The sequence below is a fragment of the Serinus canaria genome, chromosome 11, assembly GCF_022539315.1.
Source record: "Serinus canaria isolate serCan28SL12 chromosome 11, serCan2020, whole genome shotgun sequence".
NCBI lineage: Eukaryota > Metazoa > Chordata > Aves > Passeriformes > Fringillidae > Serinus > Serinus canaria.
Genome location: NC_066325.1, coordinates 14,543,540 through 14,673,582, shown reverse-complemented (window position 1 = coordinate 14,673,582; position 130,043 = coordinate 14,543,540). Strand labels below are relative to the sequence as shown.

Genomic DNA, 130,043 nt, shown 5'->3' with positions numbered 1-130,043 from the left:
TGTGCAATTCCTCGCTGTACGGGTGGCGAGGTCCTGGCCCAGGCTGCCCAGAGCAGCTGTGGGTGCTCCATCCCTGCCGGTGTCCAAGGCCGGGTCGGACGGGTTTGGAGCAGCCGGGGATGGATCCAGCCTGTGGCAGGATCAGGATGGGCTCTGCAGGCCCTTCGTGCACGGAGCGCTCCAGGGATCTCTGCTCGGGCAGGGCGGGCTGGGCACGGCTGTCCTGCCCTGCCCTGCCCCTGAGGGTGCTGCCCCAGCCCGGCCCTCAGAACGCTGCTCCAAAGGCAGCGATGGCTCCCTGCGGCTCTGTGAAAAATGCGCATTTTATGATTGGCTTTTCGCAAATATTAAAATGAATAATATATGTGTTATGCTAAAAAGTTATGCTGTATTAATTTTCTTAAGTAGTGTGTTAAATATAGTTTTAGGTTGTAACATAAGGTTAAAATAGAAGCTATGTAGGATAGTTTTTTTCTAAACAAAGAACTCGCACCGAGGTAGCAGCGACAGGACACCTAAATCTTCCAGAGAAAGAGAATTTATTGCTCCATTATCAGGAGAAGTTAACTTCTTCCCACCTCGCTCAGCCATGAAGACGCCGGTTAGGATTAAGAGGAAGAAGTTGACACTGACCAGACAGAATCCTGTGTTTGAATGGAATTTATGCATCATGTATGAGATGTATGAATATGCAACAGATTATTGTTTTTAAGGGTTAATCCTCTGTTAACGTGTATCCTTTTCCGGGCTTATGTTGCCCAGAAAAAGATACCCAGACGTCCGTAACTTTTTTTTTCTATTGTCTCATATTGTCCTAATCCAAATTGTCCAAATTATTATTACTCTAATTATATTGCTATTTTTATAACCATTTTATTATCATTAAACTTTTAAAATCTTAAAAAAACAAGTGATTGGCGTTTTTCACAGGCTCCAACACCTCCATCCACACCCTGCTGGCGGTTTGTGGGAAGCCCAGGGAATGCTGCCCCTGTGCTTGGCTCTGCCCACGTTTCTCCTTGGCAATTGAGGACGCGGCTCGCCCTGCAGAGCACATGATCAGGCCGATGGATGTGCCTGTGCTGAGTAGGCAGAAAGCAGTGCAAATGAACTGTGTACACCTTGGGTTTCAAGGGGAGGCTACAGCCCAAAGTAATTTATTTTAGTGCTGTAATACAAAGAATCAAGTCATGTTTTGGTGGCAGAATCAAATACCCTGTGCTAAATTCTGGGTTTGGTTGTATAAGGATAAAAGAAGTGGTTATCCCCCATTTTGATCAGTGTTTTACTTCATTTTAGAACCTGACCTTGTGGGGGTTTTGCTCATTGTTTTGTTGTTTCACAAGTAATCCATTTTTCATCAGATTAAAATTTTCTTGCTATTTCCTGAGCTGTATATGCTGAAAACATTACTTTTTCTATAGGCAGTGGTCTATAAAATATAATTTAAATAATCTAGTAAATATTTCAGTCTTTGTTCTGTTGAGGAAGGAAAATAAACAATTGAGCAGTGTTGCAACACCTGACAATTTCCCTGAGCAATAATCATGGAGTTATTTATAGAGGGTTTGATGATTTTTTTAATGACATTTTCAGTCCATGACTAAGGTGCAGCCCAATGCATCTTTAATCATCTGTTAATTCTTACAACCTCAGCATTCTTCCTGCTGCTGTTTGCTCAGGCTGGATCCACTAAGATTTGTAACTATTTTATCATCATTAATTAGCATGTTGGTACTCCAACATCTTCATCAAAGCCAGACCCATGCAAAATAATAAAATCTGAACCAGTTGATTAAATCTCGTGCTGTTTTATTTCATACTGAAAAAAGTAAAGCACAGACAGTGTGGGCTGAGACCTCAGGATGTGTGCTTCCATCACTTCCATGTCCCCTGGGTCCCACTGCAGCCTGTGCTATAAAAATCCAGCCAGCACAGGCGGGCTGAGATGCAGTGAGCTGTGTGAGCAGAAGAAATGAGCCCATGTGTGTTTGTCAGTGTGACACCCACACACTGTTGATTCCACTGCCAGGTACATTAAATACTGACAGCAGCTGGGGGGGCAATGCGTGCCCCCAAAGAGAGGTTTCAGGTAAAGGTAATTTCTTGCAACATGCTGGATTTCTTTCTGTAGCATAGAAAACAGATTTGTATTAATTTTAGCAACACTGGCTATTGTCCTGTATTGGTTTTGTTTGGGGTTTTTTGTTGGCTTTTTTTTTTTGTTTTGTTTTAATGAGAGATTAAAACTCTCTGTTTGGAAAATAAATCCTCCTATCTGTGCACGTTTTCCAGATGAGTTGCAGAGCAATTTCTGAAAGCTCTTTCTAAAGGACAGTTCTGATAAAAGTATAATTTGCTGAATTGGATTAGTAAAAGTATTCCCTGCTTAATGAGGTTTAGGAAACAAATCTCTGCTAAATATGAAAGTGTGCACTTTGTGAGTGAGAAGAGAGAACAATGCAAATGGAATATGCAGGCTAAGACATCTGGAAAAAGAAGAAAGAAAAGCACAATTTCCCTGTGTCCTGAGATGCCTCAGCCTTCAGTGTATGATACAGAAATAAGCACCAAGGTGCAGAAAGCCCAAAGTACTGGGTAAAACTGAGAGAACACAGATGGAAAGGTGTTTACCCTCTTTGTGAAATCAGTTGAAGAATGGTTCTTTTGTGAGAATATGAAAGAATAATGAGTTTGGTAGACAAAATTATGTCACCCCTTCCTATCGAGAGAAAGGCACCGGGCAGGTTCTTATTCTTGAACACTTGTGTGTGAATCTTAGTGTAAAAATATGCATAACGAGCCCAGCATCCTAAACCATATTATATTTTCATAAATATGATTTCAAGGCCTTCCTGAAGGAAAAGGAATGTCCTGTGTCATACCTGATATATGCCAGAAATTGAGTAATGACAGAGAAAAGTGTTGCAGAATTAAGGCTGAGCTGTGATGAATAAAACCCAAATCACTTGAAGTAGATAAATTAGAGCACTGCAAAGTAGAGGAAAGAGTAAAATCCTAGAAATCGAGGAACAGCCTGTTACATCTGATCTGTGTTCTTCTAAAATCTTGAATACCACAGAATTCAGCCAATTTAATACCAGATAAATTTGGGGAAGCAGGGCTCTTACCTGCTTCCTCCCAGGCCTTTGATCAGAGCAGCCCGTGTCTGTGTGTGCTGCAGGGCTGCTGAGCTCTGTCACGTCAGCATCTGCATGTGGGGTGCTGAGAGAAGCAGCTGATGGAGCCACCCTGGGTAATCTAAATAGCATTAAATCCACGAAGTAAGTCAGCTGAAAGAGCTTCAGGATGCTGGTGAGAGAAGGAAGCACCTCTCTCCCTGTGGCCTCTCCTTACCCCACTTTTTAAGGTGAAAGTGGGAGAGGAATCATCAGTCTCCACGTATTGGACTAAACCACAGCACAAATTGAGGTTAATCTTGAATCTTTTTCCCCTCTGAGGTAGAGAGGATTACAGAATGATTTGCTTTTCTTATTTGCATGTGTTATCCAGCAGTCAGAAATGCTGCCTTAGCATCCCTAGACGAGACATCTGACTGACTGATGGTTTCACTGTCTAACCTGGCCGAAGGATCCTGAGCAGCACCCGGGTGTGTGCTGAGAGCAGAGCTGGAGAAGGGCAGCACTCACCCTAACACACATCCCTCACCCACAGCCCCGGGTGGGATGTCTGAGCTGCTTTAGATAATTATTTACTAAGTAAGCAGCTAATGCTACTTAGCTACTCCTTTCCCTCCTGGAAGTTACACTCCACAAATTTGCATTTCCTAATCAGTTGACTTGCCTGTGGCACTGGGAGACCTCATTTGTAAATGTACTTTGTCTTTGCTCCCCCTTTGTTGTGCAAATACGGGTGTATAACTCAAGTAAAGCAATTGGCTTCGGTAGGATTATCCTGAGGGAGTTAGGTGCTGCATCATGTGAATAAACTCTGCTCTCCAAGGACAGGTTCTGCAGTCCAGCACAGCTTCATCTTTGGAAGGAAAAAGGGGTAGCAGCACAAATCAGTAGTTAATTGAGGAGAGAATCACTTTCCTGTTCAATTTATCTGCGAATGTGAGATGTTCAGCAGCAGCAGTAAGGACACACCATATTCATATTTACATATCAGAGTATCATTCCTTTTCATGTGGGGGAAATGTGGAAGATTGTGTCCTCACATATTGTGGATGGGAGAACAGCCTCAGATGAAATGATGGGATTTAGGGTAACCAAACATCCTATGGGAAGGATCTTTTGGCTTCCGTCTTCCAGCAAGGGTCTCTCAGCCAGAAGGCAGCTGGGAGTCTGGCCAGCTTATACAGTGAATTTCAAAATCTTTTAAACACCTTCTTAAAGAGGAGTATTGAAGTCATAAAATCAACCAGATGCTGTAGCTTGCATTGCAAAAAAAAAATTCTGAAAGAACAAAAACATTTCTAGAATTCCAATATTTCCCCCCAGCTGTCATTGACTCTGTTATAATGCAGAAGTGGATTCAGCACTTCCCAAGGCTTTTTCAACCATTGTGTAGTTTTTCTGGTAGGTGGAGAGTCACAGTTAAATCAGCAGCAGGCATTTGCAGGAAGTTTCTTGTTTTAAGCAGTAGTGCCATGTTGCTAAAACTTTTGATGGCTTGGTTGGGAATGCTGCCAAAATTGTTGATGTTTTTTCCATTTGGAGTTCCCTAGATGACAATTCACTGTTGTTTTTGTTCAGAAGTGTGGGAAAATTATAATTGTGACAACTGCCTTTAACAAGAAATTAATTGCTGATGACTGTGCAGAATTGCTGATGACTGTGCAGCAAATTCTAAAAGGGTGACATTTCTCAAACTCTTGGTGTCTCAAGGTGACTGTGATGGTGTGAGTAGAAAACTCACAGTATTTTAGTTTCTTTAACATCCACTCTCATGATGGGGATGAAAGAAAAGTGCTGTGTTCATTCTTGACAGTGAGACCCCTTCCTACTCCTAAAGCACTCAAGCTGCTGAGCAAAACAATGAATCCTTTCCACAGCATAAAACATTAAACATCAGCAATTTCTTTTTCTTGAGTCTCACCATTCATAGTAAATATCCTAGGGAGCTGTTGGAAATGATGCTCTTCCAATTAAGTTGCATGAACTCCAACTCTATTCAGCTAAAGTCTGTTCAATGCCCAGAGACAAAAAACATCTAATGAATCAATCTTTGTGCACAGAAAAAAACCCTTTCTTTTTATTTTCTTTTCTTTTTTGTTTTTGGTTTTTGTGGGTTTTTTTTTTGTTTGTTTGTTTTGTTTTTTTAAGGAAATTACATAAAAACTAGAAGCTGATGGCCTCTTTGAAAGGAAGAGACAGGGGTGGGTTGCTCTATGAGCTTCACTTTCCAAATGATGTCGGGGCTTTTTTTTTTCTGAGCTGTCCAGGACATTTCCAGTAAAAACAAGCTAAAATATGCAGCTTTTACTACTGTGGAGAAAAGATTATTTTTTGTCTTTCAGACTCAGATAAGCAATTGTAAATCTGGCTACAGATATTTTTCATGCTTTTCTCTTTATATCCTAATACTCCTGTTCTTCATTCTAGGTTCTCACTCTTGTTTTTATTACACTGGAGAGTTTTAAAGTGAGTTACTGGGAAAAAAAAAAAAAAAAAGCAGGCCTATGTTTTTCTCAAGATCCAGAATGAGAGCTTGAATTCTGAATTGCAGAGAGCAGATTCCTACCAACTCACATATAAGTAATCAGTCAGTTACTACAACATAAATGCCAACAGTTTCTTCACTGCCTTCATTCAGATTTCTTCTATCTGGCTTCTTCTCAAGCTGGAGAGGATGCACTCATCTGCATTTCTGTGCTCAGCTGCCCGTGCTCTTTGAGCCATGGTTTCAGCATTACTCCAGCCCTTCATCTGTCAGCACTGGATGAGCAGAATGCTGATATTCCAGGACTTTTTCAGAGCATAAATGCTCCTTTTGGCCCATGGCTCGCTGTCTTTTTGGCAGCAGATTCTCTGAATTCCTTAAATCTGATTGCCTCTTGGCTGCTGCTTTTCAGTTCTGGGCTGTGGGTATGTGGTCAGGCTGTCCTGTGTTTTTGAGGCATACTAGAACAGGAACAGATCCAAGTTGTTTCTTCTCTGATCAGATATGGGAAGGGAAATCCAACAGCACCTCGCTGGAGCCCACTGCATTGTGTCAAAAAGTAGAGAATCTTGTTCTTAACTTGTGAGGAAGCTTTTCATCCTTCAAGGAAAGAAATGCTGTAGAAATGTCAGGTTACACTGAATATATACTGAGAATTTGGCTGATATAATGGGATTACAGTCCAAATGAGCACACCAAAAATTCTGTGCCCCAGTGAGAAAGACTATTAATATAATATCAAGTAGGAGTTCTGTGAGGAGCAGAGCAAACCCAGTTTGTTGCTGGCATTCCTGGTGTCATGGGGAGATGGAGAGGTGGCTGCTGCAAATCAGTTTCTAGAGACTGGCAGAGAGCAGCAATTTCTGGGCTGTTCAAAGGCGTCACAGGCAGAATGGGAGATTTGGACAAGGTTTGTCAGGGAGACCCTCCCTCTGAGTCATGAGAAGCAGAAAGGACCCCCTTGCTTTCTAAACCCCTTCTCAGAGACAAGATGCATCTGGTTCCAACTCTACCCTCAGACTTGGTCTATGGTTTGTGTCTAAAGGATTATCCAGGTGTAATTGAGCCTTTGTATTACTTTGTCCTTCAGGAGTAAGGATGGTAAACCAAATATATTTATATAAATAAAACAACTTATTTATTTGAATTGATGATGATTAGATTAAGAGATCTTAATCAGAATTATTTACTACACAGAATAGGTAGTGCACTACCTGTGCACTATTTACTGCAGCATTATTGAAGCAATTGTATCCAAGCCAGCAAAATGATCACTAGGTAGAGGTTGATGTTACTCACCCACAGCAAGGATGGGCAAATCTCTTTTGCTCCTCTGAAGTTTAACTTTGGGGTTGATGGGTCTGGCTGGTCTCAGCATTCTTCAACACCAAAAGCAGCTGACCCTGCTCCTCCATCCAGCACTGCTCACTTTTGCACGAGGGTGAGTTTGGATCTGTTTCACCCCCAGGCAGGCAGAGCACCCTGACACTAAGGGATGCCTGTGGGGCCCTGCAGGTTCCCCCTCACATCATTTGCCAGAGCAGTCAGGCAATCCCAGGTGCAGGGAGCTTGGGAAGCATGGGGGGAGAGTTTGAGAAGTTAACCATTGGAGCCCAGGGTCTGAGGGAGAACTGCAGTTGGTTTTGAGCATCCTCTCTGGAAGAATTCCAGTGATTCACAGTGTGGGGGAATGCAAAGAAGAGACAAGACAGGCAGCTTGCATGTCTGACAGCTGAATGGCTCTGTAGTTCTGAGAACATCCTGTCTCGGTGTATCCTCAGATCTGACAGCTTTGCTCTGGCAGGCAGGGACTGCTCTGTGATCCTGTAAAGTTTATCTTGGTTTCCATGAAACACCCCTGTACGTGCCCAGCAATATATCTCATTGCCAGTAAGCCAGCAGTGTGCAAGTGCCAGCAGCTAAATATCCAGGAATGTTACATTCAAAAGTGACAAAACCCCATGAGATGTGTTAAAAGCAAACACATTTTCTCTGGACTTTGTGGCTTGTACTCAGTGGCAGCCTTTATCACACAAACACAGATGAGGATTTTTGACAGGGTTTTAACCTCTTCTAGGAGAAGCTGCATATCTTTTGATTTCCTCATTTTTCTTATAATCCTCTATTTACAAGCAGAGCTAGGAAAATAACAGAAAAAACACATTAAGTGGGGAAGGTTTGGCAAACACAGCATAATCTTATTGAGATGACTGATGGGTTTAGATCTTGTTTTCAAAAAAAGGAGTTCAAAAAATCTATCTCCTCACAGAATTATGGGCAAAATATCTCCATGGTATAAACAGATGTAAATCCACTACAGAAAGTGCAGCTTTCATCAGAATCACTGAGGGTGATTTTGTTGTTTAGTTGATAACAATTCAATATTACAATTAGCAGTCTTTAAAGACAGTGACACCTTCTTTGATGGGTGCTTCAATGCAAATGCTTTGGTTTTGTTCTCTTTTGACTAATAGCCTCCATCTTAGAGCCTCAGTGCATTAAGTGTTGTGTCATAGACATTTTTGCCTTTTCCTTATATCCCTTCTGAGACTTGCATGCAGGGCAGAACTGGGCTCTGTGCTCCAGTTCTAAATGCTCACAATTGTATGTATGGCTTTTCTAGTAGAGATGTCAGACTGGATGGTGGTTGTTTTTCACTTCAGGTGAAACATGATGGAGTTTGTGGTTCCTAATGAGCTCGTTCCACAAACCAAGTCCCAGCTTTTTGACAGTGAAATGTGTGAGTCAGACCTTGAAGATAAAGGTCTTATGCAATTGCTTAAAATTGCAGCAGGTTGTTTATAACATCCTTAGCATTCAAGCCTGCTTTGGCTTTAAGCATCAGGAGGAATTTTGTGACTGAGCAGTGCACTGGATCTGTCAGGGTTGGAGTTAACTTTTGTCACAGCTGCCTGTGTGGTGCATTTGTGCCCAAAGCAGTGCTGCTGCTGCTGCTGAGCAGGGCTGGCACAGTGCAAGGCTCTTCCTGCTCCCTCCTGCAGTCAGTGGGCTAGGGGTGAAGTGAGAGGTGGGGAGGTGTTGGATTAAGCTTTTGTTTTTATTTAGACATGGGATAACTGAGAGGTGTTTTAAAAAATTTTATTCTATTTTCAGGGAAGCTTTACCCAACAGGGAAGGGACATGACCAAAGGGATATTCCATTTATTATGACATAATAAGTCAGCAGTAAAAGCCCGGGGAGAGGAGGTGGAGCAGGGGGATGTTTGTGCTCATGGTGTTTGTGTTCTCAAGCAATGCTGCACTTGCTGAGACCCTTCTTCCCAGGCAGGGACTGGACATCTGCCTGCTGATGGGAAGTAGTGAATGAATCCTTTTTGCTTTTGCCTTGTTGAACTTGTTCCATGAGTCTTTTCACCTTCTTCTTTCTCCCCTCAGAATGGAGTGAGCAAAAGGCTGGATGGGTGTTTGGCTGCTGGTTGAGGTCAACCCATCAGAAGCACCAGAAAATTCAGCTCCTGCTCCTAAGAAACATTGCTCATCTTGTTTCTCTGCATGGGATTACATTGTTATTGCAGGATGTTCCTCTGCTTTACATTGTCACCTACTTTTACATTTTCCCTCACATTCAATTTCCTTCCAAATAACTAGCTGTGGAAGTAATGACATCATCCCAGTTTGCTCTGACTGCTCACACCAAAACAGCTGGCTATTTCTGCAAAGCTGATTAGGATTGGCACCCTTCAAAACATTGAATTTAACTAAATTAGCATTTAGTTTTCAGACAGAATGTCTCATGGAAACCCAGCCTCCTGAGATGTCAGACTGATACTGATTTCCTTCCCTAATTCAGCAGGTTTGTACAAAAGGTGCTGGACTACACAGTTTTGAAAGGAGCTGTTTAAAACTTGATTCACACAGAGCCTCTGCCCAGCTTTTCCACTGCTGCCATTGCAAGGTGCCTCATCCACAGAGGGTGCTCACAAGGGCAGTCTGACCCCCCAGGAGGATGGCTGAGCAGCTGGCCAGGAATCTGCTTTGTCTTATTTTCAGTCTCATCTTTTCACTGTGTCTGTTCTACACAACCTCTGCTGAGCCCATGGGCTCAGGAGCTTCTGCTCCATAAATTCGACTCCTGACTTGCAGCAGCCTGATGGATGATCCACAAAGAAGTTGTAGTTTGCCATTGCTGCCAGCAAATTCAGCTCAGCCCAGCCTCTGGGCACACACATCAGCCATGTCTACACACCAGTGGAGAGTACAGTTATTTCATAATTTTTGTTATTTCCTTCTTTTCAGCTTTTCTCTTGCTTGTGCTTCCTGCAGTTTTTATAGAAAGATATTTTTTAAAGGTGGGTGAACTGGTTCATTACTAATTGTGTTTGTTGTGTATAATGATGGGTATTTCTAGCAGAATCCATCCTTTTAATCCAATTCTTTGCCACATATACACAAATGGAAACAAAATGCCTTTAGGACTCATATTTGTAAAGAACATTAGTAGTGCAGTGAGGTAGATCAGCTTCATGCATTCATTTGAAGACTAGAGTCTAAATTTAGATTTATTCCCAAATGAGAAGGGATTTGTGGCCTCAATTTCAATAGCTGTTTCAATCCAAAGCCACCACAGGAGTTAGTGCAATGAGAAGTCCTTGATTTGGACTCTGGGAAGGAATGGTAGATTAGAAGCTGGACCTCCAGCCTTCAGTGGAAATTCCTGGCAGAAATTCCTTGGATGTCTGACTTTGCTCTCTGTCCAACCTTTCTGTGAGTCCTCAATGTCACCAAATTCCCCTTGATTTACTCCACGTTACCACAAGACCCAGGTGTCCCTGGATGATTCAAAGCATTCCTGTCTCTCTCTGGCTGGTGGTGCTGAAAGCGTGGGTTTGGTGTGGCAGCCTCTGAGCTTGTTTTCAGTGAGCCATTCCTGCTGTGGGGTGAAAGCCACAGCTCCAGGTGAGAGATTTGCTTTGGGGTAGAAGTGTTATCCTGCTTCACCAGCAGTACAAGGGCAGCACATCCCATCTCAGGACTTCTGCTGCTCTGAGTGATCCCAGATGTGTTAGAAAGTCTCTTTTCCCAGCCCGGCAGTCGAAGAAGGAGTCAGAACTCTTCAGTTCTCCTTCTCAAGGTTGTTTATTGTTTCTTATCAATAAAATTCTCTCTCTGGCCTGCCAAGGTCTGTTCAGCAGGTCAGACAGAGGCACACTGGCTGCCCTCAGGGCAGTGTTATCTTTTTATACTAAAAACTACGTGTACGTTATTTACCATAACTTTCCAATACCTATCACCTGTGTTAGACAGTGAGCTTCTACCTTAAACCAATCCAAAAGTGCCACAATCACAGCAGAAGATGGAGGCCAATAAGGAGAAAGGCTGGACATGCCCAGATTCCTCCATCTTGCCTCCTGAACCCCCATTCCAAAAACCCCAAAAATCTATTTTTCACCCTGTGACAAACTAACTATTGTTCTACTTAGAGTTTCGTGGCTTGCAGATCCTCATCTAAGGTTGGTTATTTTTTCCATGGGTCATAATCAAAGTCACAGGTGTCTTGGTCTCTGTGGCAAGGTCTCTGAGCCCCCTGGCAGGGGTCCTGGCAATCCAGGACAGCCAGAGGGATGTCCTGAATTCTGAGTCCCAGAGCTGGTGTGGCTGACACTGCAGAAGAGCTTCTGTGTTGGCTGCAACCCTAAAAATGACAAAGCATTTTAAGGTATGTGGGGAAGACTCACAAAGTTATTGTGTAGCTCATGAGCAGGTCCTGTGCAGGATGCAAAGCTGGGGTCAGTTGTGCCCTTTTGTCTTTCTATATTAAGTGTCATAATCTTTGCCCCTTGTATATGTGTAGCCTCCATCAGGGATAATGGTAATGAGTTTTCATACCAAGGGGATATTAAATCCCCATTCCCCTTCAGTAATGTATAATGTCAACTGCAGCCTTTGATGAATTCAGCTTCTTCTTAATTAGATGTCTGAGCAAGAGATTATTAATCCATTTATCTCCAATTCTAATTGTACCATGAATTGCTTGCTGTTTCATGCCCAAGTTTATGATCATAGTTATCTTCTTATAACCTTTAAGGAGTCATACTCTTAAGTGAATTTATTTCTGGAAACTTGAATTCTTGTGTTCTTATTTGTATTACTTTCCTCAATATGTGTGTGTGTAGATATTTCAGAAGCCCCACTCCACCAGCCAGGGCTATTCTGCAATGCAGCAGTTCAGCAATTGCAGCTGGATGCCATTTTCATGGTAGCAACATCAGGCCTTTAAAAAAATTAATTTTAGCACCAATTAGGGGAACTAGGTTCTTCTCATGGCAAAGGCTGGGATTTTTATACCAAAATTACTGAGTGGGCTTGATTTGGAGACCTATCAACTTTGAAATGCAAGTTAAAACCATAAACTTCTGTTGTGATACTAATGTATAATTTCTAATGATCCTATAGATCTAAAAATCAGTCCTAGGACATTCAGGGCAAGCCAGTTCATTTGTTAAAAGAGCATGTAGTTGCCTAAGTGACACACACTTGTCTGGATACAGCCAGGGATTCTTTTGAAAATGTCCTCAGAGCAAGCAGAAGGTTTTTTCCTTTTTAACAGGCTGAACTGGCCTAGTTTGCAATCCATGGTGAATACTGCAATGGCTCCATCTGCTGAAACAACTAAATCACTGGGAGCTTCAAAAAGTTGCAGCAAATGATTTGGTTTTTTTTTTCTAGTGGTGTCTGTGCTGTTCATCCCCTCTGTGTTTCTGTGTCTGGGGTGGGCTGTTTCAAAATGGACTCAGAACATTCTGTGGCTTCTCTGTGTGTCCCCACAGAGCAAGGGGTCTGACAGGCACGTGGCTGATATTCAGTCAAGTGGAATAATAAATGATAGTGGGTGAAGCCACTTTCTCAGTGCTCCTGTTTTTATATGGGCTGCTGAGTAAGATTGCTGTGTGCAAATAGGGATTTCATGGCACCATCTAAAAGGTACAGTGATATCTGGAAAGACAGAAGGGTAGTAGAGTGAGGGCAGCAAGTTTTTCTGTTTTGTTCCCTGGTTTTAGCCACCTATGCTGGCTGCTATTGAAAAATACAAACAAACCCTCCCCCAATCACTTCCTATCCTGAGTACTGTGGCACATGACAGCTCTTCTGGCCCTGCAGGTGCTGCCAAATGATTGCTTTCCACTGGTGTTCCTGATGTCCTCACTGACAGCTTGTCCTGGCTGTCCTTTCCAGGGCAGAGCTTGTTTCTCATGGGCTCCCTGTATCTCACTGGGGTCTCTGTATCTCACTGCTGAACAAATTCCAGCCAGGACAAGTCTGGCTGCTCCCACCCCTGCAGCTCTGGGAGGCCCCTCTGGCAGAAGCTGTGAGCATGTTCACAAGCAGCTGGGCTGAGTTTAGCTCCAAATACACCTAAAATAAAATCATACCTGCACAGCTGAGTGCCACTGTGTCTTGTTTTGGACGAGAGAATGGTTTAGGTGTCTGTTTTGAATGCATCTGGCAGACTGCATGGACAGGGATATCTGCTGACAGAGGAGCAAGCACAGGGGAGTTTCTTGCCCTGTCTGCCCAGGGGAAGCTGTGGTCTCTTGGTGTCACTGAAATTTTTCTACTCTCCTTTCTCATAGTTGGAGAGCAGCTGACCTTGTTTGTGTATCTCATCATTGCCCTGAAACTGTTCCCCCCCACCAGGTGAATCCAATGTAAGAGGACCTGCCAGGACACAAAGCCAGCCCTTTGTCAGCCTGGCTGGCAGCAGCCATTGAAAACTGTGATCTGTTTGTGCATGGGCTGAACTCAGAACTGGGATTTCTGCACCCCACAGTTTTTTGAACTCCCCCCAGCTCTGCCAAGGATGCACTTAGTGACTTGGGGAAAGTCAGATCTCTCTCTTTCAGTTTCCACTCAGAAAGTGTCTCTGAGCCATGGAGGTAGCTCTTGCCTCACCAAGACTGGGAGCATTAGTTGAGCTGTACATTTGAAGTCATAAATTGCCATGCAGGACCAGACCCTGCACCAGTGCATAAAGGGAGGTTTTATCATTGCTTTTGAAGGGAGGAGAGCTGTGATCCAAGTGCCTACAAGTGGGCAACCCCGTCTTCCTCAAACCTCCCTGTTGGCTTTTCTTATTCACCTAAAAATATTCCTGCTCAGTCTTCAGGCTCAGCTTTCTCCTGAGCTTTGTTTGCTCCTGCTGTTCTTTCTAGCAGGGCTCTTCTGCTTGAAAAAGGTACTTTGATTCACTCTGTGCTCTTGACTTGAAGCTAATGGGGTTCATCTGATCTGGTGAGTCAGAGAAAGGTCCTTTGAAGCTCTGTCTTGTGGACTGAGTGAAGCAGAGCCTCTGTGGAAGACAGACATGGGTTCATATAAGAGTGCACACACTGTGCCTGACTCAATCTTGTAACCAATTCTGTGTAAAACATGCCTTTTTGCCATGAGTGTATGGGCAATAATGGCTAAAATTATGTCAGTTCCTCTCAGCCACTGACAAATTTGAAAGCAGTGTTATGCTGATGCTGAGGGGTTTGTTTTGAATACCACACTGCATGCTTCTCTTTAGCCAAAGTCATTTATTTCTGCTTTTTCTCTGCTCTCCACTTCTTAGAACATATGAATCTCTTTAATGTAGTACACAATGTTCTCTGGTTATGCTACTAGTATTTTGTGGGGCTCATAACCTCAAAGTGGAGATTTTTCATTACAGGATCTCCTTTTAAAGTAACCCAGGAATGGCAGTGCTGGATTCAGGCTTCCCATGCTGTCTGTGTGAGGCAGTGAAGTCACTGGTACCAGAGGCCCAGCTCACAGCTGGAACCTTAGAGGAGGCTGTGGAGGAGCTCACAGTTAAGTGCCACAGCACAAAGAGACACAATTAATAATTCTTGCAGTGGTCTACTGCTCACTGTGCCCCATTTGTAGGCTGGGGCAGCAGTGTGGGGGTGAGCAGGCACACCAGGTACAGGCTGTGGGTGCTCTGGCTCTGGGGTGGTGCAAGGTCCCAATGGACCCCAGAAGACAGAGGAGAGGGATCCCTGTTTGCTGGAGACTGCCCAGAGTGAAAGCAAAAGCAGAAGGGGGTGCAGTATTCCTGCTGGTACCTGATGTCATGAGAAGCTGAGTAGTGCAGGATCAGCCATTCCTGGTTATGTAACTCATTTGTGGCCTCGGATTCATTTGATCCCTTTTATGCATTTTGTTGGCAGCAGAACATTCTAGCCATTGCCCCAGGAAGGATGAAAGAGGGCAGTCAGAGCAGATCACATAGCCAGTGAACCTGAAAGGGAAAGGTAACTAACCATACCCTCTTCTCTGTCAGCAGAGCAGGATTTTTATCACAAATCCTACCCCAAGCTGCTGAGAAAGGCCAGCAAGTGGGGAGCTTCTTCTTCCACCAAAGGAATAACTATCCCTTTCATAATCTGTTTGGTGTGACATTATTCCTTCAAAATCCAACCTTTGCTGGAAATTACTGATTTTAGAAGTGACCTAAGATTGCCAGCTTCAAGCTTGGTGTTGTATATTTGTCAGCACTTTGGGTATAAGAAGTTCTGCCACCTCCTCCTGCCCGGTCTGTTCTTTGTGTACGTGTATTTCACCAGGCAATGGAGACAGAGAAAAACGTTCAAATGGAAAGCATTTTTAGAAAATCACAAGTGTTGGTGGCTAGTGAGTATTTCAGGGCACATGCAGGTCCTGAGAACATTTTCAAACACATTTTTGAATTATCCCTTTTTGGCGACTGATAAAATTAATTTGCATCTTTGAAAAGTCCCTTCACTTGGACTCCTTGGGAGCTGTGAAGCTTTCTGTCTTCTGAAGGTCAGGGTGTGAGCTCAGGTTCCCAAATGGCAATCTAACATTAGAGAGCTGTTTTTTGAACATCCCCAAACTCACCATCACGAGTTCCACACGTGATGCATGTCTCACAGGCCTGCAAGCCATCAAGGCAAGCAGGCTGCTGTGCAGAGCACTGGTGCTGGTGGCTGCACGCTGTGCAGCAGTGCAGGAGTGCTCTTTGATCTGCTGGCCACAGATAAGGCCCTGCTCAGAGGATGTGTTTACCTTAGGAGCTCTCTTTGATGGGTCCTCTCGTTGATGAGAGCAGAGCTCCGTGTCTGCTCAGTTTCTCTGAGCAAAGAGCAGATCAGCTTTCAGCACAAGGCTCTGGGTGCTGCCCCCCTGCACTGGGCAGGAGTTCTGTGCTGGCCCTGGCAGGGGATGGATGCAGAGGATTTTATCTGCTGTGAAGTGCAGCTGGGGCTTAGGAGGCTCTTTCACCTTCGTCCTTATAAGTCTGATGAGCACTTTGTCATTTAGGATATGCAAAAATGGAGAACAAATCTTTCATTTCCTCAGCCTTTAATATCAAGAATATTCTTAGTGGCCTCAACAAACCAGCAATCACCCAGTGCCATCACAGTGTAGATCATTTCTCTGTGTCATTCAGTGTTATCTCATCAATGTTGCAGTCCTGAGCTTGACACCATTCTGTTTACTGCCACATTATTAGTCCTGAAGGGAAACTTAAAGTCCCTCTTCTTCTTTTTCCTTGGAGTTAGTTTATGGCAGGGATTCAGGGATGTGCTGGTCTGTGCAGACACAAGAGGATGTATACATGCCCCATTCTCAGGCCTGGGAATGGTCTTCACAAAGCCTGAGGTTCTTTAGGATTTGTGTATTTACATGGGTTTCAACAGCATGGTGGCTCCCATCTACTTCCCAGCTACAGCAATGAAACCATGACCAGCTATGCACTGATAGAGCACCCAGAGCTCCACAGAACAAGTTGAATGTCAGAGCAGAACAGTTTTACACTAGATCTTTAATTTTAAAAAAATCAATGTGTTATTTCTCTTCTTTCTTCCCAGACTCATACTGCCTTCTGCTAGACCCCACTCTTTGCTACTACTTGAATTTTCCAAGAAATTCAAGCACAAACACAGCTGTATCATTAAGAGGCTCCTGAAACAGTGAGAAAATGAGACTGCACTTATCCCTGTTCACTTCAGAGACTCTCCTTGGATGGTAACAGTTCTCGTGTTGAGCCAAGAGATTCATACCAAGGTTGACAAATGCTCCCTGGGATCCTGACATTACATCTGTGTGTCAAACACTGCCCTATCACAAAGGCATACATCTTCTGCTGTTTGGCAAAAAGTGGGGAGCTATTTCTGAGATTGAAGAATTATTTTCTTATCTCTGCTGGGCCCTGAAGGACTAAACACACCTCCTACAGACTGCATGCACTGCTAGAAATGCAGCCATCAGCAGAGCTGTCTGACATTCCTCTCCTTGTGTCCAATAAAGATGCAATTTTGCTGTGAAATAATGACAATTTCAGACATTACATGGTGGTATTTTACTGCCCATGGCAATTTTACTGGTCCTTTTCTAATCCCTCTCCCCTTTTCAGGTTGCTTGAATGAAAATTACTATTTGGTTGTCAAAGATTAACCTTTTAAAGGGCTCTTGTATGGTCCCATGATTTCACAGACATGATGTGAAGCATGTGGGGCTTTCACCTCCTGCCAGTGAACCAGCCCAGATTAATCCCTCTGGTCTAGCAGCTCATGACAGGCAAGACTGAGCATGGTCCACTGCCAGTGCAGGCAACGTGCATGGTGAGAGCTCTGAAACACTGACAGTCAGAGGAGTCCTTGCTCTGAGATGTTGACATCTTGTGTTAGAGTGAGTAATGTGCTGGGATGTGTGCCAGCCTCTGAGACCTTCATGGGAAGGCAGCACCATAAGCAATTTCAGTGTCACTTAATTACACTTGAAGACACTCTGGTGGTTGTGGTATCTAAACACAAAGTAGAGATGCAGAGAGGTGCCTCAGGACATGGTGACTTTAGTGTGACAGAATCAATGAAGGGCTTTGAAGTCTTGTCTTGTTTTCTTTGCAGATATTTCTCTTTGATCTCATGCTGGGATTTGGTTTTGGTTTTGGTTTTTTTTGACAGGTGCTGTTTTTTTATTTAATGTTAAAATCCCTTGTCACATATAACAAGAGCTGCTGGATGCAGTTCCTAGCCTCTGACATTAGAGGAAAGTTATGCTGACCTGCATCACTGAGTTCTCCAAACCTCATCTGCAACACCTTGATGCTGTGTCCTGCAGGACTTGCCCATTTTATCATGCCTGCACCTGCTCTCATCTCCCTGAAACACAGTGGCTGCCCCACAGATGATGGTGCCAGTGCCTACTCAGTGTAGAGAAAGGAAAGGGAGGACACTGGGGTCAAGGGTGCTGCCTGTCTCATTTTATGGCCTATTAGATGATCTCTGGATGTTTTCTCTTCTCTGTGAAAGACTGACACTTTTTAGGATACTTTGGGATCCACAGGAAAAAAAGCTTTGTAGGTGCATTCATACAAAAAATTCTTTTCCATGCTTCCTGTGGCACTCTCCCAGAAGCTGTCACTGGCTTTGTGCAGGACCTCTGGCAGAATTTCTCCAGAACCCTTTTTCTGCCAACAGCGTGGGCAGCTGAAAATACTAAAATTATATTTTTTTCAAAAATTACTGGGGGCCATAAAGGATATTTTTTATGCCAGTATGATATGGTTGTATTAAAGCCATTGCTGTATTAAAGCACTTAAAATAGCTTCCCCTGCAAGCTGCTCACACTGGGGGATCTGCTGTGGATGCTCTTGGCTGTTAAGCCATCCCAACAGGACTTTTTTGTGCTTTTCTGTCGTGGATAGAAAAGACTGGAGGACTTTGTCCTGCTGCCCTTTGTCCTGCCTGCACAGGAAGGCTTCAGTAGTGAAGGCTTTAGAGCCATCCTCATCCTCTCTTTGCCAGTGCCAGCATCTCATCAGTCTGTGGACTTGCATGCACCAGGGGCTGCAGCTGTGTTTTCTCAGCAGAGCAGGCACAAAATAATGAGTCAGTTTGCAGGGCCTTCCAATCAAAACTGTGTGTACCTTAATTCCTCTCTATTTTTCCTTTCAGTGCATTTTACCAAATATACACGAATCAGCAAAGCTAATGGATGTAAGCAAATAGTGCCAGTTTGTTTTCTTAAGCATATTCTACTTCATGTCATTGCTAGAGGTGATATTCTAGTCTGTTTCATTTGTTTTTCTTGGAATTAGAGTGTTTCTTTCTTACAGAATACATCTGAAATTAGAAGTAAGGTCAATCTAGAAGGTTTTTGTTGAACAGCTGCTCTGATGTGTTTGTTACAGAGTTCACCTTGCACTGTAGAACAAAGGAGGTCAGGGAATGCAAGCACGTGAATTCTGTTCCCTTCTAAATGCTGTCAGATTCCATTCATTGCCCTTCATGGGGGTGTTACTGAAACACCTTCACACAAAGTACCAATATCAAAACCAATGGATTTCCTGGAGTATCTGTGTCTCTTGTGGGAATCATTATTTTGTGTAGGCTCTTAAATCAGTTTTTATGAGGCTTGAAGAAGTGTCTGTACTTTGCAATAGAAAGGCTTTTTTGAATAAGAGTATTTTGCAGTATTTTTTTAAAACCTGCCTGGAACTTAATCTGCTACCTGGAGAGTATTTCATTTCCAGCTCTTTCCTGGCTTATTTTTGGGCTGTTGTGTCCTGGCAGTGTAATTCTTTGGTGGTTTGGGGATTGAAGTGTGGTATCTGATTTAGCAGCACTTCATGCATCCCATTGATCCTAAGGAAGGGTCTGTGAATGGCTGTGTGTGATCTGGGCACTGACAGCCTGTGCTGGCTGGAGCACAGCTCTGCATTCACAGCCAGCTCCATGCAGTGACTTGTGGTGACACAGCCAGGAAGAGAGGAGCACACAGAGTCTGGGCTGAGAACAAGAAACAGACTTTTTTTAGAGTTGGAGTGAAAATTCCAGCACTGTTTAGCAGCCATGTCCCTTTTCCAAATACTTGTGCAGGAAGAAGCATCCCATATCTGAGGGAACCATGTGGGTTTTTTCTCCCCTGGTTTCCTTTTGCCCACTTCATTCACATCATATTCCTGTGCAAAGCCTCTCCCCAGCTCCCATCCACTGGCCCTGACCCCCTCAGGGGGTCTGCAACCTCTACATGGGAATTTATGAGCAAAGCTGCTGCTCAGGAGGAGCAGGGGGTCTTTTGCTGCTGCACCTCAGAGCCCTGGTGACCTTTAGAGCAAGTTATTGACCTCCCAATAATTCATATTATTTTAGATGGACTTGGGCCCAGACTCAACAACCAATTTAATCCCCAAACCTCCTGCTGAAATTAATGGGCTGCAACATTCATGTTGACTTTAGTGGGATTTCTGTCCTGTGATTCATTTGCTGCTCTTTTCTGTATCTGAACCTTTTCCATTCTATTTAAAGTGTGCAGGGACTGAGCACAGCTCTGCTGTCTCTGCTTGTTGCACAGAGATCTTTGCACACCCTTCAGGTTGGTAAATTCCATGATATTTGAGGAAGAGTATTAATAGCTAGGATTCAGCTCAAGCACTAGCTTTGGAGGCTTCTAGGATGGCATTCAGACTGCATGGTCTGTGGGGCTGCCAGACACTGACTTCAGTGAATTGTAGAATCTTGGAATGGTTTTTTTGGAAGGGACCTAAAAGACATTCTAGTTCCATTGCCCTGCTATGGACAGGGACACCTTCTTGTAGACCAGGTTGCTCAGAGCCCCATCCAACCTGGCCTTGAACACTTCCAGGGATAGAATGTCCATTTTTAATGTGGCAGCTTCCCTGGAAAAGCCTCCATCACCTGCTATCCCCACTGCAACACCAAACACTCATCTCAGGGAGGCTTTAATTTATGGGTGGCCTGGATAAAGCCCTTGCACATTTGTCCTGACTCTTCCAGCATTTATACCCAGATGTGGAGTCACAAATAACTAGCACTGAAAGTTTGCTGTGGACAGCTGTAGTTTTTCAATTAACAGCTCTTGTTAATCCTGGGGATGCAGCTGCCAGGGTGGATTGTGTCTTTTTCCCCTCTACCTTGTACTACTGCTGTCAAGACATGAGGATTGATTTGTGTTCCATGCACTAATGTGCAGACAGGATGCAAAGCTGAGATTCTCATTATACCTGTGTTTTCCCAGCTTGGATTCATCTCCCTTTGCCCTGCCTGCCTTTCAGGCTGTGCACACCCAGGGAATGTTAATGCCAACAAACTCCAGAGCTTCCCTGTAGGACAGCTGAGCCAGGTGCTGCTGGCTGCTGTGTCCAGCAGTGTGTGGTCCCTCAGGGTGTCACACAAGACATGAGAGGACCTTGTTTGACATCAGTGTTTCTCTACAGCATCCACATGAGCACACATTTACTTCAGCAGTGCAAAGTGCATCCTGGCCTTGCACCCTGGTGTCTTATTTTCCTTGCCCCAACACAAAGCCTCAGCACACTCTGGAGTAAATTGTGATAGGAAAGATGTCTAAAACTCTCTTTTCTAAGGGCTGTGAGGAGCAGATTTTTCCATTTGTTGCTTTCTTGAACTATCAACTTTACAATGAGGGTATGGTGGATATTTTCTGTCTGCAATTTACCTGACCTTTTCCTTAGCTGTAGCTCAGTGTCTTCCTTTACTCTGCAGGAGATTTTCAGCACTGGACCCACAAAGGGCAACACCCTTCCAAGTGTTGCAGTCTGATTTCAGTGTCATTTTCCCCTTGTCTGAAAGATTTCCAGTGCCCATGTTTCTGCTGGAAAAACTAGCTGGTGTTTATCACTCTTCTAATCATGCCAAGTTTTCAGTATCTCTCCTTGTTTGCTTCCTTGCAGTTCCTTGGTGTTTAACCTTTTAATTTCATCTTTTACTTTGTTTGTTTGTTTGTTCCAGGATTGCTGGCTGCTAAAGTCATTTTCCACATTAGTAGTTTAACATGGCATTAGACTCTTGCACCTTAGAACAGGCACATTGTGTTAGAATTGTCTTTGCTGTCCCTCAGCTTTTTTTTTCAGTGCCAAAGCCAAGATCCTTCCCTACTTAGCCCAGGAGCAGAAAACTGTGAAAGCTTTCAGTAGGAGATAACAGGGATATCAACACAGTGAGGTGCAGACAGTGCCACGCCTGCCCCAGCCATGCCCCAGGCCTCCAGACACAGCAGCTCCAGCTAATCCTGCATTGCACAGAGCTGAGCTCAGGCTAAAGTCACCCCTTGGCTCACACTGGTGCTGCCTTCAAAGTCTGCCCTGCTTTGGGTAGGACGCCCAGCCCAGTGGCCTCCAAATTACTCTGGGATTCATTGCCACTCTTGCCTGGCTCTGTGACTCCAGGCAGAAGGTGGCCTGTGGACAAGCTCAGGTCACTGCCTGAGCATGGGCAGGCTCTCAAAAGTTGATTCCCAAAATGTCCCAGGCAATTCCTGTCCAATGCAGAGGTGTGTCAGGGGAATGACACCTCTGGATTGGAATTCCTTGAAAGCCTGTATTTAAAGCCTAAGGGCCCCACACCTCTATTTTCTGTTTCTGTGAAACTATTCACTTGAGAAATATACTATTTCTCATGTTCCCCTGCTTTTATCACAATACTGAGCTATAAGTAGTATCTCTACTGTTGTGTAAAAGCCCTCATGTTTGGAGAGTAACATTGGTGTAGTTCATGATAATTAACAGGTTACAGATGCTGTGTGCAGGCAAGGTTCAGGTTGGTAGCACTGCTGGAAGGGAGCATTGTGTTTAATAAAGAAGAATTTGTGAACTAAAAGTCCTGAGTAGATGTGTTTGCTGACACCCTTGTCTCTTAATGAAGGCTTTTCTTAAAATAACAAATTGCACTTGTTTGCCATCACCACAGGGCATCCCCTTCATCCATGCCTGGAGAAGGAGGCTGAGGAATATGAGCACAGACCAAAGCTGTCTCAGCCTTGTTTCCTTAAGGGTTGTTTTTCATGCTCTCTATTCCAAAATTATCTCATTACACAGCATAAACCCATATAGCTTTGCAATAGCACCCTGCCCTTCTTTGGTCTGTGAACTTATTTATATCTGAAACATTTTTATTTGTTGTCTTTTTAATGTCATATTTTAAAGCTTCTCGTGGTGCTTGACCTGCAAATGGATATTTGAAACCAAGATGAGCTAAATCTCTCTATAAGAACAGTTGCTGTGGAAAGGGTACATTTATATTAGATTATATTCAAACTGTGCTGAAGGAATGGAATTGAACCAAGAGGGAAATATGATTTTTATTGCCTGCTTCTCCTGAAAATGACACATCATTTCATCTGGCTCATTTTTTTATTGGCATTTTTCCTCCTGCTTCAATTGCAGAATTACTGTGATTTGGAGACTGGCAATTTTACTGAGACCAGTGCCTTTCAGGTAAGGTGCCTTCCACCTCTTCCAAAAAGTGTGTGGCTGCTTCTTTTGAATTTAGACTGTCAGACAACATGATCTGGGTTTGTTAAGAACTGCAAATCAGTTTTCAAACTAGAACACTGGCACAGGTCTAATTTGACAGATCTCTGGCATGACAGAATTTAACAAGTCGGGTTCTGTGCATAAAACATGTTTGACGAGAGCAAGATAAGAGTTTCACAAAAAAAAATTCAAAGTCCTGGTGTCTCTCACATTTAGGATTGTTATTGATGTTGTGGAGAACATCTTGATATCATTAACAGATGACAAGGAGTCAGCAGACACAAAAATGTGTGTGTCCAACTAGAGGTTCCTTGACTAGAGCTGAAGTCTTTCAGAAGCTTTCAGAAGCTGCTGTACTTCCCATTTCTGTCTCTTCCCAGAGACAGAACACTTCTGATCAATTGAATTTTTTTTTAAAGTGAGATGACACTTTATCAGAAATTCATTTTGTCTGTTTGATTTTTAAATATTTCCTATTCAAATGAACAATTTTTATCTTCTTTAGGGCTAGATGAATTCATTATACTTACATACTATAGCCAGTAAAATCCTCTTAATACCTGTTTATACTAAGTACCTATATATGTATAGACATGCATCATATATTTATTTTTTCATTAGATATCTATTTACAATATATATCACTAATTATTCTCTTGAAAAAAAAACTTAAGAAGTTAAATGTTGAATGCCCAGAAGTTCAAATGTGGGCTTCCAAAGAGAACACAACTTGTATTGACCAAGAAGGGAAACAGGATCTGTAATGCCTTAAAGGAATGGGGTTAGATCTGATAGAGAGAGAGAATTTATTTAAGATCTGATGTTAAAAAAGTTGATGCCATACTAGTTGTGCCATACTAGTCAAGAACACAGCCCTTTGTTTTCAAACATCATTAGATTTTTTTTTAAATGTGGGAAATGCATTTAAATTTGTTAATGCTTCATGTAGATATTATAGTATTATTTTATACTAAAACCAGCAATGATTTTCACTTGCAGCAGGGCAGGGTGCAGGTCAGACCTGCCCTGCTCCCCAGTTGTGGTGGCTGTGGCACAGGGCAGGCAGGGATGGCAGGATCCCTGTTCCAAGGCAGCCCTGGCAGTGGGATGCACAGCATGTTCTGGGCTGTGTCATTGCTCTTCTCTCCTTTTCCAAGGTGCTGTGAGGAGCTTTGTGTCCTTGCCATATCCTCTAAGCCAAGAAGATCTCAAGTGTCACAGTGTCTGCTCTCTGGGGATGCTGACTAATAAAGTGCTCTCCAGCTGGCTGCCAGTGCCTGCTTCTTAGAAATAACCCAAACTAGGGAGGTTACAGACTCCATTAACCCCAGGATGTGTTATTACCCCTAAGCAACAGAGATTTTTATGAGCTAAATCATAGCTTTGACAGCAATATATTTTAGAAAATAATGCCATGGTTCCTAAAAATCATGAAGATGTCATAGAAGTCATAGGTTTTGGGTTTTTTCAGCAGGTCTGAGATTTATTTTTTAACATTAGTATCATTATGATGTCTAATTCTTAACAATTTTCAAGTTCCAAAAAAGTACTACTTTTTTTTCCTCCTGATGAAATGTGGCTCCAGATCTTGGGCTCTAAGGAAATCAGTAAATATTTCAATACAAAAACATTCCACAGTCTTTTAAATCCTGACTGTTAATTTTTAAGACAGTATGAATTAATTGTAAGTTTCTGACACAGACACAGCATCTAAGAGAACTGCAAGATTACAGTCCCCAGAGTATAATCAGAAGATGTTTTCTTTGGATGCTTCATCCTCTTCCACCGCTGAAAGCATTGAAACGAAGATGAAACTTTATTATTCTGGCAGAGTCAGAGACAAGGCAGCGAGTGCTGGTAGCTCTCATCTAGCAGATGTTTGTCACTCTGCCTGACCAACCATTCCTGTTCTCCCTGGCTGCCACAGCTGTGAAAGGGAAACTGGCCCTGGGGCTGTTTGAATGACAGGCTCAGACTCCTCCAGCCCCACAGCAGCAGCACTGGGTGTGTGTCATGGCTCAGGTGTGCATCAGCCAGGTGTGGAGGCTGCAGAGAAGTCTCCTTTTTTCCTCCTGGGAAATAACCACAGCTGGCAGATCAGAATTTCCAGAATATTTCCAGAATATTTCCCAGCACCTGATTTTGCCAAAATCTAAAGCTGATGTTTTTGGAGGCTTTCTCTTGGTGCCCATGATTTCAGACATGTTTTGGAACTAAACCTGATACACCTTCTTGTCTGTCAAGGGCCAAAAAAATACTTATTATACTTAAGTTAGTTGATTTACCACACCAATGCTGCAGCTGTTGTGTTTGAGGTCATGGTCTCTAAACTCTGTATCTGGAAAATAAAATAGGATGCTGCTACAGAAATGGCTCACAGCAAACAGCAATTGTTGCCTGCATTTCTGGATTCAAGGGTGGCCAGGAGTCCAGCTGCTCACAGGAGGGTTTCAGCTGTGCTGTAAAAACCAGCCCACGTGCAATTTGTTTCTTAATGCACCTTCACCTCACCCATGGGGAAGGATGCCCATCCAGTAGGATGGATGTGTGTTTTCTCTGGAGCTGTCTAATGAAGCCTGCTTTAACTCTTCCTCTTGCAGGAATGCAGACTGCTCTTGCAGCTCTGGTCCAGATGGAATACCCCAGCCCAGAGATGGTCAGACAGGCACTGAATGCTCCAGTTAACATGCTCCGTGTTTGGAAGAGGAAATACTGGTGCTGGGAAATCAGTAACATTAACCATCTTCATCTTTTTTGAAGGACGAACTTGCTGTGGGAATGCCTGTCTGTCTCCTGCATGGCTCTGAAAGTTTGGCTGCCTTGAAATTTAACTCAGAAGCATTGTAATTAAACCTTGGCATTTGAAGTCATTAAGAAGCAGTCTACATTTTAACATAATCTCAAAGCATCAGCAGGGTGCTGACAAAAATGAAATATGTTAATTTAAAAGTGTCGAAGTTCCTGTAAGCACGTGGTTCATACTGTTGGCAACAAGCTCTTCAGAAATGGCACTGTAGCCCCAGTAATCCAGAACTCAGCCCTTGTCTAAGGAGGGGTCAAAGAGGAGAGTCCAGCTGCAGGAAACTGAGGGCCAGAGTTGGCATTCCCCATCAGAGAATACATCTTACATCACCATCTCTGCTCCTTCACCTCAAAATTTTGGGGACGTTCAGGAAGCCCAGACTGTGAGCATCTCCAGGAGATGCCAAGGAAGGAAGCAGAATCCCATCCACTGCTGGAAACTGGATCTTTTTTACATTGAAAAATAGCCAGAATATGTTTCTTTCCATCAGTGCCTCTGGGAGCCTGTTCATCACCATATGCAGATTCAGAAAAGTAAAAAATGGTGATGTGTTTTAGCCCAAAATCCTCCAGGAGAAAGACTCAGTCACCTGTCACCCAGTGCCAGCCAGGGAGTGGGTTCACAGGTCAGGATTGCTACCCTTTTACTGCTTGAAGAGTGTTGAAAAGGCAGCAGTGTAAATACCAAGACTTTTCAGTGAAGAGGTCAGGACTGGCAGCATCTGTGACGGTGACTCAGCCCCTACAAAGTCACAACCATTTTGTGGAGCACCCTTGAGTCAATCTCTCGGTGATAAGAGCTTTTGCTTAGTTTAAAAAAGTACTTAATGAAGTCAAGCTCCCAAGGCCAGTAAATCAGAAGACAAATAAAGGTCCTCAGATATATTCATGGCATCCAATAAGTACTGAGCACTCACGAAAAGCAGACACAAGGTGCGTGTTTTCAGTGCCCTCAGTGTTAAGGAAACTTCCCAGTCTGACCATTCACGAGACTCTCTGGAAGTCACACTCCCAGTGCCTGAATTCCACTGCTGGGACATGTGGCATTCACATTCTCTGAAACATTCCTTCACCCAGGATTTTTCTCCTGGGAAGAAGCTGAGAAGCCTCAGAGAAAAGGAAAACAATTTTTATCTCATTTGCTTCTCCTCTATTTTACTCATGCATGGAATGTGTTTGGGGATTGTTTACCCACAGGTGATTGTTTCATTGCATTCTGCAGTGAGTTGTTTTCACTCTTTGGACAATCAGGGCCAAGCTGTGTCGAGACTCTGGAAAGAGTCACGAGTTTTCATTATTAGCTTTGTAGCATTGAGTAAGTATCCTTTCTGTATTCTTTAGTATAGTTTAGCTTAGTATTCTCTAATATAATATAGTATTATAAAGTAATAAATTAGCCTTCTGAGAGCATGGAGTCAGATTCATCATTCCTGCTTTCATCAGGGCATTCCCTGCAAATACAATAATGACAGAAGCCTCTTCACAGTGGGCGGATCCAGTGAGCTCCAGGGTGTCCTGCTGGACCCCCTAAACACACAGCCAGACCCATCTCAGAGTCTCATATGTCTGCTTCCATTAAGCCATTTATTCCTCCAAGGAGGAGCTGCAACAAAGGAAGCCCTGAGCTTTTATTACCTCACAGTCTCCTGACATGCAAGCCTTGCTCGTCTTCCTGAGTCCCTGTCTCTGTGTGCATCCACCTTGCTGACATCACACATCTCCATCTCTTAAGAAGTTCATTTTTTAAGTTCTCCTCCTCCTATGTCACTAGATTTCTGATGTGTGCTCAGTAAAAGATGCCAAGGAGGGGTTTAAACACATCCTGTATCAAAGCACACTGGGCTGGGCAGTGTGTGAAGGTTTAAACTTTGTTTCAGCAGCTCTGAACAGCCTCCTGCCGAGATCCATCACTCAGTGCTGAGGTCTTGGAAATCAACCACGCTTCCAGCAGAAGCTTTAGCTGTTCCATGACATGCTCCCCTCACTCAGGTGTGCGTGTACCTGGAGCAGCTCCTCCGGCAGCTCCTTGGCATTTTGGGGCTGACTCATACAAACCACATTTTCCTGCTCTGCATGATTAATCTTGATATTAGTGACTAATAATGTCTATCAAGTTTTTTCCCATTTTTCTGTGCTCTGTAAACAAATACATCTACAAGCTCTTCCCGCACCATGGTTATGGCAAGTGGCAGCCCCAGCTGGCATTCCCCCTCCCTGTGTGTTCCTGCAAAGCAGGTCACAGGAATAGCTGTCCTGGTCACAACCACAGCCTCTCACACATGGAAATGCCAGTTTTATGTGCAGCAGCTCAGACTGTGTGCTTTGCTTTAGTTGCCTGCAGACCCCAAACTTGCCTTTAGCTGCAACCACATCTAGACCAAAGGAATGAGGTTTGGGGGTGGGAGTGAGCTAGCAAATGGTTTTACATATTGATGTGAGTTCTAGTGAGAGGAATCACACTGCAAAATAGCACTTGAACTTCACAGACTGATGAGATTACACTCCAGCATGCTTGTACTGGCACTGCTGAGGGGCCACGTCCCCAGTGCCTCAGTAGCTTGATTGCTTGCAGATCCTGATCTTCCATCCATGTGGACAACCTGCTAACTTGGGTTCAGAGGAAAATTTGGATTAAGCTAAAAGTTTCAGTGGTTAAAGGTGAGGCCTTTAGCTGCCCTCTGAAGAAAATTTTTAGTTTTCCAGGACCTCAGACACAATGTCTAGGAAAAAAAGTCACCTAAATGTAAGTATGCCTGGAGGAAAGTGGCACTGTGGCAATTTAACAAATGTGGCTGTGCCAGGCTCTGCCTCCCACTGCAAAGGATCCAGTACCTGACAGGCAGAGATGTCCATGAAAGTGTCTGTCCTCTTTTGGGACATTTTGGCATTTGGAACATTGGCATTTTGGCCCTGACCAGCTTTCTGTCACAGGCCATTAAGTCTGACCCTGTTCTGTCATGCAAACTGTTTCATTAATCATTGGGTGCTCCATCAGTCATTCATGCCTTTGGGCATCCTACAGCTTTTCAGGTGTTAGAACAGCCCAGTTCCACAGGGATTAGGGATAGGTCACACAAGAAAATGCAGGGAACTTTCATATCCTCACACTGATGAGTTGGATAGGTGGATGTAGGCAGGCATAAAGGTAGAAACTGGATGAGCCATTGGTCTGCATGGCATCTCCTGCTTCTGTGGCAGAAGAATTGGTAGCACAGATTATACTGTCACTTATACCGAGAACATTGCTTTGTGACTTCCAGCGATTGCTCTGGGGAAGCCTGGGGAAGCCAGTGGTTCCCCAATCCAAGGCAGGAATGGAGTGTTAAGCAGACTTCTTTCTCTATAATCCTGATTCTCACTGCTTAGACTAAAGTGGACTTAGACTTAGACCACCAAAAAATGGACAGAGCTGGAAAATTTTTACTTGGACAGGTGTCCTGGCTGGCCAACTCAGTTTTGCTCTACCCAGTGGGAATAGTACCATAGACTGGTGGCCTGGCAGAAGCTGTGAATCTCAAGGCTTTATTTCCCTTTTTCAGATTAATTTTAACTTAAGTTTCCCTCCAAAATGTCAATGAATTCCCACTAATACTGGATCCTTCACGCTTCCTCAACTACATCTCACCTGCTATTGTACAGAGCCAATACAAGACATGGTCACACAGATTTCCTCATTGTAACATCTCTCAAACATCAATGATTTCTGAGTGCAAAACTTGTGGCCTCCTGCAATCCTTCCCATCTAGCCTTCTCCAACCTTTAAAAATAATTCCATACTTTTTCCATTTCCATGAGACCTGTTAGTCTGGCAGCTCTTGGTTCTGTGGGAAGGGAAAGACCCTTTCTGAGCTAGCCTGGTAAGATTTTAGCATTAATGGGGTTTTTAATTGTTTTACTATGAACTACACAGACACAGAGCCCTTTGGCAAGGGCACCCTGTAGAAATAAATTGAGTCATCATCCTTATAATAGAAAAGCTAATTCAGTATGGATCTGTCCTCCAGTTAAGGGCATGCACATCCCTCAGAAAATGGTTTTACCAACTGACCAACTTCTGCTTTTAACTTCTGCTTGCTTTTCCTGACAGATCCTACTGTCCTGCTTGTGGAAATGACTTATTCATGGCTATAGGATCAGCCTGGTCCTGGGCCCCCCTCTAACTGTGCTGCATCATCCACTGCTGGAGGGACTGGGCTTGAAGACTGTTGGTCCTGCCCAGAAACTAGTTGCCCTCTACTTTCTGCCTTCTTTCCAACACAAAACATAGCAAAACAACCCCAAGTTTAAAATACTCTTCTCCTTAATATGGGGGATTCTACAGAGGCTGTAAAACTTCCATCTGGTTACAGAGAGAAAAATGAAGAATTTCAGGCTGTTGTCTGTCAATAGTGAAGATGTGTTTGTCCTGGATCAGCTCTTTGTCCCATTGTTATGACAGTGGACAAAGGCCTCCTCAGACACTTCCTCTTCTGCCTTGGCTTTCTTAATACCTCCTCTCTTTTGATTTGATATCCTCTTGTTATTGGGAAGGAGGAATTTCTTGTGGGACTGGGCTAAAAGGAATTTTAATGGTCCACTAATTCCAGTGTCCTGCAAAAGGTATTGAGTCACTTCACAAAATGTCTCTTGGTGCCCTCTTCATGACCAGGACACTCCATGCAAACTCCAGACAAGAGACTCCACTGAGCTGCCACCAGCCATGCATTGGAGCACCGTGGGTCACACCAGGGAACAGCACCCTGCGACAGCTGCTGCAGGCAGCACCCTCGAGAGCCTCCATATGTGCTCTGATAAAAAAGCAAGGCTCCCATCCAGAGGTGTATTCCAGGAGCTGGCTAAGTAAGCTGTACAGCAGATCTCCTGTAGGCAGGCGATCACCCTGCCTGCCTGGAGTCATTCCCTGCCGGCCACACAGTCCCAGACCACCTTCACTGAGGATGGCAGACACCAACGCCTCTGGGTGGTAGATGGGTTTGCTCATGTGTGCTCAACATCTGCTGAAAGGAACTCGACCAAGACAAACACGCTGGTGGTCTTGTTCTGCTGGTACCTGACCCATCCAGGCTGTGCATGCCTTTGCCATGGGAGTCTCTGTTCCAGCTGCTGCCTCCAGCACAGAACCAACACCATCCATCACAGCGCTGGAAATCTTCCAGGATTACTCACAGGTGGTTCAAATTTTGTCTTGGAGTCTAAACTTGTCTTGAGATTTGTCTCCAAGGCAAGATTTGAACCATCTGTGAGTAATACTGTGAGACTTGAAGGCACCAGTGGCCAAAAGCTGTTTTCTTTCAGAGTTCCTCAGTGAAGACAAGGTGCATCATTCCTGCCAGGCACCTGGCCAGGAGGGCTGTCACCAGGAGCCAGGACCTGACTGCTAAGGCCAGCAGCAAGGGGAGCAGCGTGGTCCGGAAACACAAGAGGAGAAGCACAAAATGCCAGGGAAATGACATAAGAACTTGTCTTTGCACAACAGGGAACCAAGCTTGGGGAAGGAAGCGACCTTCAAGTATCTCACTGCACTTTGGTAACACAATCTGTACTCAAAGACTCCACACTGGTGACTTTGCAAGTACCACACAGCATTTGTTTTTCTGGGTGGTAAATTGAATGGACGTGTCCTGAAGGCTGTGAGGGTTATACTGTACAGACTGGTTTGGCTGGGTTGGTGCTTTACTGTGGTTGATAGATTTTTATCAGATGCTTTTACTTGTTAAATTTTCCTTGGTTGTGGGAACAATCCAGCAAATAGTAAAAATGATGGAGCACCAGGAGACATGCAGCCAAGGAGATCATTTGTTTGGCTGGATCCCTTCCTGCACAAGGGAGGCTTTGTGTGAGCTCACAGAAGAGCCGTGTTCATCTTGCTGTGGGCAGAACTGGCAGCAGGCTGCAGGCTTTGTCTCCATGCAGAGTCAGGCTGGCTTGGTTCTCCACGGAGCCGAAAACTCATTATTTCCGAGGTTACGGCCAGGCTGCTGGGAGGCTACAGCTCCTTGTGAGAAGTGCCTGTCTCCCAGCAGCATTGGCAAGGAGGCAGCCAGGCCTTTGGACAAAGGAAGATGTTTGTGCTGGTCTCAGAAAGGAATTCCATGCTGCCTGTGAGAGCTGCCATGGGGGTCGTGCTTCTTTGGCAGTGCTGACCTCCTTGGAGAGCTGCAAAGCATGGCCCATGGGTCAAGGACAGGGGCTGGTCATGGTTCCACCAGCACCTGGCCTCCAAGGTGAACTGCTCTGGTAGAGGTACAAATGCAGAACTGGAAACTGATCAGGCGCAGTACAAATGCATGTGTGGAGCACTGACTGCAGTGGCAGGGGGTGTGATGGCAAAGGGACAGCCCTCCCAGGGGTTTCCTGGGGTGCACGTTGCTCCTGCTCCTCCAGTGCCAGCTCCCAGAACTCCTGATTAGGCACTGCCTCCAGGCTCCTTGTCACCAGCTGTGCCAGGCAGGACTCAATCCAACAGCTGCGAGGCCAAGGCTCCAGAGGGCTGCAGCAAACTCTGGCCTCCTGCTCACATCTGAGGTACATCTGCACCTCGGTGGGTGTTTGTCTGTCCATGACACTGCAATCTTCCTATTACAGACTCTGCTTTGTCACAATCTGACTGTAAAACTGAGGGAAGAGTAGCACCAGTCCTGAAGGCAGCTGTTCCTACAGGCATGCCTAGTTTTAGGAGCTTTGTCAGGGTGTGGAGAATCATTTGTAAATATCCCTTTTGCTGGATCCAGACCATGGCACAGCAATGTGCTCTGACTTCTCCATGTGGGATGCTCAGGGCCAATGGCAGTGGGTGGCAGGTCTGTTTAAACATGTGTGTCTCCCCCAAAAGCTGATGATGGCCACAGCTTATTTGGGATGAGGGATACAAGTCAATTAATCATATATACATGAGAAAAATCAATGCCCTGGCAAAGTCAGTCCCATTTTTGGCTAGAATATGTCAAAACTCATCTTCAAAATGCATCTTGAGTCATAATCACATCCTGTTCATGGGAGGAACCTCGCTTTCTGCCTTGTTGGGTGCAGGGATGAATATCCTTCATTGAGGGATCTTGACCACATACAGAACTCAATACCAGAAATTGAGTGTTTTGGGATGAAGAGGAGGGAACAGCATGTATGGAGCATAGCCTGGAGTTCATCTTTGCATGCAAGATGGGATGGGGATCCCATGAAAAAGCTGAACATGGGGACATGAATTGAAAGCTGTCTTCAAAGCAGTGCTTGTGTGTTTTGGCTGATTCAGACTGCAAAGATAACTCTAACACCAGGTCTCCACACCAGCCCATGGCTGTGATGCCTCAACCTGAGACAGTCCATGTTTCAGTGGGTTGGGGAGAGAAGCTGAGTGACCCAGCAGAGCCATGATGGGGTGGTGAGCAAGGATGTCATCAGTGGACAGCCAAGAGGTTTTGCAGATGCAGAAATGTGAGGTGCAGATTTTTAAGGTGTTTATATCTCTGTCCAGCCACACAAAGCTTTTCAAAGGTCAGCAGGAGACCCAGCACTTTTCTGCCAGATTTGTCCCTTGCTAAACACCAGACTCCAGAGATCTTGTCTTCAGACAAGGTGATGTTTTAATGGCTGAACAAATATTTTCCTTTACTTTGCTCTGAGAAACAGCTGAGCTTTTATGGCCAGATTTGAAAATAATAATAATAATAATAATAATAATAATAATAATAATAATAATAATAATAATAATAATAATAATAATAATAATAATAATAATAATAATAATAATAATAATAAAAACAGCTCTCTAACATTTCAGTGAAAGTAGGTAAAGCTTGGCAAGCTTCCCATAACTGCAAACAGGGCTTTTTGCTATGGGCAGTGCCAGGCAGCATTAGAAGGCAGCAGGCAGCCGTGGTGCCCAGAGCTGGGCAGCCCAGGCGCCAGCTGGAGGAGCTGGCAGCACACCGGCCAGCTTTCCTGCCAGAATCAGCCTGGCAAGCCAGTTCAATATCCTGCCTGTGTCCCACTGGAAAGCATCAAGGAAGATGTCACCAGTGATGAAATTGCTGATAATCGAGTGTACTCTGCCAGGAAAATTATCCATCAGAAAAAAAAAATTTAAATTGCCAACTCTGTGCTTGAGTGTCTCTGCCCAAATAGTAGCACCTTGTGGAAGGCAAGTTCCCTTTCAACACAGGATTTTGCTGTGATCCCATGCAGAATTTGCTGCAAGAGAAGAACATCTCAGCTGTGTAGCAGGGCAGCTCCAGCCACCTCACTCGGCAAAACAGCCACCTGCACATCCCAGTGCCACAGCACCGCTTCAACCAGTGACTCAGGCATTGTCCTTTGCATATCTGCCATGAACTCCAGTTTATGCAGGGCCTGACTGCCTTGCTTATGCATTTCTACATCTCCTCCAGATCCTAGGAGATGATGTTTGTCTTCACTCTGGTGAAGACAAAGGGTGGTAAGAAGGGCTAGTAAGCTGGGCTTAGGATGGGGTAGCCTTCCCAAAGGACAAGGTGATCTTCCTCTTGCTTTGTTAAGACAGGTTTAGCAGGAGTGGGTGTCACATCTGCCTTTTCTCTCCAGGGCTGAGTGCCCTGGAAGAGCAAGCATCATGAACATATTCTCCTTGTTTTCCAAAGATCCTGTGAAACTCTTGCCTGGACTGCATTCAATCAGGACTCAAAGTATGAAATTATAAAGTCCTCTTAGGTTTTTTCATCACGGAAAACTCGCTGGGTTTTGCAGTGTCTGGTTGAATCCTTATCTTGCTTATTTTTCCAGGGGTATTTTGGAGTCAAGGCTGATTTCCACCTGAGCCTAAGCTGATGTTTTGGGGCCAGGCATAAGCAGCCCCATGTCCCAACCTCTGCTCTGTCACCTCAGGCTGGTGGCTGGTGCTGAGGCCTGGCTGCACCCAGCCCACAGGGGCTTGAGGAAGATCTGGGGTTGGCAGCTCCCCTGGGACTCGGGGAAGTGAGGGGGATTGAAAACTGGCCCAGAACATGGTGATTGGCAGCACGAACTCTGTCTGGAGGCCAGTCACTAGCACAGTGTCTCAAGGGTCAAAACCACATCCAGTTTGTTGGGAAGTAGCTTTTCTGAAAAAGATCTGGGGATCTTAGCAGGCACCACACTGAACATAAGCCACAGAGAAGATTAAAAGGGTGCCATGGGTTGTCTTAGTCAAAACATTGCCAGAAGGTGAAGAGAGGAGATGTTTCCCCTGTGCTCAGCAATGGTGGGTCACCCCTAGAGCCTTGTGTCCAGTGCTGGGCTTCTCAGTGCCAGGGAGCTAGGGACACAATGGGGAGAGGCCAGTGAAGGGACATAAGGTGAACGAGACACTGGAGAGAGGGGGCAATGCAAAGGGAGCCAGGCTCTTCCCAATGGTGCCCAGTGCCAGGACCAGAGGCACACACTGGAACACAGGAGAGTCCCTCTGAACTTCAGGAAACACTTTTTCACTGTGAGTAGGACCAAGCACTGGCACAGCTGGCTGGGGAGGTTGTGGAGCTTTGTCCTTAGAGGTGTCCAGCAGCTCTCTGGGCACGAGCCTGGACAGCCAGCCCTGGGTGACCCTGCTGGAGCAGGGCGTGGGCCAGGTGACCTCTGGAGGTGCCTCACCTCAGCCAGCCATGGCTCTGGGAGCTCCTCCAGAGGAACATGGAGCCCTTTGTTCACCCCAGGTCCCACCTTGAGGCTGGAAAGACGTGATGGGGTGACAGGAATAACGAGGGAGTGTGACTTCAGGTGGCGATGGGGTGACAGTGTGACAGGGCTGTGACCAGGCCGGAGTGGCAGAGGTGAGTGTCTGCAGTGGTGTGAGGGAGTGGCGCGGGAGTGGCGGGCGTGTGATAGGCTGCGATGGTGCGGGCAGGAGGAGGCTGAGCGGGTGACACGGCTGCAGAGGGGTGTCAGGGTGTGGCGGGGCGGTGACACGGGACAAATGACAGGCGACGGGAGGTTCGCGTGGCGGGACCCGGCGCCTGAGGGGCGGGCGCAATGGCGGGAGCAGCCGAAGGGCCGGACCTCCACGCCGCCGGGGGGCGCTGCGCGGCGCTGGGCGGGTGCGGCGGCGGCGGCGCCGTTTCCGGGTTGGCTGCGCGGCGCTCGGGGCGGCCCCGCCTGCAGCCGCCGGCACCGGGCCCGGGCCTCGGCAGCTCCGCGGGCCCCGCGCCCGCCGCCCCCGGGCCGGCCCCGCCCACCCCGGCCCCGCTCCGGCCTGGCCCTGCCGCCCGCCGCCGCCGCCCTCCTGCGCGCCGCGCCCCGCCTCGCCGGCCTCCCGCGCCGGCCCCGCGCCCTCCTCCTCCTCCTGCTGCAGCCGCCGCCCGGCGCCGCCATGCCCGGCCCGGCCGCCGGCAGCCGGGCGCGGGTGTACGCGGAGGTGAACAGCCTGAGGAGCCGCGAGTACTGGGACTACGAGGCGCACGTCCCGAGCTGGGGGTAAAGCGCCGTGCGGGGACCCGCCCTCCCTGCCGCGGGAGGGCCTCAGCCCGTGGGGAGGGTTTCCTGATACCCCGCTGCCGTGCTGGGCTGTGCTGGGCTGTCCCGGGGGGCTGGGAGGGGACCCCGCTCCCCGGCCTGCTGCCCTGTTCGTTATCCACTCTTCCCCCACCACCGCCTCTCTTCTCTTGGTGCCCGCAGCAACCAGGACGACTACCAGCTGGTTCGAAAGCTCGGCCGAGGGAAGTACAGCGAGGTCTTTGAGGCCATCAACATCACCAACAACGAGAGGGTCGTCGTGAAGATCCTCAAGGTGAGTATCCCGTTGATGATGGAGAGGCTTGTGGTGGCTGGGAGCAAGAGAGAGAGAAGCTGGGTTGGCAGGGCCAAAGAACTGTTGGATCTCTTTCTTCACCCCAAAACTCCTGTTTTCTCGTTAAGGACATTGGGATGGTATGTTTGGAAATGGATTTGGTGTCTTGCGTGCTGTAGCGCAAGTGTTTTGATGTCTCCACCCCTCCTTGTCCAGCGTAGCTCAGGGCTGAGAGTTCCTCTGGTGGGGGAGAGCTCTGAGTCCTGACATTTGAACAGCGTTGCGTGTTCTGCCTGTGTTTGGCAAATCGTATCTGGCAATGCCTGTCTAAAACAGCCCAGGCACTGCCATTTCAACAGGAATGTGAAGCCTGGAGCGGGGAATCCTTCTGTTAATCTCCAGACAGCGGCATGTGGCCTTTTCAGAGTTAGGCTGTGGGATGCTCAGCAGTTAAAAAAGCACCAATATTTTATATTCAGTCCCTTGGAGGATCTCATGTGGGAAAGAACTTCATCACAGCCAGACTACAAACACTGGAAACTTGAGGGGGTTCAAGGAGAGCTACCAAAGTTTGGCAGTGTTGGTGACCTGTGTGCTGGTGTGTTGACCCTGGTGGGGTTGGCTGTGGGAACCTTTGTGGAGCACTGGAAGGTTGTAGTTTGGGAGGGCTGTGCATGCGTTGTACGCTGCAGGGCATGTCTCACAGTGTTTGACACTGAAGCAACAGCTCACAGCAATCTGTGCTAACTGTCCTAGCAGCACTCTGTGTTAGTGATCTCAGGGCAGGCAGGGGAGTTAAGACAGAGATGAAAGGTTAGAGTTGCAGTATGTTTGGTTCTGGCTTGGCTGACACTTGCGGCTGTCACTTGTTGGACTAGCGACACTTGTCACTTGTTCCCCAAGAGCACGTGGGAGCCAGTGTCTGACCATGGGTGTCCTAAGAATTTGGGCACACATTCATCCACAGTGTGCAGGGGATTCTGAGCTTAGTGTGCCCCTGCAGCCACTGAGAAGAGCAGCTTTCCAGGACATGCATCTCTGCAGGGCTGTAGCCTTAAGGCACTCAGTAGATCCACTTGGATACCGTGTCTGGCTGTCTCTGCTGACATTCTCACTCTCTCACTCTGCCTGCTTCCTTGGGATCTGCCTTAGCTTCCCAAAGAACTTGCCATGGTTTGTCCAGCCAGTGCTCCTGGGAAGGGTGATGGTCTTCCATCTGCCTCTGGGAGGAGGCACACAACCCCCAGCTTTGGCTGTGGGCAAGGAGGTGGCCAGGTGAGCTGTTTGGGAGAGCCTCTGTGGCTGAGCCTGACGTCAGGGCAGAGTGGTGAGGTTCACGTGTCCTTGCCAAGCCAGGTTCCTCTGGCATGCTCCCCCTCCTTTGGATGCTTTCTGTGGTTTGGTGTTTTGTCTTTTTTAAAGCAGATGCAGGCAGAAATTTTTGCTGTGAGACAGTGGTCACAAGTGGCAAGTGCAGAGCTGGATTTTATAGCAAGATGCCTTGTGACTAGGGAAACCGTGCAGTTGTGCATGCTGCTGTGGAGCCCTTGATGGTCTCTTTGGGACTGCTGTGGTTTATTGAAATCCTAGGTCTTGTCCCACATAGAAAGGCACCACAAGGCTGGGAGGAGGCTGCAGGGAAAGTCATCAGAAACCCTGCTCCTTGCCTCTTCCCAGCCCAAAGAGCCTCCCCTGGAGCGATGCTGCTCTGCCTGTAGCAGCTGAACTCTGTCACGTCTAGGGAGCCTGTCAGCCTTGGACGGTGAGTCAGCTGGCAAGAGTCATCTGAGGGCAGCTGGGTGCTCCTTCTCCTTGGGGCCTGAATGTGTTGCCTTAATGCCCTGCAAGCAGGAGACTGGATTGTCCCAGATATGAAGTGGTTGGTGTTGCCACTGGTTCCCCTGGCTCTCCCCACTTGCATTAACATGCAGACAGCATTCCTGTGAGCGAGCAAGGAAAAGCAGAAGGTCCAGATAAATAAAGATGAACTTTCTCCTCAGTGGAAAGTGGGTCAGTGAAAAGGGAGTTTCAGAGCACCACGTTGTGTACATTATGAAAACCTGTGAAGTGTGGCAATAACATCACTCTGATCTGTGGAAAGTGCCTCTGGTTTCCTGTAACTAGTCTCAAAACTTAATTGCAAATGTAATTGCATGTATCTATAGGGGAGCCTTAGCAGAGGGGCTGGGTGTCTCTGTTCCTCCTAAGACGGGAAAAATTTAGATTCTGTGCGATGAGAAATGCAACCAAAAGTCTTCAGGTTTTTGTGTGATGCAGGGATGGGTCAAAGGGAAGTACCGTGGTTGGGCAATGGATGCAGACGTTTAGCACAGTTGCTCCTTTCTCTTTAACATTCTTTGAGAGTACAATTTATGTTAGGTGTTAGAGTGAGTTTTAGCAAGAGTCACTGTCTTGATATCTCAGCCTCATGGGAAGTCACTGGTGTGTCTTCCTGGCCTTTGCTCGTTGAAGCAGCTTGTCCTTACGGAGCTCAAGCTAGCACATAGCAAGTACTTCCCCTGTTTGGTGTTGTACTACCTGAACATCTTGTACCATCCTCCACAGAGGTCAGGAAATTTTATCACCCTTTGATGCAGAACTGAGCCACAGAGATTTCCTGTGTGACTTTGGGCAAGTCCCTTAGCCTCAACAAAGCTGAGACTAGAGCATAGGTCCTGGTTTAGGGCTGCATGAGGGAGATAACTGCTCTTCCTCTTAGGGCAGCCACTTGCCTGGTTTGTCTGTAAGTGCTCCATGAAGACTTCAGCTTTGGACAAGGCCAGGGAGCTGAGGGCTCTGGTTGGTACCACAGTGCTCTCAGCCTTTTGGACTTACATAAAGCAAGGTGTCCTGCTTCCCTGGTTAGCACCCAGCATTTCCTTTCAGTTCTCCTACCCCAAGTGCAGGACCAGGCATATCCTGCAGGAAAATGGGGATGTTGTTAGTTGTAGTCATAACGTGTATCAGCAAAGGAAGAGAATTAAGATCATGCAATTGACTTTGACATTACCATTTTCTGGATCAAGTGCCTTACAAATATGATGCTCTTAATGTCACTTTTCCTGGGAAAATTCTGCAGCTCTTTTTTAAAAAGAAAAATTAAGCAAGCACGTTGCTTCTCACTCCACTGCAGCAGGACATCAGGATGCACTGTGTTGCATGATGTGTGCAAAGCAGTGAGGCAGGAGCCTGGTTTGCCACACAAGACACCCCCTGCCCAACATCCTTCAGAAGCTTTTATCTTGAGCAGTGAGGCAGAGGACAACTCTACCCCTTTTCAATGTATTTAGGGAGCAAAGAGTGAGAAGTTGCTGAAGTATGGGGACTGCACTGTACTGACCTTCCTACCCCTCAGGTTAGTAGGGCAGCCAGCAGCTCTGCTCCTCACTCCCTTGCAGGTGTTGGAGGTTCCTGTCTGCTTTTTGATCTGGCTGGCCTGGGTACAGCTGTGCCCCTGCTTCCTGCCTGCCTTGGGGCAGCCCACACCAGGAAGGAGGAGGGTGTGAAAGTGTTCTGTACGTGTTTTCGTGTCGTGCTTAAATCTGATGCTAAGGTTTGACTCCCAGGATGAGGCCTGACATTCCTCAGTACATACAAAGGAAGTTTAAGACGTCCTTGTTGCCAGTGAGTCCTGTGTTGTCTACATGCAATGCAGGTATCTGAAGCACAGCTCTCCTCTTCCGTATCTTGCCACACAGAAGTTTTTGATGGACCACTGAGGTCAGTCTGTGCTGTCTCTTTGATGAGGTTCTCATTTTGTTTTTCTGCTAATGCAGCTCCAAGATGTCTCCCTGCATGCCTTTAAAGTGAATCCTCTGTTCTGGGGTAACAGTGTTCTTGGAGGATGTGAACAGTGTTGCAACTTGCCACTCCAAAAGCCAAGGCTGACTTTCCAAGTTGCTTGTAACTGCTACAGGTGATACCATGTAGTGAGAATGCTGCTGTTATGAGTTACCTGCAGTTAGTGCTGGTGCTGAGTGTTGGCTGTACCACATGTATAGGTGTGTCCTTCACCTCCCAGTCTCCTGTACTGCCTCCATCCCTACTGCACCCCCTCCATGGGAGTGGAGATTACAGCATGGCAGGCCTCTACAGGAATCAGGAGTCATCCTGCTTTTGTGATGCACCTGTGTCTCCATGTATGCTCTACTTGCCTGCAAAGCATTAAACCCATCAAAAAGAGGCTGGTTTGTCTCCTAGTGTGGTTACTCTGCATAGGCACAACATGGGTGGAGGTAGGGGAAGAATGCAGATGCAAGGAGAGGGACCAGTGAGATGGAGGTCCTGCAGCAGTGATGAAATAGCCTTTTTCTCCTTTGGTGGCTTTTGTCCCTCTGTGCTGAGTCCATGCACTGGAAATTTCAACCATGTACATGGTTTCACAAGTGCATTCTTGCTTGTTTGGCTTTGTTTTTCCCCTGTTCCCCCATTTGGGCTGTGTGAACCCTCCAGAGCTGCTGCTTATACCAGGCACTCTTGGAAGATCCTGCCGTTGTTGAACTCCAGTTATCACTCCAGCTAGAGAACCAAGTTGGGATGGTGGCTCTGCCAAGTTTTCTTCTGTCTCTACAAGATTTAGAGCCCACATACATCAGCTTGTTCTAGAGGGAGGCTGAAATTACTCTCATGCTGGTGTGCAGAAGGGATTGCACAGGGAAATAGGATTGGATGCTGTTGGTCCCTCAGGCTGGAACTTTTGACTGCATCAGTGACCTTCCACCAAAGCTGTTCAATGCCTGCTCCTGGTAACTCTGTGTCTCTTGCTCCTCCTGCATTTGCATGCACTGAATCAGCTCCCCCTGTCCCACTTCCTCCTCTGGCAGTCTTGAAATGAGCCCTTTTGCAAGAGAGATGGGTACATAGCTCTGGTCTTTCAAACACCAGTTGCCCACAATAAGCTTGGCAGAGTTGGCTGCTGGAGTCCAGCCTTGTGTGAGCTGAGACCAACTGGGACAGTACTGGGTGCCTTGCAGAGGCCTGGAGATGCAGCTGGTGACTCTTGTGGTGGTGGTGTAACACCAAGGAACTGATGAGCTGCAAAGCTGCAGCTCCCCCGTGGAGAAGGGTGAGATAGAGCATTGTTTCTGTTTGCAAGGGCCTAAAGGAATGATTTCCATCGCATGGAATGGTGGTGGGAATCAGAGCTTGGTCCTCATGTCTCACTTTTAGTTGACTGCAGAATTCTTGATGTATCATGGGCAGTTCTGAAGCCCCAGGAGGGATGTTTTGGGGTGTGCCCTGTTGGAATGAAAAGGATTCTGAAGGAAAAAATGAAACTGCCTTTAGAATACATGCTGGGATATTCTACCAAACTTAAGTATATTTTATTTCACTAAAAAAGCAATAGTACTTTTGTACTTTCTAGGTATGTTTTCCCCCCCTCTTCTCTAAAATTCAAGAGCAGCTCACAAAAGTTTGAATTCCACAATGGAAGTGGTAAAATGCAAACAACCAACAGAATGTTAACATAAGTGGGCTCCTCGATTTTGTAGCTCTTTGGAATACGATTATTTGGTTTCCCAGCTGATGTCTGGCAAAATAAGCAGAGCTGCTCTGAAGCCAATTTTCCTATTGAGCAATTGGTGTCAGGCTTTATAGGCTGATTATTGTGATCCTTTTGATAATACTTGCTAGAGACAAATGAGCTTCTAGTGCCAGCTTTTAAATGTTCAAAGCCTGTGACAGGGATGCTGCTCGAGCCTTTCACTGGTCCTGGACACTGTGTGTTCACATCTCCCTGCTTGTTCACTGGAAGCATCGTTGTATTTCCAGGCTATTCAGGCTTGGTGAGCAAAAAATTGATTTTTTTTAATGGGGTGGTGGAATACATTACTTTAGTTTCTCGTGGATTTGTATCTTTTGACTGCTAAACCTTCTTTCCTGCTGTGCTAACCCCAGTTTTGTTTCAGAGCACCTGCTGGGCAAAGCCCAGCACCTTCTGGGATTCCTTCAGAGCAGCACGTGTGCTCCTCAGCTGGCAGCATGTGTGCACTGCTGGGCTGCCTGCTCTGGGCTAATGTAAAATGATTTTTATGCTTTGGACTTAACTCGTATTTCACATGCCTTCCTGGTCACTGTTTTTCTTTCACAGTGAGAAAATGCATAGAGAACTTTGGATAACAAATCTGATTTCTCTCTTTGCTTGAATTCAAGCAATGCCTTCCCAGGTTGTTGGGGAAGGCTGGAACTGGAGCATCTGACAGAACAGTGTACTCCCTTTGCTTTAGAAACCAAGCAAAAAAGATGTTTAGCCAGGCAGCCATTTATTCCTTCAAGACAGGAAGTGATGGTTGCAGTCTTTTATTTAAAGGTTTATTTTAGCAAACAATGTTAATTCTCCCAGCTGGTGTTTGCTGCAGCTGGACTCCTTCCCTTACAAGTTTGCATGATCCTGTGGGAAATGACCCAGGATCTGTTCTCTTGGTCACAAAAAGGTGTTTTCTTCTTGATCTACCTGACTGCAAAGCTTATTGTGTGACATTTTTCACTTCTGCAGAGGGATAGCTTTGCATGATGCTCCCCAGACTTTGGGCAAAGAGAGTTGGGATAGCTCTGGTCACTGTCACTGTCTCTTCTGCCTGACTTTCAAGTGAATTAAAGCATCTTGATCCATTTGGCTGGTAGGGTGGGAGTCCTGCAGCCACCAAGGTGGCTGGAGGTCATCTTGTCCCTCTGCTCTGGACACTCAGCTGTGAGCTGTATGTTTTGTCTCCACAATCCACAGCCACCTCACTTCCAGTTTGCCTGAGGAAGGAAGCAATTTTCTGGGAAACTGAAAAACTGGCTTGTGCTAGACAGTAATGTTGTTCTAAGGGTACTGATGCAGTTGAAGTAATTAAACCCCTCCCAGTGTAGACACGGTTAAACTGAGACATGTCTTTTAGCCTGGTTTCCTATGGAAACGAGTCTTACGCAATCCTGCTGTCTGTCAGCCTTTCTCCCCTCCTCCCCCCAGTAGTTTTTGCACTGGTTGGCCAATTTCAACCAAATGCGACAGAAGTCTCCAAGCTGTCAAGTTTGTACAGATTTCACAGAAGTAGGTGTTTGCACAGAGCAGAGGGACTGTGTTGGAGCCCCTTCCAAAGGGAAGGGCTTTGACCCATACTGGTCACTGGAGAATCCCAGCATGGAGGAAAGCTTTGAAATACCTTTGGCATGAGAACAGATGGAGTTGGAGGCTGTACCTGTGTAAAACACTGCCTTGCAAACACAGGCAGATCAAACTCAGGAGCAGTTAATTTTGTTGAGCGGCCTGCTCCTTTCCTCTGCTTGAAATCCCCCTCCCAGTGCAGGAGGACTGGCCTGTGTGGGCAGCACAACCTGAAATGCTGCTGTTCATAGCCTGGTTTAATAAAATAGCCTTAAATGAGTATTGTTAAAAATACTCTGGCTGCAAGGGCTGGTGTTTTAGAAGCTATCCCTGCTGGGAGAGGCAGATGGTTGGAGGCCATAATAGCTTCAGTTCACATTTAATCCATGTGTGTTTGGAGTCAACATCCTTGGAGAGACAGATCGGGTGACTCTGAGAGACAGTTGTAGCAACCCAGACTTAATCCTGGTGCGTGGCTGATATGCTGCTGCCAGCCTGTAGTTTGAGCTGTACTGGGCTTTGGGACATGAGGGAAATCAGCAAAGTTTCTCTGGTTTGAACAGTTACCCCCAATGCATTGCTGGCCATGTATTGGAGTGGTTTGCACCAAGGTGTTTGACCTGCCAGATGCAAGGGCTTGGGCTTGGAATGGGTTACTGGGCAAAAAAGGAGCCCCAGTGATGTGCCCTTGGATGGCACTTCCAGGGGCTGTGCAGCTGTGGCTGGAGCAGTGGTGTGGGACCTGTGGGTAGGAGGTGGTGTGAGGCTAGGTGGGTGAAAGCTGTGTGGGATGGGGTGCAGGCCAGCAGTCACCACTGAAATGGGGAAACTGTTCCCCCCCCATTGCTCTCTCTGAGGACACTCCTGGGCAATAGCTTTTCCTCTGAAATTACTTCAGCCAATGGCATTTCTTTTGCCTCATCCTTGTTTACTTAGTGGTGGAAAACCCCACTCTGAGTGTGTTCTGAGGATGCAGGGCTTCCCAGCCCTAGCCCTACCTGGAGGCTGGTGGGGCCCTGGTCCCAGCTCACAGCTGATATGGGGATGGTGTGATCAACCTGGCCAGAGCTCTGCAGTCCTGCAGCTTAGCAGGAAAAAGTGCAAACAGCCAGTGGCTTTTAACTCTCCCTCTTGCTGAGACAGTGTTCGCCCGAGTGTCTTCCCTTGGTGATGTCAGAGATGCTGCTGGTGGTGATTATCTGCAGGCATTTCATTAAAAAAGACCAACTTTCTTCTCTCCTTTTTTCCACAAGTCACTGATTTTGTCTGCTCTAGTGTTTTAGTGTGTGGTGGGTAAGGGTAGATTTCTGATGGAGATAACGCAGAGCATCATTTTCCCATCCTGCAAAAGGTAAAAAAAGCAAGTGGAAGTGACTGGAAGACAACAGCTTCTGCCCCAGTGGAAGCAGTGGCTGCTATGAAAGGAGAAAAGGGAATCTTGGAGGGATAGCCTCCCCTAGCTGATGCAAAAGGCCCCTGAAATAACTACAGTACAGAGGGAAAGGTGTTTCTCAGTGGGCTTTGGGTTCTCTTGGCTATGTTCAGGGACTGTTTCAGCTCGCAGTCAGGAGCAAGTGTTGCAGCAGAGAGGCTGGAGTCTGTCATAGCCAGGCCATTCAGGGAGCACCTTCAGGATGTCAGTGCCTCAATTCCTCTTTGAAGTTCCTTGAAAAACAGCTTGTGTGTGCAACTGCCTCACTGGGCAAGCAGAGTAACCAAATTACATTCTCTAATTCCATCTTGGCGTTCTGGTAAGATCTGTGCATGTGGGTGACTCAAGGGCGGTGTCTGTCTCCATGCTGACATAAATTAAATTAGCTCCTAATGAAGCATCCTCCTCTCAGGTTCCAAGATGTAGCCCTCACTCTTGCTGGTTTACATGCCCCTGCTCTGGCTGGTTCTCCCTTTGTGTCCAAGCTCCCAGGAGCTCCAGCATTCTCTGGGTACTGCCCTGGGGCTGTTGGTCCCACTCCCCAGCAAGCCCTGCCCAGCATCGCTCCAGCTCTGACAGCTGTGGTGGCCTTGCTGCCATTTTCCGCAGTGGCTTTATGAGGTGCTGACGCTCCCTGTGCTGGCATTGGTGTTATTTTTGGCGCTTTGCTTCAGGCTGAGATTCTCATCTTTTGGCTTTAAAGTCTAGCTCATGCCTTTTAACTTGCAAGAGGAGAAGAGCAGGATTCGAATCTGAAGGTTTCAGCCACCTGAAGAGCCTGGAAATACAGCATATTTTATCACTTACATAAATGCCATATTTTCCCACTATATAAAACCTTCTGTTCCTTCTCCTATCTGCTCATACATTTCTGCCAGGGGTCTGAAAACAGGGATTGCCTTGGATCTGCCTGTAAGGGAAGTATGAGTTGTACCATCAGCATTCTGTGGCCGTCATAGAAGTGGGAGGCTGTGGCAGAGGTGAGGTGGTGAGCATGAGCTGTTGAGCTCCTGTGGCTCCTTGTCCTTCACTCAGACATCTGCTAATGTGTGTTACTTTGGGAAGGTGCCTCATACCTTTGCCATTGCTCATCACACCCCTCCACACACACCAGATTCAGTGCCAGATGATGAATGTTTTAGAAAGCTAGAAGTCTGGAGAGGAGTGCTTTCGTCAGCAGCCTCAGAGATGGGGCTTTACTGGCAAAGGGCTTTACCAGTCCCTGCAAGATGTCTCTGCAGTTCTTTTTAGTGATACTGGTGGGGCAGGAGGGGATGTTCCAGATGTGAAATGAAGGACTGCTAGACTTGGTGACTTGCAGCTGGTCCTGCCCACACTGGTCAATAGCCAAGGCTCATGAAAAAGTCTCACCTCTTATCTGCTCTAAACTGCCTTTCATTTCCAGCAGGCAGGGTTGTGCTGGGAGTGGATGAGTTACAGAAAGGATCATTTGCATTGAAGTGAACCACTGGATCAGCAGAGTGTAAAAGCCAGCCCAAGCACTGAGCCTCTGCCTTGGGAGCAGCTGTTCTTTGTCATTCTCCACAGGGGGATGTCCAGAGGAAAGCTTACTTTGCAAAGAGGGCTCCTGAGACTGAGCAGATTAGAGGAGGAGTCAAAACTGTTTAAAATGTCTTTAGGCTTTAAAAATAATCATGGTTATGGATGCAGTGACATGCAGTGCAGTTGGCTTTGTGCATTTGAAATGTTTGCAAGTGAGGCACAGCAGTGTCTGAGCTTACAAGTAATCTTGGTGCTGGAGACTCTCAGGTTATTGTTTCATGGGATTCAATTACTCATTGGGAAACAGGTTGAAAAGTGAAAGACTGATTAGTGCTGGTAAACAAAAGCAAAGCTAGGTCCACCATGCTTGTCCTGTGACTCTGAGTGCACAACATGAATCAGTATGTTGAAGTTACCACATAGCAGTCCAAGGCACTTTTAACCACAGTTACTGGAGTCACAGTTCTGTTTTTCTGGAGTGGTTTGATTGTCCCCCTGATGCATGGAAGGGTTTCGTGGATGAGAGGGAAATCCTCGCTCATGCAAAGTGTCTGTCTCCTCTTTGGTGCTCAAAATATTCCTGTGTGAGGGTGGGAGCAGAGAGAGGAGGGGAGGTGATGTGTTCCAGTCAAAATCAGTGGCAGAAGTCAGTGTTAATTTCTGGAAGGACTCTCACTTCTAATTTCTTTTGTCTATTTAAGCCAGTGAAGAAAAAGAAGATAAAACGCGAGGTTAAGATTCTGGAGAATCTCCGTGGTGGCACCAACATCATTAATCTGATTGACACTGTCAAGGATCCAGTGGTAGGTGCCTGTGTTGGGGGGTGTGTTGGGATTGCCTTTCCACCAGCTGAAGGCACAGGCTGGTTGGTTTGGTGGGCTCCTCTTCAACACCCCTTCTGTGTCCTTCGTCAGTTGCCCCAGCTAATGGGGGAAAGTTTTGAAGTCCTACAAATTTTCTGTAAGAAAGTAGAGCCTGTAACCTTCTGTCTGGCATCTGTAACCTAAGATCCAGCCAGGGCAACTGGATATTAAGCCCTTTAATCCTTCTGGTTGCTGTCCTATGCAGTGACCAGTGGTCATACCGTGGTCTGCCCTGCCACAGTTACCCCATTCCTGGGGAGTTTTCTGTGACTGGCAGCTGGCTGAGGGCTGTGACTCCTGGCCTGCTGGCAGCCCTGGAGAGGAAATCCTGCTGCAGTGTCACAGTTCTGGCTGACCTCTCTCCTGGGAGGAAGGCTGGGAGGCCTGAGCTCCTGGTGACACGTTTTGCCTTGCCCAGTGCTCTCTCTGCTCCATGGCGAGGGGGGAGCAGCACTGGCCAAAATGCCAAATTGGTGCTCAGTGTGGGGGGTATGAGCAGGGTCCCTAGTGAGAGCTGGGCAGGAAGCAAAGGCTTTCTCAGGTCTCTTGGAGCCAAAGAAAGGTCAAGTGTGTATTTTAAACCATGACTTTTTCTCTCTTGCAGTCAAAGACCCCTGCTTTGGTGTTTGAGTACATCAATAACACAGATTTTAAGGTGAGTTTGCCTGAGTGTAGAGGAGGGAGGCTTCCCATTTCTGTAAAATGCTGTGATTTTCATATAATCCTCAAGAGCTGTAGGGGGAATTTAGGGTTTTCACAATTGTGAGCTTTACTTTTCTTTCGCCATGTAAATCAGAAACCTGGGCTCTAGATGAAAAGGCATAGAAGGTTTGTGTGCTGAATGTCCCAACTCTGAACAGTAAGGTCAACAGGTTAGATATTCTTGCTCCCCTCTCAATTTAGTAATCAGTGCTGTGCTATATATTCAGCCCAAGTTAATCCCTGAGCTGTAGTGCTCTGTTTACAGCAGTGCAGTTGATGGAGCTGGTGACACTGCCTTATTCTGGAATCCTTCAGACCTGGGAACTGTGGGGTAGCAGAGGCTGGAAAGCTCATCTCCCACTGCTCATGGGCCTAGTAGTGAGGGATTGAACATTCTTGAATACATCTTAAGAGCTTTCTTTTTCTTGTCTGAGGCTGTAGCATATTCCCTGGCTCTTCTGATGTCTGGAGGCTCAAGGGATATTACTGCTCCCAAAATGAGGGTCCTTCTGTCAGACTGCAGCTACAACTGCCTTTGCTTCCAAAATGCTTCTAGACAAAAGGGATCTATAATTAGCAGCCACACCTATCTTAATGGTATCTTTGTTTCCCCCATGTGAGCCTTTACCCTAAATCACTAAGTCAGTGGTGGAGAATTAACTGAGCAGTTGCCATTAGAAAGCCAGCAGTCATTCCTCCTGCTCCATTCAGGGATCTCTTTCATTCCATGTTATGGGATGGTGGGTTTTTTCTTCCTTTCTGTCCCAGATCATTATGTAGCTACAGGTTTTGTAGGAAGCAGATGTACCAAACACCCAGAGAAGGATCTTGGGCTGGTGTTGGTTGTAAAGGAGGCAGCTGGCTCACAGACCAGCTCCTGCAGCCCTGCATGCTGAGGGCCAGCACACATAGTTTGTGTCCCTCTGGGGTGGGCTGGTGAGCTGGATACTGCCAGGTGGGATGTGTGTGTGTAGCCAGAGCTGCAGCCATGCTGCAGTGAAGGTCTGAGTGCTGCTTAAACCATGTAGAGATACACTGCATGAGCTACAAGAACAGCAACTTGCAGCAGCATCTGCCCTGACAGCTCTGGGTGGGAAGAGGAGTGTTGCCTCCATCAAGTAAACAGCCATGAGAGGAGTGCTCTGTGGTGACCTTTCAGGGCTAATTAAAGCAGGTTTGGTTTGCCTGGGTTTTGTTGACATCAGCTGGGCTGTGCCAGTGCCTCGTGTGTTGGGAATGTGCCCCTGTGCGTCTGTGACCCACAGCCTCCTTGGAATGCTGGTCCTAGAAGTTTTTAACTTTCTCTTTAGGGAACTTTTAATTATTTCATTGATTTTTATTTTTAATACATGTCTTGAGATAAGCTATGTTGCTCAGGCATTGGTACACCTTGCTGAGGATTGCTTTGTGTGTCTCCAAGTCAAAATGTGATTACACCACTCTGACGTGTCTTTAGAGGAAAAAATTTTCCTCAAGGATATCCCCAGAAACTGAAATGTGTCCATGAAGTGGAATGTTCAGCAGTACCTTGGGGCTGGTGGCCAGCAGGGACTCTTAACTGAAAATGCTGAGCTTGGGGCCCATGGTCCTTTGGCCATCCTGGCCTCATGGAGAGCCAGGCTGGGCACTGCTGCAGCAGTGAGGAGCATTGGACTGGCCACTGCACAAGTGACAGTGCTCAGCTCTGGCTGTTGCATTAGAAACAACTACATGAGCTTACAGCAGACTTTTGTAGGCTCCTGGGAGAAAGCCTTGCTCCTTGGGGAAGTCCAAATTCACAGCTGAACAAGTCCAAGACAGAAAGTATTGATGCTTTTGATGCTGATTGGTACAAGGCAGGAATAACTTGTCTTGGGAATGCAAGTGTGTCCCCAGGGCATGCAGTGTGGCTTCTTGTGTTCAGAGCTTATTTGTAACCTGAATTTCCCTAGCTGTGTATGGGGTGTGTGGGTTGTTTGATGCTCCACTCCCATGAGCTGTCTGCCTGTTTGAGTAGGTTCTTGGGGCTGCAACTAATTGCAGATTATAGAGCTGCTTCTACTGAGGTGCCTGTGGGTGTCTTCTTCTATATAGAAACTCCCAAGATGTCTCTTCCCTTGCTCTGAAGTGCCAAGCAGAGAGTACAGAGTATGTGAGACCACTTGTGTTGGTCTCAGCTTGCTCTGTACCTCCACATGTGAAGCAGCTGCAGAGCACCCAGTCATTGTCCCCCTGCTCCATAGTCCTTGTCTCTCTGGGCAGCCAAGTTCTGCTGGAGTTAAGTGCCACAGGAGCTAATCCAGGTGACAAGGACCTCTTCTCTTTGTTTGAGTGTGGCTGTTGCTGATGTGCCCATCTCTCTGTTGGCATCTGGATTCAGCAGCACTGATGAGAACCAGCATGTCACTGGCAAATCACCTTCAGGGTGTGTGAGGGGTTCCCAGGGCAGCTTGTGTGGCTGAGGGCTGTGACTCCCAGCCTGCTGGCAGCCCTGGAGGGGAAATGCTGCTGCAGTGTTGGCAGTCCTGGCTGACCTTCCTCCTGTGAGGAAGGCTGGGAGGCCTTAGCTCCTGGAGACACATTTTGCAGGCAGCAGGTGATTGTTGACTACTCCACAGGCTTTCATTTTTCTCTGTCCTGTTGGCAGTAACTGCTCACAGACTTGGATGTCTGCTCAGTTGTCTCCTTTCTGGAAGTTCCTTTCCTCCAGCATTACTATTTTTTGCTTTGATGCTAATACTTTGACCCCTTTGCCTCTTCCAATGGCAGAACACTGTTCATGCCAGTGCACCCCTGGAAGTGGCTGCTGGGTTTCCTCAGCTCTCTGTGCCTGGGCAGAAGCTGCAGTTCTTTGGGATCCAAGCTGTGGCTGTGGATGATCCCAGATCAGAAGCACAAGCTTTTATTTCACTATTCTTAAATGATGGTATAAACAGGAGACTTAGGTGATACCTCCCCAGAGCTGATTACATTTTCTTAAATTACCTGTCTGGTCCCCTCTGGAAGTGACAGCACTTGCCAGGAGCATGAGCTGGAGCCAGGCTGGATATGTATTCTGCTGTGTGAGGACAGCAGCTTGTGTGCAGGGTTAGTGTTTCTCTTCAGACCTGCTGCATTACTTGTCATCTGAGAGCATTCAAGCTCCCCACAGCAATTTGCCTTAAATGAAAGCTGCACTGCAGAGCCACATGCAGCTGAGGAGCCATCAGTGAAATTAAATGTCTTTTGCTAATTGGCTTCAAACTAGAAATGAGACGCCTGCACTTCAGCCACTGTCAGCTGTCACGTATTTTGTACCTGGTACTGTGCCTTTCATTGCCCCAAAGAGGCAAATGGGGCCAGACAGGTCTCAAGGACCAGTTCTTGGCTGGGTTTGCTCTAGCAGGTTTGGAGCTGAAGATGAGATGGATAAGAAAGGTGAGCAACGGAGGGTTTTGAATGTTCAGCTTGCTGGAGTTGTGGGTACAGTGGGCTGTTGAGTCAAGTCTTCCACTTCACCTGCATTTTGGTGATTTTTCAGGCCCAGTTGCTGTGAGGGAAATGTCTGTGTGGGTTTTATTCTTGTATATCCAGGGTTTGTTTAAAAAAATGGTTGTTGCCCTGCATAAGCAATGCAGAAGTAGAAAAGATTCTCCTCCCTTGTGTGGCTGCCAAGGCTGGATGCTTTGGGAACTGTTTTCCCATTTTTTTTTCTTTTGTTGCTGCTGCTGCCCTGCACCCCAAAGCAGTGTGTCTCCTCACAGGCACCCTGTTGCTCTGCAGATGCTGCTTCCTGCACGTAGCCAGCTGTGTTGCTCACTCAAGGGAGAGGAATAAGCATTTAACTCCTGTCAGCCCCATGCTGGGGGAAGTGTGTCTCTGCCTCCCCAGGCATGAACAGGATTGGTTTATGATTGGTTTATTGGTTCTGTGATGTGTGCCAAAATATCACCAAAAGCTGGAGAGGGGTAGTGGCTGCCTATGGGTGGGTTTGGCCTTTCCTGGTGCTCTGTATGGAGAAAAGAGACCAGCCTGGGTCTCTGAGGCCTCATGGGATCCTGAGTGCTGGGCAGATGTTTGCGCTGGGTCTGAGTGATCCCCGCAGTGATGTTTCTGATAATCCTACTCCACAGAGACAGCTGTAAGAACAGAACATGGGGCATGTGTGCAAAGGAGGTGTCTGTCCTGCCCTGCTAGGCCGGGCAGAGGGGATTTGGAGCCCTCTGTCAAAGCCTGCTTGAGGCAGCTGCCTGTGCAGGAGCCACTTGCAGTGGAAACCTTGGCTCTGTCCTTCAAAGCTGTCTGCATTCATTGGCTGCCTGCAGGGCTGAGCAGGCTCCTGCAGGGACTGTTCCCTGTGGTGAGCAGAGCTGGGCACTGCTGGCCACACTGCTGGCCTTGGCACTCACAGAGGTCAGAGGGGCTGGGTTTCACAGGCAGCTCTCCTAGGGAAATCTGTTGAATGCTGTTTGCCCAACAGTTTGGGCTTATCATGGCCCAGTGCCAAAGGCCATGAGCCAGAGAAGCAACAGCATTGCAGGTCTGAGAGGAAAGACATTGGTGACCTCCCTTCCATCCCCTCCCCACTTACAAGAGGCAGAGAGCCAGGGAATAGGGAAAGTGAGGCCTAGTCTTGTAATGCCACTGCCTTTCCTGCCCTCCTCCTTCCCCAGGTGCATTGATGTTGCCTGGTGAAGTTGAATGGGGCAGTGAATGCCAGGACATGTTTTACACATTGCTTACAGTGTTTGTAACCTAGGAAGCCATTTAAACAGACCTGGAAGGACTCAGCTGTCCTCTGCTGGCCCTGTGTCCTGCATCACTTGTGCACAAGTCAGGAAATCCATCCCTGCTATGGCTCTGTAGCTTGTGGCTATGTCTTTTTTGCTCCCTGCTCACTTGTCTGCTTCACTGGGTTGCTCCAAAGCATTAGGATCATCCCAGCTCATGAGAATACAATGCAGTTGTGTCCTGGAGGCTGTTAAAGCTCTGTGTGTGTAAGTGACACTTGTATGTTATCAAATGATTTCTGATTTTGGGGCTGGGCGGGGGCTGTTTGTAGATGGCCCTCAGTAAGGCAGGAACCTGAGGATCTCAGCATAGGCTTGGAGGGGATCCAGGGCCAGAGCTGCTTCTTTGGAATGTGAATTTCAATCCCTTGCTCTGGGATTTTTCCTGAAGCTGCCAAGTGGTGCCTGTGATGGACAGCGGGCTCCAGTGCTGATGCAATTGGTGATTTGTCTGAGCTGTGAGATGATCCTTGTTTGTAAGAAAGGGCAGAGAGGTCTGGTCCCACTGCTGCCCTGTGAGTGTCCTTCCTTGCCCTGCCCTGGCATCTTGCCTTGCTTTCCCTGGAAGAGAGGACAGCTCAACAAGGTTGGACTGACTCCACAGCCACTGAAAGATACTGAGCAGAAGGCAAATTTTGGGCCAGCTGTGACCTGGTGTGGGAGCAGCAGGAAGATGAGTTTCCCTGTGATGGTGCTGGTGGCACAGGGCAGGTTGAAGTGCCCCCTGGAGCTCTCACTTCCACATGAGCTGCTGCAGGACACAGGAGAGGAGAGTGGTGGCAGTGAGCACTTCCCCACAATTCGAGTTGTGCTCTCCTTGCTCCCACAAGCATTCCTGTGCTCTTCAGTTGCATTAGCCTTTACCCTGGGATAGAGGATAGAGCCCTGTTGCTCTAAGGCTGGCTCTCTTTGTGCCTCCCAACCCCATGCTCCTTTAGATTGATGTTTTCCTCTCCCTGTCACACCCTGAACACCTTCCCATGTGTTCCCAGCCCACCTTCTTTGAATGCTGTTGTCAGTGCTGGCATACAAAGTAATTACAGTGACTTGACAACAGAAAAAAAGTCACAATTTTCTGTACCTCCTCCAGAGCTTTTGTTCTGTCCCCCTTGGACAGACTGCCAGACATCTGCTGGAAAGTTGTGACAAGTCTGAATGATGCCAGTAGCATTTCACAGGAGCTCTTGCATACTTTCTAAATTTCCTGGCAGGTCTGAGATCAGGAGAGCCCCCAGGAATGGTAGCATTCATAGGGAATCTGGAATGGATCAATGACTGGAAGCAGGTGGGGTGCAGGAAATTAAACTAATCCAAATCTGGAGTATTTATTTTTTCTCTCTTTTTTTCTCCTCCCTCCCCAAATCTGTTTCAGCAACTGTACCAGATCCTGACAGACTTTGATATTCGGTTTTATATGTATGAGCTGCTTAAGGTGAGTGGCATTGCACATGACAGTCTGGATGGGGAGACTAGGAACAAGAGAGGCAGTAGTGGGGTTCATGGGCACTGTTGTTAAGAGGTTCCTTCAGTGCAGAATTCAAGTCTCATCACCTGGGAAGGTTTGGGAAGAGATTGGGTTACCAAGCTTGTTGCTGTGAGGTATTGCAGCCAAACTGGGGGCCTCTGGTCACCTCCAAAGAGTCTGTGATCCTCTGAGGTCTAATGAGGTTTGTCATTGTGTCACCAGGTAGAGCTGTGCTTGGTCTCCCTATGACTCTTGCACCATTGGGCTGCTGTGAGGAAAATCAACTCCCAGAAAAACAGCCAGAGCCAGGACAAGGCCCTTGAGGCAGGGCTGGGGAGCTGTGATGCTAGGGAGAGTAGAAGAGAGGGATTGGCAGCTCCAGGCTTTCCTCTGCTGCAGTATTCAAATGCAGCCCCAGAAGGTGAATTCTGCCCACTAAGTTATGCCAGCTGTTACATGTAACATCAGTATTTTCCTTTGACACCTCCCAGCCAAAGTTTTCCTTGCCCCTCTGATGAAAGGTGAGGAGTGCCCTCAATACCTCCCCTTAACTAGCCTAGCTTGCACTTCCCCATGGAAGTTCCCTCCAGGCGCCATGGTGGGTCTGTGGGATGTGCTGCTCTGGCTCCTGGGGGTCTCCAGCTGCAGGACAGGGGAGGCAGCAGGGCACAAGGGAGAGCTGACAGGTTTGACCCATCCCAGGGCTGTTCTGGGCTGACCTGCTGAAACAGCAGCTTGGCTTTCTCAGTCCTAGCAGGGCCTTGGCACTTCTGGGCTGGCACTTTGCAGCTCCCATGCTTCTGGAAAGGAATGGGACAGGCTAGGAAAGCCCTTTATGCTCTAGGACTTGATGACTGAAGGAGACTTCTGAAAGAGATCCAGTAGGCTCAAGGGAGGCTTTCTTCTCTTCAGCCCCACGCTTGCCCAACTGTCTGCAAGGGAAGGTCCTTCCTGCTGGGTATGGGAGTGAGCCTGAGGCAGCCTGGGATTAGGATGGGAGGGGTGATGAAGTTCAGATGATACTTGAGCCTTGGCAACACAAAACACTAGAAGAGCTTCATGCCTGGAAGCAATTTGTGTAACCTGTTAGAGATCTCCTGGACTGGAGATCCAGGAGCACAGTTTGTGTGAGGCCACGTGTCACTGCAGGCTGTTCTCTGCTGGGATGGAAGCTGTTGCCTCCTTGCTTCCCACTGTGGCACAGGCCCAAGGACAGCGTTGCTTCCCTGGCACTGGTGTCTTGGATATTGAATGACTACAAGCTGTACCCTCTTTCTGTGCTGCTGGAGATGCCATAGCATCTGATAGATGTTGATGGATGGATCTCCCTCCCCTTGGAGATGAGAAAACAACATTCTCACCCCCTTGCTCAAGGGAACAGCTGCGCTGGGGGGGCAAGTGGTGCAAGGTCATGGAGCTGGGGAGCTTATATGTGCTCTTGCCTACAAGCTTGAAGCAGCTTTGCTCTCCCTCATGTGCTATCACTTGCCTTTTTTAAGTGCAGTTTGGCTTAAATCAGCAGGGCAGAGGTGACTTTCTAACTTGGGTGTGTTTTGGGACACAAGTGGAAAGCCTCACTGGAAGGCCATAAAACTGCATGCATGTAGGAATCATTCCCCTTCTAGGGAAGAAAGCCTGACCTAGGAAGCACAGGGCTACCCAGGTTGGAGCACTGGGCTTGCCACCAGGTGGGACACCTCTCTGCATTATGTTCTTCAACAACTGTGCAGGGAACACAGGGAACACCTGTGACTGCAGTAGGGCACAAGGTCCATACAGTCTTGTTGCCAGCTTGTCACTTTATCATGTGCAGCATAAGAGCTGAAACTGCTCATTCCATATGCCAGGGTTATGGCACTTCTTGTGAACTCTTGCTTCTGGCTGAGAACTGTCTGTTACATTGGTAATGCTGTGCCCATGATCACAGCCATGTCTAATGTGTGTGTGTGTGTGTCTGCCAGGCCCTGGATTACTGTCACAGCATGGGAATCATGCACAGGGATGTCAAACCCCACAACGTCATGATAGACCACCAACAGAAAAAGGTACTGTGACACCAGGGCTTACAAGCAGGGGTTTTCCAGGGAAAGCTCTGCTGCCTCTGTACCCATAGCCCTGGCAGATACCCCTCTAACCTGCACAATCTCTGTAACCTTTCTCTACTGGCTCCTCTCCATCTGTGCCAGCATCAGGAGATGGTCAAAGTCCCACAGAGAAGCGCCTCAGTGGGAGTCCATGGCTTCCTCACTGCTGGGGTGTGCTGGTTAGACCACAGGAAATGGGCAGCACAGGGGCCTACCCCACCTCATGGTACTTCTGTCTCATTGGTGGTCCACAGGTCCCTCTCTGTCAATCAGCAGTGGCTGTACAGGCAAGGCAAGGTGTATAAGGAAGGGAATCTCTTACTGGAGTCCATCCCTAGGAAGCAGGTTGTCCATCCCTGCAGCTGTGGGGATGGTCTGCCTTGCAGAGTGTGCTGAGCCCCTCCTACCCTATTTTCTGCTCTCAGTCCCCAGGTAAAATCAACACTGCCTTCAGCCCAGCCCTTTTAAACAGTGGGATAAGACTTTTGCCTGTTTCCTGGTACTCAAGGACCTGGTGGTGCTAGTAAGGAGCCAGATGCCCAGCAGTAAAAGTGTGCTTGGACTCAGAAGGCAGTGGAGCTGTCTAAGCTGGCCTTTGCGCAACCAGCTGATGTTAGGGGAAAGGGAAAAACCTGATCAGAGAATTGCTGAGAGCTTCTGTTGTCCACAAAGGTCCTTCCTCCACCCTGGGCTCCACACTTGCATCAGGGGATTGAGGTTTGGCCATTGTGGCTTCTCCTGACTGGCTGGTGACTCTGTGTCTCTCTTGCATGCTCAGCTGCGGCTCATAGACTGGGGTCTGGCCGAGTTCTACCATCCAGCTCAGGAATACAACGTCCGTGTGGCCTCTAGGTACTTCAAAGGACCAGAGCTCCTTGTGGACTACCAAGTAAGAGTCTGTCTCCTCCTTGCTGTCTATCCAGTGATAACACTTGTGGCTGCACTTCAGCCACCTTTGGGTTGTCTGGTTTTGCCTGTCAGGGCATTGCCTGGGTTGGAGAGAGGCTGGCTGTGAAGTGCAAAGGCTGAGGCTGCCTGTGCTTGTGGAGGCTGTGGTGAGTGTGCCTTTTCTGACAGCTTCTCCTTTTCTCCCTCAGATGTATGACTACAGCTTAGACATGTGGAGTTTAGGCTGTATGCTGGCAAGCATGATCTTCCGAAAGGAGCCCTTCTTCCACGGCCAGGACAATTATGACCAAGTAAAGACATTGTTACTTGGCTTACTTTGTGAAAAGTTTGTCCCCAGTTCATCTCTGTGTGTACGGTGGGGAGGCTCTGGGGATGGGGCTGCCAGGCTGGGAGGATGCTGCTATGTTTCGTTGAGCCATCTCTGATTTTGCTGCCTTGTGTAGGAAACTTGTTTTCTGCACATCTTGCAAAAACAAGTTTCAAGGGAGAAACTCCTTCTGCCTGGATGTTTCCAGAAAGAGGGCTCTTAGATTTGGGCAGCTTTGCCTCTGCAAAGGAGTGGTGGGCTGCCCTTCTGCTCTCTGAACATGACTTTTGTTCCAGCTGGTTCGCATCGCAAAGGTCCTGGGCACAGATGAGCTGTATGGGTATCTCAAGAAGTACCACATAGAACTGGACCCACACTTCAATGACATCCTGGGCCAGTAAGTGGAGAAGTGAAATGCTGCCTTTTTTTCCTTGTAAGCACAGAGAGGGAGATGATAAACTGATGTCTGTACCCTTGAGGCACTCTCAGCAAAGGCCTGCTCGATCTTCTGGATAACGGTGCTGCTTGCAGGCTTCACATCTAGCTGCTCATGCCATCTCAGGAAGTCACTGAAATGCAGGCTCTTTCCTTTTGTGTCTCCCATGATTCATGTGCCATCTCCTATTTCTTCTCCCTCCTGCATGTTCACATCCTTTATGTAGAGATGTAGAAACTGCAGTTAAGTGTGGGCTGAGTGGCTCAGAGTGTTCCAGTTGAGATTTCTGAAAAGTACAAGCAGAATGGATGGAATAGTGAGGACAGGTTCTGTGAGGCTGGGATTAGTGAGGACAGGTTCTGTGAGGCTGGCTGGCAAGCCAGACCAGTTCTAGTCCCAAGAGTGTCACCCTGCCTGCCACATGCTGTTGTCTAGTCCCTGTAGACAGAAGAGAATGTGCAATGTTGTGCCTTTGCTGGCACAGGAGATCATATAGTTGTGTACATAAAGAAGAGGATTTTCCACCTTTGGCAGGTGTTTGCTGGGCAGTAGCTTGTGCAAGAAAGAGCTTTGGGCTGTTTATCACAGCCACCTATACTCAGAAGTGGCTGGTGGCAGGTGATTCCCGTGGGACATGTGCAGTGACAGCTGGTCCCTTTGTCCCTTTGCAGGCATTCCCGGAAGCGCTGGGAGAACTTCATCCACAGTGAGAACAGACACCTGGTCAGTCCTGAAGTCCTTGACCTCCTGGACAAGCTGCTGCGATATGACCATCAACAGAGGCTGACTGCCAAGGAGGCCATGGATCATCCCTATTTCTGTGAGTCTGTGCAGTAGCTGGGGCCAGCAGGGATGCAGTTGTGGGGGCACATTTTGGCTCCCCACTCTGCAAAAGCCTTAGCGGCTCTGTGGGGTTTCAGGGCAGTCTCTCTGGAAGGATTTGCCTGGGTGGAGTTTCCGCTTTATTAAATACTGTTTCCTTTTCCTGCCTGGTCTGTCTCCTACAGATCCAGTGGTGAAGGAGCAGTCCCAGCCCAGCTCAGAAAATGCTGTGCTCTCCAGTGGCATGACAACAGCACGATGAGGACTGGAAAACGACGGGTAATTCAAGATGTTTACAAATAAAAGCAAAACCTTCGGTCACACAGTGAAGGGAAAAGAACCAAGGACCCCCCCCTCCTTTCCCTCCCCTTTATACTCGGCAGAAATCTAACCTTGGGGGGGGTCTTAAACCTCAGTTCCTCTCTGGTGGTTGTGGTTAATGTAACTCTAACCCTGTGGTACCAAAGCCCTGGGCAAATGGTCTTGCAAGAGCTAAATATGTAGTGATATCCCCAGGGCTCCACACAACTGATTCTGGTTCACATCTCTATGGATCCTTCTCTTCCTTCTCAGTCCAGCCTTCCCCACCATGCTGGTGGGGACAGTGGGGACAAATTGGTCGTTCTACCATCAGCCCTTAGCATGCCTCTTTCTAAACTTGCCTTTCTGACTTGTAGACTCTGAATGAACCAAATTCAGGCTGGGGGTCAGCAGGTGCAACTCTGTTTTGAGGTCCAAGTCTTTACTGCTCACTCTGGGCTTGAATTTGGCCCTTGAATTCCAGTTTCAATTGTGAATGCCGGGGTGGTTGGGGGGAGGGGGGGCAGTTTGACAAAAAACAACCCACAAACCCAGCAGCATCTCGGGATTGGTTTGGAGCATTAATACAAAGGCACTGATCCGAGTTGCTGGGGAGAGGAGTTTCCCCCCTCCAGTGTGTTTGACAAAGGCTCGCTCTGAGAAGAAACTCAATAGACCTGCTTTGGAAACTTGTGAATGTGAGGGCTGCTCTTGTGGCAGGAGAGGGGAGGGACTATCCAGACTTTCCCACCGAGCTCAGGAAAGTCAGTGTTGCAAGATTTCTTGTGATAGGTGTGCAACCACGTACCTCATGACGTGGCTCCCATGAGAATTCGTGCCAGACGCAGACTTATGCCAGAGCACAGCTCTGGAGCGGTTCAATCCAGCACCGCAGGATGGAGGAGTGGAGAGGAGGCCAGGGAGGAGAGCACAGGGAGGGGGGAGGATCAACAAACAGCGGCGTCAGGGCAGGGGCTGTGCAGCTGCTGATCCAGGCCTTGGGATCCCACGCAGTGTTTGAACAAAGTCAGCCATTTGTTGAATTCTGGGGTGCCGATCCTGTTGGGGGGTGGGGGGTTCGTCTTATGGGTTCTTTCATCAGATCCCTCGATGGCTTTATAGCCCCACAATTCACAGTTGCCTCCTCTACTTGTTCTGTGTGTAACTTCATCAAGTGGTTCTGGTGACACTCAAACCTAGACGCTGGAGATAGTGTTTTCCCACCAGCACCTAAACACAGAATTTCCTTCTGCGGCATTGTTGAAATAGTTAATTTTTTATAAGGTTGCAATGTTTCTATTTGAAACATCTGTTTACATTCCATATTCCAATAAAGTTCTATTGGCATCGACAGCAGGTCAATCCATTTGTATAATTCACTGAAACCAATAAATATCTATACGTCTGAACGTCTGCCGTCTCAAATCTATGGGATAGCCAGAAGGCCTGAGAGCTGGAGGCCTTGTGTCCTCCAGGAGGGCAGGTCAGCTCTTCCAGCCCCACTTGTCTGTGTTTTTTTGGGATCTCTCACTCAGTCTTTGGTTGCAGTTCTTCCTGCTGTCAGCCCTGAGAGTTTCTCTGGGGCAGATTGTCTCCACTGCCACAGGGCCACAGAGGAGGTGTGAAGGCTTGGGCACAGCGTGGGGCTCAGCTCTTGTGCTCCACTGAGGGACAGACCTGACTGCTGTTACCTGGTGGGTCAGACCAGGTCACCACTGCACAGCTGGAACTTGGGGTTCTCCACCTGTGTACCCCCCTGCTCGTCTGCTTTCAGCCTGCATGGATGGCTTGGTCTAAAGATGTGCTGAGTAGGGAGTAGCTGTCTCCTTGCACCTGAGCACAGGGGGACTGTTCTGGGTGTCTGGCTGAGGAGCAGCCTGTGGTTGCTGCAATCCTGCAGGGCCTTCCTAGCATTTGCTCTGCTGCAGAGGCTGCTGAAGGCATTGGTGAATGTTCCCAGCCCTCTCCTTCCATCTGCCCACCCTCCTGGCTGCCTGGCCTGAGAGGTGGGGGGGGGGGGAGGGGGAGGGTCTCTTGTGCTATTACGCTGTGCCAGTACCAGCAGGGTTGGTTTGGGGTTTAAATATCAAGTTTTGAACTGATTTTAAATATCTATTGAATTGCTCCATTGAGAAGTGGATGTTTCTCATGGCCTGTCCAAATTGCTATGGGAGAAGCTTGTCTGTTTTCCAGCTCTTGTGTGTTGGCATTCCCAGCTTCTGGAGGGGCAAGGCAGAAGAGGTGGGGAGAAGAAAAATGGGTTGAGTGGGGGAACTTTGGTAGGTGAACAGTGTTGACCATTGTGTATGAGTGTACTGCATATAAATGCTTGACTGTGTCTGAACCTGATGGTGAAATTTCAAGGTGGCACTTGGGGAAGTGTCTTTTCTGTAAACCTGCATCAGGAATTCTTTCCTGGTAGCCTCAAGAAGAGGAAGAGAGTTGCTTTTCCAGAGAATGAAATGGCTTTCCCTGGTTGCAGTAAGCAGAGAGGCTGGAACAACCTGCTCCTTATCTCCCCACAACCCTACCCCAGCTCTAGGGTAGGATGAGCAGTGACAGATTCATCCTGGAGGGAAACAGCAGCTGAGCAAGAGTAGTCTGGGAATGAGGAGGATATGGAGTCTCCTGATCCCAGGGCAGTGGGGATGTTTAACTGCAGCTTGCACCAATTTATCTCTGCAGCCAGGGGCTCTTCCAGCACTCAGAGCAGGAAATCCTTCTCTCCTCTGGACCTTAGCAAAACATTCTCCTGGCTGTAAGGACAGCCAGGAGCTGGGGAAGAGTGCTTTGTCCCTAGGAAGTTAAGAGGACTGGGAAACATGTTTTATCTTCATCTGCTTTCTCCTGGAGAAAGTTAGGAAAGTCCTAGTGCATGTTCCTGGCCTTTCAGCTGGCCTGGCTCCAGCTTTCTAACAGAGGTAGAGCACTGGTTTGGCTGAGTGCCTTGGAAGAGGAAAGGCTCAAAACTGAGCTCCAGCAGCCACTGAGGGATGCAATAGGAAATGGATGCAGCAAGCAGCTTTGCCAGCTTGTCTGTTGCAAGTGTGCTGGGCACGATGGGCACTTTTAGTGGAATTGTGGGAGGTGTTTGTGGTAGTGGAGGGAAACTCCAAACAGCAGGTCATGGAAAAAAAGTCCAAACTTGTCTCTGGCTGTCTGTGACAGTTGTGCTTTGCTGGGCTGCATCTCTCTCTTGCCTTGCTCAGCTCTGCCTTCCCTTCTCACCTCTTCCAGGCTGAGGTTTCCTGCTGCCCCCAGGTCCAGAGAGCCATGGAGGGTGCGCCTGGGCCTGGCTGGGGTGGGGTGGCAGATCCGGGGCAGCGTGCCCAGCCGAGGAGCTCCGTGTTGAGCTGGCAGTGCCCCGCGACGCTCACTTCCCTCCTCCCATCTCTCCTCAGGTCCGATGCTGTTGCTCCCAATTTTCCATAAGCAGAATGAGAACCAAATCAAACGTCCCATCGGCGCGGTAGAGCGACGGCGGGCGGACTGCGCGGCGTGGGCAGGGCTCAGAGCGGGGCACACGCCTGGCTGGACGGCACTCGCCTCGCTATGACCGCAGCCCTTCCCTCCGAGTGTTAAAGGTTCTTCTGCCTCTGTTTCCTTGTTGAGCTCTTCCTGACCCAGAAAGCGTGGAAATGTGAAGGGTGTGCAAAGCAGTTGTTGGTTAGTCGTTCCTTCCTCTGTTCCAGCTGTTCCCCCCCGACCTCTGATGGACCACGGTTAGACAGCTTGTGCCTGTCTCTTCCAGGACATGGGGGTTGCAGGGGATGTAGTATCGTGATGGACAGTTCTATACTATAATTAAAATAATTCTATATTGTTGAATAAAAGTTTTAAAAGAAGCATGCAAGGAGGAGTATTCAGTGGGGAGGGAGCTGGAGAGTGTTGGCAGAGTGAGCTGTTCCCTGTGCCCGGCTAGGACAGGCTGGGTAAGAAAAGCAAGAGAAAATCATACAAAGTCAGTGTGGGCAGAGGCAAAGGAGCCACTTGCCTCCTTTGGAGGTGTTTTTCCTTTCCCTCCTTAGGCCCCCACACTCTTCTGAAGGTGCCTGCCTGGGTGGTGGCCTGAGTGCTAATGCTGGTACCTGTTTTTTCCAAACTTGGGTAGCCTTGGGCTCTGTCTGTGAACCCCTGGAGCTCCCATCTCTTCTTTCTTGGGCTCAGGCTCTCCTTCTCCTCCCCAGCACCATGACTGCAAAGCTGTGAGCCTGGAGGTCCTGCCCAAGGGCCACTGCATTGCAGGAGTTCCTCTCAGATGTGGTCCTTCACTGGCAGTGCTCAGGAGAGTCTGCCTGCAATAATGATTGTTGGCCAAGCTGGGCTCTGGCCTTGGGTATTAATGAACCACTTGAAATTCTGTCTAAAAGCCACCAGCTGGACTCTGTATGACTGTACATGGTAATTTCTCTTGTGTTGTCCCGTTCCTTCATTGCCCATATGTTTTTCCCTGTACATTTTTTCCCTATAATGAAGCTGCCTGGGGGAAAGGGTACCTCTGAGACAAGGCTCCTGCCTAGGAAAGAGGGACCTGTTGCTGGTTCCCAGGAAGGGGAGCTCAGCCATGGGCTCCTGCCAAGCACAGAACCACTCAGCACTGCTCTCACCCAGCCCTGGGCACTGGCCAAAGTGGAATTGCACGAATGAGTCCTTGCACAAGGCCTGTAATGGGTACAGGTATGGGAAGGCACTGTCCTGGTGTGTCACACATGGAGATGTGGACATGGGCATCAGGTAAGTTTAAGCTACTGTAAGGTGCTGTAAGGCAGGGCATGGTCCATTGCCAAGGAACAGTTTAATGGCAGCTCTGTTGTATCCAGGACTGTGCTGATCTCTGGCATCTACGTTCATCAAGACTGGTTTTGGTGGGTGTAGCTCTGGCCAGAAGTGAGAGCAGGGAAGAGCCCATGGCAGAGCCCACAGTGGGCCCAGACTGGGCAGAAGCAGTACTGTGAGCATGTGCTGAGCTGAGGTCCCTGCAGCAGGTGGCACATCCGAGCACTGCTGCTGCTTGGATCTATCCATCTCCTGATGCTGTTGGATCATGTTCCCCATTGCCACCTGCTGCCTGTTGCAGCCCATATCCTTTCCAAGTTAACAGCTTGTCCCCAGAGAATGCTCTCAGTGACTTTTTAAACTGTTGTTTGTCAGAAATAAACTCTTCTTTGCCTATCCTTCTTTGTCTCCAGTTCATCTGGAGTCAAAAAGTGTTTGCTCATTCTGGGCCCTTGCTCCATCCATTGCACAGGTATCCCTCCAAGGCAGTGTGTCCTCCTTCCATGATTTTCTCTGCCATCTTGCTCCAGTACACACTGGCACTGCCTCCTTCTGCACCCACTGATGTTTACACCCTTGTTCTCTTCTGATCCCTTGCTCAGCATCAGCCCAGCTTTCCCCTCCTCCTCCTTCTGCACTGCTCAGAGTTCAGCCAGTGTGAGGTCCAAAGCCTTCAGGTTGCCTCAGCACCCAGAGCCACTTTTGGGCCTTGCCTCTCCTTGCTTGTGGTGTTTATGGATCTCCTGTTGGAAAATCCAGGCTGGAAAAGTCAGCTGGAGTCATCTGGACAAATCCCAGGATCTCACAGTCCTTGCAGGAGTCATTACTTTGCTTTTGATTTTGCCATGTAGTGAAGGCTTTTGGCTCACAAAGGAACTGACTGAATCTGGTGGTGTTTTTATTGGTCCAGGCTCTGTCCTTGGAGCTGGCCCAGCCCTGGCCATCTGCTTTCCAGTCAAAAGGGCAATGGCCTGGGTTAGGATTTCCCAGGCCATGAACCTGGACCAGGTGCTCCAAGGCAAGCACAGACTTGGTGATACTGGAGAGACCTGCTACATTTTGGTGTCATAACTGCACCCAGCAATGTGACACTTCAGAGCAGCACCATTTCAGAAGCTTCCTGAAAATCTCATTCCTCTGAAGGCATCGGATTGCTGAGAATTCTGAAGGGAAGGAAATGCTTTAGTGGGCAGTTATTTCTGGAGCAGGCACTCTCTGCTCACTTCTTGGACAAGATTATTTTCTTAGGATGGGCCTTTTCCTCCATCTGCTCCCCCAAATTCAATCCCTGTACACCCTGGGAGCTGGAATCAGGGGTGAGGCAACATGCCAACATCTTCCTACCAATCTTCCAGGTGGATAACATCAGGGTGTGAGTCTCTGAAATACATCTCTCAGAGACCTCTTCCAAATGCCAGCCTCGATTATTAATATGGGTTAATGATTTACAGGGCTCTCTGTCTCTGCCCACACATGCTCAGGGAAGGAGGACAGGCAACGGGTGCTATATTTTCTTAAAATTAATTGAGAAATAGGGAAAAATTGAAACCACAACCTATTTCTGTGTGCAGCAAAACATGACTTTAAAGTGGTAAGTGGAGAGCATGTGAATGAGCCGGCTGTTCAGGAATGGCAGCTGGATATTTGTCCCAGTTGTCTCCTACCATCTGATTAAGGGAACAAGTTATTTCATCCTGCCATATAAAGTGTACTCTAACCCTCTGACTAAATATAGCTGATCATTTCTAACTGATGCCTTGCTTTTTGTGTGCTCTACTTGTTTGTGCAAGGAATTGTGAAGGAAAGTGCTGCTAAGCCAGGTGCTGCGAGGGAACATTTGCAGCCCATAGGAGAGACAAGCACACCTAGCAGACAACATTGCTAGGATTTGAATGGAGCATTAGTTAGCAACAGAGGCCTGGATTTAACCTGAAGAACCATAAAGCTAGTGCAGAATGGTAATTTTTATGCTGTTTAGTGTCTGTACATTGAAAATAGATGGTGTAAAGAGGTGTTATTGCAGCCAGAATAAATGGCTGTATGTCAGTTTAGAAATGTAATTTCTAGCCCAAGCTGTTCCTGTTAAGCCTCTTCAGCTGTGCCAAGGCCTTGTCTCTACCCAAAGAGATTCTCCCACCTGTAAAGCTGTACATCAAACCCCCAGTACTGCCAGGGCTATGTTATCCCTGCCTGCCTTAGAGCAGCAAGAAGACACAGGAGGCTCCAAGGGCACCCAGAATTGAGTGCAGCTAAAGGAAGCAATGAAGTGGAGCAAACACCATTCGAACGCTCCAGTCCTGCAAAACCAGCACAGGGAGGCCCCCTGGGAGGAACGAGCAGAGCCCAGGCCGAGAAACACCTCACTGGCAAAAAAAATCATCCTTGGGAAAAGCAAACCACGGCGTCCCCTTTGGACTGAGGCTCGTGAAGAACGGAGATGTTTTAGAGGCGTCCCTGCCTACAGCCCAGGCGTTCGGGGAACGCGGTACCGACCCAGGGCACCGGGCACGGTTTGGAGCGGGCTCGGCTCCAGCAGCTCTGCAGAGCGAGGGCAGTCAGAGGCCGGAGCCGCGGTTGCCGTGGCAGCGCTCCCACAACACCGTCACCGGGAAGTGCATCCGGGGCCGCCCCAAGTAGTTCCTCGGTGACGGCGGCGGCGCGGCGCGGAGGGATCCGCCGTGTCCTGGCAGAGCGGCGGCCGCGGCGCGGCCCGGCCCGCCCGGCCCCGGCATGTTCAAGAACACCTTCCAGAGCGGCTTCCTCTCGGTGCTCTACAGCATCGGCAGCAAACCGCTCCAGATCTGGGACAAGAAGGTGAGGCGGCGGGCTCGGCCAGCGCCGCGGCCCGGGGAGCTCAGCTCAGCCTCCCGGGCCAGGCCCGGCGCCGCCGGGAACCCCCCGGGGCGCTCCGGACACCTGTGGGGCCGCTCGGCCCCCTCCGGGACCGGAGCTGCGGCGGCCGGGTTACCGGGACTCCCAGGAACGGGATACCGGCACCTCTCGGGTACTGGTTACCGGCACGGCCCCGGGGCCGGGGCCGGTACCGGGCCTCTGGGGTGTTTCTGAGGGGAATGTGTTATTATGAGTAATTTCTGCCTTTGCCGGGCAGAAGAGCCCGCCCGGCATCGGAAGCTGCAGCACAGTGGGGAAGCTGCAGGAGTGGCCAGCACTGGCCATGGGCAGCGGGATGGCCCAGGCCCCGTGGCCACTGTGGGCCCGAGGTGGGGGTGTCCTGGTGCGTGACCCACCTTTCAAACAGGCTCGCCAGAGGCATGCAGAACTGGGCTGTGTGGCGGCTTGTGGGTGTAGGAGAAGTTGTGAATGTCTCATCACTTTGTTTCTCCCTCCTGTCACTTTTAGAGTGGTTTTGCTCAGGGCCCCGTTCCTTCTCTGGACTGTCTCACATCAAGGAATCGTCCTCAGGATGTTTAGAGATGTTGAGCTGTGCTGCTTCCCCCATCACAAACCATCCATGGTTTAGTGATTCTGCAAAATACTTGTTGTGACCTCTGAAACCAAGGCTACAACCTGTATTTGGATGCTTGTGCATGAGCCTTAGCTGAATTTTTTGTGGCTTCAGCAGGAACGAAAGCCTTCATGACAGTTCAGACAGCAGCGATGTTTGACCTGAGTGGGCTTGTGTGAGCATTTACAAGTTTTGAGATGGGGGACGGGAAGCACAGACCTATCCTGTTTCCCATCAGTGGGTACCCATGTACCTCTGTGAAGAGCTGGGATGCCTCACACTGCCCGTGTGTGTGTCTGTGTTTCACACAGATATTTGTGACTTTAAAAAAGGATCAACAGCTTATTTGGATGGTGCAAGGACGGGACGCATTAAAGACTTTTAGACTGGGGATGTTGTGTCCTGTCAGAGTGGATAAGCCATAAGCAGGCTGTGCTGACCCTGCCTGGAGGTGGAGGTTGGACTGGAGACCTCTGGAGCACCTTCCCACGTGAATTGTCCTGTGGAAGGTGATACTGTTATGATTGTGTGGCCCATGAGTGGGAGCAGGAGCTCTGCTTGCAGGGTGGATGTCAGCAGTGGTCCTTTCAGCTGCAATAGTCTTGCAATAGTGTCTCTTGCATGAAGCATGGCCAGCCTGGGTGTGCTTGTTGTGAGGATTGCCATGCTCTCTTTGGCAGTGCATGAAATGCCCCTGTCATTTTGGTGAGAACTGGAAACAGTATTTGACATTCTCCCATGTCCTGGGTGCATGTATGAGATTACTGGGTTCATAGCTGTCCTAATGTAGACTTTCATATCTTCGCAGAAGGAACCAGCAGGCTGTGATTTCTGCTTTTTTTAGATCTCAGGGAATATTTCAAGCTTTTGTGATGTGGGGAAAACCCATATATTTTTTGGCCTTAGTAGGATGTGCACTGCTTGTGCTGGTGGAGAGAGTGTGTGTGTGGGTGTGCAAGAGTGTGCCTGAGCGTGTGAGTGTCTAGCCCTTCCCCGGAGGCAGTCAGCCAAGCCCAGCAGTACAGACCAAGTCCCCTTGGTGACCAGTGGCTGGCTGGTGGCTCCCCTGTATAGCTTGTCCTTGTTTTTACCCCTTATAGCACTCAAGTTTGACTTTCACTCTTTTATGTTTGTTTATTTGGGCCTCTGATACAAGGCTTGAGTTCCTTGTGTTCACTGCAGTATATTTTGATAGATGGAACTCTTGCACTCAGTGTATGTGCAGCATGCTGGGCCATAAACTCTTGCTGGCACTCTGGGGCAGTGATCAAAGCCTTGGAAACAGCAAGGTCCTGGAGAGTAGGAGCCAAGTGGATGTAGATGGGTCCTCCCGGGGTCTTACTCCCTCTCTTAATGGAGCTGTGTGTGCCTCTTTTTCCCCTCTCAAGTGACGTCTGTGCTGTCTGCCCCACTTCTGTTCCAGGTGCGCAATGGCCACATCAAGCGAATCACGGACAATGACATTCAGTCACTGGTGCTGGAGATTGAAGGAACAAATGTCAGGTAGGAGAAGCCCCTTCTGCTGTTCTGGGGGAGCAGAACTCTGCCCTGATGCAGAGTGAATGATGGCAGTGCCCAGAAGACATCATCTTCAAGCTACAGCAATGTGATGGCAATGTCTTTGTCAAAAAATGGAAGAATCTGGGTCATATCACTGATACTCCCCTGTGGCAGTGTGCTGTGCCTTTCCCTGGATGTGCTTGTAGAGCTCTCATTCTTATCCTAAGTGGAGCAAAGGGATAAAAAATAAAATCCCATTATTCTTCCATTACTTGAAGGGAAGAAAAGCAGTATTTAATACCCAGCCTCGGTCAGCACTGCCAGTTACTGAAAAAGCAGCAGTGTCTGCTGTCTCTCTTATTGTCTTGGGCCTGTTCTCCTCACGTGACTGCTGCTCTCCCTACAGCAGGAAGATCAGAGGGAGATTTATGAGGGGAGTTGCTTATGGAGCTTCTCTTAGCAACCTCGTCTCCATCGCCCCGGGAGACAGACGCCAGCTCCATGAGCGGGCTCAGAGTCTCCAAGGCTTCTCCAGGGGTGATTCAGAGCAGGGCGCTCCTTATAAGGGCAGTGGAGACTCCTCTCCTGCAGACAGACTGAGCCAGTGCTTCTCTTCCTCCAAGAAGTGTTGATACAAAACTTGCCAGGCGTGATGAGTACTTCTAGGGCTTACAACCTCTGTTTTCCCAGCTGTATAGAGCACACAGGGCCTCTGCCATGATCTGAAGGGCTCTTCCTGTTCAGTCAAGGGTAGGAGGAGGTTGTGTAAAGAAGCATCGCTGACATGGCCTTGAAACTGGGGAGGTGAAGCTGTCCAGGAAGGTGTTTCATGCCCTGGGTGAGAAAAGTGCAATTTGAGATGCATTCTTTGTGCCTGTTATCTTTTTCTACCTGCAGCTACCTCTGAAGCTCCCCCTTCTGTTACAGGAAGCCCTGGCTGTTGCTGAGATCTTATGATCACAGTTACCCATTTCTGCCTGTCCTCCAAGGCTGCATTGGGCCAAGGGAGAGACCTGGGTTACCTTGGGCTGTGCACTTTGTGCCGTGTGAGATCCTAAAGTGTTTTTCTCTCACCTCTCAGTACCACGTACATCACGTGCCCTGCTGACCCAAAGAAGACCCTGGGCATCAAACTACCTTTCCTAGTGATGATCATCAAGAACCTGAAAAAATACTTCACTTTTGAAGTGCAGGTGAGGAGTGTGCAGTGGGGAGGCCCCTCCAGGGACCACTGAGGAAGGCGCCAGAGAGCCTGCAGTCTTGTGTTGGAACTTGTCCCAGGCAGTGAGTGATCCCCAAAACAGTTTTGCTTTCTTGGCCATGTGGTGTGTCAGGTCTTCTGGTATGGGGGCATCAGTCAGCTCACAAACACATTGTTGCTGTTCCAGAAAATGGGTCTGTTTCCTGTGTTAAAATTACTTCTGCTGCGGAACGGAGGGGTGGGAGTAGAGATCCCTCTTTGGAGTCGGGTAGCACTGTCCTGGGGCACCTGGGTGAGCAGCCTGCCTTCCTTGCCCAGGTGCTGGATGACAAGAACGTCCGTCGGCGTTTCCGGGCGAGCAACTACCAGAGCACGACTCGGGTGAAGCCCTTCATCTGCACCATGCCCATGCGGCTGGACGACGGCTGGAACCAGATCCAGTTCAACCTGTCCGACTTCACGCGCCGTGCCTACGGCACTAACTACATCGAGACCCTGAGAGTGCAGGTGAGGAGCTGCCCTGGGAAACCAACGGCTGGTCATGTTCCTGCTGCCTGGGACAGCAGGATGGGAATCTGGCTTTAGCCCTCTGTGGTTCCTTTGCAAAGCCCTGTGGAAGGTGAGCCTGACTGAAGCCTCACCTACCTTGACTAGGCTGGGATGAAGGAGCCCATTTCCCTCTTGTTTCTCTGGCTGTGTGTTGGTTAGGGTGAGAGTTGCAGTTCCCTGTGGCGTGCCATGAAGGTGGAGCTCTGCTGGGAATTAGCTGTATGTTGCCTTACTGTCCAGATAGGCTGGACAGTGATTGACTGAATGGGAACCTGGATGGGAAGGACCCACGGTGTACAGACCATTCATACCCCTGGTCAAGCTTGTTTCCTAGTGGTAGTGGAGTTACCCTGCTTTCACCGAGTCCCTTGTAACAGAGTTGATGCAGTGTTTGTTCCTGCTGAGGACATGGAACTTGTTCCATATGCTAGGGAGTCATGTTCACGGTGTCCAGTGGTGTGTGTTATTTTGAGGAATGTCTGTGTGTGGAGCGTGCCTGTTCCTTAGTGTGAGGGGAGTGCTGCAGTTCCTTGCAGGATTGCCCTGAGGTGCAGGCAGTCAGCTGAGAGTTGTCTGCCTTCTCACATACTCACGAGGGGGACCAGAGCAACTACTTTGCTGCCAGCTGATAGTGGAGGCAGCACAGGCTGGACAGGCTCATTCCTGACCTCAGGGAGGCCATGAAGTGGGCGTGTTAAAAATGCAGCCGGCTGAGGCTGTGGGTGTTCTGTTAAGTGCTGATACCAGCAAAGCAGAGGTCAGTTCACAGTAGAGAGTCCCCTTAGCAACTAAGACAGTTGGCAGAGATACCAGAGCTTTGCCAGATCTTTTGAGTGTTCATACCTGGAGACAGGGATGCAAATGCAAAGCAGAGGGCACTGACCAACATTTTGCTGATGCCCTGTCAGATTCAAAAAAGCAAGACAGTGAGATAGCTGTCCAGCTGCTGAGCCAAAGAATCCATGTTGCAGCGTGACACCAAAGCTGGATGTGGAAAATGGACTGACTCTTTGTTTTGACTCTCAGATCCACGCCAACTGTCGCATCCGACGGGTGTATTTCTCTGACCGGTTGTACTCGGAGGATGAGCTCCCAGCTGAGTTCAAGCTGTATCTGCCTGTCCAGAGCAAGGCCAAGGTGAGCTAGATGTGGGAAGGAGGGTGGGAGAACAGTGAGCCAGACTAGCATTCCTCTGCCTCCTCCTGCTGCCTTCGCAACCCGGAGTTTCTTCTGGCAGCAGAGCTCTTGCCAGCTTTGGCCACCAGCCAGGGAGCACCCTCTCTGTTGCCAGGGTGAGCAGTCTGTCTGGGGTGCTTTGTTGTGTAGCTTTCCTGCCAAAACACATGGAAATTGTCATTCCCATCTAGGAGCAGGGTGAGCTGTTCAGCTGCTCCCCATGTCCTCCCTGATTGTGTTGAAGGACTCTGGGCAGTTGCAGCCTCCCGCATCTCTCCAGAGCTTTCATCCATGACTCAGCTCAGCAACTTTGCTCTTCAGAGCAGCTGCAGCTCCACATTTGTCTTCCAGGAGAGATTCTGTTTGTGTCCCTCTAGCCCAAAATGAGTCCCCTCGGATCTTTTCCCCGCCCAGTACCAGACAGTGGTGCCATGAGGGGGGTACCATGGCTGCCTTTCAGGAGGAGATGCCAAGCTGTGCTCCTGCAATGATGGGAGAGGAGTGAACATGCTGGCATATTGAGAGATCTTGAGCAACATGCAGGAATTTTGAGGCTTGTGAGGAAGCACCTTCTTTGCCAGGGCCAGCCTGTCCCAGTGCAGACACTTCTTTTAGCAAAGAAGATTCCTGGGCAAAGTTTCAAGCTGCTGAGGGAGGATACTGGGGGCTGATGGTAGTGGGAGGTAGAAGGCAGTGTTAACTGTAGGTAAAACCTCTGGGGAACCTGTCACTGCCTTCTGGGCTGTAGCATCCTCAGAGACGTGTCTGGGGAGTGCTTGGAGCCCTCCCAGTACTGTTGTCTTGTGCTGCCAAGTCTTGTAAGTGTCTCCTTTCTTCTCCCTGCTCTGTCCAGCAATAACACCACATTGTGAAGAGATGTTGGCGTGCAGATTGTACAGAGTCAGAGTTTTCCTGGCTGTTCCTAAAGTGCTGAGCCTAAACTCTGCAAGTGGCCTGATACCCAGTCTTGTCTTGCTCAAAGTGGCCACTGTGCCTCCAAAGAAAGGATTCAGCAGGAATTGTGGAGTTAAGTGTGTCCTCTTGAAGTTAGCAATTTTATTTTTTATTTCCTTGTTTCCATCTCTTATATATGCTCTAAATATGGATGTAATACTTGTTCTTGAAAAATTATTAAACATTTGGCTCTGTAAATCTGCTTCTGTCTTCTTCCTCCTTTGATGGATCCCTAACTTTTTAGTGCTTCAGAAAGTGCCAGGGAATTTCTTTGAGAACCCAGATGTTAGAATTTGCCTCTGAACTTTGATCAGCACCCTCACTGTTTAAGGGTAGCAATCTGATGAGAGGAAAATTAGTGAGGATTTCCACAAAGAATACAGAAACTGTCTCCAATCCATGAAGTTTGTGGTACTATGACAAAAACTCATACTGTTCATGAAAATGGGTTTTTCATTCCCTTTTTCCTTGAAGCCATTTTCCCCAGCAGTGACAAATTGGGCTTACCTGCCTGTTAGGGTACAGTTTTGTTGGCTGTGTAGTTACCAACTCACTCCAGCTCTCAGCCAAGCCCTTAGCAGCACGAGGCACACAATAGCCTTCCAGCTGCCAGATTGTCCCTTTCCCCAGGGATCAAAGGGGAGGTTCAGCACAGCAGCAGAACAGGAGCGGAAGTCTTTTCCTGTGCTGAAGCTGCCCTTCCCTGCCTCAAACCAATCTGCCTTTGTTGTAGAAAGGCTTGTGAAGGGGAGGCCAGAGACTCCATCAGTAAGGGGGTGAGTCTGGGGGTAGGTAATGCCTTTCCTGCCTGGGGCCAAGGCCCCCATCAGTACTGTGGAGGGCAGGTACCAAAGGCTGGCACTGATCCTTCCCTGGGCTGTGCAGTGAATGGAGAAGACTTCACTTCTGTTATTGCTCTGCAGAAAAAAGCTGCTCTCTCCCAGGTGGAGGAGAGCCTGCTGGGGGACATCTGCCTGAGAATCTGCCTTTAATCCTGACCACTGAGACGCTGCCTGGTTTAAAGGTTTGGCATGTCCGTGCACCCTCTCTCTGCACCTCTGTGGCAAAGCTCTCCAGACCCCTGTAATGGAGCTGCCTCACCTGCACCTTTAGAGCTGCTGGGCTTTGAACTGGAGGTGCTGCCACGTGGGGCTGGATTGCACCTGCAGAAGGCTTTCTGGAGAAGACCTTTGCAATTCTAGCAGCTGAACAGCTTGGTAGCTCTAAGGAGCCCAGCCAAGGAAGCCTACATGAGAAATCACCATCCATCTTGCATTGACATGTCAAGGCTTGGCTGGACTCGATCTGTTCAGTGGAATCGCACTGGATCATGTGCCAAGGGTTGGCCTTAATGAAGTCCATGGTGAGGCTTTCTCCATGTTTTTAAAGCTTGCCAGAGCTGGGGGAGCTGCTGAGCAGATCCATCAGACCCCAGGAGGGTAAAACGTGCATCCTTTCCTGCAAGGCCTTGCTCAACACCATGTGTTTTTGGCAGTCTTTGGCAGCTGAACACTCAGCAGGAGCTGCTGCTGCCTTTCCCTGCCCTGCTGGGGCTTGTGCTGGAGTTGCCCCTGGTCTTTGAGGATCTGAGCTCACCCTGAGTGACCAGCCCTAATGCATTAAGAGGGGCTGGGCTCCCCTGGGCCCCGAGCTGGCTGCCGCTGCAGAGATCAGATGGACCCTGCTGCCAATTCCTGCCCGACCTCTAGGAGCTGTGCCAGCAGATTTGCTGGAATAAACTCCCAGCCACAAACCCTTACATCCATATGGACCTTCTGTGTATTTTTAAATACAAAACAAAATACTGAATCTTCCTGTTTACTTGCTGCACAAAGTGGAGCATCATCGGATACTGGCTCTTTCCTTTACAGCCAGATGCTTGGTGATTTACACAGTGCTTCCAAAATCTTACTCTTCTAATCCCTCTCTCCCATCAAAACTTTAACCATCTTGCTGAAGGTGGGTGAAGTTGGATGCTCTCTCTGTGGGAGAAGAGGATGCTGCTGGGAGATGGACCAGAATGTCAGAGGCATCCTGTCAGCAGTCCTTTCCTAAATGTGCACAAGCAAAACTCCTGTGGTGGAGCACTCATCTTCTTTGGTTATGGCTTTTGACGTGGCTGGGATGCAACGTCCTCCTACATGGGAACAGTGGAGGAATGCAGGAAGGAGGTGGGGGCAGAGGTGGGAGTCATGGATGGCTACATGGATGGCCTGCCTGCTCCTGGGCCAGCCCCAGCTGGGTATGAGGGGTGGGTAGAGGGGAGTCCCAGTTCAGTGCAGGCAGCCTGTAGAGAAAATATCTTCAATATCTCCTCATTCACCTTTCTGTGGGTGGCCCGCTCCTTCCTTCTTGCATAAGTCCTTGTTGCAGTTCATGTTTAGTGGGAGAGAAAAGAATCTTTGTGGGGAGCCCTGGTTTCAACCCCGGGCAGAGCAGGACCCACCCAAAGATCATTTTTCCTTCTCTGCATCAGCCTTTCACCTTTGTCTTCCACTGGCTGGGATAAGGTTCTGCACTTGGACACTTCAGTCAGGCCCTCAGTGTCGGGAGCTGCTTTCTACATGAAAGGCAAAGCTTCCCTTGGAAAGCTTGGGTGCTGAAATACAGTGAGTGCCCAGGCTGCAGCTCCTTGGAGCAAGAGACCCGCCCTGGGCTGGGCCAGCAGCAGCAGGCTTGGGCTGGAGCAGTCCCTGTGGTGTAAGCCAAGGCTGGGACATCCCAAGGCTCCAGTGGCTCTGCCTGGGCAGGTGGCAGCTGGTGGCAGAGCAAGCAGGCAAAGGGGTTTTCCTGGAAAGCTGTCTCAGTTTGCTCTGCTGCTGAGGCAGAAGAATCCTCTGTGAGTGTCCAGCCCAGCAGACACTGTCTGGCAGGACATTGATACAAGCTTCTGTCCCTCCCTGTGTTCGTCCCCTTGCACTTTGTCACTTTCCTATCAAGTGGGTCCTGGCAAAGAAGCACAGAGCTGTTTTCAGAGAGGGATAAGCAGGAATCAAAAAAAATCTGGGCCAAACTCTGCTTCTTGTCCATCCTGCATCTCCCTGGATGTCTTGGGCCAAATGTTGTCATCTTTATAGAAGGATTACACCTCCAGGACGACGTTAATCCTTTGCAGCTGTTGTCTAATGTGGAGCAGGCAGTGCTGGAGGCAAAGGAAATATTTATTTTGAGTTTTACCACTGGCCACCGCCCAGGAAAACCAAGTGACGGTACTGGGGACTTTGGCCACTGTGTATGCAGAGAGAGCTGATGTCCCTGCCCTGCTGGTGCATGCAGAAGGGTGAGACCTTCCACTGGCAGGCTGCAAAATGGGACCACCCAAACAAGATTTTTTTGGGTAAGGGAGCAATTGTGCATCCTGAGAGCTAACCTGGGATGCAGCAGGGAAAGCCTCAGAGCTGCTAGAGGTGAGAAGATGATGGATGCCAAGTTGTGCTGAAGCAGAACTGCACCCACATCTGCTTCACCATCACTTCATGTGTTGTCCCTGCAGCCCCAGAAATTACTTTCTGTGAGATGAGGGGTCCCAGCACCCCCAGGAGCAGGCTGGGGGCTGCGCGGTGGGTGGGGAGGAGAGGGGCATGAGCCGCACATACACGAGCCGAGCTTAGCGTGGTTGGTGGGTGAATCCCACTGCAGCGGGGCTGTGCCGGCACCAACCCCTCCCTGGGCAGTGAGCACAGGCAGCAGGTTCAGCCCCTCCCGGGCCCCGCGGCCCTTCCCTCCATCCCCAGCATTGTTTCCTCCGACCTTGAGCTGGCCGGTTGCTGCTTGCTGTATCCCAGCCCCGGTTCTTCCTCTGCACTGAGCCCGGCTTCCTCTGTGTTTTCCGGGTCCTTTCCTCAGCGCTGAACTGGGGATCGTGCCCTGGCTTGCAGAGGAAGAGGAGGATTCTCCTAAGATGGTGCCAGAAGGGCAGAGAGCCCCTGCCAGCCCTGGTCTCCCCCTCACACCCACCCCAGCACAGCAGGGCCTGGAGGACACTGAGCTCCCAGGGCCTTTTCCAGGTCAGGCTCTCCAACCTATTTTTGGGAAGCAGGGAGCTGCCAGGCTCCCTGGGAGTGGATCCTGGTGGGGCAGCCCGGTGCCTGCTGAGGCCGGGCTCAGCCGGGCTCGCACGCCCCATGCTCCCAAGAGCCCTGTCCTTACAGCAGGTGCCTGCTGCGCTCCTGGGGTCTCACACCCACCTAGCCAGAGGTGAGCTGACCCCACTGTGGGTGTGCAGGGGCCTCCGGCAGAGCCCGGGCGCCGCTGAAATGCTGGGCTTTTGTCTCCAGCAGGTCCCTTACTGCTGTCCATGAGCGTTTCCAGATGGCCCTGGGCTCCTGGCACCAGCTCTGCTGCAGCATCCGGGGAAAAGCGGGAGGGGGTGGGAAGTGGTGTCCCAGCTCACCAAGCGTGGTGGCCAGGGCCTCTGCTCCCAGCATCCCTAATTCCCGCTGGGGAATTGTTCCCAGCTTCTGTCCCATCAGCAAGGAGGCTCCTCCCCCGCCATGGAAGGGATGCCATAAGCAGCTGGCCCTGGGCACCCTTGTCCAGCTCTGCCTTTTCCTGCAAGCCAGGCGTCTTTCCAGGTACCAGGCTTTGGGGTCCCAGCCCTGCACCCCACTGAGCCCTCTGTACCCCCAGGAGAGAAGGGAAACACGGCTGCCGTGGGAAATACAGCTGTTGTCGGAAATGCATCTGCCACGGAAGTGCATCCAGTGTGGGAAATGCATCTGCCGTGGGAAATGCATCTGCACTGGCCTCTGGAGCAGTCTCTGCAGGGGTGGGGAGAGTGAATCCCAGCCGTGCTTTCCTCCTGCCTCGCCTTTTGGCCAGCTCCTGGTGCCTGTCTGGCCCCAGTTCAGCACAGGCTGGGGTGTCAGGCTGCCCCATGGCAGGGCTCCTAGCTCAGCAGAGCTCTGGGTCCTCCCTCAGCTCTGGGGAAGACCCACACGACCACAAATCTGAGCAAAATGGTCAAAACCGAACTGAAAGAAGTTAAAAGCCGAGGAATGTGACCCAGCAAGGCTTGGCTGATGGAATACAACAGCCCTGAGCCACTTGGAGATCTTTTTCCACCCACTCCCCCCAATTCCTCAGGGGTTTTCTGTTCCTGATTTTGACTTCTCACTTGGCTGCAGTGACGTGCTGAGTCTGAGCCAAACGTGTTTTCCAGGGAATCAGTTCATGGCTGGAAATTACTGCCCAGTGTGGGTAGGAATGGAGGCTGGGGCAGGGGAGGGGTGACTCAGGCTACAGGGTTCCCCCCAGCACAGAAAAGTGGGGCTAGAGCCAGCATCAGTCCTTCCCTTTTACAGTAATTAGTGGCTGACGAGTAGCTGGGCAGCTCAGGGTAATTCAGTGCTGGGAAGTGGTTGTAGCAGTCGGGAACTGAGCCAGCAGCTCTGGGCCCTGGGGAGGGGGAAGGATGGGGGAAGCACAGTCTTCATATCCTCATCCATGAACTGGGGGAACCCTCCCATCCAACCAGCCAGGCTGGCAGGAGGGAATGAGGGCAAAGGAGCAGCTGGAGCACCAGGGCAAGGGGAGCAGGTTGGGGTGCACCAAGACAGAGGTGCCCGGGGCAAAGAGGCACAGGTACCAGCCCTGGTCCTGCTGCACGGGAGGCTGGAGGAAGCAGATGCTGACAGGAGTCAATTCTCTCATGGGGATGCTCCCCAATTCCACAGGTTCATCCCCACAGGGATGGGCCAGGTTCACACAACCCCCTTGCCCAGCACAGCCCAACCAGCCTCCCTACCAGTGCAGTAATGCTAGGGCTCTGCTGCCCACCCCAAGGCTGCACCTGCAGAACAAACCTGGCTCTAGCTGCCCCCCCATGACATCACCAGCCTCTGTGGTTTTTCTTCCCATTAATGGCTGAGCAACATTTTTCCCAGATAAAGCCAGTTTCCTACCCCTGAAGTCTAATCTTTCCCACTCCCATGATTATTTCTCTGATCTCTGCAGCACTCATGACGCCTCTTGCCTTCCTCTGCCGAGACAGCAGTGGTGAGACAGGATATGGCCACCCCTTCCCCCCAGGAAACTCAGCAGGGCTGTATGGGGACAGGGAGCTGAAGCACCCTGTGAAGTGGCTCCAGGAGGGTCCCCCAGCTGCTGCCGGCCCCTGCACGGGGAAGGGAGGTGGCTGCCCAGGGCTGAAGAGCAGTGCTGGCTGGGGGAGAACAAGGCACCCTGTGTTCCCAGCGAGGCCCTTGTCACTGCCATGGGAGCTGCTGAAAGGCTGCTCTGTCCACTGGTGGGGGTGGGGGGGCTGCTTTAGCTGACCCCCCTAAAGTGGCAGCCCCAGGGCAGGGACTGCTGCAGGGACATCACTGGCCATGCTGGCCCCTTCCCTGCATCCCCTAGCATGGCACCCAGTCCCCTGGGGGTGCCGTGCAGGGTGACCTCCCAGACAAGCCCCATCACCACAAAATTTGCCCAGTCCCTCCCAGGGCACCCCCGCAGCAGGAAGGACAATGGCACTACAGCTCTCCACACACCCGACCCGTTTAATGGACATACAAGGTGGCTGTGCCCACTGCCCTGCCGACAGGGCCACGTGCCCCAGGGCTTCTACCCACAGTGGCAGCAGCAGGGCCCAGACTGAGCTGAGCCCCAGCAGGGTTGCAGAGGTGGCATCTCCCAGCTCATACTGCCTTTAGGCACCACATCCCTGTATCCCCGTGGTTCAACAGGAAACACAGCCATGAGCTCAGCCCTTCCCCACCACTGCAGGTGCCAGAGGCTGAGACCTGCCAGCCCGCAGCACTGGGGAGCAGCCCCCAGCCCACTCACCACCCAAGCTGCAGTGGGCTCACACAGGAGGAAGGGACCCTGCAGGGACCCATGGCAGATGCAGGCACATGATGGGTGGCAGCCTGAGGGTCACGGCTAGGGGGACGCACAGGCACTGGGGAGCAGGCAGGGCCTGGATGCCCTCCAGCCCCCCCATGACCATCCCCGGTCCCAGCCCGGCTGCTCTGGAGGGGCTGGGGGGGTCGGGCATCCCCCCTTTTCTGAGGCTGGAGCCATCAAGCAACAATGGGGGAGAGGGGCCGAGGCCGTGGTGAGGGTCAAGGGGAGGGGGTGTCAGGTCCATCTTAGCACCATGGTGGCGGGGGCGGTTGGGGGAGGGAGCCAGGGTCAGACCCACTCCTGCAAGGAGCGCTTGCAGTACAAGAGCATTCGGGGTGCGCCCTTCCTCTGCATCTGCACGATGACGTAGATGAGGCCCAGGATGCAGAGCAGCAGCACCAGCAGCACCAGCACCATGACCACGCTCATGGTGCGTGTGTACTCATCGATCTGCACCACCACGTCCACGTCCCTGCCTGGCTGGCCATCTCCCTCGTTGTAATCCTCATCTTCCTCTTCCTCCTCCTCACCTTCAGTCCCCCCATCCCCATCAGGGTTGAAGGGGGGTCGGTCCACATCGGGCCAGCGGGGATTGGGGTCTGGGACCAGCTCTGTGTGACAGCCCATGAAGTCCCGTAGGATGGATTTGGGATAGCCTGGCTCTGTCTTGAGACGCTCATTGTCGAACTTCCAGTACTTTGTGCCTCTATAGAAGTAGGTGGAGGCTGGGGGAGAGAAGATAGAGACAAGGGGTAAGTGGGTGGGCACAGGACACTGCAGAACCTGGGCATCCCTGCAGATGCCCAAGACAGCAGGTTTTGCTCCAGGACTGGTGAAACGCTTCAGAAAGGGATTCACTGCTGACTCCCACACACTCTCCCCAGGTCCATCCCATAGCCAGGCTATCAGAGGGATAATCTGATCTCCAAGACCCCCACCACCACCACCACCCATTCCTCTCCTCCTCTACTTACAGGCATCTGGGCTGAGGAAGGCTCCCTTGGGCGAGGGAGGGATGCCCACCCAGACAGAGATGGGCTTTGGGTAGCCAGGGTCCACTGAGCGTGTGTCCTCGTTAAAGCGCCAGTATCTGGGGAGGGAGGTGGGGACTAAGTGACGAGCAGAGGGGTCCCCACTGCCCAACATTCTCCCCCTGACAGGGGCCAGGAGGCAGCAGAGCAGGGAGAACCCCACAGACACTCACCTGTCCCCACGGAAGAAGAAGGTGTGTCCTGTGGGTTCCCACCAGACGGCTGTGTCAATGCTGTCGTAGGGGATGCCCTGCCCATAGGTGACCAGGGGCTGTGGGTACCCAGGCTCCAGGTTGGCTTCTCGGAAGAGCCAGTACCGGTCACCTAGAGGGGAAAGAGTTGGAGAAGGGGGATGAGAAGGTCCTGCCCAGCTGCTGTGGCAGGTGCACAAATGGATAGGGATAGCGGTAGATGCCGCCCTGACCCCTTGGGATCACAAGCAGCTGTGGCTGGGGAGGTGGGTCAGGATGAGATTAAGCCAACCAGCTCTCAACAGCTTTGTGGGGGACACTGGGGTCTCGCTTCCACCTCAGCCCTCCCATCCAGTTTCCCTGTTCACCTTTAAAGAAGACGAACTTCCCATCATGCCTCTCGTAGGCAGCATCAATGTCCCCAGGCAGGCCCCGCCAGAAGTGTCCAATGGGCATGGGGTAGTTGTCCAGCACCCGGTTGTGCCGGACCCTCCAGAACCACCGGCCCTGGAAAGAAACAGGGTTGGCAGAGGATGAGGAGGACACAGGGACACAGTCACCTTGCTGAGGGGTCCTCCCACCCACAGACCCACTACATCCCCAAGGAAGGGGCAGGAGTGGGTCCTGGCAGGCACCTTGAATACAAACATCTCCCCACGCAGCACCGCCACCGTGTCGAAGTCCCCATCACAGATGTCGGGGCCATACTGGTCAGGTCGGTCTGGGCTGCCAGGTTTGGGTGGTCGGTCTGGCTTCCCCGGAGGGGGAGGTTTAGGGGGTCTCTGGTCTGGCCTGCCAGGTCTCCGGGGTGTTACGGTGGGCAAAGGCTTGGTGGGCTGAGGGTGCCCATCTGCGGTACCTGGATCGGGCAGGTGAGAGAAGGGATGTGATGATGCAGACCAGCAGCACCTGTACCTCAGTTTCCCCAAACACATGCCAAGAATCCCACCTCTGGGATGATCCCCCAACCAGCTCCTCACCGTAGAGCTGCTGGATGCCCTTGAGGTCATCCTCAGGCAGCTGGAAGTTCTCCGTGTCCATCCACTGGTAGAAGGGTGCCATGATAGCACTGGGGTTGCTGGAGTGCTCCAAGCCCAGCGAGTGCCCCAGCTCGTGCACGGCCACCAGGAAAAGGTTGTTCCCTGCATGGAGAGGCACCATCAGCAAGAGGGGGTGGAGAACATGACACATGAGGCAGACCCCTGGACCCAGCACCCTGCAACAGGGGTGCTCCAGTGGGGTTGGCCTGCAACACCCATGGTGGACCTGCTCTCCCTGACAGTCCTGTCCACACCAGCACAGCTCCCCCCTCCACCCACAGTGGCCACCAGGCTTCTCCTTTACAACCTCCTTGGCCCTCAACTCACCAGACACATCTGCATTTTCCAGCGTCCAGGGCTCATCCAAGTCGAAATGTGTGTCCCCCCCCATGCCAGGGCCAGGAAAATAGGCATGAGCCAAAAATCCCCCAAGGCCATCAAAGGGAGAGCTGTCTCCATGGAATCCAGAGGCAAAGAGCACCATGATGTCAGCCTCTTTCTTCCTCTTCTGCCGGATGTCCTCGTAGGCCACCTCCCGGAAAACCAGCGGCGTGGCTTGCTCCCACACCCGGAAAGCTCGTCGGACAGCCTCATGTGAGTGGTACCGACCCAGCTTCTCCGTGTAGTTTTGGATGCTGGGGATACAGAATTCACTAGAGAAGGCCTGGAGCAGCACTCGTTCCCTGAGGGGATCCATGGCTCTCCATGGACCGGGGGGAGGGAACCCCTGGCACTGCTGGGTACCTGAAGGTGAGGTGGCTCTGGCTCCAGCGCCGCCCTGTCAGCGCGTACCGCTTCCGACGCATGTTGGACTTCATCCGTGCTCCAAACTGATCCGGGACTCCACAGCGGGGACGTTTCATCCACCTGCCAGGAGGACACCGAGCCAGGGCTCAGCCCACCACAGCCAAGGTCCCTGAGGGGTTACAGCACCCAGACAGCAGGGACAATATCCTGGCTGCAGAGGTGCAGCCCCCAAAAGGGGAGAAGCACCTCCCAAGGGGGACAGCACCCACTATTCCAGGTGCCAGCAGAGCCCCAGGGCTGTCAGAGAAAACCAGAGCCGGAGAGTAGAGCTGCCATCTGCTTGAGCAAGGGGACAATGGAGAAACTCACGCCTTGGTCTCCTCGTCCAGGACGCCGGTGACGGTGATGCCGTAGAACTTCTGCATCTCCGCGAGCGCGGCGGAGAAGGTCTGAGCCGAGCGCATGGTGGACATCCGGCGGCTGGGCTGCGGCAGGTACCCGTAGAGCCGCAGCCATGCCTGGCCGGGAGAGCCGCGCGTTAGCCCGGCACCGAGCAGCCCCGGAGCTCCCCAGCACCCGGTGGGGAAGAATCCCTCCCCCTGCCTGACTGTACCCTAGTCCCTTCACAGGGGTGGTCAGTGCCAGCTGCCAGTGGCAAATGCCACCCCCGAGCAGACAGCGCTGCGGCAGGAGGGCACAGGGTCCCTGCCCTGCCCTGAAAGGTGGGGAAGCTGGAGATCTCGGGGGGCTGCTGCCAGATGGGCTGACTCCAGGGACGAGGCAGCTGGCAGGGGGCCAGGCTGCCTGCGGGCTGCCTGTCCCTGTCCTCCTCCGGAGGCGTCCCCTGGGAGCTGCTGAGGGATGTGAAGCCTGGGACCCCCGCCCCGGCCTGCACCCACAAAGGGGCTTCTGTCCTGCGGGGCTGCAGCCCCAGGGCGGGGGGCAGGAGGGTGCTGGGGCGCGCCGGGGCTCTTCCTTCCTGCCCCAGCCTCCGCCTCCTCTTGTCTGCTTTAATTGCATTTTATTTTTATCTTTATTATTACTCTTTTGTAACTTTTTTTTCCCCTCGTAGTTTTCATTTATATTTTCCAGATTAGGGGGGTTTTCCTTTTAATCTTTAAAGCTTTTTTTCTAAATTCCTTCCAATTCTTTTTCCTTTTCCAAGTCTTATTGCTCTTCCAAGTCTTTTTCCTTTTCCAAGTCTCCTTCTCCAGGTTCTCCAATCCTTTTCCTAACCCAATTCTTTTCCTATCACTTTTTTTTTTCCCAAAAATGGCTTAACATTTTAATTGCTAAAAACATTAAATCTATTAAATTCTTCTACCCCTACTCCCGTTCCCTCGGCAGTGTGGTGGAGCAGAGCCTTTATCAAAAGCCCTTTCACCGCCTCCCCCGCCGGGCACAATGCGCTTCCTCCCCACACCCCTCGCCCGCCGCCTGCCACCCCCGGGGACGACCTGCAGCCCACCGCCCCGCTCCCCGCCTGCACCTGCCCCGGCCGGCGGTGCGGCGGGCCCGCAGGTGCCGGTGCGGCGGCCGGGGGTGTGGAGCCCCGGCCCGTGGCTCACCTCGGCGTTGATCTCCTCGCCCGCCGCCCCCGCCAGCAGCACCAGCAGCACCACGAGCGGCGGGAGGCGCCCGCCCGCCCGCCAGGGGGCGCCGCCCCCTCCTGCCATTCCGCGCCGCCGCCGGGTCGCGGCTGCCCCCGGCCGCGCCGGGCCGGGCCGGGCCGGGCCGGGCCGAGCGCGGCGGTGTCGGAGCTACGCCGCCCTCATGGCCCGGGGCCGAGCCGCCGCGGGGGGCTGCGCACGGTGCATGGGAGGCGCTGCCAGGCGCGGCCCGTCGCCTCCCGGCCCGCCTTTTGTGCGTGAGGTCAGCACGGCGGCGCGCGGCACATGGGCGGCCGGCGCGGCGCGGCGGGGCCCGGCTCCGCTCGGCTACCCTGCCGCGCTCTGCCCGCCGCCGGGAGCACCGGAGCGGCTGGCGGAAGGCGGGCGCGGCGGCGGCGGCGGCGGCGGGGAGCGGTGGGAGCGGGCGGGGCGGGGCCGCGGCAGGGGCGGGGCCGCGGCAGGGCGGGGCCGGTGGAGGCGGGGCCGCCTCCCCCCGCACGTGGGTGCGCGGCGGGGCCGCGGGCTGAGCCCCGGTTCGGGCAGAGCCCCCCTCCCCGCACCCGGCCCTGCCGGCAGCCGCCACACCCCCGACTTTGCCCCCACAGCCACTGTGTCCTGTCCCGAGGGTCTCTGACACCCGGTGTTACACAACCGGGTGCAGTGCCAGGCCCGGCTGGGGCCGGTGGTTGAGCATTAACCTGGGAGAAACCGGTTTCACTGAAGTCCCCAGGGGCTAAATATATCTCTGTTTGTTTTTCTTTCCCCCAAAAGAAACTTATCTTGCAGATCCCCATCCTGGAAACTAACTGGCTAAAGACTTAACAGATTTTTTTTTTTCTGAAGGACTTCAAAAGGCTGCTGGCAGCAGCAACTGGCTGCAATGCTCCCAGGGACACAAATCCCGACTGTCTGGAGATGCTCCCGCAGACAAAGCCACTCTCAGAGCCAGGACAGGCAGCACGGAGTTCACAGGAGCACTTACAGAAGTGGCCTACGTGAAGATTGCAGGAGTTGTGTGTGTCTAAAAGGAAACAGCTGAAATACACCACAGACACAATTTTATGACACGAGGAAACAGATTTTTACTGCTCAGAAGTCCTGGACAGACAAGGAATAAAAGATTCAGGGTATCACATCAGCATCCTGTTCCAGCTACCTGAGAGGTTGCAGCTGACCAACCCAGAGGACAAAAGGATAAAAAGGAGTTTCTCCCGAGGGACAATGTCCGGCCTGCGATCCCCCTGGGTCACCATCCACCTGGGGTGCTGGTCACATAGGGCAAAAGTGTGGAGCCTGGGCAGGAGCCACCACCCCTTGACTCACGCAGCTCAGGCAAACACTGACACTGTCCGTTCCAGGGCTCACCCACACCTGGCAGCAAGCTCTTGTTCTTTGGCAAAAGGATCAGACACTGAAATGTCTCTACAGAGGCAGCAGCAGTGTGAGAGGGACACAACATGACTCAGGAGCTTGTCCGAGCTGGCTTACAGTAGGAAAACACTCAGGGAAGAGGATCCAGCTCCACGTCCTTCCTCTTGCTACTCAAAACATGCCCAGAGCCTCCCAACAATCTGGCAGTGCTACTTCCCACTGTGTGAGACATTCTCCCTTTAGTAGCAGCTTCCCACGCTACCTTCTTCCTCCTTCCCATAAGGCATCTATGGCTTTTGAAGACTTTTCCTTCTTCTTAAAAAAAAAAAAAAAAATCAGCAAAATTAGCGACCGTGGGATGTCTGGAACCGCCAGTGCTGACTGCAGCATGTCCAGCAGTGAGGATGAAATCTGCTACAAGCACACTTTTCTTCAGCCAGCAGCTCAAACTGGAAGTGGCCCGACTTGAGGCCACCAACGCCGCAGAGACGCTGAGCAGGCAAGAAGAGCGCAGAGGTGCGTGACAGCCCATGCCACGCAGAGCTGTGCCAGACTGCAGCCCTTGTTACAGTGTCAGGCTCTTCGAGGCTCCAAAAGGCACAGCTCCACCCGCCCCTACCTCAAGGGGAAGGAGAAGTACTTGTTCCCTGACTTGCAGCGGATTTGCTCCCATTGGATACGCAGCAGGAATGCTGACTCCTCAAACCCATCCACAATGTCCTGGAAAATAGAGGCAGGAGTCAGTACCAGCAGGGCGGATCTGCCAGAGGATGGAGTTGGCAGCTCCCTGTCTGAAGCAAGTCACAGATGAAGCCATTTGCAGCTGGAAGCCTCTGATTTCCCTCAGGAGGGTGATTTAACTCACACTCCCCCCAAAAACTTCACATCTTTCAGCCCAGTGAAGTTTGTCCTGCTCACTTGAAGAGAATGTCCCATTCTCCACCCCCGGCAGGGAGATGTGGCTGGACTCCAGCTCTGCCCTCCCCCTGCTCTCCACAGCACCCCATGTCTGTGGGGACACACCTGGAGCTCCCGCAGACACTGCCCTTCCAGCCTGCCAGATAGGTCCCCGACGCACCAGGCCAAGCTGATGTGGAATGATGGGTCCTGGAGGCAAAAAACACCGGGGATAAGAATGTGAGGGCTAAAGGAGGCTTTGCTCGATGCCCAGAGCCACAGTGCAAGATCTGGCATGATGCTGCTGCCCTGCCTGGGATCACAAAGGCTGGAGGATCCCAAAACTGGGAGTCCCCTCCTCTGCCAACTCAACAGCTGCAGAGCTGATATGGACAGTGCTAGAGGCAAGAGGAGTCCTGGGCTTCCCACCCCAGCCCCTTTGGACACCAGTGGGCAAGGCTGCCTGGTTCTGAGCCTCCCTGTGCTCAACTCTGCAGCTGTGGGAGAATCTCTCAGGACTGGTTTTGGAGCAGGTACATGGGTCACTACTGAATAATCCACATGAACTGCCTGCTCAGCTCTAGACACAAACAAACTGCTCTGGCCCTTCAAAATCCCAAACCTGTTCCCAAAGCTAGTACTAAGCAAAAAGGCTGGACTAATGCCCAAGAAAGCTGCCCAAGGGAAAGACACAAGGATTGTCTTCAGTCCCAGAGTGCCCATTCTATCCTAGGACAACCCTGTTTCCATGCACAGCAGGGCAGCCACTGCAACTGGCTCCTGTTAATTTGAGTGAACATCTCACAGGGAACCAGCTGGCATGTCCAGACTGGCAGGGGAGCAAGCAGGAACGCCTCACCTTGTAGAATGTGGGAAGGTCAAATTCCTCTAGAACGCTATCCACCTCCGAGACCAGCTCCAGCAGCTGGAAATGCCCAGCAGAGACCTCCAAGCCAATAAAAGTCCTAAAGAAAGGCAAGGAGAGACTGCAAGCACCCTTTCATGCTGCACAAAACACAGCCCTAAGAATACTTCACTCCTACTGGGCAAGTTCCCTGCTCCCTACCACAAGGAAATCTGAGGAATGCCAGGTTTAAGCATCCAAGGATGCTGATTGTATTCAGAAGAAAAACAAAAGATGTGGTAGCAGGAAAAAGCAGGACTGGATGATAAACCATGTAGACTTACTAGATTAGCCTAGTACCTTTTGGGACATGAAAATCAGTTTTCTAGGCAAAGGATGCACTGGATGGATATTTCAGCAGAGTGCCATGCCCATGCAGGAGCTGCATTAAAAAAGTGGAAGTTGCTGGGGAGGTTTTACAGTGTGAGAGGAAGTAGGGAATGGGAAGTACCAAGCTGGAGAGATGTGACAAAGTCAGCACCTCCTCCAGGACTGTCGGGATGACAGTTTCTAGAGTCATTTAGAGTCATCATTTCTTCCCCTCCAGGAGGGAAGCAGAAGATTCAAGCCATTCACCCTGGTTCCATATCCACTTTTTCCTACCCATGACTATCTTGGGCTGCCTTTCCCACCAGATTCAGCAACTTTCTGCAGTTTTAATCACCTCTGCTTTGACATTCAAAAAAACTTAATTCCATTCCATTGGAATCAGGCTTCTGAGCTGACGCCCAGGAGAATTAGCACCATCTCAGCTATTTCTCTCCAGCTCTTGGAAGACCTGCACTACAATTTCACGACTGGCACTGCTGCCAAAAGAGGTGGTCCCACTCTGCTCGCCCCAGGCTGTGCACGCCAGCTAATGAGACCAAAAGCTTGCAGAGAAACAGTGCCAAAGCTAAAAATTTGTACAGATGGCCGAGGAAAGGTGTGAAATGTGTGGAGATGATCTGGAAGTGATCACACACTGTGCTGTCCTACAGCCCAACTGTGGGACAGGCAGGTGACACTTCCCATCCACCCAGCACCTTGCTCAGACTTCTCCTGGGGCAGGCAGGCTGCTCCACTGTGCACTCACCTGGTTTTGTTCTGGTTGGTGTAAACCTTCACTTGGTCAGCCACGCAGAAGAACCTGAAATAAGAAAGATCCTATTTCAGCTGCAGGGAAAAAAATAAAAAAGGAGAAGATGAGGAGGAGCCAGGATTGTTATCAACCATGGAAAGATACAGGCAAATATATGCTGCAATTGGACCAAATTGGTGCAACCAGAACCTCCTGGGGCTCAAATTAATTAATTCCCCTCCTGTTTCCAGCCCTCTAAAGCCTGACAGTGACAGAAGCCCTGAAGCAGCTGATGCTCAGCCCGTGCCTGAGCCAGATGTAAGAAACAAAACCATCATGGTTTAGGGGATGGCACAGCTCTGGCCTGATCCTGGAAAACCAAAACCCGACATGTCTGGTGCCAGATCCTGAAGCAGTGAGGAAAAATCCCCAGGGCTTTAATGTCCTGCCAGCACCAGCTGCCAAGGACACCTTAGGGCGTGGATGCTGGCAAAAAGCGGATCCCGAGGGCAGAGGAGGGGTGTGAGGAGCGCTCTGCCGGGGCTCTGCCAAACCCACCTGTGGAAGGCGGCCAGGCGCTCCCTGAGGGAGCGGACGAAGGGCTGTATCCAGTGGTAGCGCAACACCACGCACTGCGAGAGGCTCAGGTGGAACTCCTCCATGGCAGCCAGCGACGGCACGTAGGTGCGGGCGCGGGACACCAGCAGCTCCAGCAGCTCCAGGAACTCCTCCTGGGCAATGTCTGCGGGGCAGCGCCGTCAGAGGAGCCGCGGATGGCCGCCGGGACTGGCGGGACCCGGGGATGCAGCGGCTGAAGTCCGTCCCGCCATCCTCCCGGACCCCTCCCGGTCCCAGTGCAATCCCGGTGCCGGTGCCGGTGCCGGTACCTACAGGGCAGGTAGACGTGCGTGGCCCAGTTGCCCCGCTCGTGGGGGAAGCCGCGCACGCGGCCGCCGTGCAGGGAGCTGTCATCGCTCACGGCCTCTTCAGGGTCCGGGTCTCCCGGCAGGCCGGTGGGCACGGGCAGGAGGGGACGGCCGGCGCTGCGGGACCGGAGCGGGGTGAGAACGAGGAAGAGGAGGAGGAGGAAGGCCGTGCGCTCCCGCCGCCTCCCGCGCGCTCCCGCCGCCGCCACCCTACCGCACCCACCTGGCCGCGGGGGGACCCTGCGCGCCGCCATCCCGGCTCCCCCCTTCCTCCTCCTGTTCCTGCTCCTCCTCGGAGCTGCTGTAGCCCACCAGCGCGGCGCTCATGGCCGCGGCACCCGCCGGCACGGCCCGCTCCTCGCCGGCGGCGGCCGCGCAGTTGCCGGCGCGGCCCGGCAGGGGGCAGCACCCGCCGCGCCCGCCCCGCCTCCTCCGCCGCTGCCGCGGCCGCCCCGGCCCGGCCCGCTCCGCTGCCTCCGCTGCGCTCCCGCCCGCCGCTCGCTCCCTTCCCTCCCTCCCCTCTTCCCTCCCGGCTCCCGCCTCCACGCCAGCGCGGGGCTCGGGCGCAGCGCGCAGGCCGCGGCCCTGCCGCCGGCGAGGCCTCCTCCCGCCGTAGGTGATCGGCCCGGCCGCCGCCGCCGCCCTTTGTGTGCGCCTCGCCGGGGCGGGGGCGGCCCCGGGCGGGCAGCGACCCCCTGCACCCGAGCCCAGCGCGGGGCCTCCCGGCGCGGCGGCGGTGAGGGCCTCGGGGCGCCGTCCCCGCGCTGCCAGCGGGGCCGCCCGATGGGGAGCGGCGAGCGGCGGGCCGGGCCTGGCCGCGGGCTGCGGCGGCGGCGGTTGCTGGTGGCCTGTGAGCTCCCCTGGCCGCCCCCGCGCCCCGCGGCCCTGAGGCGGCCCGGGCCCGGCGGGAGCAGCCGGGCCATGCCGAGCAGGCCGCCTCGCCAGTTTGAAAGTACCTCTGCGCTCCCGACCGCGCTCCCTAAATGGTTGTCGCTTCCCACCTCCCACGGAGGGATGAGTTAGGCTGGAGCTGGCGCCGACGCGGGTCCCCGCGCAGAGCCCTCGGTAAGCCAAGGTTGGTATCGCTCTCCCCTGCGAGGGGTACAGTCTTTCCTCCCCGTTAGTCCGGGGTGCGTCGCCGGTGGGTTCATCCTGCCACAGTTGGCGGGGGAGGGTGGCACCTGGGCTGGGCTGAAGTTTGGTGTCCCGCCGAGCTCGGGTGCAGGTACCGGCACTGCGAGCCCTTGCTCCGTCGAGGTGAGCTCTGTAGAAGGAAGGCATCCTGCGTGCCGGCGGGGCTGCGATGGGGGCTTTGCTGCCCCAAACTGTGCTGGAGCACAAAATAATGAAGTGTCCCCACAGTCAGAGGCGGGTCCAGGACTACCTGAGCTGTGGGGCTCAACCCAGTCTCAGCTGAGTGCCGGTGGAGGTGGGGATGCTGGGGAGTGGGATTCTCTGGTGCTGTTTATTGCATAGTTTTAAACATAAAAAATATTCTTGTGGTAGACCAAGGATTTCCTTGCCCTGGGGGCAGGTGGTTTGACACAGACATGGGGTTGCTCTTATGAGCCCGGGGGCTCAAGGCCCAGGAGTGTTGGTGGCTGCTGCTCACCAGGGCTTGCACCTTCTTCTCTCTTGAGGTGTGTTGACACTCTTGCTGTCTGCTGCTCGCTGGTGGGTCTTATTCTTCCAATAAACCTGGTGCTAGGTTTATTGGTCATCTCACTTTTCAGTGAGCCTGATGATGCTCTGTAGCAAGGCCAGGCTGCAGCTCTGGCATAGGTTGGTTGGCTTCAGTGTACTTTTATTACATGGTTTGGTAGGAGGTTCAGCTAAGCCACTGCTTTAACTCTACTTTTATCTTCACAGAGTGATCCCTGTGTCTGGGGATAGGATAACACTGAGGGCAAGTATTCTCCTGAGCTCCCTGGCTCTTCCATTCTACAAGTGCTGCCCAAAGAAGGGGAAATGCTTTGCATGCATCCCTTGGGTAATGGGCTGGATATCCAGGCTGGAGGAAGAGCAGAACCATTTCACAGAGCTGTTTCATGTTAGGATGTGTAATATCTAACCCAGTAGTTTTTTGATTGCACAGTGTTTGGTGCATAGCCTGTGCAGAGAGACTGAGTTCTGGGACAGTGCCACAGCAGTGCTGGAGATCCAGTGACCACTCAGGGCTGAGCTGAGCAGGCCCTGGGCAGTTGTGCTGCCTCTTGTGAGAGCACAACACGCAAATGTGTGCCTGGCTGCAACCGAGCAGAGCCCAGCCCTTTCCAGGCTGAGAGCTCCTTGTCCCATGCCCTTTGCACAGCAGCAAGTGGGGCTCTGGTTCTACATTGGCTTCCTGGTAGCTTTGCAGGGATGCCGGAGATTTTTCAAAGAGAGCCATGGGGGAAGGTTGATGAAGAATTGCCCTTGTTTCTTCTATGACCTGACATGAGCTATCTTCTTTCCTGCAGGGAGAGCTGCTCCTGGGTTGCATCCTGTGTCCCTCGCAGGTGTGAGCACATCGCAGCCAGCACGGAGAAGGCCCTCCTCTCCTCTTCAAGGCACTTGCCTCTGCCTCCTGTACCTTTGTCCAAAAGAAGGAAAAGCCAGACCAAATCAGCCCATAAAGAACCTGTGCTGGTCTAAGGAGGAGGCTCTGAAGTCTCTTCGCCGCTTTTCTTCCCAGGATCCTGGCTGTGGGCTGGATTTTCTGGTCTCAACTTGAGGGGATCATTTACAGGGAATCAGGATCTCAGAATCTTTTGGTCTTGCTTTTACTTGAACCCTTTCATCCGGGAAGCTGAAGCTATCACTGCTAAAATCCCATTTTTTTTCCCAAGCATGTCAGAAAGCTGGCAGCAGCAACAGCAGCAACCACAGCAGCCGCCGCCACCGCAGCAGCACCACGCTGGGGCAGCCGCCCTCCCAGAGCACTCCATCCCTCCCAGCACTGCTGACAACCCCCTGGGCTGTGCCGTGTACGGCATCCTGCTCCAGCCAGACCCTGGACTGCAGCACCACCAGCACGCCCCTATCCAGGCTGGAGAGCCATCCCACAAGTGCGGTGTGTGTGGCCATGACCTCGCCCACCTCTCCAACCCCCATGAGCACCAGTGCTTGCCAAGCCATGACCGCTCTTTCCAGTGTACCCAGTGCCTGAAGATCTTCCACCAGGCCACTGACCTCCTCGAACACCAGTGTATCCAGGTGGAGCAGAAGCCCTTTGTGTGCGGGGTTTGCAAGATGGGCTTCTCCCTCCTGACCTCGCTGGCGCAGCACCACAACGTCCACAACGGCAACGCCATGAAGTGCTCTATCTGTGAGAAGACCTACAAGCCTCCCGAGGTAGAGCATTCACAGCCTCTCGACCCCTCGGAGAAGCCCTACAGCTGCTCCATCTGTCAGAAAACCTTCAAGCACCTCTCGGAGCTGTCCCGGCACGAGCGTATCCACACGGGTGAGAAGCCATACAAGTGCACGCTGTGCGACAAGAGCTTCAGCCAGTCCTCCCACCTGGTGCACCACAAACGGACGCACAGCTCCGAGCGGCCCTACAAGTGCACGGTGTGCGAGAAGACCTTCAAGCACCGCTCCCACCTGGTGCGCCACATGTACGCGCACTCGGGGGAGCACCTCTTCAAGTGCAACGTCTGCGAGCTGCACTTCAAGGAATCCTCGGAGCTGCTGCAGCACCCCTGCACGCCCAGCGGGGAGCGGCCCTTCCGCTGCGGGGAGTGCCAGAAGGCCTTCAAGCGTCCCTCGGACCTGCGGCAGCACGAGCGCACGCACAGCGAGGAGCGGCCCTTCAAGTGCGACCTGTGCCAGATGAGCTTCAAGCAGCAGTACGCGCTCATGCGCCACCGCCGCACGCACAAGGCCGAGGAGCGCTTCAAGTGCAACCTGTGCGAGAAGGGCTTTGTGCAGCCCTCGCACTTGGTGTACCACCAGCACGTGCACGGCATAGAGAACCTCTTCAAGTGCAACGTGTGCCAGAAAGGCTTCAACCAGTCCTCGGAACTGCTGCGGCACAAGTGCGTGCAGAACGCGGAGCGGCCCTTCAAGTGCGCGGTGTGCAACAAGTCCTACAAGCGGGCCTCGGCCCTGCAGAAGCACCAGCTGGCCCACTGCGCCGAGAAGCCGCTCAAGTGCACACTCTGTGAGAGACGTTTCTTCTCCTCCTCGGAGTTCGTGCAGCACCGCTGCGACCCGGCCCGCGAGAAGCCCCTCAAGTGCCCCGACTGTGAAAAGCGGTTCAAGTACGCGTCGGACCTGCAGCGCCACCGGCGCGTGCACACGGGCGAGAAGCCCTACAAGTGCTCCTCCTGCGAGAAGGCCTTCAAGCAGCGCGAGCACCTCAACAAGCACCACAGCGTGCACGCCCGGGAGCAGCAGTACAAGTGCATGTGGTGCGGGGAGCGGTTCCTGGACTTGGGCCTGCTGCAGGAGCACAGCGTGCAGCACACGGCCGAGGGTGCCTACCAGGTGGCTGCCTGCTTGCCATGAGCCTCCCGCCCCGCCGTGGCTTTCAGCTTGCATGGGACGCTCCCGAGCCTCGGCCTTCCCTTCCCTCTCCTCCTCGGTTGTTGGCAACCTCCAAGGAGTGTGGGGGAAAGGGGGGGCATGGTGTGTGGGCAGGTAAACTTTCCTCTGGCCTCAGTGGTTAATATGCCACCTGTATCGAAGTAGCAACAGACGACATGGACATCGCAAAGGGGTGGAAAGGAAAGGAGGGAAGCAGAGAGAGAAAGCTATGCCTGTAGATGCCTGGTGTTCCCTGGACTGTAGTTTGTGCTGTACCCACAGTTCCAGTCCTGGGAGCTCAGCTGTCTGTTGCAGGCACCAGCTCTTTGTGTGCAGCCTTTTTCCCCTGTCCTGCCTGGCAGGGTTGGTGGGGAGGATTGTGTGACTCTCCTTCTGGAGAGGGTTTAGGAGCAAGGCAGAACCAGCCTTCCCTTCTCCCAGGGTGTGCTGCTTGACATAGAGATGGCAGGTTTCTGCTGCTGCGGTCTCCCAACTTGGTCCAGCCTCAGTTGAGGGCATCATTTCAGATGGTTAGTGTTGATTGACTGCCCCAACCTCCCCTGCTCTCCCTCCTTCTAGAGTGTTGAAAGGGAAAAGCCATGGGGCTTCACAGCTCCAAAAAGCACTTTGGCATTGCTGCTTTTGCAGTGGCTGGCTGTCACACTCTGCAGGGGTTCTGAGTGAGCCTGCCTGCCCCCTGTCCCTGCCAGCTGCACAGGGAGCTGTAGGAAGCTGCCACCAGAAAGCATGACAAGGAGCACTGGGACAGTCTGCCTGGGAGGAGGTCGTGGATTCTCCCTCTCTGGAGACATTCAGAACCCACCTGGACATATTTCTATGTAACCTGCTTTAGGTGACCCTAACTTAGCAGGGGGCTTGGACTAGATAATCTCCAGAGGTCCTTCCAGCCCTAACAGTTCCATGATTCTGTTACAGCATTCATACCCTGCTACCAGCTTCATTCAAGAGCTGCTTCCCAAGGGACTTGGCCTCCTCCTGCCTTGCCTCCAGCCCCTTGAGCACCCCTTGGGCTGACTGTGGTACCTCCAGCAGGGTCAGGCAATGGGCTGTCACAGCTCCAACACTAAGGAGTGAGATGAACACTACAATAACCTACAACTGCAGAGGTGTTGCCATGGCCAGCAGTAACCACAGCATGTGCCAAGGGCTTGGTGTCTGATTTACTGGAGGAACCAGAGCCAGGAGAATCCTTTAGGGCCTGCAGGCTCAGCTCCATGGGGAGGGCAAAGCTGCAGTGGGTAAAGGAGAAATCTATTTTTTCCCCTCTTGCAGGAGTCCTGTTTTACCCCTTTGACCTTTCTTTACCTCATCTGTATTCTTCAGGTTTTGCACACTTCTTGTAAACATCACTTAAAAATAAATCTTCCCTAGCGAGGTTGATGCAGCCTCAGGTGTTTTCCTCTGTAGGAATTTGCTGGCATCTCATGTCCAAGAGATCTATTACATGTCAGTTAGATGCCTTGGAGGTTGAAGATGTGCCTACTAGGTTGTTCCCCAGCCTTCCCCCTCCATCTTTGGAGATATTGAGTGTCCATGTGTGGAGATGTTCAGACCCTGGCTGGATGTAGTCCTGAACAACCTGCTGTAGCTGACCCTGTGCAAGTAAGGAGTTGGACCTGGGGGTCTTCAGAGGTCCCTGCCAGCCTCAGCTCATCTCTGGTGTTGGCTGGTGCTCCTGTGAGGTTGTAGGGAGCAGCAGCCAGGGTGTTCTTCCCATGTGCTGCACGAGTGATTTGGACAAAGTTAATGACTGCTGTCCATGGCAAATGTACACAGATTAACCTTGCAGAGAGTTGGACTGGGCCTACATCCCTGTTGGGGGACACTTGTCTGAAAGGTGAAGAAAGGGTTTAGTTTTCCATTTCCAGCATGGTGAGGGGAGAACAGGGTGCATTTTGAGGGGCTGGGACAGGGCAGTGACAGGGTAGATCCTGGGGCTGAGTCTTCTTCATGTGCAACTTTAAGATTATTAAAACTGTGCTCTCTGCTGCCCAAGGAAGAGGGACCCATGATGGTTATCTTACTTTGTGCTGCCTCAAAGATGTAGAACTTCCTACCAAGTTTTCCATCTGTGTTTCTTTTTTCTCTTTTTTTTGTTTTACCTTTTTTTTAAAAAAAGCAGTTTGTTAAAATTCATTAAAAATACTGTATAGTTTAACTTGATGTCATACTGAATCTTTAAAAAAAAAAAAAAAGATGTGATAACTTGGATTTTTATAGAGCTCTTTTAGTTCTAGGTAACTGGTTTTTGCTGTTTAATATGTAGTAAGTTCAGTGTATGCTTTACTGTAGGAGTAAAAGAGAGTCCAAACAAGGGAAGGCTAGTCCTGTCTTTACAGAAGGGCTTGGTGGTGGTGGAGACTCAAATGTGGGACCAGATGAGGACTGTGGCACCCACCTGAACCCTTGCTGTGTTCCTGCCTTGGGCCATGGTTCCTCTGCTCTTGCCCAGCAGAGCTGCCAGGGGCTCAGTGGTCACTGGCAGCCAGGATCAGTGCCCAGGGCTCAGAGCTTGCAGAGAGGCTCAGCTTTGCCAGGAGGAGGGTGTGAGATAGTCACTTGCAGCCTCCATGGGCTCTTGTGGCTCTGCTCTTTTTTCCTGGAGCATCAGAGGAGGGTTTGGAGCTGGCTGTGCCCTGCTCTCTTCCCTCCCCAGGAGCCTGGGGGGGCTGCCTGGGTGACTGCCTGGCACTTGGAGCAGAGGAGGGTGGTGCTGAGCCCCAGACACAGCTCCACACTATGCAGAGCCATGGGGCTGCCAGATCCTGTCCCCTTGGTGCAGCTGGACACTGAGAGTGTTGGGGGGTGTTTCTCTTCTGCTGAGCAGCTGGGAAAGCCCTGGATAGCCAAGTGAGGAGCTATGGCTCTGCCTAGGGTGTGGCACTGGCCAAGCAGTGCCCTGGGCAGAAAGATTCATCAGGGCTGTGTGCATGGGACCCCATGCCAGGGAGAGAGGGGATGCTGTGGGGAGCTTGGCAGGGATGAGCCCAGGTCCAGGTCATCAGCTGGTGAATAGGTGCCTCCAGGTTCAAAAACATCATGGTGCAGGATTAGAACATCATTATTAGGCCTGGCTCTGAGTCCACGGTGACTCAGTCTCTTGTTTCATTTGCTGCCCTGCAAGAGCCCAAATCCAGCTGAAGCCCATGGAGAACATGCAGCTGGAGCTTGCTGTGTGGGGTGGGCACTGAGTGGCCACAGAGAGCTTTTGGTATATTTTTATAGGAGCATTTTCCAGTTGGAAGCAGCAGTGATGCCTACAGGGGTGGGCAAGCAGGTCCATGTCCATTGCTGTGCCTTTAGGTTGTGTTGTGTCCAGTGAGGTGGGAGGAGGTGGAAGTAGCAGGAGGCACAGGAGTGTCAGGAGCGCTGTGCTGCTGTATGGGGAGGCACAGGCTGCCCTGGGAGCTGGTGTCCCTGGGGCATCACACTCAGGGCTCTCTGCTTACTGCTGGCGTTTCCTTTTCAAACCAAAGAGCAGCTGGGGCCAAAGCCTGTTGGGGAGTAAACCATGTCTCTACTCTGTACCTGTTGCACTTCACTTCTGGTGTTTATTTCAAGCAACTTTCAGGCTCCAGCCTCCGCCTGGCCTCTGGCATTCCTCACTGCCCTGCAGCACCCCAGAGAGTTTCTGTGCTGGAGCTGGTGTGCCATCAGCCCCATGGCAAGTGCTCGAGGCAGTTCAAAATGTTGCTGGCAGCCCACCTGAGGATGCTGAGGGGCTGGGTAGAGGGGGGTCCCTCCCAAAGGGTGGTTCTCCTTGGCAGGCAGTCTGAGTAGGCGGAGAGGAGGGTTAGGTTGGGCAGAGGTTGTGTGGGTGTTCTCCAGGACATAAGTCCTGCTCTCTAGGGCTGCTGTTCCTCTGCCTTCCTGGGTCCAGGAAAAGGTAGTCTGTAACCCCTGACCCTACCTACAGGATGCCTTTAGCTGTCTCAGCCCCTTCCCTTCCACAGCTTATATTTTTAAAAGACATTCTCGGCTTCTTTTCTTTGTTCAGTTCTTTATTTGTAAGCAGTGGTTTGTTTTTTATTCCTTCTTCCATACTGATTCTGAAGTCCCTTCCTTCCTTCCCACCTCCCTCTGCTGTCCCCAGCCCCAAACTCCTTTCCCAGGCTGCCAAACTCCTTTCCCAGGCTGAGGCTGGATCCTGGTGGTACCAAACTACTGGCGGTGAGATCAGGTGTTCAGGACCTGAGTCTTGCTGGAATCCAGTGGGTGCTTCTGGTCCTTCCCCACAGCAGGCCATCCATTTCACTGGGCATGGGCAATGCCTGTCACCTGGCAGCTTGGCATGGGATCCTGCCCATGCTCTGACAAGTGAATCTAAGCCAGGACCAAGAGCCAGAGCAGAGCTGTAGGAAATGGGGACTGGGGTGGGAGCAGCCATTTCCATCTCCAAGGCTGGGGATTAGGTCAGTGAAGGACTGTCAGACATTCCTGGGAGATGTCCTGGCACTGGGGTGGGCTCAGGCAGTGCAGTTGGTTCCCCTGGGAGTGCTGTGGAGCAGCTGTGTGCATCAAGCAGGCAGCTGAGCTGAGTTAGCTGTGCCAGGGACCACAGCTCTCCCTGGGGCCGTGGGGATGCTCAGGAGGCCGTGCCAGCTCTCTGGTGAGCAGATGCCATCTCTGCAGTCTAGGTGGGAATATGTTCACACTCTGGCCTTGGGGCCCATGTGCTGGACTGGGGGACAAAGGGGAAAGCATCCTCTGACAGTTTTGGGACCATTTCTGGGCACTCAAGCCTGCCCTTGCAGGGAGAAGAGGAGGTAGGAGAACACTTTCTGCGCTTCCCTTGGCTATTTACCATCAACTCCAGGCTGCAGCTGAAGCCTGACCATTAAAAATAGGCAAACCCCTCTTGTTATACTTCAGAGTTGGACTCTTTCTCCATTGGGTGGTGAGTTCACCTGTGGGAAGGTTCCTGTGCATGCAGGTGAGATGCTGAGATTCAGTAAGGGCAGGCCAGTGAGGTTTGGGGCTGCAGCTCCCCCCAGGCCCAGGTGAGCACCCAGCTCTCCCCAGCTTCCTCCGCAGCATCTCCTGGCAGCTGCCCCTGGCATTTTCTGGATGTGAAGATGCTTCTCTCACAGCGTGCCTGGGATGCCTGGGAGAGCAGGAGCACAGGTGGCAGCTGGACCATGGGCTTGTTTCTGAGTGCCTCCAAGCCGTGGATCTGAGGGACTTCGTGGTCTGGGAGATCTTGGGCACCTCCCAACCTGTGCTCACGACTCCGACAGCGTTCCCAGGGCTGTTGGAAGTCACAGCCAAGGTTGCTGAGGTTTGTGTGGCTTGCAGTGCCTTTAACACTGCTCTCCATGTGTTTCTAAGATGATACTCCATGTATGTGTGTATATATATTGTAATAACACATCCCGCTCTTCTGTGTGAGTGTCAAATGGTTTTGCTTTACTAATAAATTTATAGTTATTTATACCTTCCTGTGGGTGTGTAAGGTTTCTGGAGTGGAGGCCATGTGCCAAGCACTGCCTCCTCATCTGTCTTTGTGCATCTATCTGGCTCTGGTTGGGTTTTTTCATGTTTTTTTTCTTTCCCTGAACTTTTTTGAAGTAGAATTAATGGTTCATCTTCCTGATAACCAGAAGATGCAGGATACGAGCAGGCTCCCAAGGGCTGAAAGCAAACACAAGCAGAGTATGCTGGGTGGTTTTACCCCTGCTAGAATTGGAACGATCCCTCCCCAGGGCAAATCTCCTCCCTGGGAGCTTCAGGGCAGGAGCAGGCAGGAGTCTCTTCCTGCCAGAAGGGAGCAGCTGTTCAGGGGGCAGAAGCTGCTGCATGTTGTGCTCTGGAATCCCAGCCCCACATTCAACTGTTCAAACAAGGTTTGTTTTGCATGCCCCATCCTGTGATAGCAGGATAAGAGCCTGCTACAGAGCTGCTGGGGCCAGGCAGGATGGGTACTTGTTGCCCACCAGGACGGAGACAGCCATGGAGTCAGGGAAGGAGGAAGCTGGTCAGGGAGCTCTGGGCATGCAGAAACAGGCTGGGCATGGGCCACAGAAGCCATGCTGGCACCTGGATTCCAGGGTGTCATTGTGGCCAAGATTAGGGGCAGTGGGAAAGGCTGGCAGTCGTGCAGGGCTGGAGGTAAACGGATCAAGCAGCAATTGGCAGGCTCAGCAAGGGGAGGCTTAGCCCAGCCCAGCACAGATTTGCTGTGGTTGCTCTGGAGCTGGGGCAGAGCTGTGGGTGGAGCACCCTTGGCACATCACCTTGTGTCAACCCACGGGGTTTCAGCAGCTCCACTGCTGCTCCTCTGCACATCCCTGCACCCCCTGCCCATGGGTGAGATGCCTGCCTTCCCCCCAGCGCTGCCGGTGAGTGCCTGGGATGCCTTTGGTGGCTCCAGGGATTTTGAGGGTGCTCAAACCTGTTTGATTTTGGGGTGGTTTTTTGCAGCACCCTGCACGAAACCCTCAGGCAGGCTGCTGGGAGCCGGGGCACTCAGGACAGCTGAGTGCCAGTAATCCCATTTGCAGGCAGCACAGGGCTAATCCCGCAGAGCCCTGAGCCGATTGGGGTGGCTTGGGGGGCAGTGGCGAGCTGCAGTGGCCAAGGGAGCCCACGCGTCCCAGGGTGGCTTCCCAGGGAGGCAGTGCTGAGCCTGCGGCGGTAAGTGGCGGCCATGGAGCCGAGGGACGCGGCTGGGAGCTCTGCAGGGCCACCTCTCCCATCACAGGGGGGTTTGGTGATCCAAAACAGCCGGGGGATGAGCTGTGCTGGTCCATGGGGAGTGATGCTGCGAAGGCTGGGTGATATGGAGGGAAGGAAAGGCCACGGTGCTCCCTTCTCCAAATGAGGCTGTGGGTCTGTGCCCTCTTTGCTCTTAGAAATGAGACTAAAGCCCTTTGCTGGCTGGCAAAAGGAGCTGCCACAACAGGTGGTGGCATCGCGGGGTGCCTGCAGTGCAGCAGGGTGCATAAGGCTGTCAACTCTTTCATCTCATTGAAGGCAAATCCTGCCTACTTATTCCTATTTCTTTCAGCAGCTAGTTTCGTGGGGACCCACAAATGTTTCTGCCCATTTCTTGCTCAGATCTGGCAGAGGAACAGCCTCTGCCCACCACTATCTTTCCCAGACCAAGGACAGGGATATGGCCCAGGCTTTTACAGCTGCACAAGCTCATGGTGAGGGAGGAGGAGCCCTTGGCTGACAAGGGGGGCTCGCAGCAGCCTCAGGGGGCTTTCTGCAGGATTGTTTGGGCTCAGTTGTGTACGTGGACCCAGGGCTTCTTTGGGTCCTGTGAGAGTGCCCCAGCATGGGTGAAAATGCCTCTGCTGCAGGCACTGGCAGCTCTTCCTTGCTGTTCCCAGGGCATTCACACTCCTTATCCCTTGTACCCAGCGAGAGACACAAGGTAATTTAATTGGTTTCTGGTTGTCAGGCCTCAGGAGGTGTTTTACAGCCACCCTGTCCAGCTGTGGGCTGTGGGGGTCTGTGGGAGAGTGCATGGAGGTGGAGGCAAGCAAAGGGCTGAGGACACACATCACCCTTCCTGCAAACCCCAGCCTACACTTAAGGAGCCAGGCTTTGGAGAGCCCCCAGTGAGCCATCTCAAGGGAACTGAAGATGTCCTGCATGCCTGAAAGCTGCATGAGGGATTAATTCAAAGAGCCCAGTGCTGAGCAGCTTCCAGCCTCTACCTGCTGCATGTGGGACTGGGATTGAAACTCCTGTGCAGTCTCCTGGCTAGGCTGGAAGGAGCTCAGGGATCTGCTTCCTTTTGCCCTTCACAGGTATCACGTGGGGGCTGTCTGAGGTGCTCCTGAGCCCTCCAGTTTGGGCAGAGTGGGGTATCTTTAGAGGGGCATTTTGGGCAGAGCACAGCCCTTCAGAGGGGCAACAGCAAGTGACACCCCCAGTCTGAGCTGGATGAGAGCTCCCAGCTCTTGTTCAGTACCTAAGAAGGGGAATGTGCAGCATCCCTTGGCTCTGTATCCCAGCCCAGAGCTGCTTCATGAAGGGAAGGAAGGGACCCAAAAAGACCAAGCAGCCAGAGCTTGGACAGCTGAATCCCTGCTCTGCAACATCCCACTTTTACCTGCCCTATCAACGTCACAGCAGCCAGTGCTGGGTGCCTTTGCTGCCCTTGCCAGAGCCCCCTGCAGGTACCTGCCGCAGCAGCCACCATGTCCCTGGGCTGTGGCTGAAGGGTGCTGGAGCAGAGTTGTTTTGTAGGGGCAGAAAGAGGGGATTTGTGTGTTGGAACATGAACTTCATTAAAAAATTCTGTTCAAATTACTGTTCAGCTTCCCTCAAATGGAAAATGATGAGGAGAGTAGAGGACACTGAGCAGGGCATCACAACTTCTGTGATCTATCTAGCAGTGGCTTCCTAGTCAGGACAGGTGTGCAAATAAAACATCTGACTGAGAAGCTAGCTTCAGGAAAAGCAAGTTTAACTGAGATGGTGAGAATAAAATAGAGTGTTTATTTTGCTCACAATAGCAGTGAGGGATGAGGGTTGAGCAGGGTTTGCTCTGGCTCTGCTGTAGTGCCATGTTTCCCAAGCAGGACCTGGAGACAGAAGGATACCAAGGACCTTCTTGGGCTGCTCAGGAGACAGCCCAGTGAGCAGCTGGTGTTCCCTGGGCACCCCAGTGCTGGGCTCCTGCCAGCTGGAGGCCCTGGGCAGTGCCCGCAGCCAGCGGCATGATGGGCTGGATTGACCGGGTGGTGCCCCAGCCCCCAGTGCCCCACGTGGCAGAGGAGACCCCTGTGCAGCCAGCCAAGGTGAGCAGGGAGCCAGCCTGGGGGGTGATGGGGACCCCATGAACACAGTGAGAGGTGCCTGGTGCCTCTTCAGCACCCCCAGCACTGCAGCATCCCCAGGAGGGAAGGGGGCCGGGATGGATTCCTGCTCGGAGCTGCTGGGAAGCAGCAGGAGGACGGGGAGTCCCTGGGGTTTGCAGCCACCTTTGAACAGGGACAGTGTCCCTTGTGCCTCATTCTCTGACACCTCCTGCCTTTTGTCCTGAAGGCACCGACAGGAAAGGCCAGCGGCCTCGTGGATGCTGCTGAGCAGGCACGCACTGAGGGTAAGCCCCACACTGGCTCAGGCTGCCCATCAGTGCTCCTTTACCCTCCTGTCCACTCCTGCCTGGCCTCCTGGGGGCTGCCAGAGTGGTGATAGGAGCTTGTCTTATTTTCCTCTGCTGCTGTTGAAGAAACGGAAAAGAAAGTGACCTTTGTGGTTTCTGAGGACTCGAGTTCTGTGTTTGACAGGTACGGCTCCTGCACCCTTTGTGCAGCATGATTTGCTTGGGATTTTGCTTTTTGTTGGGGGCTGGATGCTTTGGATGGCATTCCCAGCTTGACTCACACCTTTCCCTGGCAGTGTGGGGAGCAGTGTGCTCTCCTGGCTCTCCCATGGGCTGGAGAAGGTGATTCCCCAGCCAGCCCCAGCTCCAGGGCTGCAGGCACTCGGGAAGAGCTTTGAGACAAGCATCGACATTGCTGATGAGGTAGGAGACAGATCTGGGAAATGGTTTGGTGTATTTGAGCTTCTGCCTCTTTTTACCTTTTCTTCTTTTCTCCTTCTTATCACTATCCTGCTGCTAACTGGGAGCACCAAACCTGCCCTGCATGCGTTTCTACCTTCATCCATCCCTGGGGAAAGGGCAGGTTTCCCTCCCCACCCAGCGGGGTGATCCCTCTCTTGGGCTGTCGGGTTTTTAGACAATATGTTTGGCTTTTCAGACAGAGGTCCAGGTCCTTGGCGATGAGGAAGACGATGGTCTGGGTAAGGAGAGCTGTGAGTTTGCAGTTTGCAGCACCCTGGGACTCCCACCTCCCTCCTCCCCAGCTGGTGACGCCGGCACTATTGTCCCCTTGCGCTGGCTGATGGGGGCACCTGAAGCTCCCAGCAGCGCAGATTCCCTATGCCCACAGCAGCGCTCTTCTTGCAGAGATAACTCCCTTCGATGCCGAGGAGGACGTCTCCGAGGGCGAGCCGGAGAGCGCCCCGGAGCAGTGGTGGGTGCCCAGCCAGGCTGGGGGGATGCGGGAGGGCAGGAGGGCGCAGGATGAGCTCCCCGAGCGCGGCGCTCTCCCCGCAGGACAGGAAAACGGGTGCTCAGCTGGCTCTCACAGGGCTTCGAGAGGATTTTGCCGCAGCCGGAGGGGATGAAAAAGCCGGAGGTGAGCGCTGCCTAGCTCGGGAAGAGCGGGGACTACCGGGCAGAGAGTGAGGAGAGCTCCCTGCCTTCATCCTCTGCAAACCCTAGCTGGGACCCTGGGGAGGAAAACCCAAGGGAATTCCACAGAGCAAAAAGAGACCTCTGGGTGCTGTCCCGGTGTTCCTCCACCCTGATGCAGGGAAGGGAGGACCCTTCACTTGGGGCTGGAGTCAGCAGCCTTGGTGTCTGGGTTAGCTGCTTGTTGTCAAGGCAGTGGGGCTGACACCAAAGCGGGTCCTGTGTGGGGCTGAGCATGTGGGGATGGGCATGTGGGGATGAGCATATGGAGATGAGCATGTGGTCCTCTTGCGGTGGGGACATGTCCACCTGGGGTGGCCTGAGGCCGCAGGCAGTGCTTTGCCACGTCCATCCGTCCCTCTGTCCCTCTGCAGCCAGAGCCGAAGGAGAGGAGCGAAGGCGCGGTGGAAGGTGAGCGATCCGATCCACGACCCCCGGATCCCCCCGGGCTGGGCGGGCTGGGCTGGGCTGGGCTGGCCTCGTCTCCAGGATTCCCTCTGTGCCGGGAGGGGTGGGGACACGGGTCCCAGGGGTGGGGATACCGGTCCTGCCGTCACGGCACAGCCCTACACAGCTTGTGTCCCCGTGTGCCCATGTCCTCGCCCCAGGCACGCTGCCATTGGAGCCCTCTGCGGGACAGGGCGACCCTTCCTAGCTTGCTCCACTTCCCAACAATTTACGTCAGCTCCATTGCCAGCCCTCCTTTTTTCCAATAAACCTGAGCAGGCACAGAAGGGACTAAAACCCAGGAGAAGTCAAAACCCGGCGCTCCCGGCGCTCCGAGCGCCCCGGCGGCAGCGAAGGCAGCGGCAGCCCAGGGCCCGCCGGAGCCGGGGGCCGCCCCGAGCCCGCAGTCCGGGGCTGTGGATGGCACCAGCTAACCACGGTGGCACCTTCTGCCGGGCTCTGCTGGCCACAGGGACGGCAGATGCCGGAGAAAGGCTCTGGCTGCCACTTCTACCAGGGGTTTCTTCTCTGCAGGATGTTCAGCTGGTTTGTCCAGGGGCTGGAGAAGGTGATGCCACAGCCGGTGACCAGGGAGAAGCAGGATACACAGGTAGGCTGTCTGATGGGCAGGGAAAGAGCACGGGAACACCACAACCCTGATGAGCAGGGTGCCCCCTGCCCTGCAGATGCCACTAGATCAGGGCTGGGACATGCTGTGGTTTGGGCTGTCACCAAGCTCTGTCAAGAGAACAAGTCCCCATGACCTGCTTAGCTGATGTTTGGCTTCTAAGCAGCAGGAGATCCTGTAGCATCTGCTTTCTTTATTGTTTCCTTGCCTTTCTGTGCAGCACTGGCTGGTGTCCAGGCTCTAGCATCTCATGCAGGTGTGGTCCCAGCTCTAAGGAGAAGCAGCAGCAGCTTTACAGAGCTCTGCTTTCCTTCCCTGGCCCCCAGGCAAACTTCTGCTCTGTACCACTGAGTGTGTGCCCATGGCCCAACCATCCAACTTGCCACAAAAATGGGGTATTTAGGGTAAAAGGGCCACCTTTACTGGAAATGGGGCATTGAGGGTAAAAATTAAGGGTTACTGAAAATGAGCAGTGTCTCATGGTTCCCTTCTCCTCTTGACAGGGAGTGCCCACATCAACCTCGAGTCCTGTGGAACAAAGTAAGTGATGGCTCCATTTCTCCATGATGGTTTGACTGCCAGGCTCGTTATTGGCTTGGGCTACTGGGAAGAGGGGTCACTGGCATCTTTATCCCCTGGTCTGCCCCGGGGGCCAGCTCAGGATCCCCTGGAACCCCCCAGGGAAGCCATGGGAGGTTGTTGACACTTGAGAAGAGGGAGCTGTTGCTGAGCTGTGTTGTGGACTCTGTAAAACTCAGGCTGAGGGAGTCTCCAAGTGCAACATCCCACATCCTCAGGTCCTGGGGTTTGAGGTTAGTGCTGATATCAAGGTCCGTCCTGAGCTGTGCTGGAGCTGGAGGGATTTGATCAAAGAATTACAAGGGAACTCAAACCTGCTGCTTTCTTTCTCTCCTTTGGTGTTTGCCAAGCCTGCTGTGAGATGTCTAGGAAGGTACCCCAGGAAAACAAAATGCTGGGATTAGATGTCTTAGAACGGAATCTGCATGGTTGTGGGAAAACCTGCAGGGTTCACCATGCTGCATGCCTGTGGAGGGGATCAAGCATCAGCTCTGCAGGCAGGGGGGGCTTGGCTCCCCACTGCAGCCACTTTGGGGCATGCTGGACAAAATGCAGAGCCACAGCTGCCTCTGTGGTCTGGGCAGGGTTACACACCCCTGTGCAAGTGCTGTCCCATGAAAGGAGTGGCTGGTTGGGCTGTGGGAGCTACTGATGGGAGCAGGGACAGTTAAGGCATATGGAAAATGCACACCCCCAGGGATATGCTGGGAACTTGCTCCTACAGGCCAACAGCCCCTTGGCAGAACCTGAGAGAGGGAAATCCTGGGGGAAAGCATTTCTCCATGTGTTTGTACAAACTGGAGGCCTGTGTGCTGCCAGGGACCTTGGAAAGAGGCAAAGCCAGGGATGCCACTGCAGTGAGCTGGGCAAACACAGCCCTGGTGCCCAGCTGGCTTTGGTGCCTTGAAGCATCCCCAGGTCACTTAACCTGCCCAAGGAAGGGAATGATTGGGTCATGCAGGAGATCTGCCCTGGCACCACGGTCATTAATGTTTTCCTTCTCCTTTTGTTTCAGGAGGCAAAGGGGCTTAGCGCCTCTGAAACAAATGGAAAACGAAGACGTGGCAAACCAGCCCTTCCCACACCCAAAAGAGACCAACCTGAGGAGAAAGCACAGCTGGGGAGGAAAAGCACAGGGGAATCTGCAAATGGTGTTCAGCTCCTTCCCAGCTGGGGCAGTGGGACCCAAGACTGGCACAGGGATCCAGTTCCAGGGCTGTCCCACTTGGCTCCCTCTTTGCTCTGGGAATTGGAGCTGCTGGTTTTGCAGGATGGAGTCTGTGAGATGGGAGCTATGATTTACAGGATGGTAGAAAAGCATCACTCAGGACACCTCATGGCAGAAAGCCTCTTGCTGCAGTCTCCCAGCACTCCTGGCCCTCTCAATGCCCCACAACATCTGAATATTCACCCTGAGACCCCCAGCTGAAATCTCCAGGCTCCTTTGAGTCAACTTCTGCCTCTGAAATGTAATGTTATAAACCTCTTGAAGCTCTTGTCAGCTCCTTGTTGCTTTTCTTCCATAACTGATTGTTTCCTCCCAGCAAGTGGAAAGGGCTCTGATCTGCAGCAGCAAATCAGGAGGGTGAGGTTAATCTCTAGGTGAATAGGTTGGAGTTAATGGTTAAACATATTTGCCCAGGCTCTTCTTCTGACAGAACTTACCCCAAACTCTCCTTACCCCCAGCTATGGCTGCTCCCTCCTTAAGCTCACAGCTCCATGGATGCAGCACTAACTGCAGCAGCAGGAATGTCCCAGCAGGAAGAGGATTCCAGGGGCTGTCTCCAGCCCAGAGGTTGCAGACAGGCATGGCCAGTGCAGGCACACTGGGCTCAGGGGGGTGGGAGTCCCTACACCCCAGGTTTTGGATACAGACCTTGGAGCAGCAGACTGGTTTGGGTTGTGAGTGACCTTTGAAGATGATCCGGTCCAACTTCCCTGTCCTGGGCAGGGACATTGTCCCTTAGACAAGGCTGCTCCAGGCCCCATCCAACCTGGCCTTGAACACTTCCAGGATGGGGCAATCACAGTACACTATTCCTTCCTTATGTCCAATATGAATGTCCCCCCTTTCAGTTTAAAACTGCTGCCCCCTGTCCTTACAGACCTTGGTTAAAAGGCCTTTTCCAAATTTTGAATCAGCCCCCTGATGTATTGACAGGCCAGGTTAAGATCTCCCACTGTTGCATCTCTTTAGGACCATCCAGGCCACTCTAACAATGAGTTGTGAGCCAGGAGACCACCCTGAGATCCTCCCCTGTATTTATAAAGAATCTTGCTTGTACCAGGACATGGTTTTAGTATTCACCACATTTTCATATAATGTATCCAAAAGCCATGGTGTGCTTTAGAAGCCATTTCCCTGATTGCTGTCCCGTGTTTTAATTAATGGAGATCCAGAGGGAATGGACTAAAGGCATTGTGGACACCATGGGGTGGGTAAACAAGCCACAGATATGACACTGCATGGGTTTCCTGCCTTTCTGTAGTTCAGTTTGCACATTTCCTATTAGCTTTGCTGTGGACATGAGACCTCAAAATAAACTGGTTTTACAGTGAGCGGATGTGCTTCCTCCTCCTGTTTCTCTGAGCTGGTAGGATGGGTACCCCTGGGACATGGAGAGGGCTCCTCCTGGGTCAGACTCCTCACTCTGCAGCTGCCTACAGCCCCCAGTAACCTACTGTGGGTTTTGCCCCAGAGATGCTGGGAAGTGCTGTGGGATGCTCTTTGCCTGGGAGAGTGCTCAGAGCAGGCAGGACATGGTGTTCGAGTGCTGTGATGTGGGCTCTGGGTTGGGTCTCGCAGGCCCAGAGTCCTTGGGCTGTGCTGGGACAGAAATTCACAAAGGGGAAAGGCTTTGGGCTCCTCCAGATTGCAAGGAGGGACAAAACATGGCCTGGAGATGGGCCAGGACACTGTTGGTGGAGGGGGCTGCATGTGCAGGGCAGCCAGCACTCATTGTGTGCTGGATTGTAGCTTTCCTAGAATCACAGCATGCTTTGGGCTGGCAGGGCCCTTAAAGCTAAACCAGCTCCACCCCCCCTGCTGTGGGCAGGGACGTTTCCACTAGACCAGGTTCCTCAAGGCCTTTGTGGGCTTTTGGCTGTGCTTGGCAGAAAATGGTGAATTTTCTTCTTCCTTCTGCCAAGGGGCCCAAGGCACCTGTGCAGCCCAGCTCAGGGGTGAGACTGGTGAGTCAGGGACAGAAAGAAAGACTCCAGTCTTCAGGTGGATCAGAAGGCCCCTTTAATGAAAATTGTGGGTCTTTTTATAATGTGGCTCACAAAGGTGGTACCTGATTGGTCTCAAAGTAGAAACATCTCACACTATCGGTGTGCTATGAACAGCACACTGTAGAGAACAATAACTATAAACAATGGTTGCAGAAAGAGAGATAATCATTGTTTTAATTCTTTTCCTCTAAGATTCTCAGGCTCAGCCTGGGAGAAATTGTCTCTGTTCTTACTTTGACTGAACTGAGAATCTCCACACAGGGGCAGCAGGGCTGAGAGCTGCTTCAGCACTGCCCCCCTGAGCACAGCAAACCTGGCACCTGCCTGGCCTCTGGAGAACCTGCTGCTGCCCCTTCATCACCTCCCTTTCCCCATCCCTGTTTCAGCTCATGCAGCCCCTGGGGAGCAGGAGGAAACCCAGCTCATCCTGAAGGAGATGGATGATGGCCAGATGAATGAAGAGATGGCAGCCTGGGCTCACCAGGCTGAGCTGCAGGCAGATGCTCATTCCCTTCCCACCATACAGGAGGAGCCTCAGGAAGAAGAAGCCAGGTAGGGAAGGGAGATGCTGTTGATGGGCATGTCTGTGTGCTCTCCAGCCATGGGAGGGGACAAGCCCGTCCCTGGGCATCCATCCTTGCCAGTGCTGTGCTGGAGCTGGCAGCCGAGGTGCCTGGTTCCAAAAAGGGGGAATCCCCCAGCAGGACCCAAAAGGTGCTTGATCAAATGTCATTTTCTCCTGGTGTCTCAGTTTTGGTGAGGGCAGGCAGTGCAGAGCCACAGGAGCAATGCTCACAGTGCCCTGCAGAGGACAGGTGAGGGAGGCTCTGCTTGGGCTCCTGTGGGTAGAATTTAGTCCCAGGGCAAGAGGTCTTGGACCTTGTTCCCAGCAGTGGTGTGTGCAGCTGGAATGCCATTCAGAAATGGAAATGGTCCCTGTATCATTCACCCTTGCTTCTGCCATAGAAACCCCTGCTGGGCTCTGCCCAAGGGCTGGGCAGTGTGTTCAGAGCCAGCAGTGAGCTGTGCTGCAGCAGGGGGATGGGAGGGCTCCATGCTTGCTCACAGAGGGTTTCTGAGCCCCCCAAAGTGCTCCCTGAGCCCAGCACAGCCAGGTGAGCACAGCAGTTCCCCCTCCACAGGGGCAGTGCTCAGCTCTGCTCAGCACAAGGGCAGCCCTGGGCCTCACTGGCTCAGCAGAGCTCGGCCAGAACCCACAGAGAGCTCCTGGGGGGGCTTCAGCTCATGAGCTTCTCCTTTCCAGAGTCTGTTTGTGCTCCCCAAACACCGCCAAGGGGGACGAGGAAAAGGAGGAGGAGAAGGAGGAAGAGAGGAAGAAAGAAGAGGAGGAGGAGAGGAAAGAAGAGGAAGAGGAGATGAAGCAAGAGGAGGAGGAGGAGAGGAAAGAAGAGATGAAGCAAGAGGAGGAGGACAGGAAAGAGGAGGAAGAAGAGAGGAAGAAAGAGGAAGAGGACAGGAAAAATGAGGAAGAGGAGATGAAGCAAGATGAGGAGGAGAGGAATAAAGAGGAAGAGGAGAGGAAGAAAGAGAAGGAGGAGAGCAAGGAAAATGAGGAAGAGAAGAGGAAGACAGAAGAGGAGGAGAGGTATAAAGAGGAAGAGGAGAGGAAGATAGAGGAGGAGGACAGGAAAAAGGAGGAAGATGAGAGGAAGATAGAGGAGGACAGGAAGAAAGAGGAAGAGGAGAGGAAGGAGGAGGTGAAGAAGAAAGAGGAGAGGAGGAAGAAGGAGGAGGTGAAGAAGAAAGAGGAGAAGAGGAAGAAAGATAAGGAGAGGAAAAAAGAGAAGGAGAAGAAGAAAGAGGAAAAGAGGAAAGAGGAAGATAAGAAAGAGGAGGAACAGGAGAAGAGTGCAGAGTGAGTGGCTCCCGTTGCCTTTAGGGCTTTGTTGGGAAAGAGCGCGATTGCAGCTTTTGTTTCAAGTGCGTTCACCAGCTGGAGAGGCTGAAACACCCACGGCAGAGCAGAGCTGCCAGCCTGGCAGGCTGGGCAGGGATGGGTGCACTGGGGATGGGTGTGCAGGGGATGGGGGTGCGGCAGGGATGGCATGCAGGAGGGATGGCAGGAAGGAGGATGGCAGGAAGGAGGAATGGCAGGCAGGAGGGATGGCAGGCAGGAGGGATGGCAGGCAGGAGGGATGGCATGCAGGAGGGATGGCATGCAGGAGGGATGGCAGGCAGGAGGGATGGCAGGCAGGGGGGATGGCAGGCAGGAGGGATGGCAGGAAGGAGGGATGGCAGGAAGGAGGAATGGCAGGCAGGAGGGATGGCAGGCAGGAGGGATGGCATGCAGGAGGGATGGCAGGAAGGAGGGATGGCAGGAAGGAGGAATGGCAGGCAGGAGGGATGGCAGGCAGGAGGGATGGCATGCAGGAGGGATGGCATGCAGGGGGGATGGCATGCAGGAGGGATGGCATGCAGGAGGGATGCTTTGGCAAACCGGCTGCCCCCAGGGCTCGCTGCTGACGCGGCACCTGGCGACAGCAGCGTCTCCCGGTGACACGGGCTCCGTCTCCACCGCGGCCGCCCGTAGCAACCGCAGCCCCTCCTGCGCCTTTGGGAGGTGCGAGCGGGCAGCTCCGGGAGATGGGCCGTGCTATTTAAACCATGTCCAATAATTCAGGGTACTCGGGATTATTTTGAGTGTTACAGAGCTGAATGTAAAGACAGGACTATGTGTTGTGTCTGCAAATGCTGCTTCATACAAGTAGGTACAATTTTACATTTCTTCTTGTTGTAGAACATAGCTGAGCTCTTGTGGAAGGTGGTGACTTTGGTCTGGATGGTATTGGGAGACATCTTTCTGCTCAGATTAGTAGTTTGCTCTGATTTCACATGAGATAAACATTTAGGGATTTATTACCTAGCACTGCAATATTATTCTGTGTTAATTCCTCTAAAGTAGCTAGATTTTCAGGAAGAAGCTGAAAACACATGATTACTCACTGTCAAACCCATATGTTTGTATTTCATCAAAATCTGTTCCTGGAGCTTCACTGTAGAAACTTGAGCTTCAGTTGTGGGGTGAATGAGATGCTGCTCCATCCTTCAATGTGTTTGTTTACTGGGAAAAGAGAGAGAGACCAACAGGTTTTCTAGTTTAGGATGGAAAGATTTGTGATCACATTTGAAGAGAGCATAATTTTAAACATTAAGGGGGGAAATTTTTAAAAATAACAAAACAAATATTTTCATGCATTTAGCTGTCCTTAAATTCTCATTATCCCAAATCCCTGCTTTGCATTTCTTACCAGGAAAGAGCAAATCAAGAGGTAAATGCACACAGCAACATTTGAGGCGCTTTTGTTTCATTTATGAAGTGATATTAAAGCAATAAAACCAGTCTTGAGAGCCCCTTTGTCAGAATGGTGGAACTGAGGCCTGTGCTTGCTCAGGAAGGAAAATGAGAATTATGTGTCCTGGTGGTGTCTTGCTCAGGCAAACATGGGATTTGAACAGTGCTTGTGGGAAAGCCTTGCCTGGAAATTAGGTTCTGGCTTTTTATTAGGTCCATTTTAATTATATGAGAAATGATGCACAGGAGGAGAAACATTCTGCCTGGATCTTTCTGCCTCTGTGGTTTCTGTTTATGCCCATGCAATGCCCTGATTTATTTATGCACCTCTCACCTGGTCTCCCAGGCAGTGTTTTTTCTCTCCCTTCCAGAGCCCTGCTGCAGCCTCCTTGTGTCCCTGCTGATGAGGGTGTGGATGAAGCCTGCCTTGCCCAGGAGGCCCTCAGGGCTGAGCAGCTGGAGGAGGTTGAGATAAATAATCTCCAAGGTGCCCTTGTGCAGGTACAGCACCGCTCCCTGCTCGGGCTCCCTGCACTGAGCTCCTGCAAGTGCTGGGGCTCAGAGCTTCTCTGAGGGGATGCTGTGCCCTGGGAGGAGCAGGCTGGGCTGGGCACAGGACATGCTGCCCACCAGGGTGTCCCCAGCCCTGAAGATGGGCCAGCAGAAGTGGCTGTGGATGGAGGGAAGGCTCCTCTCACCCTCCAGAGTGGGCACTGAACAAGCTGAGAGTCTGAGTAGGAGGGACATGGGGCAGCCAGTGCTCTTTCACTGACAGAAAGGGCTTTTTCTCCTTAAAATGGCTTTTTGTTTTTCATTTTGAAGGGGGAAGAGGAGACAGCTGAAGCTGCTGAAACCAATGCTGAAGGTACAAGGTGTAGCAGTGGGGTGCCAGGCTGGGCTGGAGTGAGGCAGGGGATGCTGGGGGGAGAATCCAGCTTCTCCTCTCCTGGCAGGGAGCAGGGAGCTGACTTCTCTGCAGCCTGCAGGGGCAGTCAGGGCTGCTCCCAGGGTAAAGCAGCAGGGGCACAGCACAATGGCAATATTGGCATTGTCTGGAGCCAGCTCTGAATGTACAGTGCTTAGTCCTGTTGATTCAGCAATCCCTGATGTGAAATAAGATTTTCTCCTTCAGCTGGAGGATGTACAGGGATAAAAAATATTTTCTCTACCACTTTCCTCCCTTTGGGAAATAACCAGTGACATAAACCACATTTTAATATAACGTGTTAGGAAGCAATGGTTGGTAATGAAAATTAGGTGGTGAGTTCCCATTGCAGCCTGACTGAGCAGAGGCACATCCTGGCAGATCTCCACTGGCATCAGGAAGTTGCACAGGGAATGGCTTGCCCTCACCCCTGAGATCCTTGCAGAGGGGCAATGGTGCTAGAAAATGCTGATTTGTCAGGAGCTGTAGTGATAGGACAAGAAGCAATGGGTACAAATCGAAAGAGGGTGAATTTAGGTTAGATCAGTAGGAAGAAATTCTTCCCAGTGAGGGTGGTGAGATACTGGAACACATTGCCCAGGGATGTTGTGGATGCCCCAACCCTGGCAGCACTCAAGGCCAGCCTGGATGAGGCCTTGACCAGCCTGGAGCAGCAGGGTGTGTCCCTGCCCATGGGACACGACCTTTAATGTCCCTTCCAACCCTTAACCTTCCATGACTCCATGAAAAACACCTGCTGGGATGCCCACCACTGCCACCAGCCCCTGTGGGCAGCAGCAGCAGCCCCAAGCCCGGCTCAGCCCCACATTCCTGCCGTGCCCCATCCCTCCCTTCTCACAGCCCTCTGTTCTGTTGCAGCTGCCGATGCCTTGTCCCCTGCTTGAAGCTCCTAGCGGCCGCCAGCAGCATGGCCAGGCGGGCCCAGGACGTCGAGCTATTCCAGCTGGTGCATGACCAGCCCCGGGCTGGCAGGGCCCCCTCCCCTGCTGGCCACGGGGCTCTAGAGCAGCTCCCCAATGTCCCCAGTGTCCCCAGCTGCCGAGCCCCCGCTGCCATCCCTGTCCTTGCCAGCAGCAAGCCAAAGGCTGGAGTTGTCAACCCCAATTTTTGCACTGAGGAGCAATCCCCACTAGGTATTAGAGATGTTGGCTTTGATGCCTTGTGTAGCTAGAGGGGTGCAGGGGGGTTCCTGCAGTAGTGGCTTTTTTGTTGCTTTCTTGGGGGGGGGAGAATTAAAGAAAATAAAAGCACGCTTCATGTTGCAGCACAGAGGCTGGGGAACAAAACTCATGTGTTTGTCTGCTTCTGCCTCATCACCATGTGCCTTTTTAGCCAAGCCTAGAGAGTGTTGGCAAATGCTGTGTGTTTAGAGCTGCTCAGAAAGCTCTCCTGAAGGAGCTGCAGGCAGAGGGTGCAATATCACCACACACAGTTTCCTCTCCTGCATTTGTGCAGCCTGCTCGTGCTGAGGAGAGGAAGATGGAGGTTTGCTGCTCATGGCTTTCTGCCTTTTCTGCAGCTTTGCTTTGCTTTGTTTTTCACCAGCAAGCTGAATTCTGCTGCTTTTCCTTCCATGCAACATGATTTTAACTTTGCCACCCAAACAGGCCTTTTCTCAGGCATTTAATCAATCCACACTCTGATCCACTACCTCCACAGCAGTGTGAAGCAGGAGGAGGTGCATGGGGTCTCTCAGATGTGTGAAAACCTCCCACAGAAGAAATCCTGCAGGAATTAATTTTATTTTGCTAAATAGCTAAGAAAAGACATCACACTTCACTGGCCAAGGTAGCCCCTGGTGCCATTTCTCCTTTGGACAACTGGCATCTTTCTTGACCCACCACAAACATACAGCCTTCCTGCTTCTGACCTTGCCTGTGGCAGGAAGCAGTTATTACCTCTGCAGAAGAAACAAGCCATAAATGCTCATTTAAATAGGGCCTTATTCTGCATGAAAAGCAAACACATTTAAATAGTGCCTTATTCTGCATAAAAAGCAAACACTGTGTGGTTCAGGGCTGTCACAATCCATGTGTTTGCATTCAGAAGGAGCAGGAGAATCCCTACACCCCGGGAGGCAGGTTTGCTCCTGGAAATCCTGGGTTCCTGCAGGGCACCTGCAGCTGGGAATTCTAATATCCATGGTTTTCCAAGCCACAGGAACGCAACACTCACATGGAGTAGCTGCAATCACTGCAAGCTGGGCGAGCAGAAGGGCAGCAGATGGCAGCTCTTAGAGTGTTAAAAACTGGGCAAAAAGAAAGATAAAGAAGTGCTCCAAATGCTTAGGAGAATGGAGAGCCAGGCAAGAAGGGAAGGGAGGGAGGGAGGAGGAGAGTCCTTCCCACACTCTGCGGGGCCTGGGGCAGCTCTGGGGTCTGGGGAGCCGTCCTGGCTGCAGGGGGGCCCTGCGCCCCCCTCACCTGCCATTATTGTCCTTCCCCACGCAGCAGGTCACCCCCCCACCGTGGAGATCAAGGATGTGGACAGCCCAGGCCGTGCTGTGGAGATCCACGGCACCTATGGAGAGCTGCCTGCTGCCGGCGCTCCCAACCTGCTGGCCGTGCCCGGCACTGCATCCCCCAGGTACGGCTCTGCCCGGGGTACAACATCCCCAGGCACAGCATCCCCAGGTACAGCATCCCCAGGTACAGCATCTCCCAGGCACAGCATCCTCCATGCACAGCATCCCCAGGCACAGCATCCCCCAGGTACAGCATCTCCCAGGCACAGCATCCTCCATGCACAGCATCCCCCAGGTACAGCATCCCCAGGTACAGCATCCCCCAGGCACAGCATCCCCCAGGCACAGCATCCCCAGGTACAGCATCCCCAGGTACAGCATCCCCCAGGTACAGCCCTGCCCTGTGGTCCCAGCTCCCCCGAGGCTGCCAGCACAGCAACATTTATTATCCCCATTTATCCATGTGAAGATGCTCATCCCCAGCAGATCTGGACAGTGCTGTGTGTGCAGAGGGTGTCCACAATCCTGTGTGTTGAACAGCTAAAAAAAAATGGCAAAAATGTCCACAATCCTGTTGAACAGCTATCTATACTGGGACAGCAGAGCCCAAGGCTTCATGCAAAATACCTGCAGTGAAAATACTGACAGCATTAAACATATTTGCAGTTACACATGTGAGCATATAAACCCTTCTGCTGGCTCTCCAGGGAGTGTCTCAAAACAACACTGGATATTTTTAAAAGGGGCTCCTGTTCTCCTACATGAAGAAATAAAAATTAATTCTTGTGAGCCAGAAGGAAAATGCTCATGTCCTGCTGGTGTTTCCAGAAGAAGACATAACTCTGCACTGAGCAGTCATCCAGCATCTCTAAATCCCTTCCACTGGCCACAGTCTGGAGTTATTTCCTTCATGGCTCTGTGAAGGATTGGAGTGAACAATGTTTAGACAGAGTCATAAAAGACTCATTGCAAGTGAGCCCCACACCTGCCTGGAGCCTGGAAAGCTGCAGGCTCTGCCAGGACACCCTGGCTGTGCCAGTGGGCAGGGACCCTGTGCATCCCACATGTTCCAATGCCTCTGCCTGCAGCATTCCAAGGGCACCAGAACCTGAGCAAGGGTCAGGCTGTGACCCCCCTTCCACCCCAGCTGGCTGCTCTGAGGGTGTGTGTCTGCTGCAGGGGGCCCCTGACAGAGCAAGGGGTGCCAGGGCTGGCCCCTGGGCTTGCTCAGGGCTGAGGACAGCATGGAGCCCTGAGGGGACAGAGGCAGGGGAAGGGCAGCTGGAGACTGCTGAGAGGCAGGGGATGTTGTCCTAACACCAGTATGGACTTTGGCATGACTATTTCACCCCAAAGTGGTGTTTTGGGAGCCCCTGCATCCATGTTTGAGAGTACTTTAAAAGGAGGGTTTGTGGTTTTCCTCCACCCCTGCCCCAGGCACTTGGGAAATGAAGGCTCATCAGTCTCGTTCACCTGCTCCACCTCCCAGCAGGACACACCTGGGAGCCAGCAAGGCTGGAGGTGGTGGGTTCACAACATTTGAATCCCATTTGAATCCCATTTCTTTGGGATATTTGTGATGGCAGGATGACCTCCCTCAGCATCCTGCCTTCTCCTGCTCCACACACAGCACTGAGACATTTTGTGCCATGGCCAGTGGGATCAGCCACTGTGGGGGCAGAAGACAATTTCCTCATCACAGTTGAAGTTCTGGGCTTGGCTGCAGGTTTGCAAACCAGTCCAGATTTTTGCTGGGACTGCTATCTTCATATTCAGCTTCCCTTCTGACACCTTTTGTGCCCACATGTAAGGAAGTCACCTGAGAAACCCATCTGTGCCAAAGGGAGCCCCAGCTGTGTTAGGACACAAGCTCTGGGTGTTCTGGCATTGCACTTTCCTTGCCCCTTAAGTGCAGTGATGTGGTGCTGTGGCACTGGGGGCAAGCACAGGATGATGCCTGCCCTCTGTGCATTATTGCCAGGTACCCAAATTGAGTGGCAAAATGGGCCAGGTGGCTGCATGTCCATGGAGCCAAGGGCTGGCTGGTGCTCAGAGAGAAGCAGGGCTTCAGCAGGAAGGGAGCAGGGGGGCTCACTCCCAACTACTCCAGGCAATGGCAAAAATTAGGGGACCCTAACAGGAGAAGGGGGAATGGAAAACAGGTCACACCTGGGAGGAGGGAGAGGAGCCAAGCCAAGCCTTGGTCTCTGTGTTTGTGTCTGCAGGAGGAAGAGACTGCTCCCAGAGGATGCTCTGGACAAAGAGATGGTGAGCCAATCCTCCAGCCAAGGGCTGGGCTGGGACCAGGAGCAGAGGGAAAGGTAAGAAATGGGCCCAGGGGCTCCAGATCAGCCAGGGGTTCACATCCTGGGGTTCACATCCTGGGGTTCACATCCTGGGGCTTGGGTGGAAATAGCAAACACCCCAAATATCCTTTGGGATTCCAAAGGGAGAGGGAGCCATGTCAGTTTGTGTTCTTCTCACTACACAATACCCAAACAAACACAGGTAGATCCTAATTCAGGTGCTGTAAGTTAAAGAATGGGTCATGACTGGGTCGTGGCTCAAGGCCAGGTTGGATGGGGCTGGGAGCAACCTGGTCTAGTGGAAGGTGTCCCTGCCCAAGGCAGAGAGGCTGGAATGAGATGAGCTTTAAGGTTCCTTCTAACCCAAACCATTCCAGGTTTCTATGACCCCATGGACCTGCCCTGGCCTTTCCTACCTCCATGAAATGCCCTCTGGTGTCCCCACAGCCTCCCCGAGCGCATCGGCTCAGCCTCGAGCCTGAGCAGTGCCATCATCAACACCCGGCTCCAGGAGCTGGTGAGGCTCTTCAAAGAGAGGACTGAGAAGGTGAAGGAGAAGCTGATTGACTCTGATGTCACCTCAGATGATGAGAGCCCCGTGGCATGTGAGTCCAGGCGGGGCTGGGAGCGTTTCCCCGGTGGGTCCCCATACACGCTGTCTTTTCTGGGAGGCAGCTCTTTTATTACCAGTTTAAAGACCTGGAGAAAAACTGCAGTAAAAAGATTTTTCTGCCCTTTGAAATGACTGTGTGGCCTCTCCCAGCTCCCACCAAGCCAGCACCTGCAGCAGCAGCAGTGCCTGCCCCAGGAGGGGAGCTGGAGGGGGACAAACCTTTGGGGGATGACCACTACTGTGAGATGCTGTGCTGCACGTTCAAGCGCCGGCCCTGGCTGGGGCACCTGAAAAGCTTCCAGTTCCCCAGCAGCATTGACCCCCTGACCAGTGAGTGATGGAGCACAGCCTGGGCTGGGGGCACACTGCTGGGACTGGGGGAGAGAGGGTGATGGGGGGGGAGGAAAGCTAAGCAAGAAGCAACTTAGTTTTTTTCACTAAAGCACAGACTTTTAAATTCCTCTGCAAGGCACAAGCTTTCCTAAATTCTTCCAGCTGTGGGTGTCAGGAGCGGGGACTGGGCATTCTGCTTTCCCTGCGGTGTGGATACCCCCCAAAAAACTAAAATCACAGAAGAAGATTCTGTGGCCACCCCAGAGAAGCCCAGCTTTTTCCTTAGTCTTTCATGTTCCTCAGTCCTTTGGAAGCCTCTGGGCTCAGGCAGCCAGCCACCAGCTCAGCATGGCTGGAGGGGAAAAAGAAAAACAGGGAAGCTGGACTTGTGGGAGCAGAGCAAAAGTAAATATAGCTGAATGAGCAAAGTTAGAAGAAGCTTTCTGATAAAACATGGTGTGTTCTGTGACCAGGGGTGTTCACTCTGTGCTGGAGCCCAGCTGTAACCAAACACTGTCACCAAGAGACTTCCTGCAGGTTTTCCTGTTGTGCTGAGGGCAGGTCAGGGGATGGAAACCCCTCTGAGCAGAGGATTCCCACAGAGCAGGGATGTGTTTCCAGCTGATGGTGGTGCTGTTCCCTGTGTGCAGATCTGATGTACGTGCTGTGGCTGTTCTTCGTGGTCATGGCCTGGAACTGGAACTGCTGGCTGATCCCTGTCCGCTGGGCCTTCCCCTACCAGACTCCAGCCAACATCCACTACTGGCTGCTGGTGGATTACCTCTGTGACCTCATTTATCTGCTGGACATCCTCATCTTCCAGACCCGGCTGCAGTTTGTGCAGGGGGGAGACATCATTGTGAGTGGCAGGCACTGCACCCAGCCCTGGGGACCAGCTGGGCACTCCCACCCCATCCCCTGAGGGTGCTGCTGGACTCTGAACTGAGCTCTCTCACCATGGCCATGGCCACCAGGGCTTGCCTGCAGGGTGCTGCTCCAGGGGCTGGCTCTGCCCGTGGTGAGGTGCTCATTGACTGGCCCTGGCACAGCCGTGTGGTGCCAACCTTGGGCATGGGTGTAACGAACTCTGGGGTTCATTTTCAGGAGCACACCAGGCAGGATGTGTTAGCAATTGCAATCTGAACACACAGATCTCTCCCCTGAGAAAAGGGAAGCCCTTGATTTCATTTCCATGTTCAGTTAAACAGACTGAAAAATCACACCTTGAGGGTGCAGCCTTCCTGTGGCCACACAGATGCTCAGACAGGCAGTTTCCCCTGCAAATGCTGATTTTGTGGTGCTGGCACTGTGATGTGCTTTTCCTGGGATGCAAAATCAACACAGGACGTCCCAAGGTAGGATGGGAAGATGGCATACAGCCAGGATTTCTCTGATTACTCTTCTTCCCTTTCCAGGCACAAAGGGAGCATCTTCCCTGTTGTAGTGCAGAGGAGGAAAGCCAGGCATGACCACATTGACCCCAGCTTTCCTTTCTCTAAGCAATAATCAATATTCCTCTCCCTCTCTCCTTCCTGTCCCCAGACTGACAAAAAGGCCATGAAAGAGAACTACCTGCGATCACAGCGCTTCAAGGTTTGTCAGCCTTGTCCTTATTCATCAGAATCTTTCATCTGCCCTGTGGGTTCAGCCCCACCCCAGGGCTCCTGCAGGTCCCCACAGAGGTTTCTCCCTGTGTGGATTTCAGATGGATGTGCTGTGCCTGCTGCCCCTGGATTTCTTCTACTTCAAAGTGGGTGTCAACCCCCTGCTGCGCTTCCCTCGCTGTCTGAAGGTGAGCCAGGGCTCACAAAGTCACAGCAGCAGCTGCACAGGGCACAGAGGAGTCCTCAGCTGCCTGGGGTGGGCTGTGGCTGGTCAGACCCATTGATGATGGCAGGAGGATTATAAAATGGAGGGAAGTTTTGTCCCAAAGGCTTTGCAGGGTTGTTGGTCACACACTTCATTTCAATCCTAAACCACTCACGTTTGACCAGAAGGGCACTTAAGGATGGAGACAAATCTGCCTGTGGCAGTCCATGCTGCAGAAGGGCTGCAGGAGGGAAATGAGGGGCAGGGGGGTTTTATGGGGAGGTGATTCTCCTAAGGGAGCCTGGAACATGCAGCTCTCCTTCTCCTCCCAGTACCTGGCCTTCTTCGAGTTCAACAACCGCCTGGAGGCCATCCTGACCAAGGCATACATCTACAGGTGAGGGCCATGGGGGGAAAGAGGGAGCGTGGAATTGCTCTTTGCCCCTGGGGAGGAAGGATCACTTCATTCTGCACTTGTTCTGGTCCCTGGTTTCTTTTCCTGCTGTGCCTGGGCTGGCTGACATGGACTTTGATGTGGTGGGACAGGAGGGTGCCAAAGCCTGCATGGGTAGGATCACCTCTCTCCAACCCATGGGGACAGGGGTGCTGGCACTGAAGGAGAGCCATCAGCTCTCCTGGCACTTCTGTAGCTGCAGGAGGCAGCAGCAGGGTTGGGGTGCTCTGTCACCTCTAGGGTCACCACCTCAAGGCTCCTACTGATCCCAGGGGAAACCTGACATCTTTCCCTGGCAGTCATCATCTCCCTTCCTGCTCTCTCCTGGGTTTCTCTGCAGAGTGATTCGGACCACTGCCTACTTGCTGTACAGCCTGCATGTGAACTCCTGCCTCTACTACTGGGCCTCAGCCTACGAAGGGCTGGGCTCCACCACCTGGGTCTATGATGGGGAAGGAAACAGGTACAGGCCAGGGCTGGGGGTCTCACATAGCACAGCCTGCTGGAGCTGGAGCCATGAGGGACGTGTTGGGATGCAGCTGGATTCATGAAAACCCCTGAAGCAAAGGGTTGGGAGTGCCAGGAGATGATGTGGAGCCAGGGAGAATGGCAAGGACAGCAGGGATGTGACGTGCAGTAACATACAGTGCTGCAAGATGAGGCTGCAGCTGGGCAGAGGTGGAAAGCAGCTGCAGGTTGAAGGGACTGAAGAAGTGGATTCCTGGTGCTGGGAAGTAAAGGAATGCTCCCTGGCCAACCAGGAGACATTCAAAGCATGACTCCTGCTTCTGTCTGTTGACTGTTGCCAGGTTGGGATGGAGGAGTGACCCCTGTGTCCCTGTGCCCTGTGGCAGCCCCCCCAGACCTGTGAGGTCTCTCTCTCAGAGTGAGATGGGGACAGTGGCCAGCCCTTCCCCTCACCATGGCACTACCTGTGTTCAATGTCCCCTGTGCAGTCAGTGATTGATGCCACAGGCAGAGTCCTTGACTCACAAGCTGAATGCCCACATCTGTGTTAATGTTGCTGCTAGAGAGTTATTTTGTATAATATACAAGTCTGTGTCCATCTTCAGGTGGAAACAAATCACCCAAAGGAATGCCCAAGGCCAGGGAATCAGGAATTCACTTGGCTTCTCTTAAATCCTATTCCAACAATTTGCTCACTAGCACATTTTTCCCCCTGATGATTTCTAAAAGTGTAAATTTGGCTGAAAATATGTTGCTGGTTTATGGCAGAGGAGCAGAAAACAGGAGTAACCAGAGCTGAGCCTCCCATGTGGAGGTTCCTGGAGGGACCATTGGTTCCCCTGCTCCTGTAGCATCTCCAGAAGCGCCTGCAGGTGTGGTGGGCAGTCTGAAGCCCTTCAGTTTTTCCTTTTGTCATCCATAAATTACTCTCAGCAGACTCTGGCTTGCCATGGCCAGAGGCCGTGAGCTCAGGGCTGAGGGGTGAAACAGAAATGGCTTCAGAGCTGCCTCCTCTTCTCCTCTTCTCCTTTTCTACTCTTCTCCTCCTCTCCTCCCAGCTACATCCGCTGTTACTACTGGGCAGTGAAAACCCTGATCACCATTGGGGGCCTGCCAGACCCCAAGACATTGTTTGAGATCGTCTTCCAGCTGCTGAACTACTTCACAGGGGTCTTTGCTTTCTCTGTCATGATAGGGCAGGTGAGTTGGAGTCAGAGGGGATTTACAGCCTCAGGTGGGGGTGGTTCTGGTGGGTTTGATCCACAGGTTTGCTTCTCGGGGTGTGCTTTCCCCATGGGGAGACCTGCTTAGCATTGGTGTAAGACAAAGAGGATCTGGCAGATGCTGGTAGGGCTTGGCTTACATGCTTAACCTGCTGATGGATAAGTGACAGCAACTTCAAGTTCTCCTCTTCCTTTCAGATGAGGGATGTGGTTGGTGCTGCCACTGCAGGACAAACGTACTATCGGAGCTGCATGGACAGCACCATCAAATACATGAACTTCTACAGGATCCCCAGAGCAGTTCAGAACAGGGTGAAGACGTGGTATGAGTACACATGGCACTCCCAAGGCATGCTAGGTGAGATCCAGCCACTCCAAGGGTGAACACTTGAATCTCATGTTGTATCTCATGTTTTATCTCAAGTGGTTACTCTGCAGAGCTGAAATGTTACTGTCAAACAGCACTACAGTTTGGGGGTGGAGGGTGGCTAATTTTACTCCTCAGCATAAGGGCTGGTTTCCTCACTTTTGGAGTTTACAGGCTGCCACTGGGTCACAGCACTTTGGTGACCTGGCATCACTCCCAGCACACTGAGCCCAGTGTCCCACGTGCCCTGGAGAGAGGACAGTGACTGTCCAGCAGCAAAGCCACCAGCTCACCCTACCAGTGAGTCATCAGGCAGGACCAGAACCTCTGTGCCCACCCTCCTGGACAGGAAAAATGCTGATTTGGGCTTGGTGGTCTGTTTCTAAGAGCCACCAGGGCAGGGACAATGCAAAGGGTGATTTTCCATCACGCTTCAGATTTAGACCTGCAGGTTGCTGGGTGGGCAGAGGCTGGGGGAGACCCTTCTGTGCGAGCTGGCTCCTGCCCTCTGCCACCACAATGTGGGCTGCTTCCCCACTGCCTCATGAGGGACACACTCCCAGATCAAGTGCTGGAAGCAGCCACTTTTCTGCTCTGCCTCACAGATGAGTCAGAGCTGCTGGTGCAGCTGCCAGACAAGATGAGGCTGGACATCGCCATCGACGTGAACTACAACATCGTGAGCAAAGTGGCCCTGTTCCAGGTACCCTCTGCAGCACAGCCCTGCCTGGCACGGCCTGCCATGCCAGCACAGACTAAGGCTGGCATGTTTTGGCTCTGTTTGGGCTCAGGGCTGTGACAGACAGATGATCTTTGACATGCTGAAGCGGCTCAGATCAGTGGTGTACCTGCCCAACGACTACGTGTGCAAGAAGGTGAGGGGATGCTTGGGAGTCACAGCCAGGCTGTGCAGGGCAGGAGGGAGAGCCAGGCCTGGCCCTTCACCCTGCTGAGCCACCTCACAGAGAGGGAATTTGGTGCAAAAACACCCTTGGTGAGAGCTGGCCTTGTACAAAGCAGCTCTGAACAGCAAGGGAGCAGGGGAAAGCTTGTTGGGGTCTTTGGGATGCTGAGATGAGAATGCTCAGGAGTGAGCATCATCAAGGCATTTTGGGAGCTTGGAGAGGTCATGGGGATTCCCAGCAAGATGCTGCTTAGGGCATCTATAAGGTGTCCTTGTTTCTGGGTATCCCAGCCAGCTCCCTGTTCCCTGCAGGGAGAGATAGGCCGGGAGATGTACATCATCCAGGCGGGACAAGTGCAGGTGCTGGGCGGACCTGACGGCAAATCCGTGCTGGTGACTCTGAAAGCTGGATCTGTCTTTGGGGAAATCAGGTGAGAGAAGCATGGTCAGGGAGCTGGGGAAATACAGCTTGTGGGTGAGCAGGGTGGGAAGAGGAGGGATCAGCATCATCCCAATTAATCTTTGTGACCGAGAGCCATGAACGCTGGGCAGCGGCTGAGACACAAATCACAGCTTTCCTGCTGTTTTTGTCATTGTGTTTTCTTCTGCCTGGGGAGCTGGTGATGGTAAACAGGGGAATATGGATGGAGGAATGGGGAAATTGATTAGAAAAGGTGTTTCACAAACACAGTCTCCCAGCCCTTCCATGGGAATGAAAAGCCCCGCATCATTTGGGAACACAGCAATACTGCTGCCTCCCCACAACCCAGCAGACACCAGACTGGTGTAAAATGCAATATTTAACCCTTCAAACCCACAAATAATTTTTATATAGTAGTCCACGCAAGATTTTCCTTTATTATTCTTTGAAAACTGCACGATAAATTCCATCAGGAGTGCAAATTCAGCTCTGAGTCCCCTGAAAGAGAGAGGTGCAGGCGTGTAAAGGAGATTTGCAGTTCTGAGCCTGCAAACAGAGGTGTTGATGTCTTGCATTGTCTCTCGCAGCCTGCTGGCAGCAGGAGGGGGAAATCGCCGAACAGCAAACGTCGTGGCCCACGGCTTCGCCAACCTTTTTATTTTGGAGAAGAAAGACTTGAACGAGATTTTGGTGCATTACCCGGAGTCTCAGAAGCTGCTGCGTAAGAAAGCCAAGTGAGTGCTGGGCCGCTGCTTTCTAACCTGCGGGGCTTTAAAAACAGCAGAGCCTGGGCTTCGCAGTCCCGGGGGAGTTTTCTGTGGGTGTGAAGCCCTGGGACAGCTCCCTGTGCAGGCGCTCCTGTGCAGGCGCTCCTGTGCAGGCGCTCCCGCTCCGGAGCCGCTCCCGGCCGGGCTGCGGCCGCCGTCCCTCGGCAGAGGGCACCCGGCCCCCGGCGCTGCTGCGGAGCCTCCGCCTGCCAAAATTCGCCTCTCACAGGGGGTGGAGCTGGGCAAGGAGCATGGCCAAAGTGCCTTCGCTTAAAAAATCTTTGTAAAGATTCGGTTTAGTTTTTAGCATCGCTTAGATTTGTTGTTCTGTCCTCCCTAAGACACGCAAAGCTCCTTGTGCTTTCAGCCCTGGTTTCTGTCTATTATAAAATCCAGCTGATAGAATGTTCCCGGACTGACATCACCTCTCCCTTTCTGTGCTGCAGGAAAATGCTGAGGAGCAACAACAAACCCAAGGATGAGAAGGGAGGCCCCAGAGATGCCCTGGTCATCCCCCCGAGAGCTGACACCCCGAAACTGTTCAGGGCTGCCCTGGCAGCCACGGGGAGGAAGGGGGGCAAAGGGCCCCTGGGGCGGCTCCGCTGGAGGCTGAGGGAGCTGCAGGAGCTGCAGGCCATGCAGGAGGCGCAGGTCAGCACGGGGAGCCATCGAGATCCGGCTTTGCTCCCCTAGGTGCCGAAAGTGCTCTCCCCACCAGCTCCGGAGTGGTTAAGGTGCCTTAAGGGACCGAGCTCAGGATGCTTGGGTCTGTCAAAGCTTGGGCAGGCAGGAGGGGGTGACCCAGCATCTTGCACAGGTCTTTGGGGGAATGCCAGTGTCCCACAGGGGTTTGTTTTGCTCTACAAAAGGGAAATACATTAAATTTTTGCCTGCCTGTGCTAAGCCTGAGTCAAATTTTTAGCTAGGCTGTAGCCACAGATGAATGAATGTCTCTTCTATCCTGCAGAGACAGGATAATTTATCATAATTAATAATAATGATTCATAATTAATCAATGTATGAATCAATTCATCAATGTACTGGCACCCACAGCCCAGATGAGGTCCCAAATCTTTCCCCAAGTGGCCAGGACAGAGGTCCCCACAGCAAGCAATGCCACCTCTGCAGGAGCCCCCTTGCTTTTTGCCATGAGCAGCTGAAAAGGAAAACAGCCCTGTCCTTCCCCCCCCCCCCTTTCTTTCTTCCAACTGTCTCAGCTAAACTTGTAAGGAAAGTTTTGTCTCCGTGCAGCCCCTGCTGTTGCTATTCCCAGCACGGAGCCAGGCACACTTATCACACCTGGATATGCAGAGGGAGGGGAGGGAGAAGCTGGTAGGGAGTGCGGTGACCTTGAGGCTGGGTAAACACCAGGCTGATGCCAAGCATAGCTGCATTTCTGCAGTGCTCCAGAGGCATGAGGAGCTTCAAGCCATGTGGTGTTTAACATTAATCCATGACCAGTTAACAGCAGCAGTGAGCAGAGCACTGAGCGCTGTGAATGAGTGAAAAGAAGCCCAGTGCTGAGGGTGCATGAACTGGGAACTAACCCCACCTGGGGGTGAGCAGGACCTGCTGACATCCCTCTCCTTGGCACATCCCTGGGGCTGGCTCCTCTCCAAAGGAGGACAGGGCAGGCTGGGACTGCTCCCTCACAGCAGCACTAGGGCCAGGTTTGGCCAAGACCAGCCCCTCGAGAGCTTCAGGATCAAAGCAAAAGTTAGTGCAGATGTGGGAGAGCTCTGTTGTGCTCCTCTTTCTGTGCTCCTCAAGACATGCAGGATATAATCCAGCAGCCCCTCTTGCAGGGAGCATCTCTGGCATCAAGCTGACATCCCAGTGCAAAAATCCTGTGCTGGAACCACAGAACTCCTGTCCAGCTTTGTCATGTCAGGGATAGTGGGCAAGGATCTGCTAAGGTTGTTTTTGTCTCTTTTTAAACTTTTTATTGCAGGGTTGCAGTGTCAGCCCAACCCCACCAAAATCCCCAGTGCACCAGAGATCTCCTGTCACATCCCGCAGAGCACGAACCCGCCTGGGAGAAGAAATATCCTCAGAATCTCCTGATCATTCAGTCACCATTCGTGTCATTCCCACAGCAAAAGAAGATGAGGAAATCCTTGCTGCTGAGATTTCAGAGAAAGATGAAAAAAAAGAAGAGCAATGAAACAGCAGCAGGTCACAGGGCAGGCGTAGGAGCCAGGCAAATGCCTGGGCCAGCAGATTTTTTATTGTTAATGATTTCCATGCAGTGGCTGTAGGTTTTGCTGTGTGCTGTGGGTAGGATCTGCCTCTCTCTTCTGCCCACACCCTCAATCACTGCTGATAAAACCCTCTGCCATTTGACCCAGAACCATACAAGGTTTCTCTGCTCTGCAGATCTATTGAGCACCTTTATGAATTTCCCACTAAATCTCAGGTCAGCCCTCTTGCTTTGAAATCTGGCCTTGTGGAGGGAGAGCTATGGAAAAATTGCTTTTTATGGCTCTGGATGGTTAATGAATGTTCAGACAAAGCATGAAGAGTTATTCACCTCTGACAGCTGAGTCACCACTTGGCCAGAAACAACCAAGGGGAAAAAAACAACAAGGTTTCTCTGTTGGGCTCAAGGTTGACAGCAGAAGTGGGGAGTGATTCATCTGAAAAGGATGTGGGCTATGCTCACAGGCCAAGCTTGGTTTGCTCACAAATCAAGCTGTCATGAGAATGCCAAGCTCTGTCCCCAAGTGCACAGACTGCAAGATGCTTGAGGGTCCCCTCGTGGTGCCAAGACCACCTTGGCTTTGCCACTGGGAAGAATTCTTGCCAGCTGCCCACCCTGGGAGGGTGATGGACTCTCCATTACTGGGGGCTCTCATGGGGAGAATTGATGAGCATCTTTCAAGGATGGAGAAGCACAGTCCTGGATGAGATAGATGTCCCTGGAGTTCTTTTCCAGCCTCGGGATTTTTCTGTGCTGCCACTGCTGGGAGGGATAAGCAGAGAGCAGGAAGGGAGAAGCTGAGTTGGTTTCAGCTGGGAGGGGAAAGAGAAGTGCAATAAGTGCTCTCCTCTCCCAGACAGTGTTCCAGAGTCAGCTCAGAGCCTGTGATGTGCCAGCAAGTGTGCAGGTGCTCCCCTGCACTCCTTGCTGGAACTCAGTGGCATCCACACTTCCAGCAGGCAGTTCCCAGCCCTCCAGCCACTTCAGGCTGGCTCTTGGCCACATCTCCTAGGAGAGAGAAGCCACTCTGGTGCTGCTCATCACTCAAGTCATGAAGTCACTCTCCCAGCTGTGCTGGGACTGGGTGCTGGAGGGGAAGGCAAACATCTGCTCAGCACCAGCTGATGGCTCAAGGTGTCCCAACTTCTTCCAGTGCCACCAGCTCCTTCCTCATCCTCCTCCAAGCCAGCACCCAGCAGAGTGAGCTGCAGGTGAGCAGAGAAGCAGTGCATGAGGTGGTGCTGGGTGAGGTTTGCAGCTCCTCCCCCGGTTTTGGCTGTCCATGTTCCCACAGCACCACTGGCTGCACTGAGAGGAGCCACTTTCCATCCTCTGGAGGAGAAGCTGGGGCAGGTTTTGCTGCAGGGAGCAGCCCTGTCACCGTGGCCAAGGGACTTCCCAGGTGTTCAGCAAATGCAGTGAGCAGTGCTGCAGGTTCCACAGGTCTGGCTGTGACACAGAGAAGGGTGGCAGTGCTGGTGTCACCCCCTGGGTGATTCCTCTTCCCATCAGCAGCCCAGGGCTGACCTCCACCTCCTTTGGGATCTTCTTTTGTTGCTTTTCCCCCCTCTCTTGCAAAATGTATGGGTTTCTGTGGCAAGAAATAAAGCCAGGATAGGTGTTAGCATTAGTTAATAATGCCTTGCTTTCTTTCAAAACAAATTTAATGAGCTCCACTCTACTGTGGGAGGGTCTGAAGCCATCACATTGCAGGGGAGAGCCTGCACTCACCCAAACCTCCCTGCATACTTCTCATCCTGAGTCATTTGCAAGTGGTTTCCTGCCAGGCAGAAGATTTTGGTAGGCAGTGCAAAGTTGGGGTTTTTTGCACTCTTTAAATATTTATATAAACAAACCAGGAAACGTGCAAAAATCCAACTGGGGTTCTGATTTACTTCTATGACCTAATACTCTTTAGAAAAAGCATTTAAATAAATAGTGGGCTGTAATTGTTCTCATAATACACTGTATCTACAATAAACACCATGTAGATTACCATTTATTTGGTGTGGATTTATTTCAACATTCCAGCTGTTTTTTCAACTTCTTGCTCACTCATGCACTGACAGAGCCAGAAAATCCTCACATGCAGTTCAGATTTCCCAATGAATAATTGAGAGGTTCAGAGGTCACATAATACTGGTAGTAAAATTGCAATTTGCCTTTAATCTTAATTAATTAAGAGGGGGGAAAAAAGCTTTCTTAAATACCAAAGATTGCTTGAAGATCTTAGTTTTCAACAAGCAGCATGAGGTGGTGATGGATACACGACTGGTAATTCTGGAACCATGGGGAGATCTGAAATTATCCTTCTCTGTGATCTGTTTATGGCTTTAGTTCTTTGGAGAGATTATTCTCCAGGTAATAATTAAGGTCAAGGTAGGGCTAGACTTGCAGGCTGGGCTGGGGAGTTGAGCTCAGCTCTGTTTGCTCTGCAGGGCTGTTTAGAGATGACAGAGGACAGAGACTTTAGTGCCTCGTGTTTTGGGGGTTGC

The 130,043-nt window shown here is 51.4% G+C and overlaps 6 protein-coding genes across 10 annotated transcripts; 4 read left to right on the top strand and 2 right to left on the bottom strand.

The window, feature by feature from the left end:
• Positions 1-35,894: 35,894 nt before the first annotated feature.
• CSNK2A2 (casein kinase 2 alpha 2) lies at positions 35,895-62,925 on the top strand. Of its 2 annotated transcripts, XM_030227560.2 has the most exons (12): positions 35,899-36,106; positions 36,308-36,419; positions 47,146-47,247; positions 47,912-47,962; positions 54,130-54,189; positions 56,184-56,267; positions 57,085-57,195; positions 57,404-57,505; positions 57,819-57,919; positions 58,630-58,778; positions 58,966-59,059; positions 62,482-62,925. In XM_030227560.2, exons 1-11 carry the CDS (start codon positions 36,003-36,005, stop codon positions 59,040-59,042), a joined length of 1,053 nt encoding a protein of 350 aa, XP_030083420.1. In that variant the 5' UTR covers positions 35,899-36,002; the 3' UTR covers positions 59,043-59,059; positions 62,482-62,925. The 2 variants fall into 2 exon arrangements, with proteins under 2 accessions (XP_050834926.1, XP_030083420.1); XM_050978969.1 differs by lacking the exons at positions 57,404-57,505; positions 62,482-62,925 and having other exon boundaries at positions 35,895-36,106; positions 58,966-60,489.
• Positions 62,926-66,493: 3,568 nt separating this feature from the next.
• On the top strand, positions 66,494-72,900 carry CFAP20 (cilia and flagella associated protein 20). 3 transcript variants are annotated; one of them, XM_030227672.2, is made up of 6 exons: positions 66,494-66,670; positions 68,746-68,825; positions 69,904-70,015; positions 70,342-70,530; positions 71,599-71,709; positions 72,602-72,900. In XM_030227672.2, exons 1-6 carry the CDS (start codon positions 66,587-66,589, stop codon positions 72,605-72,607), a joined length of 582 nt encoding a protein of 193 aa, XP_030083532.1. In that variant the 5' UTR covers positions 66,494-66,586; the 3' UTR covers positions 72,608-72,900. The 3 variants fall into 3 exon arrangements, with proteins under 3 accessions (XP_030083532.1, XP_050835078.1, XP_030083531.1); XM_050979121.1 differs by lacking the exon at positions 71,599-71,709 and having other exon boundaries at positions 72,639-72,900; XM_030227671.2 differs by lacking the exon at positions 72,602-72,900 and having other exon boundaries at positions 71,599-71,718.
• A 6,282-nt stretch (positions 72,901-79,182) lies between these two features.
• On the bottom strand, positions 79,183-84,257 carry MMP15 (matrix metallopeptidase 15). The gene is made up of 10 exons (XM_050979119.1): positions 84,126-84,257; positions 82,927-83,075; positions 82,555-82,677; positions 82,138-82,445; positions 81,751-81,912; positions 81,406-81,629; positions 81,139-81,277; positions 80,753-80,903; positions 80,523-80,638; positions 79,183-80,273 (listed from the first exon to the last, which is right to left on the bottom strand). The coding sequence occupies exons 1-10, from the start codon at positions 84,231-84,233 to the stop codon at positions 79,837-79,839; spliced, it is 1,917 nt and encodes a 638-aa protein (XP_050835076.1). The 5' UTR covers positions 84,234-84,257; the 3' UTR covers positions 79,183-79,836.
• A 967-nt stretch (positions 84,258-85,224) lies between these two features.
• On the bottom strand, positions 85,225-89,704 carry USB1 (U6 snRNA biogenesis phosphodiesterase 1). The gene is made up of 7 exons (XM_030227627.2): positions 89,549-89,704; positions 89,291-89,442; positions 88,958-89,141; positions 88,415-88,468; positions 87,295-87,400; positions 86,562-86,645; positions 85,225-86,258 (listed from the first exon to the last, which is right to left on the bottom strand). The coding sequence occupies exons 1-7, from the start codon at positions 89,650-89,652 to the stop codon at positions 86,154-86,156; spliced, it is 789 nt and encodes a 262-aa protein (XP_030083487.1). The 5' UTR covers positions 89,653-89,704; the 3' UTR covers positions 85,225-86,153.
• A 541-nt stretch (positions 89,705-90,245) lies between these two features.
• On the top strand, positions 90,246-99,288 carry ZNF319 (zinc finger protein 319). Of its 2 annotated transcripts, none has more exons than XM_009090736.4 (2): positions 90,246-90,390; positions 91,785-99,288. In XM_009090736.4, the coding sequence occupies exon 2, from the start codon at positions 92,155-92,157 to the stop codon at positions 93,814-93,816; it is 1,662 nt and encodes a 553-aa protein (XP_009088984.1). In that variant the 5' UTR covers positions 90,246-90,390; positions 91,785-92,154; the 3' UTR covers positions 93,817-99,288. The 2 variants fall into 2 exon arrangements, with proteins under 2 accessions (XP_009088984.1, XP_018770408.1); XM_018914863.3 differs by having other exon boundaries at positions 90,250-90,400.
• Positions 99,289-102,527: 3,239 nt separating this feature from the next.
• Positions 102,528-127,512, top strand: CNGB1 (cyclic nucleotide gated channel subunit beta 1). Its single transcript, XM_050979085.1, has 31 exons — positions 102,528-102,608; positions 102,856-102,882; positions 103,009-103,100; positions 103,213-103,339; positions 103,575-103,617; positions 103,784-103,850; positions 103,934-104,015; positions 104,446-104,582; positions 105,053-105,128; positions 105,650-105,686; positions 109,347-109,512; positions 110,225-110,836; positions 112,645-112,774; positions 113,096-113,138; positions 115,670-115,805; positions 117,909-118,004; positions 118,437-118,594; positions 118,753-118,932; positions 119,586-119,794; positions 120,478-120,528; positions 120,641-120,727; positions 121,077-121,141; positions 121,539-121,661; positions 122,725-122,866; positions 123,088-123,247; positions 123,862-123,959; positions 124,048-124,131; positions 124,473-124,591; positions 125,169-125,315; positions 125,795-125,999; positions 127,300-127,512. Exons 1-31 carry the CDS (start codon positions 102,528-102,530, stop codon positions 127,510-127,512), a joined length of 3,993 nt encoding a protein of 1,330 aa, XP_050835042.1.
• The last annotated feature ends 2,531 nt before the right edge of the window (positions 127,513-130,043 follow it).

Bases quoted from the DNA above. Each gene is read 5' to 3' on its own strand.
- CNGB1 (XM_050979085.1), top strand. From the start codon at position 102,528: ATGATGGGCTGGATTGACCGGGTGGTGCCCCAGCCCCCAGTGCCCCAC. The intron at 103,101-103,212 runs GTACGGCTCCTG...TTTCCCTGGCAG, and splicing joins TCGAGTTCTGTGTTTGACAG to TGTGGGGAGCAGTGTGCTCT. The intron at 118,595-118,752 runs GTGAGTCCAGGC...GGCCTCTCCCAG, and splicing joins TGATGAGAGCCCCGTGGCAT to CTCCCACCAAGCCAGCACCT.
- ZNF319 (XM_009090736.4), top strand. From the start codon at position 92,155: ATGTCAGAAAGCTGGCAGCAGCAACAGCAGCAACCACAGCAGCCGCCG.
- CSNK2A2 (XM_030227560.2), top strand. From the start codon at position 36,003: ATGCCCGGCCCGGCCGCCGGCAGCCGGGCGCGGGTGTACGCGGAGGTG. The intron at 36,107-36,307 runs GTAAAGCGCCGT...TGGTGCCCGCAG, and splicing joins GCGCACGTCCCGAGCTGGGG to CAACCAGGACGACTACCAGC. The intron at 36,420-47,145 runs GTGAGTATCCCG...TGTCTATTTAAG, and splicing joins TCGTCGTGAAGATCCTCAAG to CCAGTGAAGAAAAAGAAGAT.
- MMP15 (XM_050979119.1), bottom strand. From the start codon at position 84,233: ATGGCAGGAGGGGGCGGCGCCCCCTGGCGGGCGGGCGGGCGCCTCCCG. The intron at 81,630-81,750 runs GTGAGGAGCTGG...TGCCCGATCCAG, and splicing joins GGGCATCCAGCAGCTCTACG to GTACCGCAGATGGGCACCCT. The intron at 80,639-80,752 runs GTGAGTGTCTGT...CTCCCTCCCCAG, and splicing joins TTCTTCTTCCGTGGGGACAG to ATACTGGCGCTTTAACGAGG.
- CFAP20 (XM_030227671.2), top strand. From the start codon at position 66,587: ATGTTCAAGAACACCTTCCAGAGCGGCTTCCTCTCGGTGCTCTACAGC. The intron at 66,671-68,745 runs GTGAGGCGGCGG...CTTCTGTTCCAG, and splicing joins TCCAGATCTGGGACAAGAAG to GTGCGCAATGGCCACATCAA. The intron at 70,531-71,598 runs GTGAGGAGCTGC...TTTGACTCTCAG, and splicing joins TCGAGACCCTGAGAGTGCAG to ATCCACGCCAACTGTCGCAT.
- USB1 (XM_030227627.2), bottom strand. From the start codon at position 89,652: ATGAGCGCCGCGCTGGTGGGCTACAGCAGCTCCGAGGAGGAGCAGGAA. The intron at 88,469-88,957 runs GTGGGTTTGGCA...TTCTTATTTCAG, and splicing joins CGCCTGGCCGCCTTCCACAG to GTTCTTCTGCGTGGCTGACC. The intron at 87,401-88,414 runs GTGAGTGCACAG...GCCTTTCTTTAG, and splicing joins ACCAACCAGAACAAAACCAG to GACTTTTATTGGCTTGGAGG.